This window comes from Cetorhinus maximus, chromosome 1, assembly GCF_964194155.1.
Source record: "Cetorhinus maximus chromosome 1, sCetMax3.hap1.1, whole genome shotgun sequence".
Taxonomy (NCBI): domain Eukaryota; kingdom Metazoa; phylum Chordata; class Chondrichthyes; order Lamniformes; family Cetorhinidae; genus Cetorhinus; species Cetorhinus maximus.
In genome coordinates, this window is record NC_135879.1 from 862,702 (window position 1) to 972,365 (window position 109,664).

General features: G+C 44.1%; 2 protein-coding genes across 3 annotated transcripts in view; one reads left to right on the forward strand and one right to left on the reverse strand.

Annotated features, from left to right (window-relative positions):
• The first annotated feature begins 23,300 nt into the window (after positions 1-23,300).
• On the forward strand, positions 23,301-72,135 carry gne (glucosamine (UDP-N-acetyl)-2-epimerase/N-acetylmannosamine kinase). Its single transcript, XM_078563592.1, has 12 exons — positions 23,301-23,419; positions 28,504-28,703; positions 41,573-42,024; positions 43,211-43,363; positions 46,565-46,777; positions 50,851-50,938; positions 52,770-52,980; positions 55,733-55,862; positions 56,340-56,561; positions 61,136-61,318; positions 63,252-63,368; positions 69,427-72,135. The coding sequence occupies exons 2-12, from the start codon at positions 28,540-28,542 to the stop codon at positions 69,660-69,662; spliced, it is 2,169 nt and encodes a 722-aa protein (XP_078419718.1). The 5' UTR covers positions 23,301-23,419; positions 28,504-28,539; the 3' UTR covers positions 69,663-72,135.
• Positions 72,136-98,860: 26,725 nt separating this feature from the next.
• The window catches only part of LOC144694060 (clathrin light chain A-like), a 49,850-nt gene continuing 39,046 nt past the window's right edge, over positions 98,861-109,664 (reverse strand). For both annotated transcript variants that reach the window (XM_078564456.1, XM_078564516.1), the window contains 2 exons: positions 106,832-106,867; positions 98,861-99,399 (listed from right to left, as the gene is read on the reverse strand). In XM_078564456.1, the coding sequence (XP_078420582.1) occupies positions 99,225-99,399; positions 106,832-106,867 (211 nt within the window). In that variant the 3' untranslated portion in view covers positions 98,861-99,224. The remainder of the gene's footprint in view (positions 99,400-106,831; positions 106,868-109,664) is intronic.

The following is a 109,664-nucleotide window of genomic DNA, read 5'->3' on the forward strand; positions in this document are numbered from 1 at the left end:
TGTTTCCCTCTGGGATTTTTAAGTAACTCAGCTTTTCCAACTGCTGTGCCATAACAGTCCACATGTTTCTTTGCAATGTTGAATAAGGTTCCTTGAAAAATAAATTGCAGCAATCAAGTAGATAATTGTGTAGCACAGTATAATAGCCTGTGCACAGGAGGAATCCATAGATAAATCATTTATATACCTTCAGCCATCAATATTTCAGCTTCTATCTGTTTCAGTAGGAGCTGGGTTACTATTTAACTGGTTAGGGGTTCAGCTCAGTGAAATACACCCCAAAGAATAATAATATTCTGTACAGTACTCACCAAGCCTCTGGGTTGTAAATGTGAAAAGTTTTACAATAAAATATCACTATGATTGGTCTATAAATATTTAAAATGAGTTAATTCACACACAATTAACAATTATGTGATCATATAACAACAAGGCATCAATCATACATTGAAACATTGATTATCATTCTGCAAGCAAATTGCTGACACAATTTGTGCATTTCTATTGAGTATACGTGGTGGGGGGAGAGGGGGAGGCTGCAGTCAGGAGTGTGTGTGAGGACAGAGTATATTTGGTAAAATATCTCCAGCTGTTACTTTAGGGGACTCTGGCAAAAATAAAAGGTCACTGTGTTTGAAAATACACATATATTTAGCTCCCCTAATCCCAGCAATCTTCATTGTAAATCTGCTATTGTAGATTCACTAAGGACTAAGAAAAGAATAGAAGCTGAATTAATAATATATGCACATCTTTCACATGGCGCTAAAGGTGTGCGCTCAACAAACTAGAACGCCAACTGCATTTTGTCTCATAAATACAAGCCTACCTTTTCCTGTTTCATTGCTTTGGAATTCATAATCAGAATAAACTTCTTTGTCCTCTCACAGAACATTAACATTCTATGTCAGACTGTTATATCGATCAGAAATGGGTGACGTCTGTTGTCCATGGTTTCAGATTGCACAGAAACAGAATAATGAACATTATTACAATATTATTGGGTTACACACCATGACTCAAAGCTTGAATTTAATCAAGACAACTCTGTAATATTGATAAGTGCTCATTTTAACCCTCACATTAGTTTACAACTCTTTGTGCTTCATTTTCTTCTTTATTGTATATATTAGCAGTTGTGCATTTTAGTTAACATGCCAAAAGTTAACTTTTGTGTAAGTAGACTTTATACCAATACCCTTAGCTTTAATCTAAAGTTTGCTCTCTTAATTGGCTGAGTCAGAAGGCTGTGGGATCAAGTCCCACTTCAGGGACTTGAACACGTAATCTATGCTGATACTCTCACGGAAGTGCTGCACTGCCAGAGGTGTGGTCATTCCAATGAGACTTTAAATGGAAGCTCAGGTGGCCACCATTTTGAAGAAAAGTGGAGTTGTTTGCCTCAGGGAATAGGACAATATTTATCTTCAAAAATTCACATCTCTGAAACCAATCATTATCACAATGCTGTTTGTTGGACCTTGCTGTGCACAATTTGGTTGCCAGGTTTCCAACATTGTAACAGTGACTACACTTCTAAAAGTATTTCATTGGCTGTGAAGCACTGCAGGGTGTCCTGAAATAGTGAAGAGCACTTTATAAATGCAAGTCTTTCTGTCCCAGGCCTCCTTCCACTCATCCTTAATTATTTTAACACCCTGCTCATAACATGTCTTAACTCCACTCCATAGAAGAACTCCAGTGTAAGTTTTCCCATTTTCCACAAATGAGGGAACTCTGTCTGCTACCGCCAAGTAATGATGAATGGGAGGCAGGATCATTGTGTGGAATATTACTCACTAATGACTGAGTTAAAACGATTCATGCAAAGTTTGACATTTGGCAGAAAAGTTTAGTTTGATTTAAGCCTAGGACCCAGAGTGGAGGACATCTCACTAACCCAATATAATCCCAAATGGCCCATTGAACAATTTTCAACATTTCAGAAATTTTAAAGCAGCATCACTCCTTTTTCAAACAAAGGGTAGTGAAAATCTAGAAATCCCTCTCCCAAAAGGCTGTGGATGGTGGGGATTGATTAAAATTTTCAAGACTAAGATCAATAATTTTTTATTGGGTAAGGGTATCAAGAGATTTGGGGCAAAAGTGGGTAAATTGAATTGAGGTACAAGATCAGCCATAATCTAGCTGAATGGTGGAACAGGTCTGAATGACTGAATGACCTATTCCTGTTCCTGATGTTCCTAGAAATACATTTTCAGCAATGTGTGAAATTCAAGAGTGAGAAGAAGTCGTGGACATTTTGATTGAATTCAATTCACTGTGAAGATGTGAACTAAGTCTGCTGTATGGATTAGATTGAACAATGGAACAAACATCACTCAGTCACGAAGATGACAATTAAACAAAACTTTCTCTGGGGAACATAGAAATGTAGAGAACCCAACCCAGCACCAGAGATTAAACAGAATGCACAGTTCAATTTGGTTTGGAGGATCAAAATGTAGGATTAGTTTGGGTGGGGATAAGAAGTAGCAGAGGAACGAGTTAGCGGGAGTAGTTTATAAACCCGGGATAGTAGTCACACTGGAGGGCAGGGTATAAATCAAGAAACAATGGGGGCTTGTGAAAAGCACTGGATTCAGCCCACATGTGTTTCTTTGTCATGTTGAATAAGGTTCCTTGAAAAAGAAGTCACAGCAGCCAGGTAGATGCCAGAACTGCAACTCTACTGGAACAGTATGGGAGATGGTGGCGTAGTGATCATGTCACTGGACTAGTAATCCTGAGACCCAAGTTAATACTCTGGGGTCATGGGTTTAAATCCCACCATGGCAGCTGGTGGAATTTAAATTCAATTAATAAAAGTCTGGAATTGAAAACTAGTTTCAGTAACGGTGACCATAAAACTATCATCAATTGTTGTTAAAGATCCATCCAGCTCACTGAGGGAAGGGAAATCTGTCATCCTTATCTGGTCTGGCCTACATGTGACTTCAGATCCACAGCAAGGTGGTTAACTATGAACTGCATTCTGAAAGGGCCTTGTAAGTCACTCAAGGGCAATTAGGGATGGGTAACAAATGCTGACCTTGCCAGCAATGTCCGCATCCCATCAAAGAATAAAAAATTCATGGGAGAGTTTAATCTTCCTGTAGGTTGGATGAGTCAAATTGACAAAGGGAGTCTGGAGGACAAATGTATTTGGGACAGTTTCTGAGAACAACGGGTGGAATTTTCAGAGCCGGCTGGCAGCGGGTGTGATAGGTGGTGTGCGTGGAAAATATGGCACAACCTGCCTCACAACGTGAAGGCAGCTCACAATTGTCCCCTCAGCCCGCCAAAAGCAGGCCGCGTTTCCCGCCATTGGTCAGCAGGGAGCTAATTGTAATACATTAGCATATAATTAAAAGGCCATCCCACTAGGCTTCTGGAACCCGGCCGTATTGTCCGTCCATGTCAGCAGGTAAGCACGCCAACGTGTTTCACAACGGCACACGGCAGCCTTCACTCTGGGGGAACTGAGGTGAGTGTGCAGCAGCGTTCTCCACAGCTCACCCATTGTTTACAGGCCTCAGGGGCGTGGGGAGCTGGGGCAACTGATGCCTGGCCCCAGGGGCGACTGCTGAGGTGGGGGGGGAGCATGGTGTCCGGGGGCAAGTGCCGGCCAGCCTCTGAGGTGACTGCTGAAGGGAAGGGGGTGTCTGGGGGCGAGTGCTGGTCAGCCTCTGAGGTGACTGCTGAGGGAAGGGGGCGGGGTCAAGTACTTACCTGGCGCTGCATCTCACGCACAGGCAATCGAGGTGGGGGGTCAGGGTAAGCGAGGGGAGTGGTCACACATTAGGGACACCTGTATAAACTGACCATACCTCTGCAACTGAGACAGATCAGGGACAGTCACAGTGATATGACTGGGGTCAGGCTCCTAGCCTGCTCGCCCATGCAAGCAACGCAGAGGCACCAAAGGGCACCAAGCGCTCCATACCTTAACCCCTCCACCCCCACTCACCCGCTCCCTCACACCCACCCCCCAGCTCAGACCTTTAGAGTCCGCCACCACTTTACTGGACTGCAGAGCAGTTGGACTGCACACGTTGTACAATCTCCTCGCCAACACTGGCCAGGTAGCAGTCACTGCTGGAGGTGCTCACAGCCCCTTCCAATCTCAGCATCCTGGTTTGGACCAGGGTCCCCCATGTTGCAGGTTGACAGGGCAGCCATGTAGTGCACTCATCTCTGGCCATCCGAGGGGTGACCAGCACTCTCCGGGAAGCATTAAGGGGTGGTCACACAGGGCCAGGAAAAGTGCTAAGTACAGCCATGATAACCACATCTCTCCCTCTCTTTCATGCTGTAGGAGGACCACGTCAGGACCATGGATCCTGGTGAGCTAGCTGTCTGCCTGATGGCCTACAGAGAGCAGAGATGATGGAGCAGAGAGTGACTGAGGCTCCTGGCCGCACAAAGGCAGGAACAGCAACCTCAGGAAGAGGGGGCAGCAGGGGCTCCCGCACACATTGCCCAGGAGTGACAGTGAGCCACGGCTGGTCGGCGCCTAGTGACACCCAGGGTCTATAGACGCCGCCTGCCATTCCTGCAGATGACTGAGAACCAGTGTCGCTGACGACTGCATATGTCTAGGGACCTGGTCACTCACATCTGCCACTTACTGCAGGACTTGGCGCCAAGGGGACATAGAGGATATGCACTGCCAGCGGCTGTGAAAGTGACCATGGTGCTCAATTTCTATGCCAGTGGCTCCTTTCAGGGCTCCACCCACAGGTGACCTCTGTGGGATTTCACAGTCCGCCACCCACAAATATATCCATGAGGTCACGGATGCATCTTCTCTATGGCAACAACTTTGTGCATTTCGCCTGGGACCGGGACAGCCAGGATACAAGGGCCATTGGATTCGCCCTGATCTCGGGATTCCCACAGGTGCAGGGTGAGATTGACTGCACTCATCTGGAGCTCAGGTCTCCATCGCTACACTCAGTGAACTTCATCAACCACAAGGGCTTCCACTCACTGAACGTGCAGCTGGTCTGCGACCACCAGAAACGTATCCTACAGGTATGTGCACGGTTTCCAGGGAGTGTGCACGATGCCTACATCCTGAGTCACTCGCAGATCCCTGCAGCTTTCCAGGGTCCACAAAGGCTGCAGGGCTGGCTCCTTGGGGACAAGGGCTACCCGCAGAGGCCATGGCTGATGACACCCGTGCGGTGGCCTCAGACTGCAGCAGAGTGGCGCTACAATTAGGCTCATGCTGCAGCTCACAATTTGGTGGAGCAGACCATCGGGATGCTGAAGATGTGGTTCCGGTGTCTGGACCGGTCTGGTGGAGCCCTGCAATAAAGTCCACAGAGGGTGTCACACATCGCTGTCCTCTGCTGCATCTTTTACAACCTGGCGCTGCAACGGGGAGAGGAGCTGGCTGAGGAGGAGATGGAGGAGTTGGAGGTCTCCTCCGATGAGGAGAACGCCAATGGGGATGAGGGTGAGCAGGTCCTCGGTGGTGACAACGACAGGGATGAGGCTCTCGCACTGACCAGACAAGACAGGCACACTCATGAGGACCTCATAGCTGCCAGATTTGTGGCGGATGATGACAACATGCAGTGAGGTGTCCCCGTAGATCCTCACATCACAGTTGTGAACGTTTGACTCCGGTCTAGCTTATCTCAGCACCAATACCCTCTGTGAGAATGCTCCTGTCATGGAGATGCAGTGGAGGCCCTAATAGTTGCTTGATCACAGGAGGATGATGACAGCATGTGGTGAGGACACTCCATAGATCTTCACATAGCCTCTGAGAATGTGTGACTCCTGTCTGGCCGAGGGCAGCTCACTTGCGTTCTGTGATCAGGGTCATATCATAGAGACGCAGCCATGAAACTTCAGTCGCATCTGATGCTGTGTCCGCCTTCAGCACCTCAGCCCTTCAGGAGCTGGTGCACAGCATCACTGGTCACAGATGCTGGTGTGATGGGGGCCAGCCCCACCTTAAAGGTGCTGAGAGCACACAGAGAATGAGAGAACTCTGTGGTGCCTGCCCACTACATTCTGGCAGCAATAACCAGCACCGCTGAGGTGCAGGTACCAGTAATGTTTCCAGGGAGTGTGAGGCTGGACCATCACTTTGGCCTGAAGGCTGCACAGACACAGGGAAGAGGCTCTCGACTGAGACACCTGCCTATTATCTTGTGCAGAAAGATTTCACATCTGAGTGACAAGACACTGCTCATCAGAACAAGGAGCCACAGGCAGAGTGAGATTATTGACAATAGTGAACAGTATGTACAAGTGACCAACACCCGTGCCCAGGCTGTGCAACTACTTTTACCTAACTTCTCTAACCCTGCCACTACGTCTTGGTGCTCCCCGGACATCCACAGCGGAGGTGGAGGCAGCCTGCTGACTGCGACGCCCTGTCTGTGATGAGTTTGGCGGGCGTCCTCTGAAGGGCCAAGACTTGGAGGGCCCCAGCCTGCTTTTGGAGTTCTGCTGTGTGGCAGTGGCCCCTCCTCGGCCTGTGAAGCTGGATCTGCGGAGGCACAGGAAGATATGATTCGGATGGGCCGGTCACTCCCGGAGCCTGCACCTGCTGATCCTCCTCCTTATGGGCACCCAAGAGCCCGTGGCTGACTCCATGAGCGGAAGGAGTGAGATTGAGCTGCCCATCACCCCTCTCATGAACACACTGTTGAGGGCCAACTATGGCATCAGTGATGGAGTTGAGCCGGTGCAGCAGTGCAGGAGTGACGTCCTGGACCAAGGTCCCCATGGCAGCCGCCATCCTACCAGTGTTAACCATAGAACCATGGAAAAGTTACAGCACAGAAGGAGGCCATTCAGCCCATCTTGTCCATGCCAGCCCGAGGACACCCAGGTGCCCTTTCTAATCCCACCTTCCTGCATCCGGCCCATAGCCCTGCAGCTTACAGCACTTAAGGTGCAGATCCAGGTACTTTTTAAAAGAGTTTAAAGTTTCTGTCTCTACCACCAACTTGGGCAGCGAATTCCAGACACCCACTACCCTCTGCATAAAAAAGTTCTTCCTCATGTCCCCCCTGCACCTTCTGCAACTTATCTTGAATCTATGTTCCCTGGTTCTAGAATTCTCCACCAAGGGAAACAATTTTATTCTGTCCATTCTATCTATTCCCCTCATCATTTTGTACACCTCAATCAAGTCACCTCTCAGCCTTCTTTGTTCTAAGGAAAATAACCTCAACCTATCCAATCTCTCCTCGTAGCTACACTTTTCGAACTCTGGCAACATTCTTGTAAACCACCTCTGCACTCTCTCCAGAGCTATTACGTCCTTCCTGTAATGTGGTGACCAGAACTGCGCACAATATTCCAGTTGTGGCCTCACCAGTGTTTTATACAATTCCAGCATTATATCCTTGCTTTTGTATTCTATACCTCTGCCAATGAAGGAGAGCATTCCATATGCCTTCTTTACAACCTTGTCTACTTGAACTGCTGCCTTCAGGGACCTGTGTACTTGTACGCCAAGATCTCTCACTTCATCTACCCCTCTTAGTATATTCCCATTTATTTTGTAATCCTTGTAACTGTTTGATCTCCCTAAATGTATGACCTCACACTTCTCTATGTCAAAATCCATCTGCCACTTTACCGCCCACTCCACCAACCCATCTATATTGTTTTGGAGATTATGGCTATCCTCTACACTATCCACTACTCGGACAATCTTTGTGTCATCTGCAAATTTCCCAATCGTGCCCCCCCACATTCACCTCCAAATCGTTAATATATAACACAAACAGCAAGGGTCCCAACACCGAACCCTATGGAACACCACTTGAGAAAACTTTCCATTCACAAGGGCATCCATCGACCTTTACCCTTTGTTTCCTGTTACAAAGCTAACCTTTTATCCAGTTTGCCACATTACCCTGAATCCCATGGGTTTTTACTTTCCTGACCAATCTGCCATGTGGGACCTTGTCAAATGCCTTGCTAAAATCCATGTACACAACATCCACTGCACTACCCTCATCAACCCTTCTTGTCACTTCCTCAAAGAATTCAATCAAATTTGTGAGGCAAGGCCTTCCTTTAACAAATCCATGCTGACCATCCCTGACTAGTCCATGCCTTTCCACATGACAGTTAATCCTATCTCTCAGGATTGATTCTACTAATTTGCTCACCACTGATGTAAGACTAACCGGCCTATAATTGTATGGCATTTCCTTTGAACCCTTTTTAAACAATGGAACTACGTTTGCATTTCTCCAGTCCTCCAGTACCTCCCCTGTATCTAGTGAAGATTGGAAAATCATCCTCAGAGCATCTGCTATCTCCTCCCTGACTTCCTTCAGCAGCCTCAGAAACAATCCATCTGGCCCTGGTGACTTATCAACTTTCAAGGATTTCAACCCTTCGAGTACTTCCTCTCTCTTCATGACTATCCCGTCCAACATCTCCCAGTGTTCCTCCTGGACTACTATACCTACATCCTCCCTTTCCTTTGTAAACATGGAGACAAAATATTCATTCAAAACCCTTCCCACAGCCTCTGCATCTACACACAAGTTTCCGTCTTCATCTCTGATAGGTCCCACTTTTTCCTTAACTAACCATTTAGCATTAATGTATTGGTAAAACATCTTTGGGTTATCTTTAACTTTACTTGCTAGTCTTTTTTCATGCCCTCTCTTTGATTTCCTTACTTCCTTTTTTACTTCGTCCCTGCACTTCCTATATTTGCCTAGGCTATCTGCAGTGCTTAGTTCTTTGTGCCTATCGTACCCTTGCTTTTTCTGTTTGATCTTCCCCTTTATTCCTCTAGACAACCAGGGAAGTCTAGATTTGGCAGTACCACTCTTATTTTTGTAGGGGACAAGTCTACTTTGTACAATTAGGATCTTGCTTTTTAGTGCTTCCCACTGGTTTTCCACTGTTTTATCCTCCAGCAGTGCTGTCCAGTCCACCTCAGCCAAGTCCCTTCTCATTTCTGCAAAATTTGCCTTCCCCCAGTTCAAGACTTTTACTCCTGCCGTATCTCTGTCCTTTTCCATGGTAATGCGAAATCTAACTGAATTATGATCACTGTCCCCGATATGGTCGCCAACTGTCACTTCACCCACTTGCCCTTCTTCGTTCCCCAAGACTAGGTCTAGAATTGCATCTCCTCTCGTTGGGTTTGTCACCGATTGGTTGAAAAAATTTTCCTGGACACACTGCATGAATTTTTCTCCCTCAGTGCCCCTTATATTGTTTGAATCCCAGTTGATATTAGGATAGTTGAAGTCTCCTACTATTATTGCCCTCTTGTTCTTACAAGCAGAAATTTGCCTACATATTTGTTCTTCTATCTCCCTTTCACTATTTGGGGGTCTGTAGTATACTCCCAGTAGCATGACTGCCCCTTTTTTATTTCTAAGCTCAATCCATAAAGCCTCGTTTGTTGACCCATTTAGTATATCATCCCTTCTCACAACTGGAATTGATTCTTTAACCATTAGCGCTACCCCCCCTCCTTTTTTATCTCCTACTCTATCGTGTCTGAAGACTCTATAACCAGGGATATTAAGCTGCCAGTTTTGTCCCTCCTTTAGCCAGGTCTCCGTTATAGCAATGACATCCTGCTGCCATGTGTCTACCTGTGCCCTTAACTCATCTACCTTGTTTGTAATACTCCTTGCATTGAAGTATAAACAGTTTAACCCCGTCAATTTCCCTTGCTGGACACTTTGTAAACTTTACTTCTCCTGTAACTCCATGTCTATCACAACGTCCCTAGCTAATGTTCTACCTCCATTTTTCTGATCTGAATCTGACCTATCTGATCCTACTCCTGGGATTCCATCCCCCTGCCACACTAGTTTAAATACTTCCCAACAGAACTAGCAAAAGCCCCCACCAGGACACTGGTCCCAGCTCTGCCTGGGTGCAGCCCGTCTGGTTTGTACAGGTCCCACCCTTCCCCAGAACCGGTCCCAGTGCCTCAAGAATCTGAATCCCTCCTGGCTACACCGTCTCTCCAGCCATGTGTTCATTTGGTCTATCCTCTTATTCCTGCTCTCGCTAGCACATGGAACTGGGAGTAATCCTGAGATTACTACATTTGAGGTCCTGCATTTTAATTTATCTCCTAACTCCCTGTACTGAGCTTGCAGGTCCTCATCCCTTAGTTTACCTATGTTGTTGGTACCAATGTCCACCACGACCACTGGCTGCTTACCTTCCCTCCCCAGAATGTCCTGCAGCCGCTCCGTGACATCCTGGACCCTGGCACCAGGGAGGCAACATACCATCCTTGATTCATGTTTGCAGCCACAGAAGCGTCTGTCTGTGCCCCTAACTATTGAATTCCCTATCACTATAGCCCTGCCACTTGTTTTCCTCCCGCCCCTCTGAGCAGCAGAGCCACCCACGGTGCGGTGAACTTAGCTGTTGCTGCTTTCCCCTGAGAGGCCATCACCCCCGACAGTATCCAAAGCGGTATATCTGTTAGAGAGGGGGATGACCACAGGGGACTCCGGCACTACCTTCCTGAGTCTTTTACTGTTCCTGATGGTCACCCATTCCCTTTCTGCCTGTGTAATCTTCACCTGCGGTGTGACCACCTCACTAAACGTGCTATCCACGACTTGCTCAGCATTGCGGATGCTCCACAATGAGTCCACCCGCAGCTCCAGCTCCGAAATCCGGTTAGCTAGAAGCTGCATTTGGACATACCTTCCGCACACATGGTCACCAGGGACGTTCATTTCCCACATCCTGCAGGAGGAGCATATCACAGGTCTGAGTTCTCCTGCCATGACGTCCCTCTCGATTAAGCTAGTTACTCCCTTAAAAAATACGCTCGCTCAGGGTCTTATTTATGTTAGTTAGGAACCTTGTTTCTTGACTAATTATACTTGTACAGTACTACTCTATACTTTTTTTTAGCTCCTACCTCAGTATTAAGCAATGAATAACTTTAATAGATTGAAAAAAAACTCACCAGGGTTTACTCACCAATCAGCTGCTTTTTTTAAAATCCACTTTCAGAAGAGTGTCCCTCGCAGGTCTGGTGCACTCCTGAAGGTACTGCCTCTCCATCTCTCTCTTTTTTGGTTTGAGGAGGAGGGAGGGATGGAAACACTACAGCAATGTAATGTTTGGGGCTATTCCATTCTTTGACAGTGGGTCCTCTTTGATCCCCTTCTGAATCGCGGTGTCTGCGGTGACTTCTCCCAGAATGCTTCAGTCACTTCTCACTAACGCCCTCTGTTAGATGCTCTTCCTCCTGTTGAATGCAAGAGTCCTTCTCCTCGATCCCCTTCTGAGTCACAGTGACTTCTCCCGGAATTTTTTTTTTGAAAAATATACTTTATTCATAAAATATCTGGAAGAACATTCCAAAACATTTCAAAATCGCCATCACAAAAGTATAATCAGATTCAACTTTTACACATGGATCACGAGGTGCATCAATACAATCAATGAATATTACAATCATTTCAATATGGTCAATGCAGACAATCAGACAATGGGGTTGGAGTTATCAACATACATCATGTTGCACTCTGAGGTGCTTCAATACAATTATAATACAATTAGTATTCAATACATACATTCATTTTGAGCTGTACAGCCCGAGGGGCTCTCAACAGTTCCCAGCCCCTCGGTGCGCTGTGGCAGAAAGGTCTTAGACAGCGACCTTTCCCCATTGCGCCTTTGTGGCGGCTGCCCCAAGCTTTAGTGCGTCCCTCAGCACGTAGTCCTGGACCTTGGAATGTGCCAGTCTGCAACACTCGGTCAGGGACAACTCTTTGCACTGGAAGACCAACAAGTTTCGGGCAGACCAAAGAGCGTCTTTCACCGAGTTGATGATCCTCCAGCTGCAGTTGATGTTTGTCTCGGTGTGTGTCCCTGGGAACAGCCCGTAGAGCACAGAGTCCTGTGTCACAGAACTGCTCGGGATGAACCTCAACAGAAACCACTGCATCTCTCTCCAGACCTTCTTTGCAAAGGCACAATCCACAAGGAGGTGAACAAAGGTCTCGTCCCCACCACAGCCACCTCGAAGGCAACGTGCAGAGGGGGTGAGACTCCTGGCGTGTTGGAAGGATCTGACGGGGACGGCCTTTCTCACCACCAGCCAAGCTACGTCTTGGTGCTTGTTGGAAAGTTCTGGCGATGAGGCATTCTGCCAAATGACTTTGACAGTCTGCTCAGGGAACCATCCCACAGGATCCACCCCCTCCTTTTCCCGCAGGGCCTCTAAGACGTTACGTGCCGACCACTGCCTGATGGACTTGTGGTCAAAGGTGTTTCTCTGCATAAATTTTTCCACGAGGGACAGGTGGTACGGCACGGTCCAACTACTTGGAGCGTTCCGCGGCAGTGTGGCCAGACCCATCCTTCGCAACACCGGGGACAGGTAGAACCTCAGCACGTAGTGACACTTGGTGTTTGCGTACTGAGGGTCTACGCACAGCTTGATGCAGCCGCACACAAAGGTGGCCATCAGGATGAGGGCGATGTTGGGCACGTTTTTTCCCCCTTTATCTAGAGGCTTGGACATCGCGTCCCTGCGGACACGATCCATTTTCGACCTCCAGATAAAGCGAAAGATGGCTTGGGTGATCGCCATCGCGCAGGAGTCTGGAATAGGCCAGACCTGCGCCACGTACAGCAACAGCGAGAGTGCCTCACACCTGATGACCAGGTTCTTACCCGCAATGGAGAGGGAGCATCGCTCCCACATGCCCAGTTTTCTTTTCACCATGGACACTCGCTCCTTCCAGTTTCTAACACGTGCCCCGGTCCGTCCGAACCATATCCCCAGCACCTTCAGGCCGTCAGCCCTGACAGTGAAGGGGACAAAGGATCGGTCAGCCCAGTTCCCAAAGAACATGGCCTCGCTCTTCCCACGATTTACCTTGGCTCCCGAGGCCAGTTCGAACTGGTCGCAGATGTGGATCAGTCTGCGCACTGATAGCGGATCCGAGCAGAAGACGGCGACATCGTCCATGTACAGGAGGGCTTTGACCTGAGTGCCTCCACTGCCTGGGATCGTCACTCCTCTTTGCCCGGATCCTTCCTGATGGACTCTGCAAAGGGTTCTATGCAACACACAAACAGGACAGGGGAGAGAGAGCCCTGCCTGACTCCAGATTTAATCGGAAAGCTATCTGATTCCCACCCATTGATTGAGACTGCGCTACTGATGTTAGTGTAGAGCAGTTGGATCCAATTGTGAATTCTCTCCCCAAACCCCATTTTGGAGAGCACATCCACCATGTAGGTGTGTGATATTCTGTCAAAGGCCTTCTACTGATCCAAGCTGATGAGGCAGGTATCCACACCCCTGTCCTGTACATAGGCAATCGTATCCCTGAGCAGCGCGAGGCTGTCAGAGATCTTCCTGCCCGGCACAGAGCAGGTCTGGTCAGGGTGAATCACCAATTCCAGAGCGGATTTGACCCGATTGGCGATGACCTTGGACAGAATCTTATAGTCCACATTCAACAGTGAAATGGGTCGCCAATTTCTAATTTCCTCCCTTTCCCCCTTGTGCTTGTAGATGAGGGTGATGATGCCTTTCCTCATGGATTCTGACATGCTGCCAGCGAGAAGCATACTCTCATACACTTCTAGCAGGTCTGGGCCGATCCAGGCCCACAGAGCCGAATACAAATCCTCCGGCAAGCCGTCGCTTCCGGGAGTTTTACTCTTCTCGAAGGACTCAAGGGCCTTGGTCAGTTCATCAGCAGTTAGCGGTTTGTCCAGGCTCTCCCGTGTACTGTCGTCTAAGACCTCTCCGTGATAGAGGACAGGAAGGACTGGGAGGCCGTGCTGTCTGTGGGCTTCACGTCATACAATCCGGCATAAAAGGATTTGCTGATCCTCAAAATGTCGGACTGTGATGACTTTACTGAGCCGTCTTCTTCCTTCAGGCTGCTGATCACAGAGCTCTCTCAGTGTGCCTTTTGGAAGGAGAGACGTGAACACGTCTCATCCTGCTGCACGGAGCGGACTCTGGACCGGAAGATGATCTTGGAGGCCTCCGAGGCAAAGAGTGAGGCTTGCTGGCTCTTCACCTCTTGGAGTTCCTCCTTGACATCGACCCCCATCGACTGCAGCCGGAGCAGATTTTGCATGTTTTTCTGGAGTCGGGACATTTCCCTCTGTTCCATTCTAGCTTTCTGGGTACCTTTGAGGATGAAAAACCTCTTGATGTTTCCCTTGATCGCTTCCCACCAGTGTGTCAGGGACTCAAAGAGGGGTTTCATGGTTCTCCAACCTTTGTAATTCCTCTTGAGCTCCTCCATGTTCTCTGGGGTCAGCAGTTACACGTTTAGCTTCCATGCCCCCCTGCCCACCCTCAGGTCTTCCTCTAAGTGACAGTCAGCCAGTAGGAGGCAGTGGTCAGAGAAGAACACTGGCTTGACGTCGGTGGATCTGACTGCGAACGCACGGGACACAAACAGGAAGTCTATCCTGGAATGGATGGACCCGTCTGGCCGCGACCAGGTGTATCTACGCTGCGCTCCGTCTGCAGGGTTGCTGAAGACGTCGTGCAGCTTGGCATCCTTAACTGTTTCCATCAGGGATCTGGACATAGTGTCCAATCTGCTGTCGGCCCTGCCGGATCATCCAGCCGCATTGATGATGCAGTTGAAGTCACCACCCAGAATGACTGGCCTGGAGGTCACCAGCAGCAGTGGGAGCTGCTGAAACACTGCCAGCCGCTCGGCCTTTTGTGCCGGGGCGTACACGTTAATTAACCGGAGTGGAGCATTCTTGTACATTACGTCTGCTACAAGGAGGCTCCCGCCCACCACCTCCTTAACCTCGGAGACGGTGAAGTTGCCTCCCCGCAGCAGAATACCCAGGCCGGAGGAACGAGAGTCATTTCCGCCCGACCAGATCGATGGCCCATGGGACCCACCGTCGTGACCATTGCCTGTAGGAGCTGAGGTGCGGAATCGCACACTCCTGCAGAAACAACAGGTCAGCTTTGACCTTGGCAAGGTAGTCCAAGGTCGCAACACATCGCGTAGTAGATTTAATGCTACGCACATTTATGGATACAATCTTTACACCCATTTTAAAGCACTTAGTCTCTTACCAAACATGTTGTCTTTGAGAGTCCCAGACCCATAGTGTTCACAAATTCCTCACTTTGGATGGGCTGAGGAAACTGTCCTGAACCTCCCCACTGGAGATGTTCTGCTCAGGTGGCATCTGGGGTTTCGTGCAGAGAATGGGATTTGAAATGTCCTCTGTTTGAGAAGCTTCTCCAATCCTCTCCTCCTCTGGGGCGTTGCTGCTCCTGGCTTCCCGGAGCTGGGGTGCGCTGAGCACCTCACTGCTCCCAGATTCCTGGGGCTAGGGTGCGCTGGCCTCTTCAGGATGTGGGCAAATTTGGGGTGCGCTGGTCTCCTCATTGTCTCCAATATTCTGGAGCTCGGATGTCTTGTCCTCCAACTCCCTAGAGCTTTGCCACTTCTTCTGTAGATGCCGCCCTTTCCCTTCTTTGTCCAAAGAGCAGCTGTCCTTGTCATCCATGTCGGAAGGGAGATGCCTCTTGCCACTTGTCTGGGGAAGTGGCTTGGTCCCTTCTTAGCCGCTTCTTCCTTTTGGCTCTCTTCACCAGCTGCCACTCCCCCTGCTGATTTTCCGCTGCTTCCTCCTCCATTGATTCGCTCTCCTGAGGAGTGGGAGGTTCAGGAGGCAGTGCTGTTGATTGGCTGTCTGCTGCCTCAATCTTTTCCTCCACCTTATCTCTCTCTGTGTCCTCCTTTGTCCTGTTGTTCTCACTGGGGGCCATGGTGGTTGGAGGGTTGCAAGTGTCCTTGGTAGTAGTGACACGAAGCATTTCCTCTGCTTCCCCCTCGTTGGCTTTGGCTGCCTGTGCATAAGTGAGGCAGCGTTTGGGGCAGTTCCTGTAGAGGTGGCCTGCCTCGCCACACAGGTTGCAGCACTTAGTCTGTTTGCAGTCCTTTGTCTGGTGCCCTTCCTGTTTGCAGTTCTTGCAGAGGGCAGCGCTGCAGTTGGCCGCCACATGACCAGACTTGCCGCATGAGCGACAAAGTTTGGGTTGCCCAGTGCAGACAAGGAAGCCATGGCTTCCCCCAATAGCGAAGCTGGAAGGAGGGTGGAAGATGGCTCCCTTACCATCGGTCTTGAACGTGATCTTTACCTGGCGTTTGCATGTCCAAATCCCGAAGGCGTCTCTAACCTCGGTGCAGCTCCCAACCTTGTCGACGTACCTGGCGAAGAAGGTGAACACATCGGCAACAGGGACGTAGGGGTTGTAGAGATGCACCGTCACCACACGGTCCTGTTGCAACGGCAGAGCAAAGAGCGGCTCCACCGTCAGGATCTTCATCTCCGGCTGGTCTCTCTTCTCCTCGAACACCTTCAGGAACTTGACGCAAGCTGCCACACGCTTGAAAGTCACGTGGAAACATCCAGCGCTGGGGAAGTCTTGCAGGGAGTAGATCTCTTCCGCTTCAAATCTACATGCCTTCAACAGGATCCGCTTGATGAAGAAGGCCCGATCCATGGGTGCTCCTCCTTCACTGTCCTTCACCGCCACCCAAACGGTGTTATGTACCCCATGGTATGGGGCCCGATTGGTTATAGCCATCGCTTCACAACTACACTTGATCTTAGCCAAAAGACCGAGAAGCCTTTTCGATCCCCTTCTGAGCCGCGGTGTCTGCGGTGACTTCTCCCAGAATGCTTCAGTCACTTCTCACTACTGCCCTCTGTTGGGTGCTCTTCCTCCTGTTGAGTGCAAGAGCCCTTCTACTCGATCCCCTTCTGAGTTACGGTGTCTGCGGTGACTTCTCCCGGACACACACCTCAGTGCATTGCAATGCCGGCATTATCACCTCAGCCTGAAGACGGACGGACTCCTCCATCGTGCCTTGCAATCTGAGAAGTGCAGTGGACATCCATTTCTGATGTTCCCGAGCTTGCCTTTGCAGCTCCAGCAACTGTGACCAGAGGCTTGTCACCTGACTCAGACTCAGCAATGTTCTGGCCTCCAGCAGTCCTCCGAATGTCGGGGACCTGGGAAGTCCCTGCCTCCGCCTGCTGTGGATCAGAAATTGCAATGTGCCAATGTGCTCACCAGATTGTGATCCCGAGGCTACTCTAAAGCACAGAGGTGTGTGTCTCTGCGCTGGTGGAGGGTGTGGGTGAGTGCTGTGATGGGACTTCAGGGAGGGTGCCTTCAGATTCCTCTTCAGAGGTTTCTTGAGAGCTTGATTGGAGGCTCTGGGTCATGGACTCTGTTGGCTGTTTGGCAGATGTGCCTGTGAAAGCAAGGGGAGATAATTAGTGCCTGGCAGTGGCCTGTGAAAGAGGACAGACACATAACTCATGGCGTGGTTGTCTGATGGATGTTACACTGCTGGATCCTCACTTGGTAGACCAGCGCCGACCTCACCGTCAGCACAGGACCGGTCCTGGTCATCACCGGCCAGCTGGATGGCTTTGTTTTCGAATTCTGTCAGAACTTTGATTTCCGGCATCCCTCCACCTGTCTGCGACCTTTCCCTCCTGTTGTGAGCCAGTTTGTCCTGAATGGATAGAGATGGGGAGAGTGTGTCAGGACTCCTGCTAGGCCAGATGATAAGTATGCCTGGCCTGTGTGGGTGGTGAGTGGTCCCATGGACGGGATGAGGACAATGACGGTGAGTGTGAGAGAGTGAATGGTGATGTCACTTGCACTGGCAGTGAGTGAGGGCCCTGTGGCTGTGTGATGGGTTTGTGAATGTGTGAGTTGGGGGTGATGAAAAGAGTGACTTACCCTAGTGGAACGGAGGAGATCATTCATCCTTTTGTGGCGCTGGGTGGCTGTCCTCCTCTGCTGGGCGTTCACACTAACCACCGCTGGCACCGCCTCCCAAGCCGGGTTGGTGACATTGCTGCCCATTCTGCAGCCAGAGCGGGGGTAGAGCAAATCCCGTCAGGCCTCCACAGCATCCAGCAGTCACTTGAGGGACCCATTGTTGAAGCAGGGGCTGCAGTTTTTTTGCCTTTGCTGGCCATGTCTCCCAGGCAGCGGTGGTGAGCTGGTGGTGATGAGCACTTTGCTAGACATGTCTCCCGGGCAGCGGTGGTGAGCTGGTGGTGATGAGCACTTTGCTGGGGGCTGCCTTTTAAAGATAGCAGCTGGTGTGATGCAACAGTGGGGTGATGACGGGTGGGCAAACGAGAGCCTGCTCACCATGGAAACGGCGTGTTTCCCGGGAATGCATAAATAATGAGGCAGGCTCGGGAAGATACAGCGTGAAAATCCGTCATTTTTGTCAGCGGGTAGGACTCCATTTTACCCGCCCACTAACGCACTTAGTGCAATTCTGGGAAAATTCCACCCAATATGTTCTAGAACCATGCAGGGAACAGGCTATTTAGACCTGGTAATGTGTAAAGGATCATAAGAAATAGGAGCAGGAGTAGGCCATTCAGCCCCTCAGGCCTGCTCCACCATTTAATAAGATCATGATTGATCTGATTGTAATCTCAACTCCACTCTCCTGCCTGTCCTCCATTATCCTTTACTTCCTTGTAGATCAAAAATCTGCCTGATTCAGCCTTCAATATATTCAATGATCCAGCCTCTACCATTCTCTAGGGAAGAGAATTCCAAAGACTAACAACCCTCTGAGAGAAGAAATTCCTCTGTCTTAAATGAGAAACACCTTATTTTTAAACTGTGCCCTCCGGCTTTAGATTCCCCCACGAGGGGAAACATCCTCTTAACCTCCACCCTGTCGAGCCCCCTCAGAATCTTACATATTTCAATAAGATCACTTCTCATTCTTCTAAACTCCAGTGAGTAGAGGCCCAGCTTGCTCAACCTTTCCTCATAAGACAATGCCTTCATCCCAGAAATCAGCCTAGTGAACCTTCTCTGAACTGCTTCCAATACAAATATATCCCTCCTTAAGTAAAGAGATCAAAACTGTGCAGTACTCTAGCTATGGTCTCACCAATGCTCTGCACAGTTGTAGCAAGACTTGCTTACTTCTATACTCCATCTCCTTTCATAAGGCCAATATTTCATTTGCCTTCCTAATCACTTGATGTACCTGCATGCTATTTTTTTGGTACAAGGACCCAGATCACACTGTACCAAATTCCCACGTTAGCATTCATACCCCAACACGCTCAGGACTTGTCACAGTTGGTTGTTAATTTAACTGACAAATTGGCTCATTTTCCTTCACCTCCAAATTAAGAGGCACTGGGTTCAAGGCTCTCACTGCAGGAGTTGAGCACATAATCTGATCTGACACTTTACTGATAAAAGTGTTGGATTATTGGAGGGGTAGGATTTGGATGTGTGATATTAAACCTGAGGTGCTCTTTCAGGTGGATGTAAAAGATTCCATGGGTCTAAGGGAGAGCAGCGCTCTTCTCCCAGTGTCCTAACCAGCTTTTATCTGTCAACAAACATCACCAAAATACAGAATAATTGGTTATTTTTGAATTAATTCTTGGCAAATGGTTGACACAGGCAAGGTGGCAGTTACTGCCCAGTTCTCTTGCTGACTTTGTGAAGCTGGTGATGATTCATCTCCTTCAATCGCTGAAGTCTGTATTGTGAAGGAAGTCCACAATGCTGTTAGGAAGTTCCAGCATTTTAACCCAGTGCCAATGAAGGAATAATAATAGATATCCAAGGGAAGGTGTGTACCTTGGAGTTGTTGGTGTTCCCATGTGCCTGCAGCCCATGCCCTTCTAAGTGGTGGTGTTTGTGAGCTCATCAGGTTCCTTGAAGAGGAACTCCTAAAGAAATGCCCTGGGGTTGAGATGATTGGCCTCCAGTGACCACAACCATATTCCTTTATATTAAGTATGACTCAAATCAATAGAGTTTACCTTCTGATTCCCATGGACTTCAGTTTCGCTGCAGCTCCTTGATCCTACTCTCGGTCAGATGCTACCTTAATGTCAAGGGTAGTCACTCTCACCTCACATTGAAATTCAGCTCCCTGGTCCATGTTTGACTAGGAGCTGTAAAGAAGTCTGGTGCTGAGTGTCCTTGGTAAAATTAAACTGATCATTAAACAGGTTATTGGTAAGTGCCACTTGATAGCACTGTTGATGACTCCTTCCATCATTTGCTGATGATTTAAAGCAGGCTGAAAGATGGCAATTGGGCAGGTTGGTTTTGTCCTGCTTTATGTGGACAGGACTTACCTGGGCAATTTTCCATATTATCAGGTAGATGCCAATATTGTAACCTTTTTTGGAACATGAACATGCCTTGGCCAGGCATGCAACTAATTCTGAAGCACAGCTCAGTGGTACAGCTGAGATGTTGTCTGGACTTGTAGCTTTGCTGTGTCTATTGCACTCAAGTCGTTTCTTGATCTGTTGAGCGGAGTAAAGTGAATTGGCTGAATATTGGTTTCTGCGATACTTGGGATCTATGGGGAGGTTGAGAAGGATCATCCACTCAGGCAGAAGATTGTTGTGAATGCTTTACCATTGTCTTTTGCACTCATGTGCTGGGTCTGGCATTGAGGATGGAGAACTACATTCAAACATAAAAACAGCAGCAGGGCATTCAGCCATTCAAGATTGTTCTGCCATTCAATGAGATCATGGCGGGTCTGTATTCTAACTTCATATACCTGCCTTTGCTCCATATCCCTTAAATACTGGTTAATAAAAATTTACCAATCTCTGATCTAAAATTAATCATTAACAATTGACCTAGCATCAACTGCTTTATGCAGAAGAGAGTTCCAAACTTCTATCAACCTTTATATGTAAAAATGTTGCCTAATTTCATTCCTGAAAGGTTTCCTAGTGCTGGATAACCCATCCAGCAGAAATAGTTTCTATCCAATGTACCAATTCAACCCAATTCTTGAAAATTTCAATCACATCAGCCCTCTAAGCTTCAGAGAATTCAACTCTACTTGGTATAGTCTCACCTTGCGATTGGAGGTCAGGTATTAAGAAACCTCCTCCTCATGTTAGTTGTTTAATTGTCCACCATTTTGTGACTGCATGTAGCAGGACTGCAGAACTTTGATTGGATCCATTGGTTATGGGATTGTTTAGCTCTGTCTATAGTATGTTGCCTCTACTATTTAACATGCATGTAGGTCTGTGTTCTAGACTCACCAGCTTGGCATCTTATTTTTGGTACGCATATTGCCTGCTCACCACATGCTATTTAACATTTCTCATTGAACCAGGGTTGTCTGTCTTGATAGTAGTTATAGAGTGAAGGTTGTGCCAGCCATGAGGTTACGAACTTTGGTGGAATACAATTCTGCTGCCGCTGATGGTCCACATTGCTTCACTGATGACCAATTTTGAGCTGCTAGATCTGTTCGGAATTTTTCCCATTTAGCACGGAGATAGTATTACACAACACGATGGGCAGCATCCTCAGTGAAGGCAGAACTTGGTCTCCATCAGGACTTTGCGGTGGTTGCTTCTAACAATACCAGTAGATTTGTGGGGATGAGGTCAAGTGTTGGCTCATCTATTTTAGTTGCTGTGTGTGGGACTCTACTGTGTGAAAAATGGTTGCAACAATTATCTGCAGAACAAAGAGAAATACAACGGAAAAATGTGTTCTTTCAAACAGGATATAACAAGAATTCTTCTTTCTGCCAGGCTAACTATCCTCAGTCAATGAAAGTAGAAAATGAGGCATGGAGGCATAGAGTTATATAGCACAGCAACAGGCCCTTCGGCCCATTGTGTCCATGCCAGCCATCAAGTACCTATCTATTCTAATCCCATTTTCCAGCACTTGGCTTGTAGCCCTGTATGCTATGGTGTTTCGAGTGCTCATCTAAATACTTCTTAAACGTTGTGAGGGTTTCTGCCTCTACCACCCCCTCAGGCAGTGAGTTCCAGATTCCAACCACCCTTTGGGTGAAAAAATCTTTCCTCAAATCCCCTCTAAACCTCCTGCCTCTTACCTTAAATCTATGCCCCCTGGTTATTGACACCTCCGCTAAGGGGAAAAGTTTCTTCCTATCCACCCTTTCTATGCCCCTCATAATTTTGTATACTTCTATCAGGTCCTCCCTCAGCTTTCTCTGCTCTAAGGAAAACAACCCCAGCCTATCCAGTCTCTCTTCATAGCTGAAACGCTCCAGTCCAGGCGACATCCTGGTGAATCTCCTCTGCATCCTCTCCAGTGCAATCACATCCTTCCTATAATGTGGTGACCAGACCTGCACACAGTACTCCAGTTGTGGCCTAACTAGCATTTTATACAGTTCCAGCATAACCTCCCTGCTCTTACATTCTGTGCCTTGGCTAATAAAGGCAAGTATCCCATATGCCTTCTTAACCACCTTATCTACTTGCCCTCAGGGATCTATGGCCATGTACACCAAGGTCCCTCTGATCCTCTGTACTTCCTAGGGTCCTACCAATCATTGTGTATTCCCTTGCCGTGTTAGTCCTCCCAAAATGCATCACCTCACACTTCTCAGGATTAAATTCCATTTGCCACTGCTCTGCCCATCTTACCAGCCCGTCTATATCGCCCTGTAATCTAAGGCTTTCCTCCTCACTGTGTACAACACCACCAATTCTTGTGTCATCTGTGAACTTACTGATCATACCTCCTACATTCATGCCTAGATCATTAATGTACACTACAAACAGCAAGGGACCCAGCACCGAACCCTGCGCTATGCCACTGGACACAGGCTTCCAGTCACAAAAACAACCTTTGAATATCACCCTCTGCCTCCTGCCACTAATCCAATTTTGGATCCAGTTTGCCAAATTGCCCTGGATCCCATGGGCTCTCACCACCTTGACCAGTCTCCCATGTGAGAAGTCCATGTAGACTACATCAACTACACTACCCTCATCTACAGTCATCTCCGCAAGGTGCCACCCCCCTGTCTCTCTGATGCTATAAGAATGTGTCAGATATACAGTGAGACATTTAGTTCCTGTGACACCGACAAACTGACAGTGCCACATTGTGGCCAGAAATACTTCCCAACTTATTCCGGATCAGTGTAAAGTGGAAGTTATGTTCGATTAAGTGACACCCATCAGTTCCCATTCTGCATCCTCCAATTTGGGCTTTTATCCTTCAGCTGCCACTGTCCTCAGCTCTGGACCTGGACCTGCCTCCCTGAACCTCTCTCTCCTCCTATCTGTGGGACGGAGACGGCCAGCCGTCCTGTTCAGTGTTAAGCTGTGTCTAATGGGCCCTGGGCTGCTGCTGGATGAAGGGACCCTCACCCACTGAGCCAGGTACCATGGCAACTCGGGGCCCCGCCCCCTGACTACCGGAACCATGGCAACTCGGGGCCCCGCCCCTGATGGCAGGAACCATGGTAACGCAGGGACCCACTTCCTGCCACGTCACTGCGTCTGGCGAATCGGCGGGTGGAACCATCCCCTGGAGGAGCGGCGGTCGGGGGAGGGGAATGTGGGACGGAAACAGACGGACAACCGAAAGGTAAGAGGAACAAGCCCGGGGAAGGAGCAAGACCCGGGGAGGGGTGGAATGGCCAGGGGGGGGGTGTAGGGAATGACCCGGGGAGGGGGGGGGTGTGTAGGGAATGACCCGGGGAGGGGGGGGTGTAGGGAATGACCCGGGGAGGGGGGGGGTGTAGGGAATGACCCGGGGAGGGTGGGGGTGTAGGGAATGACCCGGGGAGGGGGGGGGTGTAGGGAATGACCCGGGACGGGGGGGGGGGGGGGGGGTGTGTAGGGAATGACCCGGGGAGGGGTGGGGGAGGTGGTGATTTGGGGGGGGTGTAGGGAATGGCCCGGGGAGGGGGGGGGGGTGTAGGGAATGACCCGGGGAGGGGGGAGGGGGTGTAGGGAATGACCCGGGGAGGGGGGGAGGGGGGGGGGTGTAGGGAATGACCCGGGGAGGGGGGGGGTGGTGTGTAGGGAATGACCCGGGGAGGGGTGGGGGAGGTGGTGATTTGGGGGGGGTGGGGTGACTCTACAGCCTCTTTCTTGAATAGAAATGTTATATTTGTGGTTTTCCAATCCGCTGGGAGTTTTCCAGAATCGAAACATCCACTGTCTCTGTAGACACTTCTTTTAAGACCCTAGGATGTAGGTCACTGGGTCAGGGGGCTTGTCAGCCTTTAGTACCATTAGTTTTCCTAGTACTTTGTCTCTAATGATATTGAAAGCTGTAAGTTCCTCCCTCCCTTATGTCCCTTGATTTTTTACTATTCTTGAGATGGTTGTGTCTCCTCTTGTAAAAACTCAAACAGAATACTTGTTCAAAGTTTCTGCCGTTTCCTTGTTTCCCATTAAGTTCCCAGTCTCATCCTGTAAGGGACCAATGTTTACCTCAGCTGTTCTCTTCCTTTTTATACCCTTGTAGAAGACCTTGCGCACTTTTTATATTTCATGCTAGTCTCAATCTATTTTCTCCCTATTTAACTCTTTTAGTCAACCGTTGCTGATTTCTAAAATTTTTGCAATCTTCTGGCTTTCCATTAATGTTCACATCATGGTACAACTCTTTTTCAATTGGATATCATCTTTATGTTCCTTAGTTAGCCACGGAGTAGAGTTTTTTTCTCAATGGAATATATCTTGGTTGAAGGTTAAGATTTCTCTTAAATATCTGTCACTGCTTATGCACCATTTCAACATATCTCTCTTCCTAGTAAACTTCAGTCAGCTCTTTCTTCATGCCTTTGTAATTGCCTTTATTTAAGTTTAAGACACTGATTTCAGACCCAGATTTCTCACTATCAAACTGAATGTGGAATTGTATCATGTTATGATGAATCTTACCTCGAGGATCTTTTACTATCCCTACCTTGTCTGAGGAGGTAGGGAGAAACGGTTCCCATTGGTATAAGGATGGAGAACCAGAGGGCACAGACTTAAGGTAATTGACAAAAGAAGCAATGGCAACATGAGTTCACACTGAGTTCTTAGGATCTGGAATATTCTGTTTGAGAGTGTGGTGGAGGCAGATTCAATTGAGGTATTCAAGAGGGAATTGGATTATTATCCAAAAAGAGAGAATATGCAGGGTTACAGGAGAAGGCAGTGGGGGGGTGGTGGGATGGGAGGACGGTGACTCTGGGTCAATTGCTCCTTCAGAGAACCAGCACAGACATGACTGCCCAAGTGGCCTTCTGTGCTGTAACTATTCTATGATTCTATAAAATGGCCTGTTCCCTGGTTGATTCCAGAATGTATTGTTCCTAGGAACTGTCCCAATACACCCTGTGAACTCCTCTTCAAGGCTACCTTTGCTAATTTGATTTTTCCAACCTATATGAAGATTAAAATTATCTATGAATATTGCAGTAACTTTCTTAAAAACCCCATTATTTCTTACCTTTATGCCACTATCAGCACCTTTTGTCTTCACCACTACTATTAACATTCCCTTTGACTTGTGTCCATGACATATTTGTCAATCTCTCCTTAGTTTCCACCTATCACTGGCCTTCTATCCAGCTTCACCTGCTCCAACCCCCTTAAACAGTATAAATTCCATCACATTTCTACTTTTCTTTCGCTCTGAGGAAGAGTCATATGAACTAAAAACGTCAACTCTGTTCCTCGCTCCACAGATGCTGCCAAACCTGCTGGGTTTTTCCAGCATTTTCTGTTTTTGTTCCATTACTACTTGATTCCTGTCCTACAGTGCATCAACGTTAGGGGCTCTATAAACTACTCCTGGTTCCCCTCTGAAACCCTCAATTAAATCTGCAACCACGACACGCTCAGGCAGTGCATTCCAGATCCTAACCACTCACTTAGTTTTAAAAAAAATACTGCTTTTCCTCATGTCACCTTTGATTTTTTTGTCATTCATCTTAAATCAGTGTCCTCTGGATTTCGATTGTTCTGCCAATGGTAAGATTTTCTCCCTATCTACTCTGTCAAAATCCCCCTTCATTTTGAACACTTCTGTTGTAGTCCACCTCGACAAACCACCAGGAGACTCGGGTACAGATTTTGATTGTTTGTTATTCATGTGTACACAGGGAGAGACAGAGCCTTGGATAGTCCAAGACCGTACTCTTAAAAAGTTACAAGGGTTCACTCCTTATATACGTCTTTGGTTACGTACACATGTTCTAATGTTGTCCATTTATAATCACGTGCTTCTTTGGTCTCAGCTACTTGTTTCCCATGTCTACAGACACTAGACGGTATTCTCATCCTTGCAAGACCTCCATATATTGCTGATTGTGCAGGAGTCTCGGCCTCCCTGATCTCAACGCACATTTCCTGGCCTTGTTCTTTGTTTTACTAGCTTGCCTGTCTCATTTCTTATCCTGTCCAAAACACACCTATTCTCCCATCTGCTTTTCTGTTTATATTTTATTTTTACTAAAAGACCCTGCTAGCTAAAATTGTTCAAACCTTTCACTTCTATCAAATCTCCTCAGCCTTCTGTTTCCCAAGGAGAAAAACCCCAGATCTCCAGTCTATCCTTGTTACTGAAGTTCCTCATCCCTGGAACTACTCATGTGAATTTTTTCTGCACCCTCCCTAAGACCTTCACATTCTTCCTAAAGTGTACTCACAGTTGGACTCAATACTCCAGTTGAGGCCAGACTTCCTTGCTTTTGTACTGTATGTACAAGCCTCTTTACAGCCTAGGATCCCTTATTAGCCACTTCCTGAACTGTCTTGCCACCTTCAACGATTTGTGCACATATTCTAGCAGGTCTCCCTGCTATTGCATCACCTTTAGAATTGTATCCTGTATTTTGTATTGACTCTCCTTGTTCTTGCTACCAAAATGTATCACTTCACACTTCTCAATTCCATCTGCCACATGTCCAACCAGTCTGTTTATGTCCCATTGAAGCCTATCACTGTCCTCACAGCTCGCAATACTTCCAAGTTATTTGTCATCTGCAGACTTTGCAATTGTGCCCCACATACCCAAGTCTAAACCATAAATAAAAGCAAGAAAAGCAGTGGCTCTAGTACCAGCCCCTGAGGAACCCCACTATAAACGCCTTCCTCCAGTCCGAAAACCAACCGTTCACCAATGTTTTCTGTTATTCAGCTAACTTTGTTTCCATGCTGTCACTTTCCCTGTTATTCCATGGGCTTCAACTTTGTTGAAAAGCCTTTTATGTAGCACTTTATCAAATGCCTTTTGGAAGTCCATCAATGCATTACCCTTATCAACTCTGTTACTTCATTGGAATACTCAACCAAATTAGTCAAACTTAATTTGCCCTTGACAAATCCATGCTGAGTTTCCTTAATTACTCTAAATTTGTCCAAGTGGTGTTAATTTTGTCCCAGATTATTGTTTCTAAAAGTTTTCCCAGCACCAAGGTTAAACTCATAGGTCTGTAGTTGTCCATTCATCCTTACACTGTTTTTCAGAAAAGGGTGTGATATTTGCAATTCTCCAATCCAAAAATCCTTTGTGGGACATGCTCCCCAGGATGTGGGGCAGGAGAAGGAAATGCACTCCCTGGGATAGGAGAGGTGGGGAGAACACACTCCCCAGGATGGGAGGGGTGGGGAAAAAAACACACTCCCTAGGACGTGGTGGGTTTAGGGGAAACGTGCTCCCCGGGATGGGATGGGTGGAGGGGTTTAGGGGAAACATGCGCCCCGGGATGGGATGGGTGGAGGGGTTTAGGGGAAACATGCTCCCCGGGATGGGATGGGTGGAGGGGTTTAGGGGAAACATGCTCCCCGGGATGGGATGGGTGGAGGGGTTTAGGGGAAACATGCTCCCCGGGATGGGATGGGTGGAGGGGTTTAGGGGAAACATGTTCCCTGGGATGGGATGGGTGGAGGGGTTTAGGGGAAACATGCTCCAAGGGATGGGATGGGTGGAGGGGTTTAGGGGAAACATGCTCCCCGGGATGAGATGGGTGGAGGGGTTTAGGGGAAACATGCTCCCCGGGATGGGATGGGTGGAGGGGTTTAGGGGAAACATGCTCCATGGGATGGGATGGTCGGGGGGGTGGGAGGGCAGGTTAGGAGAAACGTGTTCCCTGAGGTTGGGGTGTGCCACCTAGCTGCAGTAGATTAAAAGCTGATTTCAGTGAAGGGTTCTTACGGTCAAAAGCAAAATGAATTGATCTTCATTATTATCCACTGGGCTTTTCTGTGCAGAGGAAATGGGTGGATGAGGCAGGGAATGTGTCTCAATCCAAAGATACAACTATGACCATGCAGGGACTTGTTGGAGTTCCAGGAAGACAACAGACAGGGACTGTCTCACTCAAATACCAGTTCTGCCTACTCCTGAAATATGTTCTAAATGAACACATTCGTACATGGGATCATTTTCCTAAACTGTGCTCCACAACTAATGCTGGTACTGATTTAAGAGAACTTTAATTTTTAGAACATTATAATAAAATGTGGTTGTATTCGCCACTCAATTTTCAGCTTTGTACTTTTTATTATATTCATGTAGTTTTAAACCCATTTAGTGCAGAGACGGATGCCGTACATACATTCTTACTATATGTATTTGAATTTTGCTCATCAGAAAACATACCCCATTAAATAGTTTTTGACAGAGCGCTGCAGATTTATATAAATCTCATTTGGTTTTTTTTTCAGGATTTAAACCATTAAGATATTGAAAATTAGAAAACCATGGAGAAAAATAAGAACAGGAAGAAGCTGCGAATCTGTGTTGCCACCTGTAATCGTGCAGATTACTCCAAGCTCGCACCCATTATGTTTGGCATCAAGGAACAACCTGATCTTTTTGATCTGAAAGTGGTTGTTTTAGGATCTCATTTAATTGATGACTATGGGTAAGTAGATTGAACTCTCTTCAATGACAAGAACTGAACCATTAGTTGCTATGAGGTTTATGATGCATCTTGAGATGTAATTGTATTCTTTTAATTTGGTGCAGTTCACAGGTAGAGTAGGTAGCCAGACAAACCACCAGTGCCTCTAGTTAAGAGGTGAAGAATGTGATCTCTTCCTTTATAATCATAGAAATGACAGCACTGTGTTATGGTGCTTTCATCTTAACCCCATCCCCCTTTACCTTTTCATGTTCTTCCTGCTCCTATAATTATCCAATTCCCTTTCAAGTAGTGATATATGTTTCAAAGTAACCCTAATGCGATCATTCTCAACTCTCATTTATTCTAAGATGAGCTGTTTGCAGTTAACGCTGCCATGTTTTCACCAGTTTGTGTGACCTAAATTTGTTCGATCATATTAAAGTATTCTTATCCTTAGTCTGAAATTTTACAAGAGAGTGGTGACGCATACTGGAGTAGTGGTTTAACCTTTCAGCAAGGATTCAATACTAGTCTACGATGGTAAAAGTCTTTCCCAGCTTTAATTGTCTCAAACCCCTCACATCAGTTCATTGATAATGAATTGATTTTTTTATTCTGATGGAAATTAAGGATGGCTCGTTCGAGGAATTGAAATATTCACTTGTGTGTGCTTGAGGATTAGGTAAGGTACCTCAGAGCAGAGGGATATTATTTACTGTGCTATGCATAGGCACTTAAAGAGCTAGAAGTGACCATTGCTGGGCGTTTACTGTTCCCAAAATTCTTTTAAAAAAAAAAATCTAAGCTAGAATAGCTCTTAGCTGAATTGCTTTCTACACCAAATTCCTATCCAGTTCGTTCTTGAATTTGCTGATTCTATCCATCTCCACTGCTTTCCTTGGAGACTGGGCCCTACATTTATCATCTCCTCTCAACTCAATCTAAATTGTTCACCGCCTGTCATCCTGAGTGAGTCCTTACCCTTGAGCACAATTTGTACTTTTTTCAAATATATTCTGTTGCAATTTATCTACACCCCTTAACATGACAAAGAATTTACAGTGCAGAAACAGGTCATTCAGCCCAACTTTTTTTATTTTATGGGATGTGGGTGTCACTGGCTGGGCCAGCATTTATTGCCTATTCCTAAGCTGCCCTTGAGAAGGTGGTGGTGATCTGCCTTCTTGAACCGCTGCAGTCCATGTGGTGTAGGTACACCCACAGTGCTGTTAGGGAGGGAGTTCCAGGATTTTGACCCAGTGACAGTGAAGGAACGGTGATATATTTCCAAATCAGGATGGTGAGTGACTTGGAGGGGAACTTCCAGGCGGTGGTTTTCCCATGTGTCTGCTGCCCTTGTCCTTCTAGATGGTAGCGGTCTTGGGTTTGGAAGGTACTGCCTAAGGAGCCTTGGTGAGTTTTTACGTTGCATCTTGTAGATGGTGCATACTGCTGCTACTGTGCGTCGGTGGTGGAGGCAATGTTTATGGAAGGGGTACCAATCAAACGGGCTGCCTTGTCCTGGACAGTATTGTTGGTGCTGCACTCATCCAGGCAAGTGGAGAGTATTCCAACACACTCCTAACTTGTGCCTTGTGGATGGTGGACAGGCTTTGTGGAGCCAGGGGGTGAGTTACTCATCGCAGGATTCCTAGCCTCTGACCTGTCCTTGTAGCCACAGTATTTATATGGCCAATGCTAACCCTCAGGATGTTGATAGTGGGGGATTCAGTGATGGTAATGCCATTGAACATCAAGGGGCGATGGTTGGATTCTCTCTTGTTGGAGATGGTCATTGCCTGAAATTTGTGTGGCACGAATGTTAGTTGCCACTTGTCAGCCCAAGCCTGGATATTGTCCAGGTCTTGCTGCATTTGGACATGGACTGCTTCAGTATCTGAGAAGTTGCAAATAGTCCTGAACATTGTGCAAACATCCTCATCTCTGACCTTATGATGGATGGAAGGTAATTGATGAAGCAGCTGAAGATGGTTGGGCCGAGGACACTACCCTGAGGATTTCCTGCAGTGATATCCTGGAACTGAGATGACTGACCTCCAACAACAACAACCATCTTCCTTTGTGCTAGGTATGACTCCAACCAATGGAGAGTTTTCCCCCTGATTCCCATTGACTGACTCCAGTTTTGCTAGGGCTTCTTGAAGCCTCACTCTGCCAAATGCTGCCTTGGTGTCAAGGGCTGTCATTCTCACCTCGATGCTCCACATTGGTGTTTCTGCTCCTCATGAATGAACCTCCTTCATCCCCCTTCACCTCGCCCTATCAGCATCCCCTATTCTTGTTCCCCTCATATTTATCTTCCCTTTAAACACATCTAAGCTATTTGTCTCAGTCACTCCATGTGTACTGAGCTCTACATTCTTACCACTCTCTGGCCAAATCAGTTTCTTCTGATTTCCTTACTCCATTTATTAGTGACTATCTTATGTTTATGGCCCTAGTGTTAGATTCCCCTGTAAGTGGAAAGGGCTTCTCTGTGCCTACTCTGTCAATCTTTTCATAATCTTGGAAATCTCCATCAGGCAGGATGACTCCAGGGGTGAGACACTTTAGATAGTTTGGAGATAGTTTGTTCTCCTTAGAGAAGAGAAGTTTAAGAGGAGATTTGATAGAGAGCAAAATCATGAGGGGTCTGGGCAGAGTAGATAGGAGAAAATGGTTCCCTTTGGCTGAAGGATCCAGATCTAGGGGACGCCGATTTAAGAGATTGGCTGAAGAAGCAACGCAACATGAAAAAGATTTTCACACAGTGAAGAGTTAAGAACTGGAATGCACTGCTTGAGAGTGCAGAGGAGGCAGATTCAATTGTGGCTTTCAAAAGGGAATTGGATCATTATCTGAAGAAAAAAATTTACAGGGATATAGGGAAAGGGCAAGGGAGTGGGACTAGATGAGTTGCACTTGCAGAGAGCCAGCACAGACATGATGGGCTGAATGACCCCTTTCTGTGTTGTAAATAGACCACCTCTTTTCCAGAGAAAAGAGCCCCAGTCTATACTTTTAACGTCTTAGTTTTGGTATCATCCTTGTGACTTTCTTTTGCACCTTCTCTAGTGCCCCTAGATCCTTTATATAATATGGAAACCAGAACTTTTTTTTAGAATATTGGAGTCGACATCCAACCATATACCCCTGCTCTCATGTGGCGAGACGTACCCAGGGAAGGTGACGGAGGAATGTGGACTATTGGCTGATGGTCACATTTATAGAAGTATACCTGTATAAATTTTGCTGTGGAATAACTTTGCCTGCTTGAGCAACAACCCCATGTTATTAGTTTTGAGAACATGGCAGAGTCGATTGAGTATCCGTTACCCTTATCCTGATGCAATAGGTCCATCCAGTTTTCTTATTGCTGATAATGATGGCTTACTGGGCCATTCAGAGAACAGTAAGACTCAACCACATAATATGACTTGGAGTCAGGTGGGGTGGTAGGCTACCATTCCTGAAGGATATCAGTGAAAAAGTTGTTTTTTATTTCCAGAAGGCATTTGATAAGGTGCCACATCAAAGGTTATTGCGGAAAATAAAAGCTCATGGTGTAGGGCGTAACAAATTAATCAGGACAGAGGATTGGCTAGCTTGGCAGAAAACAGAGTTTGCACAAATGGGTCTTTGTCTGTTTGGCAGGGTGTGACTCATGGGGTCCCGCAGAGTCTTTGCTGGGGCCTCAACTTTACAATTTATATCAATGACTTAGATGAGGGGGGCAAAGGTATGGTAGCTAAATTTGCAGATCATAAGACGTAGGAGCAGAAGTAGGCCATTTAGCCCATTGAGTCTGCTCAGCCATTCAATTAGATCATGGCTGATCTGATAATCCTCAAATCTATTTTCCTGCCTTTTCCCCACAACCCTTGATTCCCTTACTGATTAAAAATCTGTCCATCTCAGCCTTGAATATACTTAACTACCCAGCTCCTACAACCCTCTGCTGTAAAGAATTCCACAGATTGACTACCCCCTGAGAGAAATTCCTCCTCATCTCTGTTTTAAATTGGTACCCCTTGCTCTGAGATTATGCCCTCTGGTCCTAGACTCTCCCACAAGGAGAAACACCCTCTCAGCATCTACCCTGTCAAGCCCTCTAAGAATCTTATATGTTTCAATAAGGTCACCTCTCATTCTTCTAAACTCCAATGAGTACAGGCCCAACTTACTCAACCTCTCATAAGAAAATCCCACCATCCCCAGGATCAACCTAGTGAACCTTCTCTGGACTGCCTCCAATGCCAGTATATCTTTCCTTAGATTAGGGGATCAAAATTTGTTCACAGTGTTCTAGGTGTGGCCTAACTAGTGCCTTGTATAGTTTTAGCAAGACTTCCCTATTTTTACCACAAACAAAAACAGAAAATGCTGGAAAAACTCAGCAGGTCTAACATCATCTGTGGAGAGAAAGACAGAGTTGACGTTTCGAGTCTGTGTGACTAAGAAGTCTAGAGTTTTGATCTTACATTGCCTCTCCCTGCACATCTGAAAACTACTGAAGTTATACCTACCAGCCCCATTGAATGTTATCTAACATTCTAGACTTCTTAGAGTCTTACGGACTCGAAGCATTAACCCTGTCTTTCTCTCCACAGACTCTGTTAGACCTGCTGAGTTTTTCCCGCATTTTCTGTCCTTGTTTCAGATTTCCAGCATCTGCAATATTTTGCTTTTCCCTATTTTTATACTCCATTCCCTTTGAAATAAAGGCCAACATTCCATTTGTCCTCCCTATTACCTGTTGAACTTGTATGTTAGCTTTTTGAGATTCATGCACAAGGACTCCCAAATCCCTCTGTGCTGCAGCTTTCTGCAGTCTTTCTCCATTTAAATAATATTCAGCTCCTCTATTCTTCCTGCCAAAGTGCATAACCTCACATTTTCCCACATTATATTGCATCTGCCAAGTTTTTGCCCACTCACTTAACCTATCTATATCCCTCTGTAGACTCCTTGTGTCATCCTCGCCACTTGTCTTCCCACCTATTTTTGTGTCATCCACAAACTTGGCGATAGTACATTCACTTCCCTCTTCCAAGTCATTAATATATATTGTAAATAATTGTGGCCCCAGCATTGACCCCTGTGACACTCCACTAGTTACAGGTTGCCAACCCAAAAATGCCCCCCTTATCCCAACTCTCCGTCTTCTATTAGTTAGCCGATCCTCTATCCATGATAATATGCTACCCCCAACACCATGGGCTCTTATCTTATTAGGTAGCTTTATGTGTGGTACCTTATTGAACACCTTTTGGAAATCCAAATATATACATCTGGTTCCTCTTTTATCTATCCTGCTTGTTACCACCTCAAAGAATTCTAATAAATTTGTTAGGTATGATTTCCCCTTCATGAAGCCATGCTGACTCTGCTTGATTATATTATGTATTTCTAAATGCTCAGCTATTACATCCTTTATAATAGTGTCTAACATTTTCCCAATGACAGATGTTAAGCTAACTGGCCTATAGTTACCTGTTTTTTGTCTTCCTCCCTTTTTGAATAAGGGTGTTACATTGACCATTCTCCAGTCCTTTGGGACTTATCCAGGATCTAAGGATTCTTGAAAGATTATTACCAGTGCATCCACTATCTCTGCAGTGACTTCCTTTAATATCCTTAGATGCAACCCATCAGGTCCCAACACAAAGATAGGTAGGAAAGTAAGTTGTGAAGAAGACATAAGGAGTTTGCAGACAGATATATAGATAAGTTGAGTGGGTGGGAAAAAAATCTGGCAGATGAAGTATAATGTGGAAAAATATGAAGTTGTTCACTTTAGCAGGAAGAATAAAAAAGCAGAGTATCACTTAAACGGAGAATGACTGCAGAATTCAGAGGTGCGGAGGGATATAGGTGTTCTCGTGCATGAGTCACAAAAAGTTAGTATGCAGGTACAGCAAGTAATGGAATTAAATCCTTTATTACGAAAGGAATTGAACATAAAAGTAAGGATGTTATGCTATAGTTATACAGGGCATTGGTGAGACCACATCTCGGATACTGTGTGCCATTTTGGTTTCCTTATTTAAGGAAGGATGTTAATGTGTTGGAGGCGGTTCAGAGGAGGTTTACTAGATTGGTACCTGGAATGAGTGGGTTGCCTTATGAGGATAGGCTGGACAGACTGGGCTTGTTTCCACTGGAGTTTAGAAGAGTGAGGGATGACTTGATTGAAGTATATAAGATCCTGAACGGTCTTGACAAAGTGGATGTTGAAAGGATGATTCCTCTTGTGGGTAAGTCCAGAACTAGGGGGCATTGTTTTAAAATTAGAGCCACCCTTATAGGACAGATGAGGAATTTTTCCTCTGAGGGTTGTGTGACTTTGGAACTCTGCCTCAGAAGGAGGTGGAAGGGGGGTCACTGAATATTTTTAAGGCGGAGGTAGGTCGATTCTTGTTAGGCAAGGGAATCTGAGGTTATTGGGGGTAGACGGGAATGTAGAACTTGAAACACAAGCAGATGAGCCATGATCTTATTGAGTGGTAGAGCAGGCTCGAGGGGGCCAAATGGTGTACTTTTGCTCCAATTTTTTTCATTCATTCACAGGATGTGGGCTTCGCTGGCTGGGCCAACATTTATTGCCCATCCCTAGTTGCCCTTGAGAAGGTGGTGGTGAGCTGCCTTCTTGAACTGCTGCAGTCCATGTGGTGTAGGTGCACCCACAGTGCTGTTAGGGAGGGAGTTCCAGGATTTTGATCCAGCGACAGTAAAGGAACAGCGATATATTTCCAAGTCAGGAAGTCTGGTACCCTGGTGCTTCTAGATGGACAAGGTTGCTTGTTTTGAAGGTGCTATCAAGGGAGTCTCGGTGAGTTGCATGCTGTGCATCTTATTTGGCACACATTGTTGACACGGTGTGTCCCACTGCAGAACTGGATGACTATGCTGGAACGTTAATGACACAGTTCAACAGGCTATTATTCAGCCCGCAAATCATTTCACATGCCAAACCATTCTGCAAGGGGAGAAGAGTGTGAAGATATGCAAAACAAACAAATGTCCTCTTGATGTCTATCACTATTCTCCTCATGGTTTGGTGCCATCTATACATGGTGCCCTGCACACCCAAGCCTAGATCATTAATAGAGAACAAAAAGAGCAGGAGTTCTAATATTTACCTCTGGGGAACTCCACTATAAACATCCCTCCAGCCTGAAAACAATTGTTCATCACTATTCTCCTGCTTTCTGTCACTTAGCTTACTTTGGATCGCTGCTGCCACTGTCCCTTTTGTCCCATTGGCTTCAATTTTGTTGACAAACATGATATGTGACACTTCACCAAATGCCTTTTGGAAGTCTGTGTACACCACATCAACTGCATTACTCTCATCAACCCTCTGTGTTATTCAATCAAAAAACTCAATCAAATTAGTTAGACATGATTTTCCCCAAAGGAAAACCAGCATGGATTTGTCCAAATGACTCTTAATTTTGTGCCAGATTATTGTCACAACCACGTAAAAGATGTTTCCTCAAAGTGGTCTGTGAGCTAAGAATTTGTGTGTATGTATCCCCCTTTTAATTTGCAAGTGATTCAATTTAAAAATAACCCAGCAGCAAAGGTTAGTCTTAAACCTGAAAGGTTAGTTTATTATGAAGCACTGCTGTAATGTACTTAAGTCAAAGTAATAAAGTTACTAACTAAACACGTACAAAGATTAAGGATAAAAGATTATAAAGATTAAATTCAGTTCAGCCCTTTATTGGTTGCAGGCCCATAGCTTGCAATTGAAGTGTTGGCTGTCTGGAGTGAAGGCAAGGGTTGAAGTTCAAGAGTTGTATTCAGCAGCTGCAATGGCTTCTGTAGCCAAATAGAGGTTGCTTTTGTAGGTGGGCTCAGCAAGTCAGCAGGTTTGGGGGGAGCAAGTGAAGGTCCCTTTTCTTTTCTGGTTCTGCTCGCACTACATTTGAAGACTGCCTGGATTCCTTTTTCAGCAGAACAGTGATGATCTCTGGATAACTTTCTTTGTGACTCCTGGTGGCAGAGAGAAACCCATCTCTCACACGCTGTTCACAGTTCAGCTGAGAACTGTGGGCTGGAAATGTCTTCCAGAGGTCTCTTCTGCACGAAAATGGCTGTTCTCAGCCAAACTTCATGTAGTTCAAAACTCAAAATGCTATCCCAAACTGTTGAATCATGCTTCCACATTAGGTATTGGGCTAGCCAAGGTCTGGGGCATTGTCCCATCCATTGTCTTTTGGCCAAGGTAATTGATCTTTTACAAAAACAAAAATAGCTGGAAAAACTCAGCAGGTCTGACAGCGTCTGCGGAGAGGAACACAGTTAACGCTTCAAGTCTGTATGACTCTTCATCAGAACTCAATTGACCTTTTAAATGTCTCCACCATTAACGTGAATGGTGAGATAGGAAAGAGCTATTCACACCTCCAGTGAAGCCACTGCCAATGAGTTTCTGTTTACCCTTGTGGAAATGCACATTGAATTTCAAATGTCTTCCGATGTCTGGGTATGTCTGTTTGCAATCCACTTGGAGCCTTCTAGAAGCTTGACAAACATTGTTGTTGTAAAAGGTCAGATTTGGCAGCCAATTTTAAGGCTCCTTGTGTCCATTTAAAAAAATGTGGGTTTTTTTTTACAAATCTATAATATCACTACACGTTTGTGACTTTATTGTTTCTAAAAGCTTTGCCACAACCAAGGTTAAACAAACTGGCCAGTTGTTGCCAGGCTTATCCTTACATTTTCTTCGAACAAGAGTGTAACGTTTGCAATTTTCCAGTCCTCTGACACCACCCCTGTATCAAAAGGGGATTAGAAGATTATGGCCAGTGCCCCCGCAATTTCCACCTTTAATTCCCTCAGTATCCTTGCACACATCTATCCAACCCTGGTGACTTAACAATTTTTAAGTATAGCCAGCCTTTCCAAAATCTCCTCTATTTTTAGCCCATCCAACACCTCAACTACCTGCTTTTTCACTGATTTTGGCAGCATTTTCTTCCTTGGTAAAGACAGATGCAAAGTACTCATTTAACACAGCTTTGCCCTCTGCCTCCACGTGTAATTCCCCCTTTTGGTCTTTAATCGGCTCTATCCTCCTCTTACAACTCGTTTACTGTTTAAATGTCTATCGAAGACTTTTTAGATTCCCTTTTATGTTGACGGCCAGCCTCTTCTCATACTCTCTTGTTACTCTTACTTATTTTTTCACTTTCCCTCTGAATTTTCTATACTCAACTTGGCTCTCACTTGTATTATCCACCTGACCATAGAACACTACAGCACAGAAAAACAGGCCATTCGGCCCTTCTAGTCTGTGCCGAAATATTATTCTGCTAGTCCCATTGACCTGCACCTAGTCCATAACCCACCAGACCTGACATCTGTTATATGCACCTGTTCTCGGCTTTATTTTGCTCCCCATCTCTCTCGTCATCCACAGAGCTCCGGCTCTGCCATAACTTTCACCCTTGTGTGAATGTACCTCGACTATACCCAAATTATCTCCTCTTTAAAGGCAGCCCATTATCCTGTTACACTTTTGCCTGCCAGTTTTGATTCCAGTTTACCTGGGCCAAATCCATTCTTGCCCCATTGAAATTGGCCTTCCCTCAATTACTTTTGCTTTGGCTTCCATAGCCAACCTGAAGCTTATGATATTATGATCATTGTCCCCTAAGTGTTCCTTGATCCTCTTGCCCCGCCTCATTCCCCAAAACCAGATCCAGCATTGCCACCCTCCCATCTGAAGAAGAGTCATTCGGACTCAAAACATTAACTCTGTTTCTCTTTCCACAGATGCTGCCAGACCTGCTGAGTTTTTCCAGCATTTTCTGTTTTTATTTCAGATTTCTAACATCCTCAGTATTTTGCCTTTGTTATATTGTCACCTTCCTCGTTGGATTAGAACATACTGTGGTAGAAAATCCTCCTGAACACGCTTCAGAAATTCTTCTGCCTTTCTGCATTTTCACTATTACATTCCCAATCTATATTGGGATAATTAAAATCCCCCGTTATAACTACTGTAATTTTTGCACTGTAGTTTCCTTGCAAATTTGGCCCTTTACATCTTTCCACTAATTGATTCTATAGAATACATCCAGTAGTGTAATGGTACCTTTAACCAAGTAGATTCTATCCTTGACCCCTCTAGGGCATCCTCTTTCTCTAGCACTGAGATATTGTAAATCAATACTGTCTACCTTCCTCCTTTCTTTCCTTCCCTATCATTCCTCAACACCTAGCATCCAGGAATATTTAGTACCCATGCCTGCACTTTTTCTGAACCAGGTCTCTGTTATTACCATGTTATTATTAATGTTTTTGCCTCTTTTTGTTAGTCTGTTTGTAAACAATATATCTCAAAGACTATTGGATGGATTTTAATGAAACTTGGTACACAGCGTGTGGCCCAAGAAAGAACTGATCAGTTTTTGGCAAAATTGCGGATCCAAATCCTGAAATTCTTTAAAGGATCTATTATCACTGGGAGATAGGATGGATTGATTTTTTTTTTCAGAATGGTGTGGGTTATTTGATTTAGAATGTTGTTAATTGTTTTAGAATATTGCAGATTGTCTCAGCTGCTGTGGTGGAATTAGTCACATACAAACATAAGTAGGAACAAGAGTAGACCATTCGGCCCCTCAAGCCTGCTCCGCCATTCAATAAGATCATGGCTAATCATCTTGTGTTTCGATTTCCACATTCCCCTAACCCCAATAACCTTGGATTCTGGTTAGGCAATGGAATCAATCTGCCTCTGCCTTAAAAATATTCAGTGATCCCGCCTCCACCACCTTCTGAGGCAGAGAGTTCCAAAGTTGCACAACCCTCTGAGAGAAAAAATTTCTCCTCATCTCTGTCCTAAAATGGTGACCCCTAATTCTAAAACAGTGCCCCCTAGTTCTGGTCTTGCCCACAAGAGGAAACATCCTTCAACATCCACCTGGTCAAGGCCATTCAGGATCTTGTATACTTCAATCACATCACCCCTCACTCTTCTAAACTCCAGTGGAAACAAACTCAGTCTGTCCAACCTTTCTAAATGTGAGCAGAGTTTTCAGGCTGGTTATTGTATGTGGTTGGCCTGAAGTTGCCTCAGTGAGATGGAAGCTCACTGGGTTAAAATCCTGGGACTCCCTTCCTAAACCGAGAGTGTGCCTCCAGGATGTGGACTGCAGCAGTTTAAGAAGGCAACTCATCATCACCTTCTCGAGGGCAACTGGGGACAGGCAATAATGGGGAGGGCTAACAAGGCAAGGGATTACACTATGAAGGGTAGGGCCCTGGGAAGTACTGAAGATCAGAGGGACCTAGGTGTGCGTATCTATAGATCCTGAGGGTAGCAGGGCAGGTAGATAAGGTGGTTAAGAAGACATATGGGATACTTGCTTTTATTGGCTAAGACGTAGAATATAAGAGCAGGGAGGTTATGCTGAAACTGTATAAAACGCAGGTTAGGCCACAGCTGGAGTACTGTGTGCAGTTCTGGTCATCACATTATAGGAAGGATGTGATTGCACTGGAGAGGGTGCAGAGGAGATTTACCAGGATGCTGCCTGAGCTGGAGAGTCTGAGCTATGAGGAAAGATTGGATAGGCTGGGGTTGTTTTCCTTGGAGCAGTGAAAGTTGAGAGGGGACCTGATAGAGGTGTATAAGATTATGAGGGACATAGATAGGGTTGATAGGAAGAGACATTTTCCATTAGTAGAGGGGTCAATAACCAGGGGGCATGGATTTAAGGTAAGAGGTAGAAGGCTAAGAGGGGAGTTGAGAATTTTTTTCATCCAGAGGGTGGTGGGAGTCTGGAACTCACTGCCTGAAAGGGTGGTTGAATCAGAAACTCTCATAACTTTTAAGAAGTATTTAGATATTCACTTGCATTGCCATAGCCTCCAGAGCTATGGGCCAACCGCTGGAAAATAGGATTAGTGTAGTCAGATCTTTGTTGACCAGCGCAGACATAATGGGCCGAATGGCGGCCTCCTGTGCTGTAAACGTCTATAAGTCTAATGAATGCTGGCCTAGCCAGCGATGCCCATGAACGAATACATTTTTTAAAAATTCTTCTTTCAGCTTTGTAGCTACAGAGCAAGAATCAGCTAGAGAAAAGCCTCAAGGAAGAGTTGCATAATTGGAATAATGTTGAGTTAATAAGATGTGGCAGAGGTATGCGCTCCACTACATGCGCTCTTCAGTTGTATTCTCCTGTGTCTTTCTCTGCGCCTACAGCTTGCCAACCTTATTTTCCATACTCTGCGCACTTACACACATGCATGGTAAACCCAATTTAGACCTTATTGTATCTCAGTTTACTCTGACCCCATCTAATATCTTACTATTTCTTATTCTAGTGCTGCCTGTCTCTCCCAATTCTTTGTGCACCTTCTTAAAAGTTATTTTTATTCCTCTCTAACATTACCTCCTGGCTTCCACACCCCTGTCATGTTAGTGTAAACCCCCTCCAATAACACTAGCAAATCACCTCGCAATGTCCCAGCTCTGTTCCGCTGCAACCCATCCGGCATGCACAGGTCCCATCTCCTGCAGAACCAATCGCAATAACCCAGGAATCTAAAGCCCTCCCATCTTCATCATTTCTCCAGCCATGCATTCATCTGCTCTATCCTTCTATTTCTGTACTTAGTAGCATGTGGCACTGGGATATATCTCAGAACAAGGCACCGTGGACAATAAAGCTGTTCTCCGTTAGGGCACTGGAGTGGGAATCTAACATTGAGTTCAAGCTAAGGAGTGGGGCTTGAACACATAGTTGAGCTGAGCTGTCACTCATGAGGATCCTCATTTTAGAAAATAATGCAGTGTAGGCAGGAGGAAAACCTTGTAATTAGCTCAATACTGTTTTGGTAATGAGAATTCATTTCTCTTCCAGAAATACATATCGAATGATTGAGCAGGATGATTTTGATATTAACACAAGTTTGCATACGATAGTTCGAGGTGAGGATGAAGCAGCCATGGTTGAGTCAGTCGGCCTTGCTTTGGTGAAATTACCAGATGTGCTGAACCGTCTGAAGCCAGATCTCATGATCGTTCATGGAGACAGGTTTGATGCGTTGGCAGTCGCAACCTCAGCTGCATTGATGAATATTCGGATTCTGCACATGGAAGGAGGTGAAGTCAGTGGCACCATTGACGACTCAATCCGACATGCCATCACCAAATTGGCCCATTATCATGTGTGCTGCACTCGTAGTGCTGAGCAACATCTGATAGCTATGTGCGAGGATCACAATCGAATTCTGTTGTCTGGCTGTCCGTCTTATGACAAATTGCTCACTGCAGGATCCAAGGATTACCTCAGCATTTTGCAGACGTGGCTAAGTGAGTATGAATAGCTGATGTTTTAATGTTTGTTCTCCCCACCTTGTGATTTTCCACTGGCTGTGGAGGACAGAGGCAGAAACCTTGTTCAATGTTTCTATTACTTTTGCAAATGATTAAAAGTGAAAATAATTATTCATAAAATTCTCCTGGTGTAGAAAATATTCAGTAGTGTCCTGTAATTGGTTTATTTATTCTTTATTCTCCATGTAGGAAGAAGCAACTTGCATGTTTAGCTTCTTTTGCTTTCTCACAACATCATCCTTGAAAAGGTGCAATGGTTTATGCCTCAGCGATTGCCTAGTAGCTCTTTGAATAAAATAATTTCTACTAAAGTACTGACCACCCACCACTTCGCCCCCAATGACCCTCTATTCATCTAGAAGAACAAGGGCAGCAGATAGATGGGAACACCACCACCTGCAAGTTCACCTCCAAGTCACTCACCATCCTGACTTGGAAATATATTGCAGTTCCTTCACTGTCGCTGGGTCAAAATCCTGGAACTCTCCTCCCTAACAGCACTGTGGGTGTACCTACACCACATGGACTGCAGCGGTTCAAGAAGGCAGCTCACCACCACCTTCTCAAGGGCAACTAGGGATGGGCAATAAATGCTAGCCATGATAGTGACTCTCTCATCCCATAGACAAATGAAAAAAATAACACCTAGTTTGTTATTTGCTTGTTGCATAAAATTGTATAATGTTCAAACACAATTTCAAGTTCTTCATCTATCCTGCCTTGAGATGAATTTTGTTCTAATTCTGTAGAGTTTCAAAGAATAAAAGGTGATCTCATTGAAACTTACAAAATTCTTACAGGGCTTGACATGGTGGATGTGGATAGGATGTCTCCCCTGGCTGGTGAGTCTAGATCCAGGGCTCACAGTCTCAGAATAAGGAGCGAGTCATTTAGGACTGAGATGAGGAATTTCTTCACTCAGAGGGTGGTAAATCTTTGAAATTCTCTACCCCAGAGGATTATGGAAGCTTAATCATTGAGTATGTTCAAGAAAGAAATCTATCGATTTCTTGATATTAATGACATCAAGGGATATTGGGATAGTGGGGAAGAATGGTATAAGAGGTAGATAGCCATGATCTGTTTGAAAGGTGCAAGAGGTTCGACGGGCTAACTGGCCTTTCCTATGTTTCTATGTTATGCATTTGTTCTCTTTTTGTAGGCAAAGATGTGAAACCTCGAGAGTACATCGTGGCTTTACAGCATCCAGTTACCACCAACATTAAACATTCCGTTAAAATGTTCGAGCTTACACTCGATGCTCTAATAACATTCAGCAAACGCACATTGATTCTGTTTCCGAACATTGATGCAGGTGGGCCGAAAGTGCTTGAATGTGTACGTGATTTCAAACTTGGCAGCTGTTGTGTTTGAATTATTGGGCAGAATCCTTTGTGCCTTTGAATTGGGTAAAATCGGAAGACTAAACGAGAACTTGCCTGTTTGATGTTTGATCTTGATTTTGTGAAGTGAGAGAAAGCAACATGAGATCCTGTTCGCACATGTACAGCCAGTCTTAGAGTTTATGAACTCTATCAGTGCCAGCTATAGAAATGTTGTTTTGTACTTGGCAATGAAGAGTGGCACAGGTAATCGGGAATGAAGTATATGTGAAAACGTATAGCCCTGTTACATAGTTCAATACAATTCCATGTCATCTTAAAGTTATATGAAAAGTCACAGGAGTGGATGGAGGGCACATTATCTCTCACTCCACCCACTTCACAAAATCAATATCAAACAGGAAATTCTCGTTTAATCTTCCAATTTTATTATATAACAGCGACCGTTCGAAATAATGAGATTTTCGAAGCAAAACTCTAGCCTCGCAATGCTAGCTCGAAACAAATATACAGGTGATATATGTAAAATTTACATAACCCACATGAACAAGAAATCTAGTCAAATTTGCGCTTTTTATAGTACACCTGTTTGTGTTATAAATCCAAGCACAAGTAGAAAATAAAAGCTACTCTCTGAGGCACGTTCCCTCTCTTGAGGATCATGTTTCCATTTCAAAAAAACAAGATAAAAATAGGTAAAGAGGAGACATTAGGCTGACTGCACTTAAAGTTGATAAGACACCTGAGGATACTGGGGAAGTAAAGATGGAAATTGCAGAGGCACTGGCCATAACCTTCCAACCCTCCTTAGAGACAGGGGACTGGAGAATTGCAAATGTTGCAGGTTTTTCAGAGAAGGGTGTAAGGATAAACCCAATGACTAGAGGCCAGCCAGTTTAACCTTAGTAGCGGGAAAGCTTTTAGAAATCATAACCTGGAGCAAAATTAACAGTTACATGTATAAATGTGGATTAATTAAGGAAAGCCAGCATGGATTTGTTATGGGTAGATTTTGATTGAATTTTTTGATGTGATAACAGTGAGAGTTGATGCAGGTTCAGACTCATCTGGAGCATTGTCTGGTTCTGGACACCACACTTGAGGAAGGATGTGAAGACATTGGTGAGGATGCAGAAAAGATTTACAGAAATAGTTCTGGGGATGAGAGACTTCAGTTAGGTAGATAGATTGGCAAAGCTGGGGCTGTTCTCCTTAAAGAGGAAAGTTAAGAGGATATTTAATAGGGGTGTTCAAAATCATGAGGGGCCTGAACAGAGTAGATGGTGAGAAACTGTCTCAGTTGGTTAGAAGGATTGAGAACCACCAATTTAAAGTGATTGACAAAGTAACCGGATGCAACATCTGGAATACGCTCCCTGAGTGTGGTGGAGGCAGATTCAGTTGTCGATTTCAAAAGAGAATTGGATAATTGAGAGATTTGTGGGGCTACAGGGAAAAGGCAGGGAGTGGGACTAGCTGAGTTGCTTTGCCCAATTGTGCTGTAACCATTCTAAGATTCTGTTTCTAAGTTGAAAGGACTCAATATTAGTTGACATGCTGTCTACACCCTTCTCTAATGTGTACAAATGTTCTTTGGGATCTAAGATTAGACTGGTCTAGAAGTGCCTATCTCCTGCAGCAGGCCAGTTTCAAAGATCAGATATTTCACCTACTTTACTCTTCAATAGGTGAAAATTTACAATGTTACAGCAATCTCGGCTTCCATTGTGTCTCTGGTGATCTGTCCAACTATATTCATTACTGTCTGTTTGAAGAATGGTTCTATTTTTTTAAGACCACCTGACTTTGGAGTACATTATCCCAGCATGGACGGCAGCAGGCTAGATGGCTGGCTGGCAATAGCAAAGGCGCTGATGGAGTGACAGAGGTGGGAGGATGAATGCTTCTTCCAGAGAGAGAACAGCAGGTTTGTGCTCCAAGGAGTCATTGCCACTCTCCTAGGGTGGCATCTCTGTTGGAGGACAGGTTGTTGGACTGCTGTGAGACCTTGCAAGCCCCTTTGTACACTGTAATCCACAGCCATGTTGTCAGTAGCCTGAGCTACCATGTCAGCAAGCTGACCTTGTAAAGGAGCAGCCTGTGCCTCCCCTGCTGCACTCAGATGTTGGGTGGCTACTGTTTATGCTGGAATGGAAGCAATGACACCAGACATTGCCTCATGGTTGGATCCACAAGTTTGCGAATGGAGTTGGCTACCACTTCCATGCTGGAAAAGATGAGCTCCAAGCTCTCCACAAAACCCTTTGCCAAGTTGGTGCTGGACTTCCCCCATGTTCCTTGACATTAACTGCAGGCTTCTGATAAGTTTTCATAACCATCAATGTTCTTCTGTAGGCTGCTCCATCAAAGCCCTTATCTGACTCCCTGACTCCTTTTTTTTAAAAAAAATGAAAAAAATCAAGCCCCACTTTTGAAATATATAAGAATTTCAGTTATTGTAGTCAGCACCAACAACTTACCTTTCTGGACAGTGAGTGCAGAGTGTGGGGAGTAGGGAGCATGCAAAGGAAAAGTATTCAGATGGACCAAAGATGCAAAGAGGAGGGTCTTGGGGATATTGTTCGAGGAAGGAAGGGGTATGATAAGGCAGAGATGCAGAGGGAGGTTACAAGGTGGCTGAAGAAACAGTGTCTGGGTGGAGTGGAAGAATTTGGAGAACAAATAATACTCCCAACTTATTCTTTCAACTGCAATGCATTCACTCCTGTCCCACCCACACCCCAAACAATTGTAACAAAAGAAATGTAAACATACAATCTTCTGGTTAGTTTAAATCTCCCTGGACAACAGGAAGAGAAGTATATTTAAATCACTTTGTCTAACTGCTTGTTAAATCATTTGTCTGGAACACTAAATAACATGCCTACTTACAGATTTTTTTTTGTATACCAGTTATATTCACACTTTGTTTCAGGACATGAATACTCAATCCTTAAATTGTTTGCCCCTAAAATAGAATTTTAGTTTTATATCTTTTCGTAAGTTATGTGTTCATTTTGAAACTTAGGAATTATCTGTGGATAGTTAACTTGATAACTTCATTAAATACCAATTTGCTTTCAGTAAACCAAATATCTCAATCTGTAAAAATGTATTTTTAATTTGTGTTGTTATCTATTAGCTGATATGCCAATTGTAATTTCTACTTGCAGGAAGTAAAGAAATGGTGCGAGTGATGAGAAAAAAAGGAATTGAACAGAATCCAAATTTCCGGGCAGTGAAGCATATTCCCTTTGAACAATTTATCCAGATGGTTGCACATGCTGGCTTAATGATTGGTAACAGTAGTTGTGGGGTGCGGGAAGCAGGTGCGTTCGGCACACCTGTCATCAACCTGGGAACACGACAAACTGGAAGAGAAACAGGTAAGTTCTGGCACAGAACAACTCAAATTACTGGAGTGCAACCTGAATGCTTGTGCTCATTAAAGGACCTTTCCATTGGACAATAGAGGGAGAAAAACTTATTGCATATATGCAGATGGGGCCTCATTTTAACTTCTCATTCAGCATTGACATTATGCTCACATTATACTTTGAATGGAGCTTGAACCTTTCTGGCTCAGACCAAAGTGCTACCAACTGAACCAATTTAGGGCCAATATCGAGCACTGCCAGATCCAGTCCCATAACCGGCATCTTCAGTGTTTTTCTCTCCTGCCAACTGTTTATTATATTTCCCACAGAGCAGAACCCCATACAATGTCACAGTCAGCTGCAAACAAACTCCAGTGGGTGACAGAAACTCAGGGTAGCAAACTATTGTAGTCAGGCCCAGTACTTCCCCACAAACTGGTGGTAGCTGCTAGATCCAGGAAAGCTTTTCATCAACAAATTTAATTTTGAGGTAAACTTGTTCGCACAGTTGTGAATCTTAGGGATTCTCTACCCCAGAGGATTGTGAATGCTCAGTTGTCGTGTATACTGAGGACTGAGATCAATGGATTTTGGGGTTCGAAGGGAATTGAAGGATTGGGGATAGGGTGGGAAAGGACTTTTTGAATAGAGGAACAAGCTTGAGGGACCTTGTGGCCATCTCCTCCTATTTTTTCATGTATGAATGAGAATCGAAAGTGGCCAATATAAAGGGGAGCCCAATAGTCTTCAATATATTGTAAAAAGGTAGCCAAAGGAAGGGTAGGACCAATTAAGGATGTGTAAAGAGACCACATTATGGAGGCAGAGAGCATGGCTGAAATACTAAATGAGAACTTTGCATCTGTCTTCACTAGAGGATGCTGCTAACGTAGCAGTAAAGATAACAGTAGCGATATTGGATCCAGTTAAAAAAAAAATAAGAGGCGATATTTAAAGGTTGGTAGCTCTCAAACTGGAAAGTCACCATCTCCAGATGGAAGGACTCTAGCTTGTTTTTTCCTTTTGTGGGATGTGGGCATCGCTGGCAAGGCCAGCATTTATTACCCATCCCTAATTGCCTTTGTACTGAGTGGCTTGCCAGACTATTTCAGAGGACAGTTAAGAGTCAACCACATTGCTGTGGCTCTGCAGCCACATGTAGAACAGACCAGGTAGGGATGACAGATTTTCTTCCCTAAATGACATTTTTGAAGCAGATGAGTTTTTATGACAATCGGCAGTGGTTTTCATAGCCCCCATTACTGAGACTATCTCTTTTTTAATTCCTGATTTTTATTAATTCAATTCAAGTTCCACCAGCTGCCATGGTGGGATTTGAACCCATGTCCCCAAAGCATTCGCCTGGAGCTCTGGATAACTATCACTACGCCACTCTCTCCTCCCATCAGCTTGCTGAGGGAAGAAATTAAGGAGGTTCTGGCCAGTTTTCCAAACCTGCTTAAATTTAGGAGTGGTGACAGAGACTGAAGGATTAAATGCTGCACCCTGTTCAAAAAAAGAGGGAGGGATAAACTACAGGCCAGTCAGCCTAACATCAGTGGTGGGGAACTTTTAGAGACCATAATACAGGTTAAAATGAATTGGTATTAGGAAAAGTGTAGGTTAATAAATAAAAGGCAGCACAGACTTGTTAAAGGCAAATTGTGTTTGACTAACTTGGCTAAGTTCTTTGAAGTAACACAGGATTTAGGAGGGTTATATAGTTGATGCGTAAATGGACTTTCAAAGTACCACATATTAGACTTAGTAGTAAAATTGAAGCCTGTGGGATTTAAAAGATGCTGGCTGCGTGGGCTAATTGGCTAAAGGGCAGAAAGCAGAGAGTGGCGGTGAACAGTTGCTTTTCAGACTGGAGGAAAATGTGCATTGGTATTCCCCAAGGGTTGATGCTGCTCTTTTTGATATATATTGGTATTAATGAGCTAGAATTGGCTATAAAGGACATAATTTCAAAGTTGGCAGATGACACAAAATAGTAAATATAGTAAACAGTAAGGAGGGTGTAGGCTGACAAAATAGGCAGGCACATAGATGAATTCCTAACATAGATGTGTCATTTTGGTGGGAAGATTGAGGAGAGACTGTATAAACTAAATTGTGATATTTTAAAGGAGGTGCAGGAACCTGGGGTGTGTAATGTACATAAACCTTTGAAAACAGGACAAGTTGAGAAGGCTGTTTTTTAAAAAAAAAATCCAGTTCTGGTAGGTCATCAACCTGAAGCATTAATCCAGTTTCTCTCGCTACCAATGCTGTCGTATCTGCTGAGTATTTCCAGCGTTTTCATTTTTTATATTATATTGGATCGTAGGTTTCATAAATAGAAACATATAGTGCAAAAGCAAGGGAGTTTTGATAAATGTTTTAAAATGACTGTTTATGCCCCAGTTGGGGTATTCTATCCATTGCTGGGTACCACATTTTGAGAAGGATCTCAAGAGTGAGATTTATAGCACCAGGAATGAGAGCCTTCAGACATGTAGAGGGACCGGGGTGTGGTGATGCGGGGTCAAAGTTACCCTAAGGTTAAGGAAGGGATTTGATAGCGGTGTTCCAAATCTGAGGTTTGTTATAGCAAAAAAGGAGAAATTGTTTCTACTGGCAAGGGACACAAATCGAAGGTAATTGGCAGAATGGCCAGAGGTGAGATGAGGGGGAAAAACGTTCAATCTGTGATTTGTTGTGATCTGGAATGCACCATCTGAAAGGGCATTGGAGGTAGATTCAATAATAAGTGGGAATTGGATAAATACTCGAAAGGGGTAAACTTTCAGGCTATTGGAAAAGAACAGGGCAATGAAATTATTGGGCCGTTCTTTTAAAGATGGACCGAATGGCCTTGCACTACACTGTATCAGTATATGATTCTAATGAAGTGAGCAGATTCTTGTGTTGAAATGGTTTCTTTAAGCAGTGTTTGAGAGAATACCTTATGCAGCCAGCAACAGGATCGAATTCCCAGGCTCTTTAGGCCCCTGTATGCATGTTGCTTCAATTGATGACTGGGTGACTTCTTTCTCTGGGTCCATTCTGAAAAGCTGTTGGAGTCTCCCATGCAGCAGTGTCTTAAAGGTAGATGCTTTCTGCCAAAAGAAAAGATTTCTCATTTTAGAGTTAATTTACTGTTTTGGCAGTAAAGGACTCATTATGAAACAACACTTTAATAACCCATCACCTCTCAGCTTAGCTTAAGTTGTTAGCCTGAGTCAGAAGATCTTTGCTCAAACCCCTCTTTAGAACATAGGCGCACTGGGCTGATCCTTAGTAATGGTGGGTGCTGCATTGGAGAAAACGTTAAATTGGGGTTTTGGTGAGGTGGAAAGATAAAACTCCCATGCCACTATTAGAAGATTAGTGGCTCCTTCTCTCCAGCACCAGCACCAAATGCAGAGTAACTGGGCAGTTTCCTTTTGTAGCCCCTGAGACCTGGCTGCTTGGCACTAATTGCCTCTGACTAGAAATTTTTTTTTAAATTGTTCATGTGATGTTGGCTTCACCAGCTGGGCCAGCATGTATTGCCCATCCCTAGTTACCCTTGAGAAGGTGGGGGTGAGCTGCCTTCTTGAGTCGCTGCAGTCCCTGTAGTGTAGGTACACCCACAGTGCTGTTAGGGAGGGAGTTCCAGGATTTTGACCCAGCAACAGTGAAGGAACGGCAACTTAGAAGACGTGCGCCAATGTTTCCACTTGTGGGGAATAGTGAAACTAAAGGCCATTAAGATAGTCTCAATAAATCCAACCAGGAATTCAGAAGAAACTTCTTTACCCAGAGAATGCTGAGAATGTGGAACTCGGTACCACAGAGAGTGAATGACGCATAGATGCGCTTGAGGGGAAACTGGATAAAAACTGGATAAAAACATGAGGGAGAAGGGAATAGAAGGAGATGCTGATGGGGTGAGTTGAAGAGGGTTGGATGGGGCTTGTGTTGAGTATAAACACAGGTACGGCGCAGTTGGATAGAACGGCTTGCTTCTGTGCTGCAGTCTGGCTTAACAATTGAGAAGTGGTTTTCTTGGACCAGGGCTGATTCTTTTTTTGCTTTTTCTTTTTCTGCCTCAGGTGAAAACGTTCTCCATGTGCGGAATGCCGACAGTCAGAATAAAATACTGCACGCCCTGCAACTCCAGTTCGGGAAACTATACCCTTGGTATTATCATGGTTTTACTTTCTCCTCATTAGGCAGCCCCTCAGGATGGAGGATGACTTGCTTCCGCCCCAGTTCAATGGGTTCTGAAATGGCTGATCAGTCCAATGCACAATCTGCAGACTCAGCCACACATGGGGCAGGTAGCGCTTGGTGGGTTGGGTAGATGATGAGCTGTTTGGAGGTTCGTGCACTCCCTCCGATGCCTTGATCCCCCCCCCCCACCAAATGCCTCGACCCCACCTCTGCATGTTCATGGCGAAGTCTCTCGATGGGTTCGGTGCCTTCATGGATAAACCGTCTCCATTTTGGTGGGTCAAAAGCCAAAGACTCTCATGAGTTGGCGGATGTTTCACCTCTTCAGGGACGTTCTGCGGACACCCCTAAACTGTTTCCGCTGCCCTCCTGGGAGTCTCTTGCAGCAACCGAGTTTGGCGTGGAGCAGTTGCTTCTGGTGTCAGGTATACAAATGACATGTCACACCCAGCGGAGCTGGTTTTTAGGGATTAGTGCCACAATGCTGGGCATGTCGGCCTGGGAGAGGATGCTGCAGTTGGTTACTTTTTAACCTGAAATTGGACCTCAGATCTTACTCTGGACAATGTCCAGAATGTGATAATGGGGTAAGATTTCCCATGGTTGATACATGGCCACGATTCCTTGGGTTTGCTGCTGCTTTACTAACAGAAAGAGCCTTGGCAATTTTGGACTTTATGCACCAATCTTCTTAGGATTTGTGTTGGGTGGGAGTGAGAAAAGTCTAAGGGAGCATTTCCACTGTCCCTTCAGTTTTTTCCAGCAGGAGCATTGGGAGAAGCTGAAAATGAAGTTATTGATGGGATTACATCATTCACCACATTCCTTGTCATCAATGCCTTAGCAACAATGGGCATTAGGAGCACCATTGCATTGCTGTCATTTAGTTTTACAAAGAAGGCAAAATGGAACATAAAAAATTAAAGGGCAATCTTGCTTTATGCATTTAGAACCTTTATGAGGTGCTCTTTGCTTTTACATGTTTTTATTCTAAGACTTTTTGGCAGGCCCTAGGACCCTTGTCACCCTTTGCTGTGACAGGTGATATCACTGTTATACTCTCTAATCCTGGACTGAAAGTGCTGCAAAGTGCCTGCTGCAGTAGTTATAATGAACCTAACTGTAGAAGATCTGTTGGCATCAGGGCAGAGGAGTCTCCCTCTCCCTAAACTTGCATCATCCCCATCACCAATCTGACAGGATTCCAAAGTCCAGGCCTATGTATCAGTTACATCTAAATGTTGTGGGGAAATCGCTTTTAGTGCAGAACAAGGCTTAACCTTAAAGCGGCCTTAAAATTCGAGCCAGGCCGCTCAGGGTTGATGTCAGAAAGCACTTCTTCACACAAAGAGGAGTGGAAATCTAGAACTCCTCCCCAAAAAGCTGGAGATCAATTGAACATTTCAAAAGTGCATTTGATAGATTTTGTTAGACAAAGGAACCAAGGCAGGTGGGTGGAATTAAGATAGAGATTAGCAATGATCTAATTGAATGCTGGAACTGACTTGATGGGCTGAATGGCCTTATGTTCCTGAGATTATTTCTAGGCATGATCTTTAAGGATTCTTTCACAATTTTTATTGCAAATAACAATGATCAGACTGTTCCAATTCTTGAAGACCAGCACAAATCTGACCAAATATTTGTAAAGGGCATAAAAGCGTATGTGTAGGGGAGGGGAGTTAAAGGTCTTAGATTCTGGGTGGATGAGATAAAATGGACCACATTGTCTTCCTCCTGCATTTTATGAAATAATCTTTTGATGAATCAGTAATGATGAATGTCTTTCCACTTCAAGCTCTAAGATCTATGGTGATGGCAATGCAGTTCCACGGATATTGAAGTTCCTAAAGTCGATAGACATGGATGAGCCTTTGCAGAAGAAGTTTTGTTTCCCACCAGTGAAAGAGTGCATCTCCCAAGATATTGACCATATCTTGGAAACACAGAGTGCTTTAGCTGTTGATTTGGGGGGAACAAATCTGCGGGTGGCTATTGTCAGCATGAAGGTAATAATCCTTTCATTTAGCAGAATATCGGTTTAGCTCTTGTTATGGCACAGCCGTTGGTAAATGCTGAGTTCAAATCCCAGAGGGAAACTTGAAACAACTGCTACAACTTGTTTTGCAATTTGTATAAATTTCGAGATGCATGCCTTGAATTCAGTAGTAATAAGACCACCAAGTCTTCTCGGTTTTTATAAAACTAGATTAAACACTTATTAACAAGAAAACTGATTTTTAAGCACATACATAGATCTACAAATTACTACGATGGTAACTTCTAAATCCCACTTAATCTGACTCCCAGTTACACTTCGTTAAGGCAACAGTAAGGCACATAGATTTTAAATGACCCAGACAAGGTGACACACAATACTCTGAACCAGTCGAATTCAAAGTGAGTTTTCTTAACTTCACTTCTTTGAGACATAGATGCTGAAGGCTTTTCACACCTGTTAAATCCTAAAATGCCTACATTATACACAGCCTTTGCTCCTTTATACATATTTTCCCCTTTAAATGCAAATACCCATTGTTTCACTATGTCTCTGGACTTTACCTTTCTGATAATAAAAATCTCTCGATATTAAGTTTTACCAGTAATCTTTGGGAAAAAATAAAGGCAGTTTCTGACTTCACCTGGCTAGGTGACACATTTCACTCCCTCTTTTGAAAACAATCTAGTCGGTTTATTTAAAAATGGAAATGTCCCATTGACACCGATGTTTACCTACTTAACATTTCAAACTTAGCTTATCTTTTACCACATCAAAGACTTCAGACCAGCTGCCTTTAATTCAATTAAGCCTTTCACACACACACACAGCACAACTTTACAATAAATTCTAATAACATTGAGAATTTTTATGTCTTCCTGACACTCTGACTTTCTTATTCCTCAGAAATCTCATCCACGCATTTGTTTGTTTGTCACTTGGTGATACAGCAGCTGCCGCTAATACTCTATATGTATAGTGCCGAGTAATGTGGGAAAATGTCCCAAAGTCCTTCATGGAGGCATAATTGGAAATAAATGGACCCGAGTGAAAGAAGATATTAAGCCAAGGCTCAAAATCATTTCTTTTTCGAGGACTCTTTTTTTTGGAGAAAAAAACTACCTGGCTTAATTTTCTCTGTCTACGTTTTGGTTTTCAGGGGCTCCTTTTTCATTTTCACTAATTCCTTCTGTATTTGTGTTGATTTTTTTTTAGGGTTTCCTTCTTTAGATATATATTGTAGCACAAATACCAAACAGGATGACTCTACATATATTATTAAATCTTTTATTCCTCATGAAAAATTCAAGTCGCTTACAATAATTGTGCAAATTGTTTGTAAGATACTGACAGATTTAGGTGCACTAATATAATTACACACTAAGTAAGAGTCAATCAATATTCTTCCAGATCTCTATTATTACTGCTTACTATTGCTCTACTTCCCACTGCTTGTCGCTCGCTCACCTTAAACATAGAAACTCAGAACAGGAGTAGGCCATTCGGCCCTTTGATCCTGCTCCGCCAGTCAATATGATCATGGCTGATCCTCTATCTCAGCGCCATATTCTTGCTTTCTCTCCATACCCATGGATGCCCCAAATATCCTTCTGGCTGCTTGCCAGTCCTCAGCCCACTCCTCGCTGGTCCTCACCCCACTCGCCAGGCCCCACCCCCACCCCCCCCACGACTTGTTTCTACTCGCCAGCCTTATCAGCACGCTCCTACTTGCTGACCCCTTTGTTGCTTCCAGCTCGCCACCTTTCTCCTAAACCCTCGCCGTGAGCAAGGGCTCGGGCAAGGGTTAGCGAATGGGAGGGAGCAAAAAGGGTGGTGAATGGGAGGGGGCGTCAGGAAAGCTGGTGGGGGAAAGGGTAATAGGAGGACCAGTGAGCAGGAATGAGCGAGCGGGGGTGTGTCGGAGTAGCAGTGGTGAGAATATAAATGGGAAGCGTTTAAAGAATATACTGAGCATGCAGTGTGGTTCTTGGCACATATGCTGGAACAGCGCTAAAGTAAAAATTGGAGACTTTTCAGTTAAGTTCCTTAATTGACAAACCACGTTAAAACCAAAACATGCTATCAGAGTGCACTTCAAACAGTGGGGAGGGTGACTTTTTTCTCAATTGTGGGCAAATTCTCCTGCTGTCCCGTTCTCCACCCTCCTCCCCCTGTGTATTTTGAGCCCTGTATTAGGCGGTGTGACCAAAAATCTCATTTAAAAGCTGGGTTGAAAGGAGGAGAAAGAGGGGTTATTTCAGAAAATTCCAGAGCACGTGGCCTAGATGGCAGCTAATGATGGGATGAAGGGAGAAGGGGGATGCACTGAAGGCCATGGTTCGATAATGGAGAGTCCTTAAGAGTTGTAGAGAGACGAGGATAGACAAGACCATGAAGGCATCAACACAAAAGGATCAAAAAAAATTGATTTATTGGGTGACCAGGAAACAACACTCACTCAGTGAGGACAGGCGTGATAGGTGAGTGGGACTTGGTGCAGAATAAGTTCAGGCAGCAAAGATTTGGATGAGCTGATGTTCATGATGACTGAATGATAGGATTGCCTGACCTTTCTGGAAGTTTCATGATGGCGATTGTCTTCCCTAACTCCCAACTACAAGCACTGAATACAGTTCTAGTGTCCAACGTGCAGTGTTAGTTCATTGCCGTTATTTTGTAAAGTGAAGCAGACTCAAGACAAATTACTTTTGTGATTAAGTTCGATCGTTTACATAATGTTTTGTTTCTACATTTTTTTGCAGGGTGAAATCATAAAGAAGTACACTCGGGCCAATCCCAAAACGTACGATGAAAGAATTGAGTTGATTCTGAAGCTGTGTGTAGAGGCAGCAGCTGAATCAGTGAAGCTTAACTGCAGAATTCTTGGAGTTGGTAAGTATAAGGGTTTAAGTTTATAGGGAGTTATCTGCTGGTACAAACAGTAAGAAATGTCCATTATAAACAAGTGGATTAAATGAAATTAGCATACAATCTAAAAGTGTAAAAATTGAACAAGTTAATTTGTATCATAAATTCCCCGTGTAATTGACCCGTTCTGGATCTTCTGTATAGTTCTGGGTTCCACATGACAGGACTGTATTTACTATCATACAGAAATGTATATATTTATATATTAACACACCACTTCCTGATTTGTATTTTAAATTGTGAATCAATTACTGTTCCATTCAGCGCAGACATTTAGATTGGTACTCAGTATTTCTTTTATTTAAAAGCTATAATGGAAGTACTAAAGATTATATTCAGTCCTAGTCATTAGATCAGGGTTAGGGGAGCCTGCATGGGGGTGAATGAGATTCTGAACCCTGTGTTCTGGTTATTTAATTACATTTGTGTTTCACTCTTCAGGCGTTTCCACAGGTGGCCGTGTCAACCATAATGAAGGAATTGTGCTTCATTCTACCAAACTTATTCAGGAATGGGTCTCCGTGGATCTGCGGACACCAATATCAGACATCCTTCACCTGCCAGTTTGGGTAGACAATGATGGCAATTGTGCTGCTTTGGCAGAAAGAAAGTTTGGCCAAGGCAAAGGATTGGAAAATTTTGTAACTGTGATCACTGGCACAGGTGAGCAATGAATAGTGTCAAGTAAACCAGTTTTTACACTTACAAAAAAAATAGGACATTAGGAGAACAACAGGACAAAGCAGCCCACTTGGCACCACATCCACAAACATTCACTCCCTCCACCACCGATGCACAGTAGTAGCAGTGTGTACCACCTACAAGATGCACAGCAGGAATTCACCAATGCTCCTTAGACAGCACCTTCCAAACCCACAACCACTACCATCTAGAAGGACAAGGGCAGCAGATAGATGGGAACACCAACCTCCAAGTCACTTATCACCCTGACTTGGAAATATATCACCGTTCATTCACTGTCACTGGGTCAAAATCCTGGAACTCCCTCCCTAACAGCACAGTGGGTGTACCTACACCACATGGACTGCAGCGGTTGAAGAAGGCAGCTCACCACCACCTTCTCAAGGGCAATTAGGGATGGGCAATAAATGCTGGCCCAGCCAGCAAAGCCCACATCTCGTGAATGGATAAAAAAAATTTTTTTAAATAAACTTGGATAGCCAGCTCGATGGTTTTTGAGGCATTTGCCAGCTTCTTTTTCAATTGGTAGCTATCATAACCAGTTTACCCAGCGCCTTTCACTTGACTGTGCCTGTTATTGTAAAAATATTGTCCACTATCTCCAGGGCAACCCAATCGGAATGGGCCCTCTGCCTTTGGATCAGGCAGCCGAAAGCTCAAATTTAGAAAACACCTAAAGTGATCGATTCAAGGATGCTAAAGATACTAATCACTTCAGCCTGACATTCTTGTTTGTAAAGACTGTTTTAACTTGGAGGGTGGTGTTCCCATCTACCTGCTGCCCTTGTCCTTCTAGATGGTAGTGGTCGTGGGTTTGGAAGGTGCTGTCTAAGGAGCATTGGTGAATTCCTGCAGTGCATCTTGTAGATGGTACACACACTGCTGCTACTGTGCATCAGTGGTGGAGGGAGTGAATGTTTGTCTTTAACTGTCTTAGTTTCTGCATAATTGATAACCCAACAGTGAAATCAAAGGAATAACTCAGCAGGTCTGGCAGCATCGGCGGAGAAGAAAAGAGTTGACGTTTCGAGTCCTCATGACCCTTCAACAGAACTGAGTAAAATTAGGAGAGGGGTGAAATATAAGCTGGTTTAAGGTGGGGAGGAGGGGTGTGGTGGGGGGGGTGGTTGTAGGGACAAGCAAGCAGTGATAGGAGCAGATAATCAAAAGATGTCACAGACAAAGGAACAAAGAGGTGTTGAAGGTGGTGATATTATCTAAAAGAATGTGCTAATTAAGAATGGATGGCAGGACACTCAAGGTATAGCTCTAGTGGGGGTGGGGTGGAAAGGCTGACAAGGCATTACAGGTATAGATTTAAAAATAATGGAAATAGGTGGGAAAAGAAAAATCTATATAAATTATTGGAAAAAACAAAAGGGAGGGGGAAGAAACGGAAAGGGGGTGGTGATGGGGGAGGGTGTTCAAGATCTAAAGTTGTTGAATTCAAAATTCGGTCCGGAAGGCTGTAAAGTGCAGTGAAGCCCAACGCATACTGGAGGAACAGCACCTCATCTTCCGACTAGGCACTTTACAGCCTTCCGGACTGAATATTGAATTCAACAACTTTAGATCTTGAACTCCCTCCTCCATCCCCACTCCCTTTCCATTTCTTCCCCCTCCCTTTTGTTTTTTCCAATAATTTATATAGATTTTTCTTTTCCCACCTATTTCCATTATTTTTAAATCTATACCTGTAATGCCCTGTCAGTCTTTCCACCCCACCCCCACTAGAGCTGTACCTTGAGTGTCCTGCCATCCATTCTTAATTAGCACATTCTCTTAGATATTATCACCACCTTCAACACCTCTTTGTTCCTTTGTCTGTGACATCTTTTGATTATCTGCTCCTATCACTGCTTGCTTGTCCCTACAACCACCCCTCTCCCCGACCCCCCACCCCACCTTAAACCAGTTTATATTTCACCCCTCTCCTAATATTACTCAGTTCTGTTGAAGGGTATTGAGGGCTCGAAACGTCAACTCTTTTCTTCTCCACCGATGCTGCCAGACCTGCTGAGTTTTTCCAGGTAATTCTGTTTTTGTCTTGGATTTCCAGCATCCGCAGTAGTTTTTTGTTTTTAAATCAAAGGAATATATGCCTTTGAAGTTTGTGGCCTTTAAGAATGCCAGTCCAAAAGCAAACATTCTTCGTCTTGCTGTTTAGCCCATTGTGTAATTTCAGTAGATAACAGCTGGTTGAATTTGTATTGTAATTTAGATTTCAAGATCAGCCCTTCATTTGTTTCTGCTTTTCATGAGCTCGCTCTTACTTACTCCTTTGATAGCTCAGGTAGGGAACAGAAGAACAACTGTTGAACTGGCATCAAACGCTCCTGATGATCTTGTTTACATTTTGTGGTAAACGTTGAGCAAGGGTATCTCATCAGTTCGTGACTAGTGACTAGTAGAATCCTTCCAGTAAGATAGATTAACCAGCTCCCCACATTATGGAGCGCTGAGACACATGAAATGATAGCTCAGATCACTGCAGCTGTGCAGAGATCCCAAAAGCAGTGGTCCTGCACCGCTGGATGCTACAGTGTACACTAGCTTTATCCATCTCTCTCAAAACCTTAATAAAGAGTAACCCTCATCCATTCATCAGACACTACTGTTTCAACTGAAGGTTCAGCAGACATATCATATTCTGCAGTGAGGCTTCTAATTAGGTAAAACTTCCTTCCTGCAGTGCCTGTAATGAAAGAGCAACAAATGTTAGACCTGCAATTTCTTCAACCTCCAAATAAAGTTGAATGGGTTACCTTCTGAATGGAGATAGTTACAGGGCATGGGCTTATAGCCAGAGGAGCCGTGTGACCCTCCAGCTTGCTCTATTTATGGACCTTTGTTCTCAATTGACATTCGGTACTTTTCCCGCCATCATCAGTCATAATCCTATTGATGCTTCACTGCAGAAGAAATCTCTTAAGTGCACCATTTTCTTGGTCAAACCCTACTCTGATTAAGTTAGTAGATTAAATGCATTTGCAAGCACTATAATCTTTTTGTTTATTTGCCTATAGTCAGTATTTGGTGATCAATTTTTTTTCCCCCTACTTTCTACCTTTGGGTCATTTGTTGAAGAAATGCAGTCAAAGGTTTTATTGCTTTCATGCAAATTTCTCTGCTAGTTAACTGGACATTACACCATCAGGTGAATTTAAAACATTGCAACTCATGTAATCCTTTCCTAGCTGGTACCCTGACTTGGAGCATGCCTTATCCTCCATCTTAAACTTCTAGAAATGGCAGAGAGTGATTGTGGAAAAATGGTGATGCCATGGTGCTCTACCAGGAATACCTCAAAGTGCAGCTTCCATATAAAAATAATAAGCAGCAATAGAGCCACAAGCGAGAAGGAGAATTAAGTTGGGATTGTGGCTGAAATAAAGAACCTCTTGATCTGTTCCTGAACCCAGAAAACATTGTAATGCAAGAGCAATAAATGTTAGACCTGCAATTTCTTCAACCTCCAAATAAAGTTGAATGGGTTACCTTCTGAATGGAGATAGTTACAGGGCATGGTCTTATAGCCAGAGGAACCGTGTGACCCTCCAGCTTGCTCTATTTATGGACCTTTGAGATTCACCCAACTGTATTCAACAGAGCAAAGTACAGTTCATATTGTTCTTGGGATATTCAGTCTTTCCAGAAAGACTCCAGGACCCTTAACTTCAAAAGGCAGACGTCATTTAACTTAACCTTGGGTTGGTTTTGCTCTTATCTATTTCCTGTACTGAAGGACAATGACCAGCTGAATTAGTTCAGGATTTGAATAGAATACTGAAGCTCCATTCTCTGCCACTGCCCTTCCTATCTGCCCATCCTCTAGGAAGATGATCACTAGTTAGTGACTAGAAGACTGGCAAATGAGTATTAGAGCCAGGCAGACTGCAGCTATGAAGAGCTCCTCACAAGCACACAGCTCAGGATAAAATGTGTCTGCCTGGCCACCAAAGCAGTTGACTTTAAACCTTAGATGTACAATCAGCCTCATAACCTGCCTTCAGCAGCTGTTATCCCACTCCCATTGATCAATGTGCAATACTAGACTAAGTTTGTCAGACAACTGCATGGTTTGATCAAGGTGTAATCTTTTAATGTTACTATCATTACATGGTTACTTCAACAAATACTTAATTTTTGTGTTCTCAGTTAGCCTGTAATTAAAGTTATACTGTCTCGTATCACTAATAATCTGCTTTGGTGTAATTTGATTGTGTTTGAAGCTCAAATTAAAATGATAGAATCATAAGATCCCTGAGGACACAGTCAATTTACAACTTGCACCCAGCACAAGTGGCCTTTGGCATCTGCTGTGGATGTTCAAACCAACAGTAAGATTGTGTCTACCATAGGAATCCAGCGTGTTATTGGCATCGTTAGAAGGAGAATAGTTCTCAACTTATACTTTGAAACATATGTTAAACACCCGGTATCTATTAAATGTAGAGTTGAGTTTATTTTTGAGATGTAAAAATTCATGTAGAAATGGATGTTTCCTAACCAAGAAAAAAATATTGTTCCACTAGGAATTGGAGGGGGAATCATCCACAATAATGAGCTGATTCATGGCAGCACGTTCTGTGCTGCAGAGTTTGGTCACATTATGGTGTCAATGGATGGGCCTGAATGCACGTGTGGAAGTAAGGGCTGTATGGAAGCTTACGCTTCAGGAATAGCGTTGCAGAGAGAGGCAAAAAGATTACACGACGGTAAGTGACACACGACCTCCAAAAAGTCAAATATTTTAAATTTATCAAATTGATGATATCATGGTTTCAAATGAGAGCCTAACAGTGAAATTAAGAGACCATCTAAATGTATAATTGTGTGGTATAGAAACTAGAGCAGGCATGTTGGCCATTTGGTGTGTGTCTGTACCATGGCTCTGTGGACCAGATATAGATTTTAAATCTATTTCTCCATTAATTTGCACTATTTCTGATTTAGGATTTACCCAAACCCTCCAGATTCCTCAGTGTTTAAACAGGGAATAAGAAATCCAAGCCAAAATAGAGTCAAGATGCCAAGAGTTCAGACTCTCAAGGCTCGGGAATTGTACACAAGATAAGGGTTCATGGAGTTGGGGATGATATCTTAGCATGGTTAGATGATTGGTTCATGAACAGGAAACAAAGCAGGGATAACTGGAGCATTTTCAAATTGGCAAGCTGTGACTAGTGGAGTGCCACAAGGATCAGTGCTCTGAAGCCTCAGCTATTTACAATCTACATTAATGATTTAGATGAAGAGACAATGTATCTAAGTTTGCTGACAATATAAAATTGTAGGTGGGCACAAAGGCTGCAAAGAGATATAGACAGATTAAGTGAATGGGCAACAAGGTGGCTGATAAAGCATAATGTGGCATGGTGTGAGGTTATTCACTTTGGCACTAAGAATGGAAAAGCAAAGCATTTTTTAAAAGGTGTGAAACTCAAATGCTGATGTTCAGAGGGACTTGTGTGTATTTGTCAAAGGAACGCAAAAAATTAGCTTACAGCAGGCAATTAAGAAAGTAAATGGTATGTTGGCCTTTGAATATGGATTGGAGTCCAAGAATAAAGAAATCTTGCTACTATCATATTGGGTTTTGGTGAGACTACATCTGGAATACTGTGCAATTTTGGTCTTCACATTTAAGGAAGGGTATACTTGCATTGGAGGCGGTTCAGTGAAGGTTCACTAGATTGGTCCCTGGAATTAGAGGGTTGTCCTATGATGAGAGGCTGATTAAATTGGGCCTCATTGAAATAACGGAGATTCTGAAGGGTCTTGACAGGGTAGATGTTGAGACGTTGTTTTCCCTGGCTGGGGAATCTAGAACACGGGCACAGTGTCAGGGTAAGGGGCCAATCATTTAGGACTGACAAGAAATTTCTTCACTTTAAAGGTTGTGCACCTTTGGAATTTTCTACCCCAGAGGGTTGTGGGTGCTCATTGAATATGTTTAAGGCAGAGAAAGACAGATTTTTGGTGTCTCGGGAAATCACGGGATATGGTGGAGTGGGCAGGAAAGTGAGGTTGAAGTCTAAGATCAGCCATGATCATGTTGAATGACAGCAGGCTTGATGGGCTGCATTGTCTACTCCTGTTTCTTATGTAACATCTCATTGGCTACAGTTTGGGCACCCCACCCTAGGTTAACTAGTTTGTTTAATTGGTGGAAATTTGTTCTAATTTAAGTAGCTTGGCTTTTCTTCTATTTTGCCAGGATTGTAAATATCTACCTCTACCTCTGAAATAAAAACAGAAAATGCTGGAAAAATTCAGCAGGTCTGACAGCGTCTGTGGAGAGAGAAACAAAGTTAACGTTTCGAATCTGTATGACTCTTCTTCAGAGCTCTGCAGAACTATCGGGGTTCCAGTTTGTTGCAAAGTGCAACGATAGTTATGGATTTTAGCAGAGATCAGGAGACTGACTGTTTCCCCAGTCACTGGCACTCTCATTTCCCCCCCAACCCCCCCTTAACATCCCTGTAGAGTGGCATTGGCAGAGGGCTGGGTACAAGTAGAACTTTCTTCAGTTCTTCTATCAAATTGTCAAAGCATTTAACTGTGTGTGGTGCATTCAATCTCAGCTCACTGGTCTGGAGGAGTTTCTTACTAACAGCTCTCTTTAATATTTCTGATGGACTCTTTCAGAGGATTTGCTCATGTTGGAAGGAATGTCTCTCAAAAATGAAGAAACTGTCAGTGCAATTCATCTCATTCAAGCTGCCAAACTAGGGAGCACTGAGGCACAAAAAGTCCTCCGAACAGGTAATACATGCAGGAGGATAGATATTGTGAAAAGATATACAGTGTAAGATGGTACACACTATGATAGACTCTGATATGATAAACTGTAATGTGGGACAGGCTGCAGTGTGGGGCACACTAACATTGTTGTGACAGCTTGCACCTCTGCTAGCTTCAACTTGCTGTTATACAAGAGACTTTGACCTAGATCATCCGATCAGCATAATTTTAATGTAATGATAAAAAAAAATAGATTCCCACCAGTGGAAAACTTAGGCTTTTAAGTTCCCTGAAGATAGTGGGACAGGTAAATAAGGTGGTTGAGAAGGCATATGGGATACTTGCCTTTATTAGCCATAACATAGAATACATGAGCAGGGAGGTAATGCTGGAACTGTGTAAAACACTGGTTAGGCTACAACTGGAGTACTGCGTGCAGTTCTGGTCACCACACTATAGGAAGGATGTGATTGCACTGGAGAGGGTGCAGAGGAGATTTACCAGGATGCTGCCTGGGCTGGAGGGTCTGAGCTATGAGGAAAGATTGGATAGGCTGGGGTTGTTTTCCTTGGAGCAGTGAAGGTTGAGAGGGGACCTGACAGAGGTGTATAAGATTGAGGGGCATAGATAGGGTGGATAGGAAGGGACTTTTTCCATTAGTAGAGGGGTCAATAACCAGGGGGCATAGATTTAAGGTAAGAGGTAGAAGGCTAAGAGGGGAGTTGAGAATTTTTTTCACCGAGTGGGTGGTGGGAGTCTGGAACTCACTGTCTGAAAGGGTGGTTGAGTCAGAAACTCTCTCAACATTTAAGAAGTATTTAGATATTCACTTGTGTTGCCAGGGCTATGGGCCAAGTGCTGGGAAATGGGATTAATGTAGTCAGACCTTTGATCAGCATGGACATGATGGGCAGAATGGCCTCCTGTGCTATAAACGTGTATGAGTCTATAAGTCTGGTGGTGTCTTGCTGATTGTTATACACAGATAATTGTAATGGCGGGTCTCATGTACTCTATTGTTTATGTGGTAGGTATATCAATCAATTATTTTTAACCTGGAAGCCATGTGATATCACTAAGATCGATTGAGGGAGCTTGCTTAACCAAAATGGGTCCTTATGTTCATGGTAGGAGCTGTTAATGTGGCATTGTTGTCATATCTACTAGATAATTAGCTACCCATGTTGAAGAGTTACAGCAAACTGTTAGATGCAGTTAGGATTGGAAAATTGTCAGTCAAATGGGGGGAAAAGTATCTAACATTTCACTATAAACTGAGTGCTTCATTTTTAAACTACTAGTTCTGTAGTTAATTGAGTAACTTGTGAAATGTTTTATTAGCTTGTTTACTTTGAAGCCTGCAGTTAGTTCACACAAGAACAAATAGAACACAGCTGGCAGTCTCTAATCAAGTTACATTACAGTTCCTGCATTAGAATTGGCACAATTTCTTCAGATAATCCGGCTGATTTGTTTTGCTTTCGTGGCCCTGGACTGGGCAAGGGTGGGAAATTTTCCCACTTTGTTCTGTATCTCCCCAGTGTCCATCCTCCAGGCCCAGCAATGTACAAGATGTACCCTAACAGGATCCAAATTAGAAAAGTGAGTTCACTGATGTGCAGTGTGACTTGTGTCTCTACTGTGCTCAAGGCCAGGAACATTCATTAGTTCCAGGCATGTGTTGTTGTGATGATGGCAGAGGATGCTCAGGACTTTTGTATATGCAGCAGCCTGTTTAATCATCGAGAGTAAAATTCCAAACATTTTACATGAAAACATAATTGGATTATTTTATGGGCAGCCCCAAGGGAGCCGCTGCCTCTACACTGCAGCAGTTCTCTGAGACCAGTTGCAGCATTGCTGTATCTACAATTAAGCTTGACTCCCCCACAGAAGCCAGGATATCCTGTCTTCAATATTAAAATTAATTCAAACAGAATATGGTATGGGATGCAAATCACCCATTCAGAAATCCCCTCCCACTGACCTGCATGGAGCAGCAGATCCAGGCAACGTTTCTATTCTGCCTTTCTGTTTAAAGCACTTTGGCGCTTCAGGGCTGCAGTGGTGTTTCTCTGCACCCGAACTGCCCATTCTCCTTATAACAAATGAAGGATTTGAGGGAAAACACAGATTATAAGCCTGGAAGAAGAAGGAGTAAGGCCGCGGAGGGTTTAAAACACAAACATATGAGCATGCAAACATACGAATTTGGAGCAGGATAAGGCCACTCGGCCCCTCGAGCCTGCTCCGCCATTCAATAAGATTATGGCTGATCTGATTGTAACCTCAGTCCCACATTCCTGCCTACCCCCGATAACCTTTCACCCCCTTGTTAATCAAGAATATCTCTAGCTCTGCCTTAAAAATATTCAAAGTCTCTGCTTCCACCACCTTTTGAGGAAGAGAGTTCCAAAGACTCGCGACCCTCTGAGAGAAAACTTTTCTTCTCACACCTGTCTTAAATAAGCGACCCCTTATTTTTTAAACAGTGACCTCTATGTTCTAGATTCTCCCACAAGAGGAAACATCCTCTCCACTTACACCCTGTCAAGACTCCTCAGGATCTTAAAGGTTTCAATCAAGTCGCCTCTTACTCTTCAAAACTCCAGTGGATACAAGCCTAGTCTGTCCAACCTTTCCCCATAAGACAACCCGCCCATTCCTGGTATTAGACTAGTAAACCTTCTGTGAACTGCTAACACATTTACATCTTTCCTTAAATAGAGAGACTGTACACAATACTCCAGATGTGGTCTCACCAGCGCCCTGTACAACTGAAGTGTAACCTCCCTACTCTTGTAATCAATTTGCCTCTCAATAAATGATAACTTATTAGCTTTCCTAATTACTTGCTGTGCCTGCATAGTAACTTTTCTGATTCATGCGCTAGGACACCCAGATCCCTCTGAATCTCATAGCTCTGCAATCTCTCACTGTTTAGATAATCTTTTTTATTCTTGCTGCCAAAATGAACAATTTCACATTTGCCCATATTATACTACATTTGCAAGATCTTTGCCCAATCACTAAACCTATCTATGTCCCTTTGTAGCCTCCTTATTTCCTATTCACAGTTTACTTGCCTATCTACCTTTGTCAGCAAATTTGGCAACCATACCTTGGGCTCCTTCATCCAAGTCATTTCTATAAATTGTAAAAAGTTGAGGCCCCAGCACTGATCCCTGTGGTACACCACTCATCACATCCTGTCAACCAGAAAATGACCCATTTATGCCAACTCTGTTTCCTTTTAGCTAGCCAGTCTTCTGTCCGTGCCAATATTTTCCGCAATATTCTTTGATGTGGCACCTTATCAAATGCCTTCGAAAATCTAAGTGCAGTACATCCACTGGTTCCCCTTTATCCATAGCACGTGATTCCTTCAAAGAACTCCAATAAATTGTTTAAATATGATTTCCGTTTCACAAAACTGTGTTGACTCTGCCTGATTGCCTTGTATTTTTCTAAGTGCCTGCGATAACATCTTTAAAAGTAGCTTCTAACGCTTTCCCTATGACAGATGTTACACTAACTGGCCTGCAGTTTCCTGCTTTCTGTCTTCCTCTCTTTTTGAATAAAGGAGTTACATTTGCAAGGAATAGAATTCTGAACTTTTGGATTTGCTAGTCCAGGAGCCAAAGTAGACCTGAAAACATGGGAGTGGAGTGTCTGGATAAATTTCACTTGGGGAAAGTTAAGGTTCTGGTAGAGGAGTTTGGCATGAATTTAATTTTAAGGAAGGTGGGAGGTCAGCCACGAGAGTATTGGAATAGTCAAATCATCACTAAAACCACCTATTTCCACCTCAGTAACACTGCCCAACTCTGCCCCTACCTCAGCTGATATGCTGCTGAAACCCTCGTTCATGTCTTTTGTTACCTCGAGAGCACCTCTGGCTGGTCTCCCACATCCTGCCCTCAGTGAGCTTATCCAAAACTCTGCTATCTGTGCCCCAATTCACACCATGTCCCAATCACCCATCACCCCTGTGCTCTCTGACATGCATTAAGCAATGCCTTGATTTTAAAATTCTCATCCTTGTTTTCAAATCCCTCCATTGCCTCTCCCCTCACTATCTCTAATCTCCTCCAACCTGGCAACCCCTGGGATCTCTGTGCAGTTTAGTGCAAATGAAGACAAATGCGTGCAAGGGATTTCTGATGAGAAATTAGTTTGGAAAAGTCAAGAGAGAGGCGTGTATCGAGGAAACGGCATTGGTTCAGGGCCTGACAGGTTGGACAGTGAGAGAGGAGAATGGCGCAGTAGGGTTACTGATCATGAGGTAGGTACAGGCGCCTGGATGGGACCTTTGTAGTACGTTAGGTGAAGCATCGAGGATCTCTCTTTGAAGCATCTAATTCCTGTTGAGAAGGATTTGATGGACTCTGCTTCAGAATTGATTGTGGAAGAAAATTTCACATTCTAATCATTCTTTATGAATAGAAATGTTTTTTAACTTCCCTTTTAATTTTCTTTCAAACTTATAGTTTCTCCTTAATGATGATGACCATGAGAAACCATCTATCAATGTTTTGAAGTGTATGTTGATAATACACAGACAAGCACAGCTTACATTAAATGCACTAATTATAGACATCATAAAAAGTGCCAGGGCATTTCACAGGAGCATTATAAAACAAAACCCTGAGGGTCAATGTGGAGAGGATGTCTCCTCCTGTGGGAGAATCTAGAACTAGGGGCCCTGTTTAAAAATAAGGGGTCACCCCTTTAGGACAGATGAGAAGAATTTTTTTCTGAAGGTCGTGAGTCTTTGGAACTCTTGCTCAAGAGGTGGTGGAAGCAGAGCCTTTGAATATTTTTAAGGCAGAGGTAGATTCTTGATGAGCAAGAGGGCGAAAGATTGTTGGGGACAGGTGGAAATGTGGAGTTGAGGTTACAATCAGATCAGCCATGGTCTTATTAAATAGCGGTGCAGGCTCAATGGGCCGGGTGGCCTTATCCTGCTCTTAATTCGTATGTTCGTAAAATATAACACTGAGCTACATAAGGAGATATTAGGCCAGGTTTCTTTTTTATTCTTTGGGATTTGGCTGTCACTTGTGAGGCCAGCATTTGTTGCCCATCCCTAATTACCCTTGAACTGAGTGGCTTGCTAGGCCATTTCAGAGTCGACCACATTGCTGTGGATCTGGAATCACATGTAGGCCAAACCAGGTAAGGATGGCAGATTTCCTTCCCTAAAGGACATTAGTGAGTGAACCAGATGGGTTTCAACAACAATGGATGATAGTCTGATGGTCATCATTAATGACACTAGCTTTATATTCCAAACTTAATTAATTATATTTAAATTCCACCAGCTGCTGTGGCATTTGAACCCATGTTCCCAGAGCATTAACCTCCGTCCCAGGATTACTAGTCCAGTGACATTACCACTATGCTGCCATCGCCCCCTGACCAAAAGGGTCACCCTAATGGAGGAAAGTGAGGCGGAGAGATTTAAGGAGGGGAATTCCAGAGATTTAGGCCAAGGCAGCTGAAGGCACAGCCACCAATGGTGGAGCGATTAAAATCTAGGATACTGCAGAGGGCAGAATTAGAGGAGCACTAATCTTGGAAGGTTGTGGAAATTTCAGAGGTAGGGATGGAGGGATTTGAAAACGAGGATGAGAATTTTAAAATCAAGACTTTGCTTGACCAAGAGTCAGTGTAGGTCAGTGATCATAGGTAGTGAATGGGACTTAGTGAGAGGTAAGACCCAGGCAACAGAGTTTTGGATGACCTCACATTTACAGAAGGTAGAATTGGCAGGGCAAAGGAAATCATACCTTAAAAGGTACACAGCATGTGTACCCAGTATGCAGCATCTTGCAATACCTTGCATTCACTGGTCACCTCCACTCCATTTATAATTTTACCTTCCAAACTCTCTGCTTACAGTTTGTTCTGTTGAATTTTACATTATAGAATATTACAGCACAGAGGAAGCCATTCAGCCCATCAAATCTGTGCCAGCTCTTTAAAATAAATTGTGAATAAGCTGTCTTAATATCCTTGTGTTTGTTTCATATTTTCATTTCACGTCAATCAGACATAATGTTGTTGTTTTTCACAGCTGGGTGTGCTCTTGGAGTTGGTATTACGAACATTCTGCACACGGTGAACCCATCACTTGTTATCCTTTCTGGAGTCCTGGCTGCTCATTATGAGAGTATTGTGAAGGAGGTGGTTGCTCAACGAGCCCTGACATCCACCCAGGCAGTGGAGATAGCTGTCTCTGGTCTCTCTGATCCTGCACTCCTTGGAGCAGCTAGTATGGTTTTAGATTACACAACGCGCAGAACCTATTAGACCAATGGGAGTTTGTCCCCAGAATTGTCCTTGTCTCCATTTACATTTATGAAATTAGTTTATGCTTTATTCTCAACTATTTTTATTTATTTATTCAGTCTTCCATGTGGATTTAGTACTGCCCTGAAACTAACTTCAGGAGAAAGGTCAAACGCAACTGTCCTCTGGCTGTGATAGTTTATCTTTCTGTTCCTTTGCCAACACTATTTCTAAATCTCTCCCTCCCACAGAATGCCTGACATTTATAAAGTTCATGAAGGATCAGAGAAAGAGAATATTTCTGTGAAATTCCATAGTGATTTATAAACTACCTTTGGCTTAAGCTAATTCTTACCAATTTTGTGAGAGAATTTTGAGCTCATGACCAAGGTGTAAAGGTGAGCAGAACTATTAGTTCAGAGGGCTAATGGAAATTATAACCGAATGCTGCTGTGCCCTATAACATCCGAGGCTGCAGAATCTGATTATTAACCTCATTCCCATAAAGTTGAAGCAATCCTGGTGCTGCAGCTTTGATCTAGATTCATATCAAGTTCCAAAACCTTTTCGGGTATGCAGACACTAAACGCGTCAAAAAGGGAATAGGGTTTGCAATCGCAATCACACTTGCCACATCAGCTGCCCTAGTACAGCATCTAATGCAGATTCACCTTTTAATTGCAGAACTCTGAACCATTCATACCATCTACCCTTGCACACAAAGGGGATGAAATCACCACCACCTGCATGGTGAAAATGAGCCCAGGTCTTATTCTTGCCTCTGTTGCCAGTTCACATCATTCATGGCCTGACCAAGCCCTCAAGAGGAGCAGAGCTATAAAACCCTCCCAGTCCCCCATTTAACTTTATCAATGATTGTCACTCTTAAGACAGGGAAACCATGGAAAGCTTGTTTAAAAAATTGTGCGTGGCACAGGCGAATGGCTGCAAGTTGTGCTGCTTACACATTTGGTAAAGATTCCTGATTGGAAATGTAGTAGAATATGGTACGCTAGGGTTTGTTTATACAGTGAGATGAAGAGGGGTGGGAGGAGGCTCACGTTGAGCATAAACACCAGTATAGACTAGTTGGGCCTTGTGGTCTGTTTCTGTGCTGTAGGCACTAACTAGATGTAGCCAATACAGTTTGGACAAAGGGAATAAAAATCAAGGTACAATTTGCAGGTGACATGAAAAAGATGGCATGTGAAACTTTCCAAACCCAATAAATCTCAAATACTGAATGGTGATCCATTCTCTGATACAGTCCTTGAGAAGGACTCAAATGGTGAGTGCAGGGATTGTGAATGAACTGTCCAATATAAATTCTGTACTTGCCATTTATCAGTGGATATTCTGTTTAAGCCATGTGTAGTGTAGAATGTATTTCAGCTAACGTATCACTCATATGAGACATATGAACAATATTTCCGTGCAAAATGATTTTCATTCCTAATCTAGTGAAATTTATTATTATCTTGAAACATCTTTTGCAGGAATTCAAGTAACTAGACTGCAATATTTAAATAACTTGTCATGGAATTAGTTTAATTATTTTGAGAATCACTGGTCCTTAACTATTTTAACAATTCCAATAATATTAACCATGTATTGCATGGCTTTTAGCAGTAGGTTGGCATTAACAGAGTCACAATCAGTTTTTCAGATTTTTTCTTCAACTTGCCAGTCTTGAAATCTATATTTTTGTAATTTCTGTCAATCACTGAGATAAACACTTTAACTAAATCAGTGACAGATAATTAAACAAGGTTGCAGCCAATGTGTGACTCCTTCCTTTCTCTGCCATTTCTGCCTTATTTTAAAAAGATATAAATATAGTAGATTAATGGTGATAATGAAATGCTGTAATCAGTTAATTATCACAAGCCTTCTGTGCTGTTTTAGGAGTTGCTCAGGAAGGAAGGAGGGTGTAGTTGTTTTGGTTATTTAGGTATAAAGATAGTGGGTGAACTGGTTATAAGGCAGTAGATTAAGGTTGTGGATATGTTAATTTTGGGCATTTAAGGAGAGGGAAGTAAATTTATTGATTACAGGGTAATAAAGATAGGTGTTAGCGTACAGGTTTTAAGGAAATAAAGACAAAGATTTAATGTAGAAAAAAAAGAAACCTTTTACTTTATTATCAACAGAATTAATGTTTCCAACTTACCTGCAGTAAAGTTTAGTCAAAATTTTCTTTTTTTTGGTCTGTCTTGAACTTGTTTCTTTTTCATTTCCATCAAATTCAGGAAAGATGGTACTGATTGTAATTAATTTATTATCTAATAATTGTATAGAAATAGCACAATCATTTATTCTGTTAGCAAATGACAAGCCACGGAGATCTTTACGTGTGATCGTGAAGGAGTTGTGTTTCCCACAGCCATCACTAATGAAACTCTGTTCATTCCTTAATCCAGTTTAAGGAAGAAAATGTAACATATTTTTGGAAATTTTAATTTTGGTATTAAAAACCCATTGGTTAAAATCCTTATTTAAAGTTTGTGAATCAACTTTATTATAGTAACTTTTGAACTGTTGATGAATTTTTTAAAATTAGCTCAATGTGCCACAGAAACGAATTCTAAGATGACAGTAAAAGTTGAAATGACGGCTCGGGTTGTTGGATTCTCGCTAACTGGTGGTGTTTATCCTGTTTGGTTCCCAATCTAAGCAAGGTTTCTGCACACTGGGGGATACGGTGACTCCTATGTCCAAAGAGTCAGAAATTTAGGGTGCAGCAAAAATTCTCTGCTCTCTAAACATTTAAGTAAAGGGAAGAGGGCTTTACAAAGTTTTTGCAGCAGTGCCATACTGTTTAAAATAAAAGTAAAGCACTTGAATTCTCATTTTTCTGTCTGTTTCCCTATTCTGCTGATTGCATTTGTTTAATTTTATTTTTCTGTTCTATTCTAACCCAATTTGCATTTTAACAATGAATAGCTTTAAAATACTCTACAAGCCTCTTCCAGTTTTCTCCACCATGGCTCTACACAGGTGTCAGCTGTGTCTCAGCGGAGTTCCCCTCCCCCTCAGTCAGAAGCTTGTGGGTTCAAGTCCCACTGCAGAGGCTTGAACACAAACATCTAGGCTGACAATCCAGTGCAGTTCTAAAGGAGTGCTGCACTGTTGGAGGTGCATTCTTTTCGATGAGATATTAAACTGCAGCCCTGTTTGCCTGGAATTAAAAGACCCCATGGCACTGTTTTGGAAGAGAACAAGGATGTTCTCCCTAGTGTCCCTCACCAAAACAGATTATCTGGCCATTGTCATATTAATTTTTGAGGGAATTTGATGTGCACCTTACTGGCCAGATCAGGTGTGAACTTGATATATTGGCCAGCCTGCTAGAACAAGGCATCAGTGACTTCCTTTGTGTAGTGATGGGTTGCTAACTTTTCTCCAGCCAATCCCTGCAACAAACCACAGGTGAAAAGTTATGCCAAAACACACCATGTATCTGCCACTTTCCGATATTAACTCCTGCTCCAGTGTCCTACACAGCTTTGTCACATACCTGCCTAGAGAGATGCAGTCTTCATAGACAATGCTCGGACATCTCCATGAAGCTGACCTTCTGACAGTGCACCCTTTGAGCTGGGTAGCACCTTCTGAAATGATGAAGCTGCCCTCCTGTCCCCATGTGCCCTCCTCCAATGGTTTCTTCAACCTGCTAGAGCTCCCTGGCTACAGCACAGGCACTGCATGTGGCTGCATCCCCATCTCTGTGCCACACTCCTCACTGAGACCACTGTGATGAACCAACACTTATCCTGACTCCAGTGGCTGCTGTGGACCTCGGACATACCCTTCCATTTAAAGCACTTCACTTTGGCCCCACCCAGTGCAGTGCCTCCAAACTTGACAGTATCACTTCCTGAAGGCGCAGCCTGTAGACAGCTTCACAGTATGGCTGCCAGCTCCCTTCACAGCTTAACTGCTACTTGAAAGAGGGTAAGCCTTTGTACATCCTGTGTGCCATTGAAAAATTCAGAAAAACGTAAAGTGCTTGACAACTGGCTGTTAAGCAACCTTAATTACTTGCCTATCACTGCTGTATCAGCCACCGACCCATCCCATCACCCACATCTCGTAAAAGTGTCACAATATGGCCGTGCAAGGTGGTCACCAACACCCTGATATTGGTCCATGCGTGTGCACAAACCCAATGACGTGCAATGCATCAGTTTATCCAGCACATGGCTACTTCATACCGCTTTCAAACTCAGTTATTGCAATATGCTCTTAGTTTGTGGATTCCACCCATCACTTAGTCGGCAGGTTGCTGGGAATGTCCAGCTGACCAGCATTTTATCGACACTTGGAGAAAGTGTTACAGTATTTTGTGAGGAGTGACAGGAACAATCCAGAATCGTTGCTGAACGCCCAGGCTTCACTCACTGATTTCTGCTGTCTTGAATCGATAAGCCATTTGAACATATGTTTCTAAATATTCAGTGATCTAAAAGATTCACTCAAGATAGGAAAGAAAGTTGTTGTAATGTTGTACTGAGCTCACAAATTCTAGACGTCTAGCAAAAGGGCAGAATCCTGCCTTAAAATGTCTGCATATCTGTCACATTCTCAAACCACATCAGTTTAAGATAAATCAATAAGTTAATGATGTTGCAGAACTAAAGTATTGACAGCCGCTTTATTTTGACACATGCTACCTAGCTCTTGAGAGTAAATAAGCTGGGTTTATGGTGCACATTGCCCCCTACAAAGATGGCGGCTGCACATGCACGGCATTGGCAGGATACCCAGCCCTCGCAAAATTGGTCATCGGTGGGACAGTGTTAGCCAGCCTTCCTGACACAGGCCCACGCCTTCATTCCTGCCACCACAGGGCCAATAAAGTTCTGCCCTCAGTGTACATGTAATTGTATCTTTTGCTAGATTATAGGAATTGTCGGAGCAAGATTTGCACACACAGTTCTAGGCCAGTGGAGCTGCACTAGTGCAGATTTATTTCATCCAATAAATACATCGTAGAATCTGAAAATAGTGATGAGGGACATTTGCCTCTGAGGAAAATGTAAATTCCATTCCATTTTCAAAGCGAATATGGATCCTGGTTTCATCACTTAATTTCTGATGAGCAGTTCACGTGCTAACAACCCTCTGCATAGATGATCTCCAGTTGCATAGGGTTCTGTTAATGGTCTGATAATCCAGAGACTGGAGAGTCCAAATCCCAACGTGACAGTTTGAGAATTTGAATTCAGTTTTATTTAAATCAGAAATTAAGCTGGTATCGGTAAAAGTGACCATGAAGCTGTCGGAGAGTCACGTCCATCGTATCACTAGCATTACCTTCAACCTCCTTTGTTATCTCATTTAAAAAAACTTAAACACAATTTGCTTTTAACAAATCTGAGCTGGTTTTCCTTAATTAATCCATACTTATCCAAGTGACTGTTACTTTTGTCCTGGAATTTTATTTCTTAAATCTTCCCCACTAACAACCTGACTGGCATGTAGTTGCTGGATTTACCTTTACACCTTTTTTTTGAACAAGGGTGTAACATCACAATTCTCCAGTCCTCTGGCACCAGCCCTCAATCTAAGAAGGATTGAAAGCTTATAGCCGTTTCCTCTGATTTCCACCTTTCCTTACCCTCCCTATCCTTGGATGCATTTCATCTGGTCCCGGTGACTTAGCAAGTACAGCCAGCTTTTCTAATATCTCTTAATCAATTTTTAGCCCACCCAGTATCTAAACTACCTTCTCTTTCACTGTGACTTTGGTAGCATTTTCTTCCTTGGTAAAGACAGATGAAAAATACTCATTTAGCATCTCAGCCATGTTTCTGGCTCCATGTGCCCTTTTCTGTACTTATTTGGCCCCTCGCCTCTTACTACCTTTTGCTATTTATATGCCTATAAAAGGTATTCCCTTTTACGTCAGTTGCCAGTCTCTTCTCATACTCCCGCTTTGCCTGTCTCATTTTCTTCGTCACTTCCCCTCTGAACTTTCTAAATTCTGGTTCTCACTAGTATTGTCAACCTGACGTCTGTCATACGCACCTTTGACGAGCTTCAACTTCCTCTCCACCTCTTTCATTATCCATGGAGCTCCAGCTTTGATTACCCTGCCTTTCCCCCTCGTGGGATTGACTGCGCCTGAATTCTGTCCTCTTTAAAGACAGCCCATTGTCCCGCTACAGCTCTGCCTTCCGACCTATCATTCCAATTTACCTGGGATAGGTGTGTCCTCGACTCGCTGAAACAGGCCCCCCTCCAACTTAGTATTTTTATTCTAGATTGCTCATTATCCATTTCCATAGTTAATCTAAACCATATGATACTATGATCACTCTCCCCTAAATGTTCCTCTACTGACATTTGATTTACCTCATTTTCTAGAACCAGATCCACCAATGCCTCCTCCCTCAATGGGCTGATATCAAGAAAGTCGTCCTGAACACAATTAAGAAACTCTTCCCCCTCTCTGCCTTTTACACTATTACTGTTCCAGTCTATATTGGGATAATTGAAGCCCCTTCCATTGTTACTCTGTAGTTTTTGCATCTCTGCAATGTTCCTAAAAATTTGCTCTTCTCTATCTTTCCTACTAGCTGCATATATCCAGTAGCATAATAGCACTTCTATTGTTTCTTAGCTCTAAATAGATTCTGCCCATGACCCCTCCAGAGAGAACATGTTTTCTCTTCACTTTAATTTTCTATTTAAACAATATTGCTTATCTTTCCTGAACACCTTATATCAAGGAATATTTATTACCCAGTCCTGCCATTTTTGAGGTCTCCCTTATTGCCACATCATTATATCCCCACGTGGCTATTTGTGCCTTGATGACCAGGAGTCTGACTGCATGTAGCTGGTCTGAATATGGGCTGAAGGTATATTCCCAGAAATGAGCGGAGATGTTGACACTGCAATGAGCTCGTCTGCCAAGTCTGCACCCTCCAATCTCCAGAATCTGCAATGTTGCTGTCTTTCAACATTAGGCAATCGCACTGGGAGAGTTGATCATCTCTGTGCATGATACAGGGATATAGCCACAGTCTCACGTTACTTTAGCCTGTGACGGTTCTCAGGTTGAGCAAGATCCATGTCCTTGAATTTGAGAAAATTCACAAAAGAACCACTAATACCTTGTGAAATGGCCCAGCTCCTTTCAGGGTCAATTGGGGAAGGGCAACAAATGCTGGCCTTTCCAGCAATGCCCACATCCTGTGAAAGAATAAAGAAAAAAAAATTGCTTGAGGGGTTAGTGCTGATGTGGCAGGTCTGTGACAGACACAGCAGTTCATGACGTGTGTAAAATTAGTTAATTAAGAATTTTCTGAGAGCAAATTGGGAGGTATTTTTAGTTTTGTGATTGTGATTATTACGATTACTTGACAAATGGGGAGGAGTTGGAATGACAAAAATGTAGAGGTTGTGCGTGTGTGCACTTTCCTGTTGACTGGTTTACCCACAGCTACGTGTCCTAAATAGCACTCATGAAAAAAACTCCATTAACTCCCTCATTACTACAAAGTCTTGAATTGCTCCTTAAAGCACTGAAAAACTATCCAACTTACCACAGATCTTGTTACTTCAATGAGATCAATACAAGAGGAAGGCAACTAACAAACTTGCAGACTGTGCTCCTGACTTACAGACTCAGACATCTATATCAGGAAATGGTGGAACCAGCCGCCCCTTAGATGGGAAACCATACATCCTCGCAGTCCAGTGTCAGCAGAGCCATTGCAAATACACAAGGATCAATGCAGATAATGTTCACAAGAAAGCTGAAGCCTTTGTCCTCCACCCCTTGTCATTGAATAGTACAGCAAAGGAGGAGGCCATTTGGCCTATCAAGCCTGAACTGGCTCTTTCATGGAACAATTCAGTCCCAGCCTCCCTTCACGTTCTCAATTCCCTCGCAATTCTTTCCCTCTGACAAAAGTTTTACTTGGAGATTGTTGTTGTTGTTGCAACCAAGACTCACAAACTCCATCATGCAGAGACCCCTGCTTAACCTCGCAGTACCTATCCCTGTAACCTCCTCCAGCCCCTACAACCCTCCCTATCCCTGTAACCTCCAGCCCCCTGCAACCTCCCTATCTCTGTAACCTCCTCCAGCCCTCTACAACCCTCCCTATCCCTGTAACCTCCTCCAGCCCCTACAACCCTCCCTATCCCTGTAACCTCCAGCCCCCTGCAACCTCCCTATCTCTGTAACCTCCTCCAGCCCTCTACAACCCTCCCTATCCCTGTAACCTCCTCCAGCCCCTACACCCCTCCCTATCTCTGTAACCTCCTCCAGCCCCTACACCCCTCCCTATCTCTGTAACCTCCTCCAGCCCCTACAACCCTCCCTATCTCTGTAACCTCCAGCACCTTACAACCCTCCCTATCTCTGTAACCTCCTCCAGTCCCGACAACCCTCCATATCTCTGTAACCTCCAGCATCCTACAACCCTCCCTATCTCTGTAACCTCCAGCCCCTACACCCCTCCCTAACTCTGTAACCTCCTCCAGCCCCTACAACCCTCCCTATCTCTGTAACCTCCAGAACCCTACAACCCTCCCTCTCTCTGTAACCTCCCGCCCCCTACAACCCTCCCTATCCCTGTAACCTCCAGCCCCCTGCAACCTCCCTATCTCTGTAACCTCCTCCAGCCCTCTACAACCCTCCCTATCCCTGTAACCTCCTCCAGCCCCTACAACCCTCCCTCTCTCTGTAACCTCCCGCCCCCTACAACCCTCCCTATCTCTGTAACCTCCTCCAGCCCCTACAACCCTCCCTATCTCTATAACCTCCAGCACCCTACAACCCTTCCTATCTCTGTAACCTCCTCCAGTGCCTACAACGCTCCCTATCTCTGTTACCTCCTCCAGCCCCTGCAACCCTCCCTATCCCTGTAACCTCCTCCAGCCCCCTACAACCCTCCCTATCCCTGTAACCTCCTCCAGCCCTCTACAACCCTCCCTATCCCTGTAACCTCCTCCAGCCCCCTACAATCCTCCCTATCCCTGCAACCTCCTACAACCCTCCCTATCTCTGTAACCTCCAGCACCTTACAACCCTCCCTATCTCTGTAACCTCCTCCAGTCCCGACAACCCTCCCTATCTCTGTAACCTCCAGCATCCTACAACCCTCCCTATCTCTGTAACCTCCAGCCCCTACACCCCTCCCTAACTCTGTAACCTCCTCCAGCCCCTACAACCCTCCCTATCTCTGTAACCTCCAGAACCCTACAACCCTCCCTCTCTCTGTAACCTCCAGCCCCCTACAACCCTCCCTATCTCTGTAACCTCCTCCAGCCCCTACAACCCTCCCTATCTCTATAACCTCCAGCACCCTACAACCCTCCCTATCTCTGTAACCTCCTCCAGTGCCTACAACGCTCCCTATCTCTGTTACCTCCTCCAGCCCCTGCAACCCTCCCTATCCCTGTAACCTCCTCCAGCCCCCTACAACCCTCCCTATCCCTGTAACCTCCTCCAGCCCTCTACAACCCTCCCTATCCCTGTAACCTCCTCCAGCCCCCTACAATCCTCCCTATCCCTGTAACCTCCTCCAGCCCCCTACAACCCTCCCTATCCCTGTAAACTCCTCCAGCCCCCTACAATCCTCCCTATCCCTGTAACCTCCTACAACCCTCCCTATCTCTGTAACCTCCTCCAGCTCCAGGAAATGGCACTCACTCAACTGCTTCAATCTCTGCTGTTCTCTCTAATCTCATCCTTTGGAAATAACATGCATGGTCCTTCAAAAATCTCCATTAATATTCTTTACAGAACATCATGACAATATTTATCAAATTCACTAAACAGTGCGAGCTTTAATATTTAACAGCTTTCAAGGAACATGAACGCAGTGTGTCTCTGACACATCTGTTTTATTCTGACTGGCGGAGTGGGAGGGAGAGGTAGCATCTCTGCCGGGCAGGGCTTGCTGCACTCTGGACTGGCTCAAACTGTATTGGTCCTCACCTTCACCCAGCTCTCAGCTGTGGCGCCCAGTAGTTGTTAGCATGTGACAGTGAGCACCCTTGGGTGGTAGGGGGAGCCATTGAGTTGCCTTCCCCCAGTGACTTAGGGATTTGTCCACCCTGGCATATGAAGACTGGTCCCAGCCGTCTGGACGGATGAGAGCAACCTGATGTTTAACAGTCTTGAAGGCAGATCAGCACCATGTTGTGGAATGAGTGGAGCTCAACCAGACACATCTGGTGCACCCACTGTACCTGGATCTATCTCCAGCTGTTTAGACTCATCTTGCCACTGGATCAAGATAGGTCAGGACGAGAGAGTGAGCCTAACGATGCACAACTCTCCCTCGCAATAATCCAATACATGTGGAAGTCATGTTCATCATCTTTGTATTATCTTCATCCATCATCAATCTGTCACTAGTCCTGTGGTGATGGGCGAACAATGTGAGTGTGGATTCCCTGGGAGCTGTTGTCACAGCTTGGCACAATGTCCAGACTGCCACCCTCAGCAAGACCCACCTGCCTGAGGAGGGGCAGCTCAAGGAAATCGGTGCATGTTACACATTCTTTTGGAGTAACTGTGGAAAAGAATAACAGTGCGAAACTTGTGGAGTCTTTGCTGTTATGAACCATTTCATTAGTAAGTTGACTTGCCTCCCCAAGTGTCTGAATGATCGCTTGGTGGTGTTTAAACTACAGCAGCATGGTAACAGACAAGCAAGTCTCATCAGTGTGTCCACCCTAACATGACAAACTGATGAAATCAAGGACCCACTTTTTGATTGCTGCTGCTACAAGATCAGATGAGTTGAGAATTCTTGGTGACATCAACACAAGAGTTGGTGCAGTTTCAGAAAAGTTCCAGGAACCACTGATATGCGTTTGTTGTTAGGTAGTTCCAGAAGAAATGCCAAGAACAGAACACAGACTCTACACCACTTTTGTTGACCTGACAACAAACTTTGACACAGTCAACATGAGGGTCTTTAGAAGGTAAAGGAGAAATTCAGCTGCTCTGAGAAATTCATCACAATGGTTTGACAGTTTCATGACAACATGCTCGTAGGTGTCCTGGATGATGGTGAGTCTTCTGACACATTCCCAGTCACTAATGGAGTTAAACAGGGCTGCATGCCAGTGCCAATCCTCTTCAGCGCGTTTTTCTCTGCCATGCTCTCCAATACCTTCCACGATGGTGATCCTGGTATCAAAATCAGATATCACATGGACGGAAAGTTGCTCAGCCTGAGACGTCTCTGGGCAAAGAATAAGGTCTTCAACGACCCAATTCACAGCTTCCTGTTTGCTGTTGGCTGTGCGCTAGCTGTCGGCTCAGAGCTAGAGATGGACATGTTCTCCAATGTATGTGACAACTTTAGCCTTCTGATCAGCATAAAGAAGACGGATGTAACATACTGATCTGGGCAGCAGACTCCCTCAAACTGCCATATTGATGACAAGACACATGCAAGAATTGCCAGAGCACATCTAGACTGCGGCAGATTTTAAACATCAGTCTGCACAGGAATGAAGAGGGGTAAGTCTGCTTCTCAAAGTCTATAGAGCAATAGCCCTGCCCACTGTGCCTTACGCATCTGAGACTTGGACTGTGCACTACAGTCATGCCAAAAAGCTCAACCACTTTCACTTGAGCTGAGTTTGGAAGCTTCGGAAGATCAGATGGCAGGAGAAAGTACCAGACACTGAGGTGCTGACCCAAGCTGCATGCCAATCATACCTCCCACTGGTGAGCATGTTTCCACAGGGGTAGCATCCCACCATCTTCCTGCCCATCCCCAAGCTCACCCCATAATACTGGGGGTCAGGTGGGTGCCAAAATCAGGAGCTCGCCCTCCATATTGAAATGAATAATCTAGGGTCAATTAGGCTTGTAATGAAACCAATTAACCCTGCTAATACACTGCCTGTACCACAAAACAAACCAATTAACCCTGCTAATACACTGCCTGCACCACAAAACAAACCAATTAACCCTGATAATACACTGCCTGTACCACAAAACAAACCAATTAACCCCGATAATACACTGCCTGTACCACAAAACAAACTAATTAACCCTGATAATACATTGCCTGTACCACAAAACAAACCAATTAACACTGATAATACATTGCCTGGACCACAAAACAAACCAATTAACCCCGATAATACACTGCCTGTACCACAAAACAAACCAATTAACTCTGATAATACACTGCCTGGACCACAAAACAAACCAATTAACTCTGATAATACATTGCCTGGACCACAAAACAAACCAATTAACCCTGATAATACACTGCCTGTACCACAAAACAAACTAATTAACTCTGATAATACCCTGCCTGCACCATAAAACAAGCCAATTAACCCTGATAATACACTGCCTGCACCATGAAACAAGCCAATTAACCCTGATAATACACTGCCTGTAACATAAAACAAACCAATTAACTCTGATAATACCCTGCCTGCACCATAAAACAAACTAATTAACCCTGATAATACACTGCCTGCACCACAAAACAAACCAATTAACTCTGATAATACCCTGCCTGCACCATAAAACAAACTAATTAACCCTGATAATACACTGCCTGTACCACAAAACAAACTAATTAACCCTGATAATACACTGCCTGCACCACAAAACAAACCAATTAACTCTGATAATACATTGCCTGGACCACAAAACAAACCAATTAACCCTGATAATACACTGCCTGTACCACAAAACAAACTAATTAACCCTGATAATACACTGCCTGTAACATAAAACAAACCAATTAACTCTGATAATACATTGCCTGGACCACAAAACAAACCAATTAACCCTAATAATACCCCGCCTGCACCATAAAACAAGCCAATTAACCCTGATAATACACTGCCTGTAACATAAAACAAACCAATTAACCCTGATAATACACTGCCTGTATCATAAAACAAGCCAATTAACCCTGATAATACACTACCTGCACCATAAAACAAGCCAATTAACCCTGATAATACACTGCCTGTACCATAAAACAAACCAATAAACCCTGATAATACACTGCCTGCACCATAAAACAAGCCAATTAACCCTGATAATACACTGCCTGTAACATAAAACAAACCAATTAACCCTGATAATACACTGCCTGTACCATAAAACAGGCCAATTAAACCCGATAATACTCTGCCCGTACCATAAAACAAACCAATTAACCCTGATAATACACTGCCTGTACCGTAAAACAAACCAATTAACCCTGATAATACACTGCCTGTACCATAAAACAAGCCAATTAACCCTGATAATACACTGCCTGTACCATAAAACAGGCCAATTAACCCTGATAATACACTGCCTGTACCATAAAACAGGCCAATTAACCCTGATAATACACTGCCTGTACCATAAAACAGGCCAATAACCCTGATAATACACTGCCTGTACCATAAAACAAGCTAATTAACCCTGATAATACACTGCCTGTACCTTAAAACAGGCCAATTAACCCTGATAATACACTGCCAGTACCATAAAAAGCAAATCAAACCTGATAATACTCTACCCGTACCATAAAACAAACCAATTAACCCTGATAATACACTGCCTGTACCATAAAACAGGCCAATTAACCCTGATAATACACTGCCTGTACCATAAAACAGGCCAATTAACCCTGATAATACACTGCCTGTACCATAACACAAGCTAATTAACCCTGATAATACACTGCCTGTACCATAAAACAGGCCAATTAAACCCGATAATACTCTGCCCATACCATAAAACAAACCAATTAACCCTGATAATACACTGCCTGTACCATAAAACAGGCCAATAACCCTGATAATACACTGCCTGTACCATAAAAAAAACCAATTAACCCTGATAATGCACTGCCCGTACCATAAAACAAACCAATTAACCCTGATAATACACTGCCTGTACCATAAAACAAACCAATTAACCCTGATAATACGCTGCCTGTACCATAAAACAAGCCAATTAACCCTGATAATACATGGCCTGTACCATAAAACAAGCCAATTAACCCTGATAATACACTGCCTGTACCAGAAAATAAACCAAATAACCCTGACAATACACTGCCTGTACCATAAAACAAGACAATAACCCTGATAATATACTGCCTGTACCATAAAACAAGCCAATTAACCCTGATAATACACAGCCTATACCACAAAACAAACCAATAAACCCTGATAATATACTGCCTGTACCATAAAACAGGCCAATAACCCTGATAATACACTGCCTGTACCATAAAACAAGCTAATTAACCCTGATAATACACTGCATGTACCTTAAAACAGGCCAATTAACCCTGATAATACACTGCCAGTACCATAAAAAGCCAATCAAACCTGATAATACTCTACCCGTACCATAAAACAAACCAATTAACCCTGATAATACACTGCCTGTACCATAACACAAGCTAATTAACCCTGATAATACATTGCCTGTACCATAAAACAGGCCAATTAAACCCGATAATACTCTGCCTGTACCATGAAACAAACCAGTTAACCCTGATAATACACTGCCTGTACCATAAAACAGGCCAATAACCCTGATAATACACTGCCTGTACCATAAAACAGGCCAATTAACCCTGATAATACACTGCCTGTACCATAAAACAGGCCAATTAAACCTGATAATACTCTGCCCGTACCATAAAACAAACCAATTAACCCTGATAATACACTGCCTGTACCGTAAAACAAACCAATTAACCCTGATAATACACTGCCTGTACCATAAAACAAGCCAATTAACCCTGATAATACACTGTCTGTACCATAAAACAGGCCAATTAACCCTGATAATACACTGCCTGTACCATAAAACAGGCCAATAACCCTGATAATACACTGCCTGTACCATAAAACAGGCCAATTAGCCCTGATAATACACTGCCTGTACCATAGAACAGGCCAATTAACCCTGATAATACACTGCCTGTACCATAAAACAGGCCAATAACCCTGATAATACACTGCCTGTACCATAAAACAAGCTAATTAACCCTGAGAATACACTGCCTGTACCTTAAAACAGGCCAATTAACCCTGACAATACACTGCCAGTACCATAAAAAGCCAATCAAACCTGATAATACTCTACCCGTACCATAAAACAAACCAATTAACCCTGATAATATACTGCCTGTACCATAAAACAGGCCAATTAACCCTGATAATACACTGCCTGTACCATAAAACAGGCCAATAACCCTGATAATACACTGCCTGTACCATAACACAAGCTAATTAACCCTGATAATACACTGCCTGTACCATAAAACAGGCCAATTAAACCCGATAATACTCTGCCCGTACCATAAAACAAACCAATTAACCCTGATAATACACTGCCTGTACCATAAAACAGGCCAATAACCCTGATAATACACTGCCTGTACCATAAAGAAAACCAATTAACCCTGATAATGCACTGCCCGTACCATAAAACAAACCAATTAACCCTGATAATACACTGCCTGTACCATAAAACAAACCAATTAACCCTGATAATACGTTGCCTGTACCATAAAACAAGCCAATTAACCCTGATAATACATGGCCTGTACCATAAAACAAGCCAATTAACCCTGATAATACACTGCCTGTACCAGAAAATAAACCAAATAACCCTGACAATATACTGCCTGTACCATAAAACAAGACAATAACCCTGATAATACACTGCCTGTACCATAAAACAAGCCAATTAACCCTGATAATACACTGCCTGTACCATAAAACAAACCAATTAACCCTGATAATACACTGCCTGCACCATAAAACAAACCAATTAACCCTGATAATACACTGCCCGTGCCATAAAACAAAGCAATTAACCCTGCTAATACACAGCCTGTACCACAAAACAAACCAATTAACCCTGATAATACACAGCCTGTACCACAAAACAAACCAATAAACCCTGATAATATACTGCCTGTACCATAAAACAGGACAATTAACCCTGATAATACACTGCCTGTACCATAAAACAGGCCAATTAACCCTGATAATACACTGCCTGTACCATAAAACAGGCCAATAACCCTGATAATACACTGCCTGTACCATAAAACAAGCTAATTAACCCTGATAATACACTGCCTGTACCTTAAAACAGGCCAATTAACCCTGATAATACACTGCCTGTACCATAAAAAGCCAATCAAACGTGATAATACTCTACCCGTACCATAAAACAAACCAATTAACCCTGATAATACACTGCCTGTACCATAAAACAAACAAATTAACCCTGATAATACACTGCCTGTACCATAAAACAAACAAATTAACCCTGATAATACACTGCCTGTACCATAAAACAAACAAATTAACCCTGATAATACACTGCCTGTACCATAAAACAAACCAATTAACCCTGATAATACACTGCCTGTACCATAAAACAAGCCAATTAACCCATATAATGCACTGCCTGTACCATAAAATAAACCAAATAACCCTGACAATACACTGCCTGTACCATAAAACAAGCCAATAACCCTGATAATACACTGCCTGTACCATAAAACAAGCCAATTAACCCTGATAATACACTGCCTGTACCATAAAACAGACTAATTAACCCTGATAATACACTGTCTGTACCATAAGACAAGCCAATAACCCTGATAATACACTGCCTGTACCATAAAACAAACCGATTAACCCTGATAATACACTGCCTGTACCATAAAACAAGCCAATAGCCCTGATAATACACTGCCTGTACAATAAAACAGGCCAATTAACCCTGATAATACACTGCCTGTACCATAACACAAGCTAATTAACTCTGATAATACACTGCCTGTACCATAAAACAGGCCAATTAAACCCGATAATACTCTGCCCATACCATAAAACAAACCAATTAACCCTGATAATACACTGCCTGTACCATAAAACAAACCAATTAACCCTGGTAATACACTGCCTGTACCATAAAACAAGCCAATTAACCCTGATAATACACTGCCTGTACCATAAAACAGGCCAATTAACCCTGATAATACACTGCCTGTACCATAAAACAGGCCAATTAACCCTGATAATACACTGCCTGTACCATAAAACAGGCCAATAACCCTGATAATACACTGCCTGTACCATAAAACAAGCTAATTAACCCTGATAATACACTGCCTGTACCTTAAAACAGGCCAATTAACCCTGATAATACACTGCCAGTACCATAAAAAGCCAATCAAACCTGATAATACTCTACCCGTACCATAAAACAAACCAATTAACCCTGATAATACACTGCCTGTATCATAAAACAAACCAATAAACCCTGATAATACACTGCCTGTACCATAAAACAAACTACTTAACCCTGATAATACACTGCCTGCACCATAAAACAAGCCAATTAACCCTGATAATACACTGCCTGTACCATAAAACAAGCCAATTAACCCAATTAATACACTGCCTGTACCATAAAACAAGCCAATTAACCCTGATAATACACTGCCTGTACCATAAAACAAGCCAATTAACCCTGATAATACACTGTCTGTACCATACGACAAGCCAATAACCCTGATAATACAGTGCCTGTACCATAAAACAAGCCAATTAACCCTGATAATACACTGCCTGTACCATAAAACAAACCAATTAACCCTGATAATACACTGCCTGTACCATAAAACAAACCAATTAACCCTGATAATACACTGCCTCTGCCATAAAACAGGTCAATTAACCCTGATAATACACTGCCTGTACCATAAAACAAGCCAATAAACCCTGATAATACACTGCCTGTACCATAAAACAAGCCAATAAACCCTGATAATACACTGCCTGTACCATAAAACAAACAAATTAACCCTGAAAATACACTGCCTGTACCATAAAACAAACAATTTAACCCTGATAATACACTGCCTGTACCATAAAACAAGCCAATTAACCCTGATAATACACTGCCTGTACCATAAAACAAGCCAATTAACCCTGATAATACACTGCCTGTACCATAAAACAAACCAATTAACCCTGATAATACACTGCCTGTACCATAAAACAAGCCAATAACCCTGATAACACACGGCCTGTACCATAAAACAGGCCAATTAACCCTGATAATACACTGCCTGTACCATAACACAAGCTAATTAACTCTGATAATACACTGCCTGTACCTTAAAACAGGCCAATTAAACCTGATAATACTCTGCCCGTACCATAAAACAAATCAATTAACCCTGATAATACACAGCCTGTACCATAAAACAAACAAATTAACCCTGATAATACACTGCCTGTACCATAAAACAAGCCAATTAACCCTGATAATACACTGCCTGTATCATAAAACAGGCCAATTAACCCTGATAATACACCGCTTGTACCATAAAACAACCCAATTAAACCTGATAATACACTGCCCGTACCATAAAACAAACCAATTAACCCTGACAATACACTGCCTGTACCATAAAACAAGCCAATTAACCTTGATAATACACTGCCTGTACCATAAAACAAACCAATTAACCCTGATAATACACTGCCTGTACCATAAAACAGGTCAATTAACCCTGATAATACACTGCCTGTACCATAAAACAAGCCAATAAACCCTGATAATACACTGCCTGTACCATAAAACAAGCCAATTAACCCTGATAATACACTGCCTTTACCATAAAACAAGCCAATAACCCTGATAATACACTGCCTGTACCATAAAACAAACCAATTAACCCTGATAATACACTGCCTGTGCCATAAAACAAGCCAATAACCCTGATAATACCCTGCCTGCACCATAAAACGAGCCAATTAACCCTGATAATACACTGCCTGTACCATAAAACAAACCAGCTAACCCAATTAATACACTGCCTGTAACATAAGACAAGCCAATTAACCCTGATAATACACTGCCTGTACCATAAAACAAGCCAATTAACCCTGATAATACACTGTCTGTACCATAAAACAAGCCAATAGCCCTGATAATACACTGCCTGTACCATAAAACAAACCAATTAACCCTGATAATACACTGCCTGCACCATAAAACAAGCCAATAACCCTGATAATACACTGCCTGCACCATAAAAAAAGCCAATTAACCCTGATAATACACTGCCTGCACCATAAAACAAGTCAATTAACCCTGAGAATACACTGCCTGTACCATAAAACAAACCAATTAACCCTGATAATACCCTGCCTGTACCATAAAACAAACCAATTAACCCTGATAATACACTGCCTGTACCATAAAACAAACCAATTAACCCTGATAATACACTGCCTGTACCATAAAACAAGCTAATTAACCCTGATAATACACTGCCTGTACCATAAAACAAGCCAATTAACCCTGAAAATACACTGCCTGTACCATAAAACAAGCCAATAACCCTGATAAAACACTGGCTGTACCATAAAACAAGGCAATTAACCCTGATAATACACTACCTGTACCATAAAACAAGCCAATTAACCCTGATAATACACTACCTGTACCATAAAACACGCCAATTAACCCTGATAATACACTGCCTGTAGCATAAAACAAGCCAATAACCCTGATAATACACTGCCTGTACCATAAAACAGGCCAATTCACCCTGATAATGCACTGCCTGTACCATAAAACAAGCCAATAACCCTGATAATACACTGCCTGTACCAACAAGCCAATTAACCCTGATAATACACTGCCTGTACCATAAAACAAGCCAATTAACCCTGATAATACACTGCCTGTACCATAAACCATACCCATTAACCCTGATAAAGCACTGCCTGTAATTTAAAACAAACCAATTACCCCTGATAACATACTGCCTGTACCATAAAACATTCCAATTAACCCTGATAATATACTGCCTGTACCATAAGACAAGCCAATAACCCTGATAATACACTGCCTGTACCATAAAACAAACCAATTAACCCTGATAATACACTGCCTGTACCATAAAACAAGCCAATAGCCCTGATAATACACTGCCTGTACAATAAAACAGGCCAATTAACCCTGATAATACACTGCCTGTACCATAAAACAGGCCAATTAAACCCGATAATACTCTGCCCGTACCATAAAACAAACCAATTAACCCTGATAATACACTGCCTGTACCATAAAACAAACCAATTAACCCTGATAATACACTACCTGTACCAAATAACAAGCCAATTAACCCTGATAATACACTGCCTGTACCATAAAACAGGCCAATTAACCCTGATAATACACCGCTTGTACCATAAAACAAGCCAATTAAACCTGATAATACACTGCCTGTACCATAAAACAAACAAATTAACCCTGATAATACACTGCCTGTGCCATAAAACAAGCCAATAACCCTGATAATACCCTGCCTGCACCATAAAACAAGCCAATTAACCCTGATAATACACTGCCTGTACCATAAAACAAACCAACTAACCCAATTACTACACTGCCTGTAACATAAGACAAGCCAATTAACCCTGATAATACACTGCCTGTACCATAAAACAAGCCAATTAACCCTGATAATACACTGTCTGTACCATAAGACAAGCCAATAACCCTGATAATACACTGCCTGTACCATAAAACAAACCAATTAACCCTGATAATACACTGCCTGCACCATAAAACAAGCCAATAACCCTGATAATACACTGCCTGCACCATAAAACAAGCCAATTAACCCTCATAATACACTGCCTGTACCATAAAACAAGCCAATAACCCTGATAAAACACTGGCTGTACCATAAAACAAGGCAATTAACCCTGATAATACACTGCCTGTACCATAAAACAAACCAGCTAACCCAATTAATACACTGCCTGTAACATAAGACAAGCCAATTAACCCTGATAATACACTGCCTGTACCATAAAACAAACCAATTAACCCTGATAATACCCTGCCTGTACCATAAGACAAGCCAATAACCCTGATAATACACTGCCTGTACCATAAAACAAACCAATTAACCCTGATAATACACTGCCTGTACCATAAAACAAACCAGCTAACCCAATTAATACACTGCCTGTAACATAAGACAAGCCAATTAACCCTGATAATACACTGCCTGTACCATAAAACAAACCAATTAACCCTGATAATACCCTGCCTGTACCATAAAACAAACCAATTAACCCTGATAATACACTGCCTGTACCATAAAACAAACCAATTAACCCTGATAATACACTGCCTGTACCATAAAACAAGCTAATTAACCCTGATAATACACTGCCTGTACCATAAAACAAGCCAATTAACCCTGAAAATACACTGCCTGTACCATAAAACAAGCCAATAACCCTGATAAAACACTGGCTGTACCATAAAACAAGGCAATTAACCCTGATAATACACTACCTGTACCATAAAACAAGCCAATTAACCCTGATAATACACTACCTGTACCATAAAACACGCCAATTAACCCTGATAATACACTGCCTGTAGCATAAAACAAGCCAATAACCCTGATAATACACTGCCTGTACCATAAAACAGGCCAATTCACCCTGATAATGCACTGCCTGTACCATAAAACAAGCCAATAACCCTGATAATACACTGCCTGTACCAACAAGCCAATTAACCCTGATAATACACTGCCTGTACCATAAAACAAGCCAATTAACCCTGATAATACACTGCCTGTACCATAAACCAAACCCATTAACCCTGATAAAGCACTGCCTGTAATTTAAAACAAACCAATTACCCCTGATAACATACTGCCTGTACCATAAAACATTCCAATTAACCCTGATAATACACTGCCTGTACCATAAAACAAGCCAATTAACCCTGATAATACACTGCCTGTGCCATAAAACAAGCCAATTAACCCTGATAATACACTGCCTGTACCATAAAACAGGCCAATTAACCCTGATAATACACTGCCTGTACCAACAAGCCAATTAACCCTGATAATACACTGCCTGTACCATAAAACAAGCCAATTAACCCTGATAATACACTGCCTGTACCATAAACTAAACCCATTAACCCTGATAAAGCACTGCCTGTAATTTAAAACAAACCAATTACCCCTGATAACATACTGCCTGTACCATAAAACATTCCAATTAACCCTGATAATACACTGCCTGTACCATAAAACAAGCCAATTAACCCTGATAATACACTGCCTGTGCCATAAAACAAGCCAATTAACCCTGATAATACACTGCCTGTACCATAAAACAGGCCAATTAACCCTGATAATACACTGCCTGTACCATAAAACCTTTTTTGTGGGCAGCAGGGTATGAGCAGGCAGCCCAATTATTTAACTAAAATGTTTAAAAGGTGGGAAGGAAGTGGGGGGCAGTGCTTTTGGGCACTGCCCTTTGCTGATCATGGGGTGGCCTCCCTAATGTTGAACCTTTCCTCCCTTCATTCCCACCCCCTCCCTCCCCCCATCTGTCTCCCTAACTTACCCAAACCCTCCCTGTCCAAGACCCTGGACTCACCTGCCCTGCAGTCCTGGCAGCGGCACTGACACCTTCCTGGACTGATGGAGCTGTCCTCCCCAGTGAGGGTGCAAGGTTCACTGGGCCCTCGTTACTCCGCCCTGTCGTGCTGTACAGCTGCAGGCTGGCATGGGGCACATCGGCTCTCCGCTGCCATGGGGGAGCTGTCCGCTACCCCGTGTTATTCCACTCCACATTGAGACAATCACAACTGAGCTGGACTGGTCATGTAGCCAGAGTGCCTGGCACTCGCTTACCAAAGAGAATCTTTTATGGAGCGCTTGAGTCCAGGATGTGCTCTCATGATGGTTGAAGGAAGCGCTACAGAGACACTCTGAAGGCTTCACTTAGAGTTTTGCTATTGACCCCAAGTCCTGGGAGAAGCTCGTCCACCTGGTGCAACCAAATAAAAAGCAGTGCAGCCCCCTTTGAAAGCAACGCATATCAGAGGCAGAGAGAAAACACAAGGAGAGGAAATCCTGAGCCAGTAATTCAATCGTCTGCCGTATCCTGTCCCATTTACAGCAGAACCTTCCGGGCGGCAGTCACCTATATACCTGCTGGAACCCTACCAAACACCTCAGGTGATGACCATGGTCATCTTCACCTCGAAGGAGGAGCAAGTTGCCAACTGACAATGTTAATTGTTAAGTGTGTTTAACAGGCCAGCAGAAAAAGAGGTGGTGTAGAAAGAGGAGAGGAAAACAAGAGAGAGAACTTTTTTATGATAAGTTTTTTGCTTACAGAGCTGAGGAGTGTCAGCGTGTGGAATGGAATTTTCACTACCCAGTGTCAGCATGAAATGTGAGTTAGATTAAATGGGAGTGTGAGAAGGCACATTTGGAACATAGACACTGGCGTGGACTTCTGGGTCTGAAGAGCCTGTTTCTGTACTGTACAGTCCATGTAACGTAGACTCATATGTTGGGAACTAGGCTCAAACTGGAAATGATCATTAGGAACTTGTTTTCAACGGGACTGGGAGACACAATGGATTAGACTCCACATTTTCACCTCTGGCACCTAGTCCTTTATCCTTGAGTGATGCACTGGGGTGACAGTGAGTTCCTGTGGGCTGATGGGCTATTTGGGCCAAATGACCTCTCTCATCACTGATCTTTGTCGTTAACTTAGGAAATGCACACAAATATAAACAGAAGATTAATTGGTGCCAAACAGATCTCGTATAAAGCAATACCTAAGTTTAAAAATACTTTGAATATCCAGCACACAAGCAGGCCATTCGGCCCAGCCAGTTCATGCTGGTGTTTATGTTCCACTCGAACCTTGTCCCATCTTTCTTCATCTGAATCCACCATCCTAACCCTCTACTCCCTTCTCCCTCATATCCTTGTCCAGCCTCCCCTTAAATGTATCTGCACTATTCACTTCAACCACTCCCTGTGGTAGCGAGTTCCACATTCTCACCTCTCTCTGGGTAAAGAAGTTTCTTCTGAATTCCCCATTGGATTTCTTGGGGACTATTTTATATTGACGGCCTCTAGTTCTGCTCTTCCCCACAAGAGGAAACATTCTCTCTGCATCCACTCGATCAAAACCTTTCAGAATTTTAAAGACCTCGGTTAGGTCACCCCTCAACCACCTTTTTTCAAAAGAAAAGTGCCCCAGCCTGTTCATCCTGTTCTGATAGGTATAGCTTTATAGTTCTGTTATCATCCTCGTAAATCTCTTTTTGCCCCACCTTCAGTGCCTCTATCTCCTTTTCATAACAGGGTGACCAGAGGTGCACAGTACTCCAAGTGCAGACCATCCAAAGCTCTATACGAGTTTAACATAACTTCCCTAGAACCTTTGGAAATAAACCCATTTGCTTCATTTGCTGGTGTCATTGCCTTCTTGACCTATGTCACTACTTTTATTGAGTTTTGTATTTGTGATCCCAGGTCCCTTTGTTCCTCTCCCATGTTTAAATTCTAAGTAATATGTGGCCTCCTTATTTTCTTATCAAAATGCAATGCCTCACACTTTTCAATGTTGAAATTCAATTGCCAGTGTTATATGAGACCATTCAGGGGTGACCCCAGGAAGCATTTCTTCACACAAAAGGTCATGAAATTCTAGAACTCTTTTCACAAATAAGTTCTGGATGCTGGGCATTTGTTGGAGCCTTCAAAACTAAAATTAATAGACTTTTATTGGATAAGAATATTGGAGGATATGAAGCAGCCAGGTAAATGGGGTTCTGGCACAGATCAGCCATGATCTGAGTGAATGATGGGCAGAACAAGCTTGAGCGGCTGAATGGTCTCTTCTTCTTCCTTTTCTGCTCAGTATTCCCTCTATAAGATCCCCAAGCAGATGCCTCCTTACCAATGTAGGAGAGTCCAGGTTTTATCTAGTCTTTCCACACATAACAAAAATGAGGGATGTGGCCTCAGTCTTTCTCTCCATGGTTTCCAGGGACTTTATCTTGTCCTCGTGTCTGAGTATCCAGAGCTGAAGGCAGTCATCAAGGTGTAGCCTGACCAGAACATCAGCCAGCCTCAGAATTCCATTTTATCCATGTTCTGTTCACTTTATCTGATCCAGGTCATCTTCTTGAAATTACTGTCCAATTCTTCCAATTCACTCACTCTGTTAGAGAATCCAGAGACTTTGAATAAAGGCAAAGTTTTGTTCTCTCAAGCAAAGCTAAGTTGGAAAGTTGATGCCCAACAGGTACACTTGCTTTATAATTATGGATATATTTCTGCATTACTGACTTTGGTAAAATCTATGCATGTAAATAAGTCAATGCTCACCCTTGCAAATTGTGTTACTTAGTGACCAAATATCTGTCATATTAAGCACACTTGATACACTCAAAAATAGATGGGTAGAAAAAGCTAGCATTTATTAATTAGATTGTCCAAACTTACAAACCAAACTTCACAGTCAATAGAGAGGAGACCATTTATATACATTCTGCAAGTTTATTAATGTCCTCCTGGAATTTGTTGCAATCCTCTGCAGTATTGACTATCTGCCCAATTTAGTGTCATCCACAAATTGAGAAGTTATGTTTTTGATCCTAAAGTATAAATCATTAACATCAATTGTGAAAAGCAGTGACCCTTTTGGGATTCTACTTGCCACCACTTGCTACTTGGGCGTGGTGAAATGTTCAGATGTACAACAGGCAGAGTGTGTACTGGGCAGAATGTGTACCAGGCAGAGTGTGTACTGGACAGAATGTGTACCAGGCAGAGTGTGTACTGGGCAGAATGTGTACCAGGCAGAGTGTGCACTGGGCAGAATGTGTACCAGGCAGAGTGTGTACTGGGCAGAATGTGTACCAGGCAGAGTGTGCACTGGGCAGAATGTATACCAGGCAGAGTGTGTACTGGGCAGAATGTGTACCAGGCAGAGTGTGTACTGGGCAGAATGTGTACCAGGCAGAGTGTGTACTGGGCAGAATGTGTACCAGGCAGAGTGTGCACTGGGCAGAATGTGTACCAGGCAGAGTGTGTACTGGGCAGAATGTGTACCAGGCAGAGTGTGCACTGGGCAGAATGTGTACCAGGCAGAGTGTGTACTGGGCAGAATGTGTACCAGGCAGAGTGTGTACTGGGCAGAATGTGTACCAGGCAGAGTGTGTACTGGGCAGAATGTGTACCAGGCAGAGTGTGCACTGGACAGAATGTGTATCAGGCAGAGTGTGTACTGGGCAGAATGTGTACCAGGCAGAGTGTGTACTGGGCAGAATGTACCAGGCAGAGTGTGCACTGGGCAGAATGTGTACCAGGCAGAGTGTGTACTGGGCAGAATGTGTACCAGGCAGAGTGTGTACTGGGCAGAATGTGTACCAGGCAGAGTGTGCACTGGGCAGAATGTGTACCAGGCAGAGTGTGCACTGGGCAGAATGTGTACCAGGCAGAGTGTGCACTGGGCAGAATGTGTACCAGGCAGAGTGTGCACTGGGCAGAATGTGTACCAGGCAGAATGTGTACTGGACAGAATGTGTACCAGGCAACATGTGAAATGGGCAGAGTGTGTAAAAGGCAGAGTGCGTACTGGGCAGAGTGTATAAGGGGCAGAGTATTGTCACAAAACTACCATATTTTTCAAAGTAGTGTTGTGGGCTATTATAAGGTAGGCTTATGTGTTCTCCTGTGGGTGGCTGACTTAACTAAATTAGAGTCAGGTAGACTGCAAGATTGGAATTATCAAAAGAAGTCAGGTGTAAAAGACATTTGAAATGCAATTGAGTAAACATGGGCGAGGGCAGCGTATAGGATGTGAATGAAATTTGCATTTTTAGATAAGTGAAGGGCTTGTTTGATTTTCCAAAGGGATGGTATAATATTTACAACTAACAAGATAAGTGAGGCAAAGCAACAGGTTTATTTTTCCCAGAAGTGCCGACCATGATGATGACATGAAACATTTTTATATTATGGGAAAAGTAAATTTCCAAATACATATAGAACAATGGGATTTTACACATTAAAGAGAGAGAAACCTATCTAAGGAAGGATGGAAGGTTATGTGGGTGTGGCTGTGTAAAATCTTGAAAGGTACACCATGTGACACAGACTTGGAAGAAGTCCCAGCCACTCTGAAGAAGTGCTGCTCCAGTAAGTAAAGTTGTGTTAAAAGCCTTTGGAATTCCACTGTTGAGTGGGTGCTGTGGTAACCTTGCTGGATTGCTTATTGAAATTTAAAATCTATTTTGGACTGTTGCCTTAAGGCGGGTGTGTAGTTGGAAGTCAGGTTAATTAGGGATTTTGGGATTTGGTATAATATCAAGTAACTGTAATTTTATATGTGTGTCTGAATTATTTTCTTTGGCTAATAAATGTTTTAATTTTTAAAATCACTAAAGGTGTTAGTGGACTCATCACTTCTTAATTCAGTGTACAAATCTTCTCGTAATAAATACAAATTGCAAAACCGTTGTGATGGCGTGGCCAAGTTGCCCTTGTGGATTTGGTCCACCTGGCACACATCATCTGCCACCTCATAACAGTATGTAACAGGTGGGAGGTTGTGTACCACTGGATAGAGTGTGTAACGGCTGGATGTGGGCAGTGAAATCATTACCACTCACTTTCCCCACTGCTAAAAGCTAAAATCAGCTGCCGCACTCAGTTATAAAGTCCCTGTTCATGTCCTCAGGACATGAGAGTCATCACGGCACAGGAAGAGGCCATTCAGCCCATTGAGTCTATGTCGGCTCTCTGTCAAGCTATCCAGTCAGTCCCATTCCTACACTCCCCTTAGCCCTGCAGGTTGATTTCTCTCAAGTGTTCATCCAGTTCTTTTTCGAAATCATTGATCATTTTGGCTTCCTTAAACACCTTAAAGTGTTTCACTTTCAATTAATTACTTCTGAAGTTCAGTCATTGATGTGCAGGCAAACACAGCAGCCAATTTGTACACAGCAAGATCCCACAAAGAGAAGTCTATTTTTGGTGGTGTTTGAAGGAGCAATGTTGGCCAGGATAACAGGAGAAAGACCTTTTAATAACGGGGAGACTGTTTAAAGTCCAAAGTGCAATGATTTCTCGATGGTGCAGCACTCCCTCTCGAGATGCCCAGATTTTGTGCTGAAATACTGAACTGAGGATTTAATCCATAAGCTTCAGACTCAAAAACAATTGTGTGGACACTAATATTTAAAGCAAAAACAAAAATACCTGGAAAAACTCAGCAGGTCTGACAGCATCTGTAGAGAGGAACACAGTTAACGTTTCGAGTCCGTATGACTCTTCATCAGAACTAAGGAAATAGAGAAATGAGGTGAAATATAAGCTGGTAGAGGGGGGTGGGACACATGGAGCTGCATAGGGGCCCAGTGATAGGTGGAGGAAAAGAGATTGCCAAAGATGTCATAGACAAAAGGACAAAGGGGTGTTGATGGAGGTGATATTATCTAAGGAATGTGCTAATGGGGACATTAAGGGTAGCAAACAGGACAAGCTAGTGGCAGATGGCCCTAGTGGGGGTGGGGTGGGGGGAAGGGATCGAAATGGCCTAAAAGGTGGAGATAAAACAATAGATCGAAATAAATTTTAAAATAGGTGGGAAAAGAAAAAATATATTTTTAAATAAATTATAAGTTATTGGAAAAAGGGGGATCGGAAAGGGGGTGGGGATGGGGGAGAGAGTTCATGATCTGAAATTGTTGAACTCAATATTAAGTCCGGGAGGCTGTAAAGTGCCTAGTCGGAAGGTGAGGCGCTCTTCCTCCATTTGCGTTGAGCTTCACTGGAACATTGCAGCAGGCCAAGGACAGACATGTGGGCATGAGAGCAGGGTGGAGTGTTAAAATGGCAAGCGACAGGGAGGTCTGGGTCATGCTTGCGGACAGACCGAAGGTGTTCTGCAAAGCGGTCACCCAGTCTGCGTTTGGTCTCTCCAATGTATAGGAAACTGCATTGGGAGCAGCGAATGCAGTAGACTAAACTGAGGGAAGTGCAAGTGAAATGCTGCTTCACTTGAAAGGAGTGTTTGGGTCCTTGGACGGTGAGGGGAGGGGAAGTAAAGGGGCAGGTGTTGCACCTTCTGCGGTTGCATGGGAAGGTGCCGTGGGAGGGGGTTGAGGAGTAGGGGGTGTTGGAGGAGTGGACCAGGGTGTCCCGGAGGGAACGATCCCTGCGGAATGCCGCCAGGGGGGTGAAGGGAAGATGTGTTTGGTGGTGGTGGTGCTGGAGTTGGCAGAAATGGCGGAGGATGATCCTTTGAAGTTTAAAAACTCTTGCAAATAACAAAACACAACCCTGTTATGAACTTGATGATAAATTTTATTTCATCAGAATAGTAACAGCAGATTTATAATTTAGTTTTACTATATTTACAGTATTGAAACACATGGTACATCTTGTATTGCAGTCCAGAGTCCACAGAGCAATAAAAACACACACACTAATGGATACAAATCAAACAGCAAATGCTCTATTTAATCTGTTCTGTTGGAGCACATTTCCTAGACTTGCTCCTCTTCCACCAAGTTTTAATCTGGCAGGCGTAAAGAACCACAAGCAGCAAATTTCAACACTAGCAAACATCCCACACAGCTCATAATTTAAACTGAATATTTCTCGGAGGTTCAAACCACTGATTAGAATTAAAAACACAAGCCAGACCTTTTTGACTTCATTTTAGGGTGAGTGGCACCTGGCTTAGTGAGACTAGAACAGATCGCATCCGTGACACATCTTTAGACACCTTGCTGGTCTTGGAGTTCAAATCACACAGATGTAAGACATGTTCCCACTCAGAGCCTGCAACAATCTCTTCACCTTCATTCACATCTGAGACTTCGGCTGCCCTGAAGGAGGGTGAAAACAACCATTTTATTCCTGTTTCATCACGTTTTAAGGAATGCCTTAGGTTACTGAACTGAAATGAAACCCAGAATATAAGATTATACAAAGGATTTCACAAGCTTTTAAAAAAAAGCCTTTTTTTATTCTAGTTTATATTAAACCATTTAAACAATGTGGACAGCAATGATGCAGATCTACAATTAAATATACAGAGAACAACCCTAGCTTCTCTACTGTTTTACTAAATCTTTCCTGTACCTTTTCACATCCTTCCGAAAGTGCAGTGCCCAGAATTGGGGACGATATTCCACCTGGAGCTGAATTAATATTTCATAGAAGCTTAGCATAACTTCCCAGCCTTCTCTAGTCATTTCCTTGGATTGCTCTCCACCCATATTCTACTTTCCCTTCCCAATCTGACTTCCTTCTGTGTCCATCCCTGGAAAGAACTATCTCCCAGTTTACGTACAATAGCACTAATGGTGTGCTGGTGGTGTAGTGGAGATGTCGCTGGATTAGCAATCCAGATACCCAGGCTAATGCTCTGGGGGTATGAGTTCGAATCCCACAATGGTGGCTGCTGGCATTTGAATCCAGCTAATAAATCTGGAATATAGTGTAAATCTCAGTAATAGTGACCAAGACAACTATCATCGATTGTTGTAAAAGCCCATCGGCTTAGATAATGTCCTTTAAGGAAGAAAATCTGTTGTCCTCACCCGGTCTGGCCTACATGTGACTTCAGACCCACAGTAATGTGGTTGACCCTCAAATGCCCTCTGAAATGGCTGAGCGAGCCACTCAGTTCAGGGCAATTATGGATAGGCAACAAATGTCAGCCTTGCCAGTGATGCCCACATCCCGTGAAAGAATCAAGAAAGTACAACTTTCAAAATACCAACTGTCTGGCCTTTGTCCCTCCATTCAACTCAACACTTCTGCAGCTACTGTTCAGCTCAGCCTCACCCTCACCTCCATCTTCAACATCTTAATCCCCATTAAACTATTACTCTCTCCCACTCTAGCCATTTTCCATGGTCTGTCCATCATCTCCACTCCCTTAAGTCCAAGGAATGCAGCGTTGGACAGATATATGGACAAGTGGTTTAGCCATTTAATGCCAGGTCTGGCTGAAGTACATAAGCACTATTGGGTCCTGCTCTTGTCTGTCTAAATTGCTCATTATCCAAGGAGCATCCTAGAATACAATTCAATACAGATTCTTTTCTATACTGAAAACCCCTCTGCTTATCTCCTCCACCCTCACCTCCAACAACAGTGTGCCATGCGTTCATCACAAACATGCAGAGTAGACAGTCGTGACATCAAACAGACTCTCAGGCTGATCTAATGCATGTTCCACAAACTTGAGTCGTGCAGGTCCATTTAATGTCCTCTCCAAATCACTCCCAACTGAACGTGTGTTCAGCTGTACGAGGAATCCCACTCACACTCACACTCACACTCACACTATTTAAAGGATTAGCCGGATGCTTCTGACTTATTTTTGCTCTTGCAAAGTTTGTGGAAGAATTGTGCTGTGTTCTTAGAGGAGTTTTTATGAATGAGTGGATTTGAAAGAGGGTGTTGTTGCATCCTGACAGGGCAGTCCAAGGTGTTTTGTGATAAAAGGTTGTTAATAGTTATGAAGGCCAAACTGTCACAATCTGATAGGGATTTGAAGCTGAGTTTGCAGAGAGGGGAAGCTGTCCACAGAGAGAGGGAAATGATCCTTGACAGAAGGACTTCACACAGCCCCACCTCAACCAGGGGCAATACCTGAGATTCAGCAAAGAGATGCTCACAGAACTGAGCCACTTATTTCAGCAGCTCCTACAGCCTCAGAGAACAATGACACCAGGAGCCACCAAGGTCACCATCACTTCCAACTTCTACACAACCAAACCTGCTCCAGGCAGGAGAGGGGACATTGCAAACATTTCCCAGTTTGCCATCCATACAAAGATACACTATTCACCCTTGTGCATTCCCATAATGTTCGCCTGGGGGTTATCTTTTCCTGTCCTAGTGAGATGTATATATGGATTTTCAAAAAGCAAATGATAAAGTACCACATAATAGACTTATTCTTAGAGGGCTTGGCAAGGTCGATGCTGAGAGGTTGGAGTCTATAAGACGGGGTCACAGTCTCAGGATAAGGGGCAGCCATTTAGGACTGAGGTGAGGAGAAATTTCTTCACTCAGAGGCTTGCGAATCTTTGGAATCCTCTACCCCAGAGAATTGTGGATGCTCAGTTGATTGGTATATTCAAGACTGAGATTTATAGATCTTTGGGATAAAGAGATAGGGCTGGGAAAGCAGAGTTGATGTGGAAGTTCAACCATGACACTATTGAGTGGTGAAGCAGACACAGGTGTCTGGAAAACTCCTGCTCTACCCCTTATGTTCTTAAATTTATTGAATTCTTAAAAGAAGTAACAGAAAGGTTGATATCGGTGAAGTTAACATAATTGCATTTCCAAAAGCCTTTGATAAGGTACCACATGGTAGACTCACAACAAGAGGCAGAGCTTGTGGAGTCGGGACAAATAGCAGAATGGATAGCAAGCTGGTTACAGAACAGAAACAAGGAGCAGGGCTTAATGGGAGTTACTCAGATTAGCAACAAGTGGGAAATGGTGTTCCACAAGGATTGGTGCTGGGGCTCTTACTCCCCATTTTCATCAACAATTTGGATGCTAGAATTGGAAATATTACTTCAAAATTTGTGCCTGAGATCAAATTGGAGTGTGTGCCTAATGCAGAGAATGGCTGTGACCAAATACAGGAAGACAATAATAAACTGGCAGAATGGGCGTGTAATTGGCAAATTAACTTCAATATAGACAAAGTATTGAGGTGGTACATTTTGGTGACAAGAGAGCACATATTTCTCAAAAAAATAAATGTCTAAACGGGGCGGAGGAACAGAGGGATCAGGGATCATTAAAACTAACAACGCAGGTTAATAATGCCATTTAAAATAGCTAGCAAGGCACTAGCATTCACTTCTAGAGGGATGCAATGGAAATGCAGGAAAAAGGCATATTAAACTTATACAGGGCTTTAGTTAGAACATATCTGGGAGCGTTATGAACAGTTCTGATCTCCATTTAATAAAAAGGATAGAGAAGCATAGCAAATGGAGTGAAAAAGATCTAATAGAATTATAACAGAACTGAGAGGTTATACCTATCAAGAAAGATTGAAAAGGCTGGACATCTAGAAAAGAGAAGACTGAGGGATGGCCTGACAGACAGACGTCTAAGATTATGAAAGGTTTTATAGGATAGACACAGAGAAGATGTTTTCACTTGCAAGTGAAAGCAGAACTAGGGGTCTATAAATATAAGATAGTCACTATTAAATCCAATCAGGAATTCAGGAGAAACTTCTTTACCCAGAGAGTGGTGAGAATGTGGAAGTCGCTCCCACAAGGAGTGGTTGAGGTGAATAGTATCGATATATTTAAGGGGAAGCTGGATAAGCACATGAGGGAGAAAGGAATAGAAGAATATGCTGATAGAGTGAGACGAAGAGAGAGGCTCATGTGAAGTATATACATGGGCATGGACCATTTGGGGCAAATGGTCTGTTTCTGTGCTGTAAATTGTAATAATCTGCAAGATTTTGCCTGACAATCAGGCTGTTGGGCAGACAACTTACAGAAATCATTCCAAAGGTATTTCAGCAGGAGATCCGTGATACCAGTACTTCCAGATTTCCTGTCCAGAAATTCTCCCACGCTACTCCCTGTATGTACTGCACCCAATAACACTCCAAAGGAATTGCGTAAGTATGTGAAAAGGAAGAATAATATAAAAGAACAAGGAAACTAGATGGATCCGGTTTTTGTTTATTCATTCATGGGATGTGGGCGTCACTGGCTGGGCCAGGATTTATTGCCCATCCCTTGTTCAGAGGGCATTTAAGAGTCATTGCTGTGGGTCTGGAGTCAGATGTAGGCCAGACCAAGAAAGGACGGCAGATTTCCTTCCCTAAAGGACATTAGTGAACCAGATGGGTTTTTATGACAATCAACAATGGTTTCATGAAACAAAAATAAAAATAGCTGGAAAAACTCAGCAGGTCTGACAGCATCTGCGGAGAGGAATACAGTTAACGTTTTGAGTCCGTATGACTCTTCATCAGAACTGAGGAAATATAGAAATGAGGTGAAATATAAACTGGTTGAAGGGGGTGGGACAGGTGGAGCTGGATAGAGGACCAGTGAGAGGTGGAGATTGCCAAAGATGTCATAGACAAAAGGACAAAGGGGTGTTGACGGTGGTGATATTATCTAAGGAATGTGATAATGATGACATTAAGGGTAGAAAGCAGGACGAGCAAGGTACAGATAGTCCTAGTGGGGGTGGGGTGGGGGGAAGGGATCGAAATAGGCTAAAAGGTAGAGATAAAACAATGGATGGAAATAAATTTAGAAATAATAGAAATAGGTGGGAAAAGAAAAATCTATTTTAAATATATAAATTATTGGAAAAAGGGGGATCGGAAAGGGGTGGGGATGGAGGAGAGAGTTCATGATCTAAAGTTGTTGAACTCAATATTCAGTCCGGAAGGCTGTAAAGTGCCTAGTCGGAAGATGAGGTGCTGTTCCTCCAGTTTGCGTTGAGCTTCACTGGAACAATGCAGCAGGCCAAGGACAGACATGTGGGCAAGAGAACAGGGTGGAGTGTTAAAATGGCAAGCGACAGGGAGGTCTGGGTCATGCTTGCGGACAGACCGAAGGTGTTCCGCAAAGTGGTCACCCAGTCTGCGTTTGGTCTCTCCAATGTAGAGGAGACTGCATTGGGAGCAGCGAATGCAGTAGACTAAATTGAGGGAAGTGCAAGTGAAATGCTGCTTCACTTGAAAGGAGTGTTTGGGCCCTTGGACAGTGAGGAGAGGGGAAGTAAAGGGGCAGATGTTGCACCTTCTACGGTTGCATGGGAAGGTGCCGTGGGAGGAGGTTGAGGTGTAGGTGGTGATGGAGGAGTGGACCAGGGTGTCCTGGAGGGAACGATCCCTGCGGAATGCCGCCGGGGTGGGTGAAGGGAAGATGTGTTTGGTGGTGGCATCATGCTGGAGTTGGCGGAAATGGCGGAGGATGATCCTTTGAATGCAGAGGCTGGTGGGGTGATATCTGAGGATAAGGGGGACCCTATCATGGTTCTGGGAGAGAGAGGAAGGTGTGAGGGCGGATGCGTGGGAGATGGGCCGGACACGGTTGAGGGCCATGGTCATCATTAGACTTTTAATTCCAGACTTTTATTGAATTCATATTTCATCATCTGCTGTGGCAGGATTTGAACCCAGGTCCCCAGAGCATTGCCGTGGGTCTCTGGAGTACCAGTCAATGGCAATACCACTGCGCCATTACCTCCCCGAAGAGCCAACGATGGGCCAAATGGCTCCTTCTGTGCCTGTAAATCTTACAACTAACAATTTGATGTTGTTTCTCAACATTTGCTTTTTGTAATAAGGTAAATAGATAAATACTGGAATTCTGGAATAAAAACATGGAAATGCTGGAAATACTCAGCTGGCCCGACAGCGTCTCTGGCGAGAGAAACAGAGGCTCAGGTTTTCCTCCGTGGATCAGATTCACGGGGTGGGGAGATTTCGCGCTTGGTGAACCCGAGCTTTAACAATGGCCGCCCAGAGGTGGGATTTTCAGTTGGGGGAGGGGCTGGGGGGGCCGGGCTGAAACAGGATTTGGGGCAGGCGACCCCAGAACAAATCCACAGATGCTGGTGTGGAGGCAGACGCAAGGCCAGCCACTGTGCTCCCGCAAAATAAAAAATAATAACGAAACAAAAACCATCCATCCAGCCCTCACCCACCCCCCCACACACTCCCTATGCCCGTCCATGCCCCCATGTCCCCCACACCCCTCTGCCAACTTAGTTACCCTCTACCCACCCCCATGGCCCCTCACACCCCTATGGCACTTAATGCCCCCCACCCACCTCCCATGACCCCCACACCCCTATGACAACTCAGTTACCTATCCACCCCCCCACCACCATGGCCCCTCACACCACATTCCACTTAATGCCCCCACACCCCCATGCCAACTTAGTGCCTGCTATCCACCCCCATTGCCTCCATATCCCCTATGCTAACTTAGTGCCAACTCATGCCAACCCATACCCCCACCACCTTTGCCTTTACCCCCTCCACGCCAACTCACCTCGTAACCTTGGACAGTTCCTTGACAGCTTTGACACTTCCTGGGTAACTTTTACAGGATAGCTTTGACAGATTTGATAGCTGGACAATTCCTTAACATTTCCTTCAGAGCTGGACATTCCTGGACAGCTGGACAGTTCCTGGATAGCCAGACAGTTCCTGGACAGTGGGGCAGTTCCTAGACAGCCAGACAGTTCCTGGACAGCCAGACAGTTCCTGGACAGTGGGGCAGTTCCTGGACAGCCAGACAGTTCCTGGACACCTGGACACCTCTTTTACAGTTAGACAGTTCCAATGAGTTTGTACATAAAAAGTACATTATCATGTTCACTTCTAACATCCATAAAGGTGCCTTCCCTCTCACAAAGGTGTCCCAGAACTCTATCCAAAGGGGTACCTCACCTCTCCAAAGGGGTACCCTTGCTACCCATAAACACCCACCAAGTTCAAACCTCCTCTTACCTGTTCTAATCTGCACACTCCGGATTCCACACTTATCTTCTTCCAAAATCCCACTTTAGCGGAGACAGCTGGTGATTTAAGAGGCCCAGCTGCCTCTGTGAATCATGCATGTCCAAACCCCAACCCCGAATCCAGTCCCACCCCTGCGAGGATGGGAAATGCCGGGTTCAGGGGTGGGACTTATGGTTTTCGGCTATTTCCCGGATTTTGTGGCTAAAACCCGGGCCCGAGTTAATGTTTCAGGTCGATGACCTTTCATCACAAGCAGCTGTGACACTAGAGGTCAGGACCTGAAACGATGAGCTGTTTACATTGACCTGGACAAGTAACATTCATAATTCTGGAGAAGAGTCATACGAGCCTGAAATGTTAATTCTGTTTCTCTCTCCACAGATGTTGTCAGACCCGTTGAGTTTTACCAGCATTTTCTGTTTTTGTTTAGCATTCATAATTACCGTTACAGGCCACAGTATCAAACAGGGCAGAAAAACTTTTCAAACTGTTCAGCAGAGTGTGCTGGAACACAGTTTTGATTTAGTAATAATCCTGACAGATTTAAGTTGCACAGGAACATCAATTGCACTACATGTGTGGGGTAACTACGTCCCTATACTGCCTCAGTAGACAGAAGAGCAGCTCAGAGACATCCCACATGACTAGAAGGTGGATTCTGGGACTTGTGTTCCTGTTTAATGAAGCTCCTGGTGGATAATCTTTCCTCTGCTAACTGACCCCTATCCAGTCTGTAGCAAGGTAAAAGCAAGAATAGTTTACTTAACTGTTGTAGGTTGTAGCAGTGCTGCTTTATGTTTGTACTTCACGGTGTGTATGAAAGAAACAAGCAAAAAAGGAAAGTTAGACAATTGGATATTGGAAATTCCATTTGCTGCTCTTACAGGAACAAACTGTTTAATGACAGCTACAGGTGTAGATGTTGGCTTTCTGCTAAAGTGTAAAACTGGGGTTTATTTCCATTGACTTCAACCTGTCAATTTACTGTCACCTTGATTTACACTATCGCAGAGTCAAAATCTACTCTAATCTCTTGATCATCACACTTAAAATATTAACAGCAAAAATTGAGTTAGCAGTTTATTTTTAAGCAATAGCTATACACCTCCAATGTTACAGTAACATAAACACAGTCAATGTTGAAACTGCAGCAAATACTGGCAAACCTGCTTCATGGAGCCAGGCAGACAGTTAGGGCGATTGTGGTAATCTGATGTGTAATACACCTTTAAGAAGAATGTAATAATGGAAGATCACATGATCTTAGTATCCAATAGAAGAGTAGCGCAGGTAAGCTCAGTAGTCAATAGTCTAAAGTTAGAGCCTGTAGTGTGGAGACAGGGTTTGAGTTGAAAGCACACAAGTGTAGCTGCTGAATACCTTTGTAAATAAACAGAATGTGTTCTTCCAGAAGTGTCTGCCGACCTACTCTGTCTATTGTACCAACTCAGCCATCCCAAAACAAATGGCAACCCAGGTCCACAGGTCCCAGTAAACTGGTGACCAGGATCCAACAGCAATTAAGGCCCCACTTAGGTGACATTTCCAGAATCTTCCAGCTGAGGCTGGAGCCTGTGGGATTGCCCTCTCATCCCAGCAGCTCCATGACTGGGGGTTTGAGAGGGGGTTTGTTGCTGCCCCTCAGACGGCCACAAGGAGGCCACCTCCAGGGAGTCGGGAGGGGGATATTGGAGCCTCCCTTCACACCCCCAATTACAGAGCCACTGGGGTGAAAAGGCCACAGCTACAGCCACAAACTGTGGTTTGTGTAGTGGTTCCCCCTCCATACTGATGGCCCTGACAGCTATGAGCATTCTTTATTTTTAAATTTTCATTACCCTTCAGAAAGTGCCTTCATTTTGAGGTGCCCTCGCACTCCCCTACATGCCTCAGCAGCGCCCACCTCTCCCATTGGAGCTGCTGGCCAGTTTGAGATTCAGACCCTCCTACTGGACCTCTAACCTTGGGAACCCACCCACCAGCGAGTGTGGAGAGATCCTGTTAATCTCGTGTGGTGTCCGGACCCAGAAATGGTTCTGACCTCTGAAATTTTTCAAAGGGTTTAAGATTCTGCCAAACGTTCTGGGTCAGTCACTTTTTGTCAGAACGGTAAAAGGTTAGAAATGTAAGATGTAAGTTAGAGATTTTAAGCAAATACAAAGGCAGGGAAAGGGGTGGTGGGGAAAAAAAAAACCTAAGGGAATTTCTGCGATAGGGTGGAGGGCAAGAGAAATCTAATGACAAAAGACAAATGGGAGTCCTGATGAAAGGTCATCGACCTGAAACGTTAACTCTGTTTCTCTCTCCACAGATGCTGCCGGACCTCTGAGTATTTCCAGCATTTATTTCACTTTTATTAAGGAATCAAATTTTACTCATTCCAGTATCAGGACATTGTATGTTCAAGATTGTAATGAGTGAGAGTTTTATCCTAAACCCTGAGAGGAATTAAGTGTTGATCGTGGTTTTAGTGTTGAGAGTAAACTCACTTTATTTGTTTATGGGATTATTAGGGACCTTATTTGCTGATACCAGCTCTTATTTGAGCCCACATGTAGTAACAGACAAAAATATATTAATAACTATTCACATCAGCGTGCTCCACTGTGACTGAACAGGAATAAACCCAGTGAAATGTCCCAGTCCATTATTCTGATCATAACCCATCACAACTCTCACCGGAAGTGCAGGAGTGAGTCAGGAGAAGGGGGTAAGGGACATAGTGAGGGGAGGAAAGGAGAGAAGAGAGAAATGAGGGACAGAGGGAGAAGGAAGTGGGGGGGTGAGTGGAGGAGGGTGATAGGGGGATGGGAAGTGGGGAGGGATAGAGAAGGAGGGGGAGAGTTGTAAAGTGGGGGAAGGGTGAGTTGGGAGAAGGAGATTGAAAGTGGCAAGTGGGAGAGGAACGAGGGTGATTGTGGGGGAAGGAGGGGGTGGGAGATTGGGGAAGGAGGGGGTGGGAGAGTGGGGAAGGAGGGGGTGGGAGATTGGGGAAGGGGGGGGTGGGAGATTGGGGAAGGGAGGGGGTGGGAGATTGGGGAAGGGGAGGGGTGGGAGATTGGGGAAGGAGAGGGTGGGAGAGTGGGGAAGGAGGGGGTGGGTGATTGGGGAAGGAGGGGGTGGGAGACCGGGGAAGGAGGGGGTGGGAGATTGGGGAAGGAGGGGGTGGGTGATTGGGGAAGGAGGGGGTGGGTGATTGGGGAAGGAGGGGGTGGGTGATTGGGGAAGGAGGGGGTGGGTGATTGGGGAAGGAGGGGGTGGGTGATTGGGGAAGGAGGAGGTGGGAGATTGGGGAAAGAGGGGGTGGGAGATTGGGGAAGGAGGGGGTGGGTGATTGGGGAAGGAGGGTGGGAGATTGGGGAAAGAGGGGGTGGGAGATTGGGGAAGGAGGGGGTGGGAGAGCTGGGAAGGAGGGGGTGGGTGATTGGGGAAGGAGGGGGTGGGTGATTGGGGAAGGAGGGGGTGGGAGATTGGGGAAGGAGGGGTTGGGTGATTGGGGAAGGAGGGGGTGGGAGATTGGGGAAGGAGGGGGTGAGAGAGCGGGGAAGGAAGGGGGTGGGTGATTGGGGGAAGGAGGGGTGGGTGTTTGGGGGAGGGGGG

Bases quoted from the DNA above. Each gene is read 5' to 3' on its own strand.
- gne (XM_078563592.1), top strand. From the start codon at position 28,540: ATGGAGAAAAATAAGAACAGGAAGAAGCTGCGAATCTGTGTTGCCACC. The intron at 28,704-41,572 runs GTAAGTAGATTG...TTTCTCTTCCAG, and splicing joins CATTTAATTGATGACTATGG to AAATACATATCGAATGATTG. The intron at 52,981-55,732 runs GTAATAATCCTT...ATTTTTTTGCAG, and splicing joins TGGCTATTGTCAGCATGAAG to GGTGAAATCATAAAGAAGTA.